The 121896-nt window shown below is 39.6% G+C and overlaps 2 protein-coding genes across 4 annotated transcripts; one reads left to right on the plus strand and one right to left on the minus strand.

The window, feature by feature from the left end:
- The first annotated feature begins 7016 nt into the window (after positions 1–7016).
- ID2 (inhibitor of DNA binding 2) lies at positions 7017–8909 on the plus strand. Its single transcript, XM_009984302.2, has 3 exons — positions 7017–7479; positions 7742–7806; positions 8483–8909. Exons 1-2 carry the CDS (start codon positions 7132–7134, stop codon positions 7796–7798), a joined length of 405 nt encoding a protein of 134 aa, XP_009982604.2. The 5' UTR covers positions 7017–7131; the 3' UTR covers positions 7799–7806; positions 8483–8909.
- Positions 8910–29748: 20839 nt separating this feature from the next.
- KIDINS220 (kinase D interacting substrate 220) lies at positions 29749–115277 on the minus strand. 3 transcript variants are annotated; one of them, XM_086631390.1, is made up of 30 exons: positions 115167–115277; positions 108396–108527; positions 102544–102642; positions 101302–101400; positions 99703–99801; positions 98645–98746; positions 98078–98176; positions 96953–97150; positions 94790–94888; positions 92152–92250; positions 91354–91452; positions 90258–90435; positions 89562–89726; positions 87986–88165; positions 87448–87613; positions 86386–86537; positions 82943–83232; positions 81440–81580; positions 80547–80790; positions 79487–79575; positions 78354–78498; positions 74277–74439; positions 56041–56219; positions 54309–54535; positions 49693–49803; positions 48760–48816; positions 39334–39480; positions 36336–36434; positions 35056–35304; positions 29749–32136 (listed from the first exon to the last, which is right to left on the minus strand). In XM_086631390.1, the coding sequence occupies exons 2-30, from the start codon at positions 108501–108503 to the stop codon at positions 30865–30867; spliced, it is 5355 nt and encodes a 1784-aa protein (XP_086487516.1). In that variant the 5' UTR covers positions 108504–108527; positions 115167–115277; the 3' UTR covers positions 29749–30864. The 3 variants fall into 3 exon arrangements, with proteins under 3 accessions (XP_086487516.1, XP_086487517.1, XP_086487518.1); XM_086631391.1 differs by lacking the exon at positions 48760–48816; XM_086631392.1 differs by lacking the exons at positions 48760–48816; positions 49693–49803.
- Between the last annotated feature and the right edge of the window lie 6619 nt (positions 115278–121896).

Genomic DNA, 121896 nt, shown 5'->3' on the forward strand with positions numbered 1-121896 from the left:
AGTGAGGTATTCTGCCTGAAGTGAACAGGAAGGCAAGGTTATAGATTCACCAATAATTAGATGACAGCTGCAGTACAGACTCCATTTCTCCTCTATGTTCACGAAACGTTGTTACTGAGCCAGAGCACACACATCCATACTTGAAATTACCACGATTTCTCAATCTGAAGGGGAGGAGGAGTGGTGTTTAAAACCATACCTGGAACAGATTTTCAAAATCTTCTCCCACCAATCCAATTCCCAGTCCCTCCTTTTTCCAGAGAAATTAAGTCAAGCATTTTGTGATCTTATTCCCACAGGCCCATACCTGAAAATCAAAGTCAGGCCGAAGCGGAAGGCTGAGGTGAGCCGGACCAGCCAGTCAGATAATTAACAGAACAAAGAATAAGCCCATTTTTTATTCCTTGGTTTATTCCTTACCGCACGTGGGGTACTGTCAGTAACCTCCTGCTAGGCCCTTCTCCCTTTTCTATTTTAAATGGATTTTCCAGAGAATAGTTGGGGAGTGCAAAATTTGCAACATTTTAGACCTATACTAATTAAAAGGTATCACTAGAAAAGCTATGGTAGATGAAAACCATCTGCCACGTAAGCCATGCACTAAGAAGGGAACTTGTTTGATCCCAGATTTTAGCACAACCATGTAAGTTAGAGGGCCACCTAACTGGTTCACTATAAGCACTTCTAGAAGACATGCTATGTAACTTAATTAAAACGTAAACACCACATTAGTAAAATAGCTGAAGATTTTAAGAAAGAAATGTATTTGCATTTCTTAAAAAAGAAATGTATAATTTATATAATTATAAGCGAGCAAAGAGTTAATACACGGATTTAATACACCTCACGCAGTAACACTTACTCTGCCAGAGCGATGCTGCTTTCAGAAAGATTTCATGGTGGTATTCAAGCAGCATCAGGTAAGTAACAGTGCTTTGCAGGTGGCCAGTTTATGTAGAGACGCCTTCAGGGCACTGGTCCTATTTACAGAAATGCAAAACCCTACAAAACAGAAGAAAACATTAGAACTGAAGCGTCTGAATTTGGACTTGATATAAATGTCCAGGCAAAACCACAGAATTAATGTAGAAACAGCCCTCTTTGCAGGGTGGTGCTGGAAAATACAGTTTGAGTGAAAGGCATTCCTGCAGAAGAGCAGAGTTTGGGAGTATCAAAATAAAACGATAAGCATGTCAAAACTGAGAAAGAGCAAAGGCTCGACCATCCTATAGTCCAACACTTTCGGCCAAAAAGCAGACGTCTAGGAAAAATGAGAAAATATCTTACGGTTCCTCACAATGCTTCCCAAGCCTCCAACAACATGCAGCATGGGAATATAACAGTGGCAGATGAGGGAAGTTTAGGAATGGGGATGAAGGGAATGATACCGCACAAAAGCAACATTATTCAAAAGCATAGTGGGAGGAGAGGAAAAGAAACCTCACAGGTGGCAGATCCATGGCATTTGCAAATATGGCCCAGGAAAGACTGGAGTTTGGAAATGGGACTCAAGAGAAAGCTCATCCATAACGTTCCTTGAAGAACACAGAGGGGTTCAGAGCGCGGTGGGCGGAAGCAACGCACCGTGCATCCTCATGACCCGGTGAGGTACCTGGAAGTGGGGGAGAGCCGTGATGGCAGTCCTACTGCCCTGGGAGGTGCTGCCAGCAGGATGGGAAGAGCCCCTCCACAGGCAGCACGAGGGTGCCCAGAAGCAGGACTCGTGCTCCCAGCAGCAGGGAGGTGTTGCCCCGCCACTGCTCCGGGGCTGCCCATGCAGATGGGGAGCTTCCCAGGCGGTGGAGCACAGTAGCGGTGTCCCACGGGCAGCTCCACTCCACCGGGACCGGGCGAGCCACCGGCAGCGTTCACATGCAGCAGCACGCGACGGGCGCGTGGCAGAGGGCTTGTGGCCTCGTCCCTGCGAGCCAGTACGGCCCCGGTGGGACGGGGCAAACAAGGAGGGCCTGTGGCTCGCATGGCACGGAGCTGAGCACTGAAGCAGGGGAAAGTAGAAATAAAATTTAAAAAAAAATAAAAAATCCCTTCCCCCAAGGCAGCTGCAGAGTGCGATGAAACCCCCTTTTAGGCACAATCAGCCCCGAGCATCTGGGCAAGGATGAGGTGGGTGCAAAGTGCACGGGGAGGAAATGTGTCAGCTGCAGCATCTGAGAGCAGCAGAGCAAACTCAGACGGGAAATGAGCTTGCAAAGTGCACCCAACAAGATGATCGCGGGGATAAGTTGCTTCTATGGAAACTGCAGCCCGATGAACCAAAAAAAGTTTGATGGCAAAGTTTTAGCAGGAGCCGGCTCACGCCTGGTTTCAGCTACATTCCCCACCCCCTAAAGAAAAAAAAAAAAAAAGAGAAAAAGCTGCACAATGTGTTTCTTGTTATGGACAAGAAAAAAAAAAAAAAAGAAATGGGGACACAGGTTTTTTCCTGTATGGGCTACATCATATTAAGCTGTAAGTTTAGTTCTGGACAAACAATCTCTTGTTGCATCTCTGGGATGGAGGTTAATGAATTCCCACAGATGATGTTGGCCAAACAGTGGTCGGCTTGTGACTTGATTTCCAGCATCATGATGTGAGGGGATCAGTATAGAAAAGCACTTTGAAGGGAAGAGGCTGCCTACAGCAGGATTGTTTCTACAAGCTAATTGTACTGAGTGCAGCTGCACAAAGCTGGATCAACAGTAATAGAAGGCGGCGCAGACTTCCTGACGCCAGCCCCGCAGAGCTCCCACCAACAGCCTGGCAATTCCAGATTGTTTTCCAGACCTTATCTCTCCCCCAAGTTTTTTTTTTTTTTCTTTCGCCTTTTTTTTTTTTTTTTAATTTTGTGACCGGAACAAAAGTAACAGGAAAATCCTTTGTGAAAGTAGAAAATGCTGTTACAGATCGGTGCTTTTCGCTGAAGTTGTAACTAAATATTTTGCATGCATTACTCTCTCCCTCCCGCTCAAAAGAAAAAAAAAAAAAAGGGGGGGGGGGGGGGGGAGAGAAGCCAAACCTCAAACTTCTAAAACTTCTTTCTTTGAATGAATTGAAAACGTGAGGCAAAAAAAAAAAAAAGGGACGGGGTAGTTAAAAGCAGCCGGGTTTAGCGAGATATTTCACCTGGTACATTGAAAACTCCTGCATCAAAACATATTTGGACACCCCGCTTGGATAGTTTGGATGGTGTCAATGACTTGGAAACGGGCCAATTTTAACAGATTTTTTTTTTTTTTCAGTCTGGTTTGATGGCTTAAATACGCGGCAATTAAACCCATTTACATGATTACTAGATGTTTTAGATAAATAAATTTCATTAGAGGCACGGGATAGGGCGCGCGTAGGAACTTGCCGGTCCCTGGCGAGGGGGGGTGGGGGGGGTGGCGGCGCAGCCCCCCGGGCCCCGCCGGGAGCCCCCTCGGCCGCCACACGCCCCGGGAGCCCAGTCCGACCGGAGGGAGGCAGTGCTCCGTGACCCAGGGGGCTGGTCTCGGGGGACCTCAACGAGCCAGATCAGGGGCAAATTTATGAAAAGCGTGATTTTATATATGGGGGGTGCGGGGGGGGGGGGGTGGGGGGGGGGGGAGGGGGACGGACAGGACAGAGCAGAAATTCCCCCCGCTCTCCCCCGCCACCCGCCCTCCCGCCGGGTCAGCCCGGCGCGCTTCTTCCCGCCCGGCTCGCAGCGGCCCGGCCCCGCGGGGCAGCGCGGCGAGGGGCGACCGGCGCCGGGATCCCTCCCGCGGACGCGCTCCCCCGTTCGCGCGCAATTTTGCCCGGTTTACTCTTTTCTCTCCCCTTTCTACGGGCACACCCCCCCCCACACACACACATTCCGTCCCCCCCCATCCCCCCGTGGCACGGCGGGGCGTCCGGCGGCGGCCCCCGCTGCAGGTGCGCCCGGGAGGGGGAAGCGGGGCCGGGCCGCCGCCTGCCGCCGCCGCGGGCGCAGCCCCGGTCGCCATGGCAGCCGCCTGAGCGGCGCCGCCGGGCCCGGGCGGCGCGGGCGGGGGGGGCGGCGGCGAGGGGCTGATGTCACGGGGCTGGCGCCGCGCAGTCCGGGCCGGCCCCGGGCGCGGGGCGGCGGGGCGGGGCGGGGCGCGGCGCCCGGGGCGCGGGAGGGAGGCGGGGGGGAGGCGGCACGGGGGGAGCCCCCGGGGGCGGCCGCGCACCCCAGCGCCGCCGCGGGCTGGCGCCGGGCGGCGGGGGCCCCCCACGGCGGGGCGGCCCGCACCCCTCCGGAGCGGAGCCCCGGGATTGCGCGTCCCGGCGGCGGGGCTGGGGGGGGGGGGGGGAGGAGAGGGGGGACGCGGAGGAAAAAGCGGCGCTTTGTGCATGGCGAGCGGCGACGGGTTTCCTACCAGATGTTTGCAGCGGCGTTTCGGGGTTGGGAAGCGGCTGTAAAAATCCCGGCTGAACACAAGAGGCGGACGCGGCTCCCCGAGGCACCCGCCGCCACACGGGGGGCCGGTCCCCGCCTGGGACGTGCCCCGAGGTCCTGGGGAAAAGCCGCCGGGAGCAGCTCGCAGTGCCGCTGATGGCGGCAGGGTCCCCCCGCAGCCCGCCCGCCTCCCCGCCGGGGCACGGGCAGCGGGGCTGCCGCGGCTGCGGAGGCCGTTCGTGTGCCGTGTGCCATGTGCAGGGGGCTTGCGGACCCGGCGATGCGCTGCCAAAGCTTTCGGGCTTTAAAAGAGCAGCACTGAGGGAATGAAACGTTGGGAAAAGACGCTACAGCCGCTTGCCTCCGGGAAGCGGGGCTTGCCTACTCGCAGGCTCCACTTTCCGTGCAAAAAGCGCACGGGACAGTCATTTGGTGACAAGAGAAAAGAACCAGGCTGGCCTCTCTTCGCACAACAGCTCAGGGTTTTAAAAAGTGTGTGAATTTTCCTTAATATGGAAAAACCGAAACCATTTGCAAAGGGTCCTCTGCGAAGCCGGGACGGACGTTACTGTAACACTGCTGCTCTGTCCAAGAATGACAAATAACGATGGGAGAAGCATGAACGTATTTGTTTACGTTGGCTATTATTATACCAAAAATAGTGTCAAAATTTCCTCCACTGGTGCATTCGTGGGACAAACAGAAGAGCGGTGAGGGGCTAAAACCTGTGGCCGCAGATCACATACCAGATAGACACGCTCGAAATCGAGATTTTAGCGATGTAAAGGCTTCAAAGTTGCTCTAAGTGGTGATTTTAATCGAGTCGTTAATTGACAGGGTGGTTTTTATTATTATTTACTCCCTTTAACTGCGCTCGAACAATGTGTTTGTCTTCCTATCAGATTGAATGTCGAGATTCACTTTCACCCCTCGCATTTCAGAACGCGTTGAATTGTGTCCCTGCCAGCCTCAGCACCGCCTACGGTCCACCCCCAGGGAAAAGCCCCGGGGCAAACACCGCGGGGTGACAGTCACCAAAACGTCCTGCTAGAGCAGGGCCAACCACCAGCTCAGGAATGCCACGTTCACTGGAAAAAATATCGATCCGGCTCTCCGCAGCTTTGTCTCCAAGTGTCCGTAATGTTCCTCCCCCACAGCCCCAACTCCTTGAGTGTAGCTATGCAGCAACGGCGCGGATAAATCCAATATTTGTTTGCTTTTAATAGCTGTGATTGACAGCACAGTCCTCACTGATTTTATGGTTCTATGCCGTTACTACGTTTTTGTTTCCAATGAACACTAACGTGCGTGAAGCATTCGGGTGGTTATTGCAGAATTGCTGCGTATTGCGTAGAATTTCATGTGTATTAATTCTATATATATGTCCAGGCTTTCGTTAAGTTTCTTTCCTCGGCTAGTATGTGGAAAAACGGGTGGAGGCTATGTCGGTGTTTATACAGCCGTTAGTATAAGCAAAATACAGAAAAACACAATGGAGCTAAACTTAAAAAAAAAAAAAAAAAATCAAGTCGCTTCTCCAGCTAAACAACAACAACAAAAAAAACCAACCCCAACTTTTTCCTCTGGAATGTTTCTGGGAGATGTTTCATTGGCTGCAACCAAAAGCTGCGAAAAGTACAGCGCGTAGTGTTTGCATTTGTCACCAGAAACAACCTATGCATAATTAATGACAGCACCGTGTCACGAGCACTGATAGGGTGCAGATGAGCAGCCTTTCAAGGGCAATACATGTAAACACACTTCCAATATGCACATTTGCTTAATGATCGCCAATTAATAGCATCATCTAGGACAGCCCTGTCCTCACGAAGCAGGCGGCTAACAGCGGCGCCTGACGCTGTCAGGGCTCTCGGTGCCCCGTTCGCAGCAGGGCAGAAAAAGTTGCAGCTGCTTTTACGGGTTTATGTGACTTTATTCTGGACGCTGACATCTCCTCCTCACGCCTGCAGCCTACAGGGCTCTGCAGCCGACCCGGCCCTTGAGGCACGCTGCCGTGTTTTACGACGGGCACTTTCAAAAACCGCTCGATACCCTCATTCACGGTGACTTGCGGGAAGGCTCGGCCCCCGCCAGCCCCTGGGCCGCAGCGTTACCGGCTCGGCCCACACTCGGCGCCCCGCCAGCCCTCAGCCGCCGCGCGCTCACCCCCGCCTCAGCGCCGGTCTTGCAACACGCAGCGCTCCGTGTCCGTACCGGGAGGGGAACAGCGCGGGGGGACACCCCGGGGCGGGAGCAGAGGGGGTCGGACAGGGAACGGAGGAGAGCGCGGCGGCGCTCCGGCCCCCGCACGGCGCTGCCCGCCGCCGAGGCTGAGGCAGCCGCCGCCTTTGCGGCGGGCCGGGCGGGCGCCAGCGGACCGCGCGCGCGCGCCGCGCACTATTTACTCCCTCAGCTGTGCGGCGCGGCCACGCCCCCCCTCGCGCGATTGGCTCTCCGGGCGGAAGGCCCGCGCAACCCCCGCGCTGCCCGCCCCACCAGTGAGGGCGCCCCGGGGTGATGGACGTGCCGGCGGCCGCCAATGGCAGCGAGCGCGGGCTGGGCTCGGCGGCGGCCGCAGCGGCGGCGGTATAAGAGGCGGCCGCGCAGCCCCGCGCCTCAGTGCGAGCTCCGACAGCGCCGAGAGCGGGAGGTCACCGGCAGCGCTCTGCAGGCTTTTCCTTCCTTTCTTCCTTGCTTCCTTCCTTCCTCCGTCCGTCCGCTGGAACCGCTCTCTCCGCCCGCCTTCCAGCATGAAAGCGTTCAGCCCGGTGCGGTCCGTCAGGAAAAGCGGCCTCTCGGAGCACAACCTGGGCATCTCCCGGAGCAAGACCCCCGTGGATGACCCCATGAGCCTGCTGTACAACATGAACGACTGCTACTCCAAGCTGAAAGAGCTGGTGCCCAGCATCCCGCAGAACAAGAAAGTGAGCAAGATGGAAATCCTGCAGCACGTTATCGACTACATCCTGGACCTGCAGATCGCCTTGGACTCGCACCCCAGCATCGTCAGCCTCCACCACCAGAGACCCGGGCAAAACGCCTCCTCCAGAACCCCTCTGACCACCCTCAACACAGACATCAGCATCCTCTCGCTACAGGTAAGCGCCTTCCCGCGGCTCTCCGCGGAGCCGGGCAGGGCAGTTTCGGTCGGCGTTAGGAATGTCTTCGGTGCGGAGCGCGGTGGTCGCCGAGGGGAGGGGGCCGGGCGGCGCGGCCGCCTCTCCCCGCGGGCGGAGCGGTCTGTCCGCACCAGGCGCGCCGCGGGAGAAGCGCTCCGTGATCCGGGAGGGTTTTTTTCCTCCCGCTTCCCCGAGTGCCCGCGCCCCTCGCCCTTACCCGTGTGCTGTTTTCTCCTCGCAGGCGTCCGAGTTCCCCTCAGAGCTCCTGCCGAGCGACAGCAAAGCGCTCTGTGGCTGAATCGAACGGTGAGTGCGGCGCGCCGTGTTTCTGAACTTCAGGTGGAAAGTGCCTCCCTGGGGAGCGGGAGGCGGGACGGTCGCTTCTAAAGATCCGTCCTAAAAGCTGACGCGGAGGTGCCTTTGTAATCAGTAAGGAATTAGAGCGCTAAGCGAGTCTTACAGCCCAAACTGTGTTTCGGTGCTAAGGCTCATTAAGCAGCACAGGCTGCTCCGATACTCCTCGCTTGCTTAATGCAAATTCTCTCGTTATCTCTTCTTGGAGCCTTAACTTCCCGAGCCAAAGTGACTGATTAAGTTGGGAATCTTGGCGCAATTCCTTAAATTCTGTGATGTGGGATTGTCTGCTCTATCAGTTAAATAAGTGACTGCTTTTAATCAAGTAATTGCTGTAAGAGGCAGACTGGCGCCTCTGAGCATTGCGTTTACAGAGATCTAAATAGAGATTGGACTGAGAATCCTCCTTCTACCCTTTCCCTTGAGTGTATGTTATTTTAATGTTCAATTTGGGCTCTTGAGAGCGAGTGTGTGAGCGTGTATGTGTTGCATCTGGACGCCAGGGTTTGCCCAATCTCTGAGTGTTTGGTTAAATGTTCAAACTGTGGCTTCCTCTCTGGCGCCAGTCTGTCCGGATCTCTGCCCTGTTAGCATTCTCTTAAACATGCCTCTTTTCAATCTCTTGCAGGTGTTCCGCTGATGAGAATTTTTTTTTTTGCACAAGAAAACGTCTACAGGATTTTTTTTTTTTGAGGTGCTGAATTTATTTTTCAGCTGTATCTGGAGGGGAAAATCCACATCTAACTAAAAAGGACCTTTTAAAATTAATAAAGAAGAAAAAAAAATCAAGATTGATCTTTATCCCCACCCCATTCTTCAACTTGGACTGAACCTAGTTATTTATGAAGAGACTCTTAAATACCCTTTCCCTAGTTGGAAGGCTTCCTTTATATACTATTCCCAACGTGGGGAGCGAAACAAAAATCTTACCAAGGAGTTGCCCGTTTTAAAGCAGACTTTGCCTTTTTTCCAAAGGTGGAGCGTGAGTACCAGAAGGATCCAGTGTTCAGTTTTTTTTAGGAAAGTCTGTGGTCAGAAATTACCTTTTGACACAAACCTAGGACTGAATGCTGTGTATATATTTATATATAAATATATATATATGAGTGAAACCTTGTGAACTCTTTAATTAGAGTTTTCTTGTATAGTGGCAGAAATTTACATTTCTGCAAAAAGTGTAATGATGTACTTAATCATGCTAAACTTTTTATAAAAGTTTAGTTGTAAACTTAACCCTTTTTATACAAAATAAATCAAGTGTGTTTATTGAACTGATTGCTTGCTTTATTCCTTGGGGACCAACTGTTTGCTGGCTTTGATTTGTGTTGTGTTTTGTTTTTTTTTAACTACTTTACATTCTGTTATGACTTTACCAAGTAAAAATTCAAATATGTAGAGAATATAAATAATAAAATTACCTGAAGTGAATAATAATTCTTGTAACTTGGAAAATCTTATTTGACTGTATATTCTAAACTTCTAAGTGATGTGCCTGTCTGTAAACAGTGTGAAAGGAACTAGAAAAGTAATTTATTAGAGAGGGGATGCTATTGACAAAGTGTTTGGAAGCATACAAAAGCATGAGATGTTCCCATGGAGTATTGCCTCTCTTCCCTCCCCTCCCACCCCTATGGATGATACAGTTCTCAGTAGTAATGGCCCAGATCTGTTAATTTATGTTTAGAATAATCACTCGGAATTAAGGGTTGTGGGTGGTTATAAGTCTCCCAACTATTAAATTTCTCTAAAAAGGCTTTGCGTGAGAGTTGGTGATGCGTTAACATGGGATCTAGAATGATGAAGTGACTACTGCCTTTCCACACTGGAATTCTCATGCTTCCATGCAATATTTCAATGAAATGGGCTTTTTAATCAGTTGCAGCAGCTTCTCCCTATGACTAAGATGTTGAGAATTGAGCTAAATCACTGTTGTGTTACTGATTAAACTTTGGCTGCTCCTGAAGGGACTCTTTCTCCATAAGAATTAAATTAAGTTTGAAATAGGAGTCTAAATTCCTGAAAGCCAGTAACAGTTTATTTCTTCTTTCTCTTTTGCCCTCAGAAGCTATGCAATATCCCTAATTTATGCAAGGGACACTTACTGTACCCTACGAATCCACTACAACTATCACTGTTCATTAGATCAGGTTAGTTGTCACAAGACAGTGGATGTGGGAAGTGTGCCCTATCAGATAGCACTCTGATTGAAGCTCACTTACAAACCTGCCTGGAACGGGAAGTGAAGTTTTGAGTCCTGCGTGAGAATTGGCGAGGAACGAAGGAAACTTCACGGTTAAGTACTGCTCTATGGTAGGCACTGCACTTTTGGCCTGAAGGAGCACGTTTAGGGTTTCTGGGCTCTGGGGACTCTTGGAGTGAAAGGCAGGAGCCTCACCTGGGGCCAGTAACACTTTCACCAGCGAACAGGTGGGTGGGTGGTGCTCCGGGGCAGCAGCAGCTGCCTTTCCTTGCCCTTGACACCAAATCCATTCATGTAGGCTGGGAGAAAGCCAGCTCTGATCTCTTAAGACAGAAGCTGCCCTGCCCGAGCAGAAGCGCACCCTTCTCAGAGGATCAATGCGATCAGAAGACAAGAAGGGTTAGAGCAAGCTGGGCTGGGGAGGGGGGGTGGGTGGGTACACGGGACAGAGCCGCTCTACTGCTGCTCCCCGTGCCCCCCAGCCCCCAGGGATGGGGACAGCCTCCCCACGTTCCTCCCTGTGCCTCCGTGGCCGAGCCTCGCTACTGTCTCAACACCCGGAGCGAGCGCAGGATTTGTTCCAACTCGGTGCAGTGAACCTTTAACCCCGACAGCCCAGCAGTACACCGTTTCATGGCTGTGAATCAGCACGCCTCAGTCCCTAAAATACTCATTTTTCAATGTCTATTTTGCCTAACTAACTCCCAACAGTAGGAGATTTGGGGTTTTAATGGCAGTATCGAGGTCTTCATGCTTCCAAACCAGTAACAACCTGATGTAGTCGGCACCCAGTTTCTCCCTCAAAACTAACTTTTCACCCTCTTGTTCATTTTAGGGCGAGACCACAGTAAGCATCACTTTAAACCCACAGTCCGGTTTATGAAATTAAAGAGCTGCAACGGTCAGACCATTGTAATTGTTTTACGATCAACCCCCCTTTAGACACTAAGGCGTTTGCACTTTGGTATTTTTAAGCTACGGGATGATTAACACACTTGTAGAATGAAACCAATTTCCTTATCACGCGTAGCCAAAAGAGAAATTCACAATTTACAAGGCGTGGGGAGCTGAGCAGGGAAACAAACAAACAAACATGTTTTAAAAAATGTAAATTAAGAAAGGAAAAAAATGTCCCTCTTTCAGCATTAACCAATTCATCATCTCGACGATGCCTTCCTATGATGAGAACTAGGGGCTTAAGCTCGGTGCTCTGCTTCTCGATGCACTCTTGGGTTCTGCTTTTAAGATTTTGTCGCTCAAAGATAAACAGCAAGGTCAAAGCTGAGTGCCCAAAGCCTTAACATTAATTCTTGAAGTTTCCTTGGAGACGTGGGATTTCTTTATTCTATGGCATTGCCACGGTCTCTCCAGAACACATGAGAAAAATCTGCGAAATTTTTACCACTTTCCCTGGCCCATTTACTCGGTCTCCGAACACAGTTCTCGTCGGCGGTCCTGTTCACTGACCAGCCGAACACAGCAGATCAAGAGGACTCATACTCAGCTACGTGACGGCAAAACAGTTTCGGCAACGACCGTATTTAAACACCGTAAAAATCTTTTCGAGTAGGCCATGCATGGAAGTTGCAAATGCACCTTTAGACACTTCCCCATTGGGAATAAATAAATAAATAAACAAATAGGATCCAACAAGAGACCGAAGAGGACTCTCCCCTCTAGAAGAGAGGTTTCCAGACCTGCCTTCGCTCCTGTATTGTCCTCACCGCTGCATGGGCCATCCCAAGCTGCGAAGGCGCACTGGCGCGTCTCATTAGGAGTGCCAGGGTGCACCTTTGCGTTATAAACGACGTAACGCGGTGCTGGTGCTACGTGTCACCGCAGCTCGGACACCGGCCGTCTCACCCCGCCCCGGGTGGCCCGAGTCTCCTCAGCCCGCCACCGGGCACGGGAACCGCCGGGAGCGGACCTCTGGCCTTCGTTCACCCTCTCCTGGGAAAACAGCATCGAGTCGGCCGCACCAAAAACCACATTCATAAGCCGCTTAGGGAACCGGTGGCGAGGTTTTTTGGGAGCTTTTTTTAGGGGACAGAAACAGGAGGGCGAAGGCTGCCGCCAGGCTCCGGCAGCCGGTCCCGATCCCGATCCCGATCCCTTCGAGCGGGCGGCTCTGGCGGCGGGTCCCTCCGCGCGGCCGGCGCGTGGAGGGCCACTGCCACCCTCTGGCGCGGGCGGGGGCCGCAGGCGCGGCTCCGCGTGACCGGGTAAATCGCCCGCATGTCGCGACAGAGCCACCCCGGTACAGGGCGTCTTCCACGCGTTACTTAAAATCGCGTTTTAGAATCGCGCCCGGGGAAACGGTGTTTCAGCTAATTCGACTGTGCCAGCTGGGAATTGCGGTCCGGAGAGCAGAGTCGTTCGCGGAAACGCGAAGCAGAAGTTGGGTTGAAATGAGAAATGCTTTGCTCGGGCTGCTGTGGGGAAAGCACCGTTCCGTTAGCACCAGTTCGTACGTGACTCTGGAAAGGAAAACCCTCTGTAAACGATCTTGTGTATTTTCAGGATTCTCCTATACATCAGTTTGCAGTCTGAATCAATTCATACAATGTGGAAAAGATATAAAATCATTTACTAATGAATGATCGTATTTGTGAGTAATCTCCTCCTGTTTACCACTGTCCTTGCTTACTTACCAGCAACAAGAAATGATTTACCCAGCCTTTACTGGAAGCTTTAAGGAAGAGGGATAACAGATCGAAACAAAAGATTCGGTGAACAGCATAACATAAACTTGAATTTTGTTTCAACAAACTGAATTTTGTTCAGAAAAAGGTTTTCGCAAATGTACTCTTTAAAACTACCGTTTTGCAAAAGGATCAGTATTTTCTGATTCTACAGATAAATGAAAATGTTTGATCTTTGAATTTGTTTTATCCATATTACCATTTTCCTCTCTAGAACAGCCAAGTTATCATAATTCTGAAGAGTAAGAGCCAAATGCAAACACTATTTCAATAAAACAAAGCTTATATTGATTGCATAGCAATAGTGCCTGATTGTGTGAGCCACTTGCTAAAGTAAATCGAAGGAGGAAACAAAAGAAGAAACGAACAAATGCAATTACTTTTAGAATTGGTCATAGTAACTGAGAGGAATTCATATTTCAGTTGGTTGCTTGCCTTGAGAAAACATTAAAAATGAGGGGACATGGGGCAAAGACTGTAAATAAGGCCAAACTGAGAAAAATTAATTACACAGCAAGTGCTGCGGTGGACTTGCTGCTGGTAGCTGCCCTAGAAGACAGCCCTTGACTCGCTGTCTATCCCCACAAGAATGTGATGAATGAACAGATAATACGACATCATATGAAGTTACAGGACCTATACAGATTTGAAACAATTAAACTACTTGCCAAAAACAGTACGGTGTTGTGATTTCTAGTAAATATCCCCACAAATTGCACAATATCTGTGGCAAACAGTTTTATGAATAGATCAGGTATTTCTACTTAAAACTAAGAGCTTGAGCCATCTCTTAAGTTTTACCACTGATAGCAGAACTTCAAAAGCTCACACAAAGCTATTTGTTTATTTAGTATTTTAAATAGAACTGGATTATAAACCTGCTGAACTCCTCTTTCATTTGAAAGAGAACAAATTATTTCGATACTTACCATCTCTCGCATTTGACCAGACACAGGACCAGCAGTACTGCCTCACTGAAGCCCACCTCGTGCAGCCCTCTCGCTGCCAGCTGCAGGAGCCAATGCCTCGGGAAGAGCATAAAATCAGTATTAGGTGATACTTCCTCCACATACTCTCAGTGTCTCGTGTTTTCCGAGAACAGCCTTCCCAATATTTTTGACGTGTAGATTCACTTTGTTGTTCCATACAGAATTTGAATATCCTACCCGAGTTACACCCATCATCTTATTTTTTCTCATCCTGAGAAGTGGTGTGGTGCTCTGAAGGGACAGAGAGGGCAGGAAGAAAAGGAGAGGACAGAGATGATGTAAGATTAAGAATCTCCAGCTAGATCAAAGCAGCATATCTTGCTGTAAAATGCAATGAGGTTGAAGATACTGAGTTGTGTTTTCAGTCTTGTGCAAATTTCTTTCACCTGGACTAGGCAGCCCAGCCTCCTGCCCAGACTGACCATCTCACTCAAGCAGAAAGTTTCTTACACCTCACAGAACTGAGCTGGTTTACCCATGTCTGACACCAGCACCCCAGGGAAATGCAGTGTTCTGAACAACCTCTGGAAGTGTCCTTCAGCCATATTTTCTGTAAACCTCATGCTCATCCACAAGTTCTACGTGATCTTTTAGAAATTTGTGCAGTACTTGAAGAGAAGGAATGTGATTACAGTCTACTGGAAAGCAACATAGAGAGCAGAGAACACAGGAGAGCTTGTGCTCACAGCAGACATTGGTGCTGAGATTTCTGCCATGTTCAGACCAGTGGCTTCATAGCCGGCTGTAAGATTTTAATGCGCTCAAGACAAACTCGTACAGCATCAGAAAGGCACAGAGACCTACCTCACTGGAAATGGGAGAGAATGTTACTCATGGACATCATTATGCTGCAGGTTAATTACAAGAGATGTGGAAGATGACAGAAGATACCTGTCTTCCATTTATTAAGGGTAGGAGACATCTGCTCCCAGAGCAAGAGTATGCAAAAAAAGACCAAGAATATTGATGTGTAAATATTTTTTTAAGTTCAGATTCAATGTCAACTTGACCTAATATACACAAATAAAGTGATGGGAAGGCTATTTAAAAAAACCCAACCCAAACCCAACCAAACCAAACCAAAACAAAACTGGTTAAGCTACATTTCACAACTTCTTGGAAAAATATCTCACTTGTGCTTTTGTGTTTCTACTCATAAGTATATGAAAAAAACGTACTACTGCTAGACGTTTGCTTTTTTTAATTAAAAAGTTTGTGTAGAACACATTAAGTAAACCTCCCATTAGTACTTTTCAGAAGATGCAGCAGTTGGAAGGCTGAGTAAATTACACACCAAATCTATAAACTCAGCCTACCTCTTGTTAAAAAGCTGTTTTACCACGCATAGATGTTTCCATCCAACAGATATGAACTAAGGTGCTACACGTGGACACATGCTGTTTACTAATCCTTACTGCTTCTCATTTTGCTTAGATTACCCCATCATTGCTCTTACCACTCTTACAGAAAAAGCTGGAAATGTCGGTTGGACCTCATCCTGTAAATATTAAAACTTCACAGTATCTATAAAATTAAATTTATAAATTCCACTGTAAATTTGCTTCTTCAGTCTTTCAAAAATTTTAAGAATTCCTTGGAGATTGAACTTTTTGACTGAATTCGTTTGATTCATGCACGTACCTAAGGATCTTACTATCCTTCCAATCTAAGTCTGATTTAGAAAGCAAGCCATGTTTAGAGGAAAAAAAAGTTGAACTGTTTAGAAGTTTGGACCTTTGTAATAAATACATACATAAAAACTGTGTATGTTATGTTCACACCACATCGAACATGCAATCAGCAGTTTATTGACAGCATGATGAAAATTCTCATAATCTGAAAATCTGAAACAGGTTGTCACTAGTATTGAATGGTATGGTATTTTTTGGCAGCTTTGAGTACTTACTATTATTTTTATCACCATTTTAGGGGGCTCTGAGTTCAGCAATATTGTAAAAAAAAAAAAAGTGGATGAATAGGACTTGCCAAGGGAAAGGAAGCACTTACGGAGAGATATCCAAAGCAGAAACTATGGACTATGACAGACATGGAGGACAAAAGCAGAATTGTGAGTTATGAGCCTAAAAACAACTGAAATTTTTCAAATGGAAAAATAAACTCAGAAGCCAGGCATCAGAGTGAGAAAATGAAGCAGGTACTTTAAGATTTGTTGGATCTGTAGTGCAACTGGGAAGCATGACTGCAGTATGTGAACACAAGCATAAGGAAGCTTTCATCCTGTTAGGTTGGGTACCAACACCAGGGAAGATTGTCCAGTACAAACTTCAATGTAGGAGACAGCCATGGAAAACATACAAGGCTGTACCGACATCTAAATCTTTGCAACCCGACTGCTCTTGATGCTTCAGACAGCTGGTTCAGTCATACTCACCTGCGTGAGCTGCTCCAACACAACCAGACTACGGTATAGACATACCCAAAAGCAAATGCCCAAGGGCTTCAGTGGAGGTGTACTTGGAACTATTGCTTCACTTAATCAATTACTGGATACCTGTCCTTATCTTTGAGACACTGTCACATGGAAATGTAGGACCTAAAGGTAAATGTAAGGCAACTGTGTGGGAATTTGATGTGAGTTGTAACAGAAAAAGGTCTCAAAAAAGAACGCTTGCAAAGAGACCTTTGGATAGAGACGCCTTTTTATGTAACCGTGTATTTCATCGAGCAGACACATTCTTCAGTTACTTGGAGAGAAAAAAAAAAACAAACAACTATATAAATGTAATCAATTTCAAGTTTAAAAACCACTAATTTACTATCTCTTACTCTCCGAACTATTGCTGAAATGTATTTTCAAGTTTTTTGATCAACTGATGGCTTCCACACATTTCTTAAGCACTTAATTACAAGTCAGGAAAGAAAGTCCGTTTCATTTGATGCCTATAAAGTTGGTGAATGATTTAAGGTGTCAGTGAAAACACTTAAAAACTACAAACGCTTCTTACCTTTCCCTTCAAAGTTCTGGTGTTTAAGCAGCTCAAACAAGTAATTTATCAGCTGTTGAAGGTGATGAAACAGGGCTTCACTGATGTGGGGGAAAATAACAATCTCGTGGTTAAGACTTTGAACTGGAAGTTATGAGACACAGCTCTCAGCCCCAATTTCCCGCAGAATTTGTATGTGACCTCTGCAAGTCATTTCACTCCTTCATGTCTCTATGCATCTGTAAAAATGGGAAATTTGGGTTTATGTCCAAAATGGTATATGACACTGGGCTACTTTTGTAACATTGAACAATAGCAATAACATTCTTGGGCATTAAAATCGGTCATTTATCAGGTGAAATTGTACCTGCCACATGCTCAAACAATTGCCAGTCATCACTTGGGAGTTACATGGCCTCGAAGCCCTCCCAGAGTAGCCACTGCTTTTAGAATTATATTTTAAAGAGAGACTATCAGTATCAATAGGAGAGATTCCACCGCTATAGTCCAAAGAATGGTCCTTGTCCCGTTGGAACTGTTAATGTAGATTCAAGCCCTGGTTTTGCTTGTGTTACTAAGTAAAAAAGAGTCAGGGAGAAAGCATAAGCATGGGGCACTTGCACATCTCTGTGCAAGGAAAAAAAAACATTTCTTTGGGTCTGAATGTAGATCAGGTAACATGATTTTATGTAGATTGTATTTTGCTTAAACAAGCACATTAGATACACATTGCCTCTCCTTTCTTACCATCCCATAATAGCGTAAAGATGATTTAAATTTAGCAGATCCTTGAGGAAGTGAATGACATAATGTAAACAGTGAAGAGACAATTAAAACAAGAGCCTGAATGATACTGTAACAAAGGAGAGACAAGGCACTGAAGTACAAAATTCCTTAAGAAGTTAAAAAGTAAACAGCAAACCGTTTTACTTGGATTCTGCCAAGATGCACACATTTAAACATCGATGTGAGTAACATCGTAACATGGAGGCAAAAACCCAACAGGAAGACAGGCTGGTTGTAAGGTCACTGTGCAAAATACAGAAGTCACACTTGAGATTGGAAGGCTGGCCATTGAGGGCATGACCAAGAAGCTACTCATCCAATATGTAAAATATACTGGGTTGCTCCTCTGAGCGGGCAACCACTGTACCCCATACAATGGGACTGGTCTGGGGTTTCCCCTGTTATTGCTGCCACTGCCCCTTTGCCTGCAGCCACCTTTGTGTCCCCTGGCACTTTCTATTTCACAGTATAGATTTCAAGTGTGACCTTTTGCATTTGAACTTGTATACCTGCCCTTCTGAGGACAAATTTTGCAACTCTTGCTCTTTCACGGGTATTTACACCCAGGCATACTCCATCAGTGGATTTCCCAGGAAAACAAATGCTTTGGCACATGCTATTTTTCCTTTGGGAGTTCCCTGGGTGATGAAAGCAGTGATAGCTGCTGCTTGAAAAAAAATTCTGTGCATTTTCCTATGTAAAACCAAAAAGTGCAAACCAGAGCAGCAGGAGGTCATCTTACGATTCTTCTTGTTCACTTATATTACTCTCAAGCGCTCCCAGTGAATGAAATTCCACAACTTCCCTAGGTAACGCTGATATTAACTTTATTACAAAGCTTCTGTTTTCAGAATATTGGTTTGTTTTTTTTTTTTTTTCCCACAAATTAGAAGCTGATTACTTTGTGCTCCAATGATGGAGCTTCTTATATTCTTTCTGTAACAATATTTCACATATCAAGAAACTATGTCCATTCAGCCTTCCTTCTTTTAAACTCAAATCCAATTCTTCCAATATTACGTACCTGTAAGTCATGTTTTCTAAATGTTTTTGCCATTCTCCTCCAGTTACTTATTAAAGGTGCTCAGGTCTGGACACAGTACACCTTCAGCAGCAGGGCATACTTCTCCTTGGTTGTATGATACTCCTATCAATACATCCCTCAGAGATTTCCTTTTCTCCCCTCTACCTTCAACAATATCACTTAACTCGTTAGCTTAGTACTGGTTTACCAGCCACGCTAAACCCCCATTGTCTTCTGCAGGATTTCAGTGGGTTATACTCCATTTTATATTTGTGCATTTGATTTCACTTTCCGAAGCGCAATACTTTACACTTGCCTTTACCGAATGACATCATGTTAATTTACAGTCCTCTACGTATCAGGTAAATCTGTTCACTTCCTGATAAGGCAGGTTCAGACAAGAGTCAAATTGGAAATATCATCAATAAGGTTGCTAATAAAAGTACTAAATAAAATTTGACCAAACAGACCCCCATGTGACACTACTTTGACGTAACTGAAAATCACTCCAAGTCTACTTTTTCAAGCAGTCTGCTTTCCCTTCATTGCATCATCTGCTTAAACTTCGATGATAAAAGTTTTACTGAAGTCAAACGTATCACATCTGCTGTATCCATCTTCTGCAGGCCAGTTACTCAGCCAAAGGAGGAAATGAGAGCAATTTGATAAGGATCATTCCTGAAAAATCCGTATCGGTTTGATATTGAAGTTTAAACACTTGGTGAATAATAAAAGCTTGATGAATAAAGTTCTTGCAGATACCAAAGTAAAGATGACTTGTAACTCCCCAGGCCCTCTCTTTTTCCCTTAAATATGGTTCCAGGTAGTTCTCCCCTATGTTCTAATAGCTACATCTCCATGATAGAGCTGTCTCTCCTTTTCTCCAAGAAAACTGATCACGGTTTATAGATTTTTTTTTATTTTTTTTTTTTACTGGATCCTTAGCTTCAACAGGAAGCAGAGATAGGCCATACTGACTTGAGCCAGTCACTGAAAGAAAAAGAAATACACTTAAATTACTATTCAGACAAAAAACTGTTGGTATGCTGGGCAGGTCTAAATATTCAGAACCTCCTGTTTCTGATCTCAGAAGTTTTCTTTTTTTAAGTAATTATTCATTTCTTAGGATTACACAATTTTCCTGCATAATTTAGCTTTGTAAGACAATTGGGAGAAAATAAAAACAGTCAAAGGCAACCCCTTGGTGCTGTCCTTAAATGAGTCAAACATATATGTGAGTCAATCTACCTTGAACTATTTTTCTGTTTCTGCTTGGTTTTCTTCAGAGAGCATTAAACAGAAAACCTTACAATAGCTAAACATGAATGCATTTTGATGATGTTTTCTTAAGAGTATTTTCAAATCTAAATAATTCTAAGATATCTGAATTGAATAAATTTCAGTGTTACAAGCATCAACTTGGAAGACTTTAATGACTACCTTCAGTAATTTTTTTCTGAAATCTCTTCTATTTAGCAGTGATTTATTTTCTTAGAAGTGTGGTTCTTTCACATATTTATATTGTAATTACACATGTTCTCAGACAGTTAAGAGTTTTCAACCTTTGCACTATGCGTGGCATGTGTTCACACCACAACCTCAGCTCACACTTGAGATATAGGTGCAGTGTCATCTCAATCCTGGCTCCACTACAGAATTCCAGAGTTCTCAGAAAGACTTACCCTTCAGGGTAACCAATGGATAGTTTTTTCTCTATGTTTAAATATGTATTGAAACATCTCCATGCATTACTCTCAGTGACCTGGAAAAGAGTGTCCAAGTCCTCATACTAAGACAGATAGATCAATCTTACAAGCTTAGTGTTAACTCCTAGATACCTGTGTGATGACATAACTCTTGCTGAATGTTGGCTCAAAGTCTGTTGGGTTTGCTCCAAATGGAGAAGAGCTTGACAAGTATCTACAGTAAAGACTCTCCTCAAGGATTGCCAGAGTTCTGATGAAGTGTGCCACCATGACTGAGCGGGTTCCACCATAGACATGTCCTGTATCATTAGCCTGTTTAGCAGCCTTCTCAGATAGCTTTGCTCAGCTATTAACACTATCCTGACTTGATCCTGTGAAGACAACACCACTCTTAACATCCTGGTCAGGGATGAATGGCCTAGGTATGGGAGGCTACATGAAAATCACATTCCCTAGTTTAGAATAGAATAGAATAAAATAGAGTCACTTGGGAAGAGGGGAAGCTACAGGCAGGACTTCACGGACACCTTATCCAAAAAAGTGGAAGTGGCAGAGAGAGTCCCAAGTGTGGATTTCACCTGCTCTCCTGAACAACGTTACAATCTGAAATGAAGCATGATTCTATGAATGGCAACGCTGTAAACTCCACCGAGGTTCTGTCCTGCAGTCCTAATCCTGACCATTGTCCGGTTTGCTCCCGTTCGTCTTCCACACTGCAAACGATTTAATTAAACCTAGAGAACCTTTGAGAACACTGAATAAACACATGCGGTTGGTGCACCAAGTTAACTTTGCCAAGTGAATCGGGAGCAAACTAACGGATGGCTGAGATCCTTTAGCTCCAACAGAAAGTCCAGAAACTGGACCTTCAGCCAAGAGAGAGAACAGAAGGCTTTGTAGATACCTCTCTCATAGAGCCCTTTACACTCTTGATAACGGTATCTCCCATAGCATAGGAATACCAGTACTCTGACAGACATCCAATATTGCTATTGAAATAGGAAGGCTGAGTGGACTGGGATAGGTAAAGAATTTTTCACCGGATTGAAGATCAGAAAGAGATGTTATTTTGAGATTTGTTACTGACAGAACAAAAAATTCTGACAATGTGGTGTAAGAAATCCCAGAAAGGTGCATATCGAATTTCTGATTGCAAACTTGGGAACATACTGATCAGGAATTAAGGTGAAGGACACCTTAAGAACAGAAAGCTCTGCTTCTTACATTAAAGACAAAAAAAAAAAAAAAGTATTGAAATAAATCAGGATACATACACACACACACAAAATCAGGACAGAGAAAATAGGATTCTGTTCCCAATCATGACTCAAGTCATCCACCACATTATTTAAAGCACTCAGGAGAGGAATGGGCAGATGAATATGGTGCTTAACAAAACAAAACCAGGGACTTTTAGACTATGAGGAGTAGACCTTGTACCACACTATACATTGATACAGTATTGTCAATCGTCATTCGAACATGCTATTTCTGAACATGAGGAAGAAATGTCCAGCATATGTTTCAGATATACGTTCTGAGACACTGATGAGCAGAACTTCCTCCTCTTCAGTCTGAGCATGTCTCTGAGAAGTGATATGTTATTGTCCTGTAATGAAAATATGTAGAAAGAGACATCTTTTTGCATAAAGTGGCTGAGTTTCAATATCATAGTCAAGGATTTCTCAACTTCTAGAAGCATGTTGTGTGATTGCACAGTTCACAACTAGACCTCAAAATAGGTGCTGATAGATATAAAAAACCCAACCCAAACTAAACAAGCCCTAAGGTTGTTTTCCAGGTATTACAGAAAGACTAGAAAGGAGCTCATCACAGTAGAAGGGTGAGCGTCCAACTACTTTATCCCACTTTTCACAGTCTGAAATGAACCCTGAGGAGAAAAAACTCTGTTAGGTTTCTTCCTTCCCTGCCCTCCCTTGAACTCCAGAGACTACTTAAATAGAGGTGACTTTTTTATTTTTTTTTATGGTATACTTGCCCTTAAATAAATAAAAAAAACCCCTGAAGAACCATAAAGTAGTTTATAGAACCTGAGCAAACTGGTCTTCTGTTTTTAGAAGCCAGTCATTCAGGCAAAGGAGTCCTGGTCCATCTCAGATGAGCTATCATCACTGTCAGGTCTTTGCTAAAAGTCCACCAGTCCAAAACAAAAGTAATTTCCATTTTTTTCTGAAAGTCCAAATATTTTCAAGGATGAGAATAAAATGACAGTCCCCTTCCTATACTGGAAAATACCAGAAGTGGGACTACTTTCCTGAATTTGAATTTTAAGCATAAATGCCTTCTCTTGCAAATCTAGGATGAATCACCATTGTACTTTCTGCTTGGAAGTAATGTGTGTGTACTGTAAATGTAGAAAAATGAACTCTACGGGTCCCAGTGTTGCAAAGAACCCCAGATGCTTAAAGAAATTACCGTACAGAGAGGCCTGAAAGTTGATGTGAAGACAGTGAGACACAAAAACAAAACAAAACAAAAAGGTAATTATTGAACACTGTAGCCATGGACAACAAAATTAAAGATCTGGTTCATATTAGCATATAAAAAGATCTGATGAAGCTGAGCTAGTCTGTCATCAGATGGGAGAGAGGCAGAAGGTAGCACAGATGGTGAAAACAGAGGAAATTATTCATGGTTCCTCATCACACCTTGAAAGAAGCTACTGAAAAGATGTTGAAAATTAAGAACCAGAAGGCATCCAGGAACAACAAAATCTCTAAACCCTCCTTTATATTCCAAAGGTTCACATATGTCCTCAGGTTAAATAGGCTTATGGTTTGAGGATTTGTCTTTTATAGAAAACAAAAAAAAAAAATCAAGATGTCTCTATCTTTCAGAACAAAAATACCTGAACACCAAAGGTTGGCTCTTGAGTTTTTAAACAAATGTAGAACCTCATAAGAGAGCAATCCTGAGCAGAAGGACTTAGGGGTGTTGGCTGATGAGAAGTTCAACGTGAGCCGGTAATGTGCGCTTGCAGCCCTGAAAGCCAACTGTGTCCTGGGCTGCATCCAAAGAAGCGTGGCCAGCAGGTCAACCTCTCCTCTGCTCTCATGAGACACCACATGGAGCATTGTGTTCAGCTCTGAGATGCCAACACAAGAAGGACATGGAGCTGTTGGATCAAGTCCAGAAGAGGGCCACGAAGATGATCCGAGGGCTGGAGCACCTCTCCTATGAAGACAGGCTGAGAGAGTTGGGGCTGTTCAGCCTGGAAAAGAGAAGGCCGCGGAGTGATCTTATTGCAGCCTTCCAGTACTTAAAGGGGGCCTACAGGAAAGCTGGAGAGGGACTTTTTTTACAAGGGCGTGTAGTGATAGAACAAGGGGCAACAGATTTAAACTGAAAGAGGGCAGATTTAGATCAGATCTAAGGAAGAAATTCTTCCCTCTGAGGTTGGTGAGGCACTGAAACAGGCTGCCCAGTGAAGTTGTGGATGCCCCATCCCTGGAAGCGTTCAAGGCCAGGTTGGATGAGGCTTTGAGCAACCTGATCTAGTGGAAGGTGTCCCTGCCCATAGCAGGGGGACTGGAACTATATGATCTTTAAGGTCCCTTCCAACTCAAACCATTATATGATTCTGTAAGTCCTGGCATACAAGATCAACACTAATGAATGCATGTCTTCAAAGTTTGTCTGTCTTCAGATTACTTCACAACAAGAGCTAAAATGTCCTGTACATTACATTATTTGCAGTGCCATTCAGATCTGCAGTATCAAGCATAACTTTCAGAGGTCCATTAAGAAAATTAACCTTTCCTGAGTGCAGCCCTAAAGTTCTTTTAGAATCTTAACAGACTACTTAGAAAGCAGACGAGCTGACAACTGTGCTTATCTTATGAGCAAGCATTGCCTGATTACTTAACAGGAATAGTTGTAAGGAAAACAAGAAGCGCATTTTTTCCCCCACTGCATAATGTTTGGAGGTTCTTACCATTGGCAGATATAAACTATTGCACTTTTTTTCCCGATGTGTCTATTACTGTTCACAACAAAGATATCAGATAAAATACACTTTAAAACCAGTTTTGTGGACTGTTGGTATGTATATCTTGTGAATTTCCCAGGATATGAGAGAGAGGATGGAGAGAAGTGAGGAAAATATTGATTGGAGAACCTAGACTCTACCTAGGTTGTCAAACCTTCCCACAGAAAAAAAAACCCCAAAACCCAAAAAACCTAACCAACAACCAAACAAAATAAAACATCCACGCAAAAACCACCGCCACAGTAGAATAGGATTTTCTGCCATTGCTGAAGTGGGAAAAATTGCAGTGTCCAGCAGTTCTGAGGTTATGATGAAGTTGAAGAGAAGTTACACTGTCAGTAACCAAAGCCCCAACTACCAGTCAAGTGCTGAGACAGAACTGAAATAGTTCCAATTCTACACAACATACTCAAGCACTGATCATGGTGAGTGGGGGTAAGTCAGGACATAAACATGTTCAGTAAGAACAAGAGAAAGCAAATTTACTTAGTCTCAAATGACTGGCAGGCCAAAGACATTCCAAGTCAGAATCTTAACTTTTTGCCAAAAGGAGAAAACCACAAACAGGCTGCAAGGTTTACAGTCAAACAGGAAACATAAAGAGGACAGAAAGTCAACTTACTAGTAACCTTCAGTTTAGATTTAAGGATTTCTCATGGATTAAATGAGCACAAAATCAAGTGGGCCTCTGATATCAGTAAAAGTCAATTTGACTGACAGATGAAAGCTCAGGATTCAATTCTTGGCTCTCCTACGAAATATGTGTAATTCTGTATTCTACCATTGCTGAGGTTAGAAAAGATTTTTCTGGTGTCCAAAATGAGGTTAGTAAAATTTTGCCGCCTCTCAAAAGTACTACGACAAATTCAGAAAGATTTGAAGGTGCTGCGATACGTAAACCGATTCAAGAATATGTATTGCCTTTAGCCAAGCACAAACCATCACATGATTTCAAAAGAGAGAAATATTAAAATCCAAAAAAGTTAAATCTCTGCTGATTGCTTCCCTGTAGTTTAATTAGTGAGGAAAGGCAGTAAGGCATCACAGAATTTCCATTTCAGTTTTACTGTTCCCCACAGTCAATATTTTATGCCTGCGTTTTTATTTCTAGATCCCAGGGACACATACGAACCATTCAAACTCTGTCTTTTGTTTTCTATCACGAGAAATCCTGGACACAAATAAAATCTCATAATGGACCACTATTATTCCTCTCCTGCCCTTCTCTTCCATGAAATAAACACGTTGTACTAAAGTAACAACATACAGACACTCTGGTTTACTTAGAAAGATAATTCTGCTATCCAGGTTACTTCTGTAAGGAGCAACAAGGATACGTGACACCTGTACTCAGCAAGAAGACTTGAAACATGAAAGAACCCTGTACACTGTGCTAAGCAGTGGCAACGCTAAGAACTCATAACAAAAAGTATGCTCTGTTGCTAGAATCCCATCTAAAAAAGAAGTAAACACTAACTCTCAAACACAACCTTTTGTTAAATAAAATCTCACACCACCCCTCACCTATGTTTTTTTCTTCTGAAAGACCATGTTCTTCTAAAAATATTCCAAGGGTTTTTTTCTCCTTCTTCTTCAGAAGAAGGTGACCCTAAGGTACGATAATCTTAGAGAAGGAAACTGGTCAACAGCATTTCTTTTATAAGTTTATTCAGCGCCACTACCATAACAAAACATGCTTTGGGGAAAAAAGAACACCTTTCAGTACTTTTTAAGGCCCCAACTTTTAGGGTTGTATCAGTCTTTCAAGGAACTACAATCACTTATGTCTAAGAAAATACTGCTAAAAAACCTGTAGCTCTGAGTCTTTCTGGAAGACTGCACAAAAATTTCTAACCCCAAACTTAACTAAAACGTTAAGTGCATCACAGGAGTCAGACCTGCAAACGAAAATGCAAATGTTAGACTCAAAGCTCAATAAAAGAAGAAAACCTCCTCTATCACTAGTCTTATGTTTTACCACAAAAGAACTGAGTCATAACAGTGCCAGAAGCTGTGCTAAGCTGCAATGAATACACGGCTCTACTAGAGAATTCCATGTGAAGACTTCAACAAAGCAATCGTAAGCAATCTAAGCATAAGATCAATGAAATAAAACAAGAAACATGCTACAGTCAAAAAAACCCCAAAATCTAGATCAGCTTTTCATCAGCTTTAAATTGCATTTTGACTTCTATAACCTGCTTCCATTTGTTAACTGAAGGGCAGACATACTGCATACTCAGCTTGCATGATAGATATCTTTATTGAAGAAGTTATCTGGATGTTGAAGAGAGAAAATCATCTTTTCAACGCTGTTTGATAGGTCTCCATGTGCCAATTAGTCTTCAGAAAATTCTAGTTCTGTTGGAAACATGGATTGATATTATTTATATTATATATTATTAACATTTCTGAGCACCCATTTCCCTATATTTGTCTCCTTTTTGTTGAAATTTAGAAACCTGTGATATGTCAAAGTCATTCAACTGTTCTGTATTCCCATGGAGAAAGATTATAAATAAAATTATCCCCACCCCACCCTTACACTGATGAAATGGGCCTTAATAAAGATAATGGAAATCTAGAAAATACAATGCACAAGGCTTAACAGGAAACTGTGTTAAGTTTAGCACAGTCTTTCCAGTCTTCTCTGCTTAACTGGAATTGGAATTTTGCTCCAAGTTTTCCCCACTACAGCTATTATTTGGCACAGAAAAGACCAAAATCCTAACAGCAGGCTGTGTCTTACACTAATTAGCACACTGTATGTCTCTCACGTCTGAAAATTCGCTACTAGGTGTTAACACTTCTATTTTACCACAACTGTGGCTTTCAGTTAAGAGATCTCAAATATCCAGGTATTATTTTCTTCAGCAACTTCTTAGTAATGTATTTAGAAACATAAATAAACTTGCCACAGATGATAAAGCTATCTAGTGTCGAGGCCACGGGATGCAGCATGCTGGACTATGGATAACAGATGCTGTTGGGATCCTCTGCCTGTGTCTTGTGGCCATACAAAGAACTTCCCATATTCTTGCCGTGAGATCCAGAAAGCTTCCCATGAGAATTGCAAAGGTAAAACACAGGCTTCGAGGATTCTGTGGACAGAAGGGAACAGCTGAACCCCAGACCACAAGAGAAACCACCAATTTTCAGCATACTGTATAAACCCATGCTAAGTGTGTCCTAGAAAAGTTTTCCAAAGATTATCTAAAGAAAAAATAAGAGAAGAAACAACAAAATTACCAGTATTTGAAAATAAAGCTTAAGAAAGTTAAGGATTGAAAATTTACCAACATCACATAAACGTTCTGTTGCATGGGCAAAGTCATGCAGGGTGATCAGATATCCCAGACTGACCAGGACAGACAAAAAATGGAAACTTTTTTTGCAGAATTTCCAATAATTTTACTAGATGATTATTTTCTTGCAAGTTCTAAAGCAGGATGTAAGAATTTCGCTCTCCCCCTTCCTCATATACTGCAGCTCTGGAAAAAGCTGGCCAACAGCCCTAAGAGTCTCACATAAATCCTGGAACGTTACTTACATCCAATTTTTCCTTGCAAAACCAATTTATTTTCACCCTACCATGCAAACATATCCAGGCATCAGAACAAGAACACAAGCCAAACTGTGCTCTTCAGATTCAGTTAGGCAAAGAAGTCACGGTTTCAAGTTCCTGTAGTGTTCAGTCATCCAAAATTAGAGTGGATACATAAACTATCATTACAAGAGTTCTGGAAAGTGGGAAGTACCAGAAATAAATTTGTAGTTGTCTTATTGTTTTATACTCTTCATTCATTTCATTCTTCATGGAACTCTTGGGTTCCATGATTCCCACAAGTCACAGAGCTAACATTTAATATTTCAACACTGGAAATTGTTTATGGTTTCTTAACTCCAAGAATTGTGCAACAAACTAAGCAAGCTAGTAACCATAGCAACTGTGGCAGAGAAAAAACAAGTTTCAGCTATGAAACTGCAGTGTATTTTTAATTCTTGCAAATGCTATTCTTTCATATTGTACATGTGAAAAAATCCTTAAACATGTACAGTAAATAACGTATATCTCTATTATGTACTAAAAGACACACCTTAGTACTGAGCTGTATGAAGTACTTCATTTCTCTCCTCTTTTCCTCTCTGCCATTATCAGAGTACTATACTTTCTTCTGTTTGTTTATGAACACATGTACAAAAAAATTATAAAGATGCTTCACTGGAGAAGAAAAATGCACCCCACCTAGTAGTTATTTTTATGCAAGAGATTCTAAGCGTGTCGTGGTTTAGTCCAGCCAGCAACTAAGCACCACGCAGCCGCTCACTCACTCCTCCTCCCCGGTGGGAGGGAGAGGAGAAAATATAACATCTACATACCCAAAGAGGGTATTACATGAAGCCCTGTACAATCATACACTGATACATTGCTTGGAACTATTGTTTCTTAGTGACGGTAAGCAATTACACTTGTATTAATGAATACAAGATAGAAACAACTACCTACTTCATCTCAATTTTGGTATTTTATGAAGACTTGAGCAATAAAACTTCCAGGAAGAAAAAGATCTCAAAACTGTATGAAAATTTAAAATTCATTCATTTGGACTATTTGAAGAATTCAACAGACAAAATTATTTGAAATAACTGGTATCCTTCATCAATACTGTGAATACGTCTAAATGAAGGCGGCTACACTTCTTGTCCTCTCTTACAAAACAATGCTTCTAAGTATCTTGCTGTAAACAGCTTTTACATCCCCAAAATTTCAGAAAGCAGAGTGATGCATTTTTGTTTTCTTTTAATAGGAAGAACCTAAATCAAAAAAAACTCTCTCCAAAGATTCGGCAAAATATCATTAAGCTAGACAGACTTTGGGGGCTTCTCATTTTGTTTTGGGAGGTTTTTTGGTTAAACTAGGAATCTTTCTAACAGATAAAGATACGTGCACACAAGTTTCCAGTGCTTCTGTAACACTGCTGAGTAAATTTTAATTCAATCAAATAATGCACCAATTTAATAGAGTCCAAAAACATACAGATCAAATCTCCAGTCCTGCAAGTACGAGACATCCATGGAATAAAAAAATAGTGAACCTAGATAAAGCCAGTTTTTCTCTGTTGACTCTGGCATAGAAAATCATCCTCTTGATTTGGATAACAAAGGTCACAACCACATGGTCCCGCTGAAGGCATCTGGTTGGAGATGCACTAAGACAGAAACAAAGCTGCACAGAACTACCAGCACATGTTAACTGCCACGAACAGCAGGACTACTGCTTTGGACTAGCGGGAGGTGGCCCCATCTCTGCAGCTCACAGCACTTCTTTTAGAAATGTCTGCTTCGGCAATTCCATTTATCAAATGTATTTTTACACTTGCTGCTTATTTAGCGTTGTATTAATATTGTTTTAATGCATTCTTTTTAATTAAATCCATGAAGTACTTTAACCACAACACACAGATGTAACATTTTTATCAAGTGAAGAAACACAAACCGCAATAAATAGAAATCTGGACACAAAGTCAACATGTCAATTTATTTTTTATTCTCTTTGTACTACCAGAGTCTAGTTTGAACAATCCTTACTCAAAACCATGCAGATTTCACTGGACAGTACAAGTATTTCCTATAGTAACGTTCAGGTACATTACTTAGATTACAAAAATCTTCAAACACTGTACTTCAGAAATAACGAAGCTGGCATACAGCTCTGATGAGATTCCAAAAAGTATGCATTATTTTTAAAATGGCAAACACTGCTTATTTTTCTTTCCATAACCAAATCGTAAACACTGTACCAAGGAAAGATCACGCACAGCAACAGATACTCCGTAAGTTCAGACATCACATTCATACTTTATCCTTACAGTATTTTAATTTAGCTCAGGTGGTTTCATCTATTCAGACCAGTGACTGTAAAATTATGTACCTATATAATAAATAATGGATCCACTAAATCAATAAGGTATTACCTTATAAATAACTGCCAATTCCAATGACACATCAAGACAAATGTTTCTTACAAATCTTATCACCACTCTACCCAAAGTTCACAAAGTCAACAGCAATTACTGAACACAGAAAAATGGCGTACATATAGCCAAACAGGTATCTTAACACTCAGATTTCAACATATGTAATATATGTTGCACACATTAATCCACTAATTAATGCAAAGTTTGACAAGGGTGTCACAGGTTGTGATATTTTATCTCCTGGCATCTTTTACATCAAATGGCAAAGATGCACAGTCTGAACTTTACTTGCACGTATGCAGACTTAACTGGAATGTTTAGAAGGGATAAGTAATACATATCCCAACAGAAAAGTAAAATCACATCGTAATTTTAATAATTAAACCATACTTACTTCTTTAACATCTGCCCCTGACCAAACCTTTGCACAATGTCTTAACAAAGAACTGGTTTTCCATGCTGACAAGTACTGCTTTTATATGTGGGGAAGGTCTGAAGCAATTTGCTTCTTGTAAAAATGACTTCTTCCAAGAAAATGACTGAAAATAAACTAGACCATCTATTATAATATTGAAAGCTTAAACTAGAGAGCTTAATGTAACCACACACTGACAAAGAATTCCAGGCAAGCTACGATTTGTGGGCATATTCTGTTTTAAACTGGCTGCTTTTTACAGGATACTCTCTCTCTCTTCTCCAAAACCAGCTCCTTCTGAAGCCGTAACAGTGTGGAGCTCTGACGAATCTTTTGAAAGCCTGGTATAACTCGAACGCTGGCTTCGCTTGTGAGCAACGCTCTTCAGGTTCTCGTTCTGAACTGTAGATGGATTGGAACCTGAGCCAGGGTGCAGGATAATTGGAGGTGAATCTCTGATACCTTGTATTTCTTCAAAATTTTGATTAGCTCGATTGGTTGGAGCACTGTTATTATTTAAGGTTACTGTACTAGGGGTTCTGTTTAAATTATAGACTTTCTGGCAAGCTGGCCAGTTCTCTTCCGGGCTACTTGCTATCAAGCTGCTTTCAGAAGGGCTTTTCTTATCTTCTGAACAAATAGACATGCGAACCACTGCTGGATCTTGAAGGCCACTAAGGCTGTGTGGAATTCCTCTCTTTCCACTGTGACTGTCATCTTCAAGTTCAATGAGATTTGCCTTTTCAAGCTGTGAATCATCTGCTCCTTCATTATGGAGGGAATGATTTGGAGAACTTTCATTGGATCTTACACCAGAGTCAGATGAATCTTTCTTATCCAGAAGGGCATCTGTCAAATACTCCTTTGCTTTGATGAAGGTTCTAATAGGTTCAGACCCATGTTCTGGAGATTTGGGCTGCTTCTCTATTTTGCCATCTGTTTTCTTATCTTTACCTTCCTTAAGAAGGGGAGTATTATCTGACTCCTCAGTTCCTGACTCATCTTCATCACTTGGAAGTTTCTGATACCGGAGAGTAACTCCCTTAAGTTTTAAATCTGCAGCCTGGAAAATACTTGTTCTTTCTGAAGATTTCTTTCCTGGGAGAAGCTTGGAACCAGACTGATCAGATTTTTCGTCTTCTTCAGTAATAGGATCCAAAGGAGATGCGTCATTAGTAGAAACACCTGAAGTACTGTAATCAACAACATCATTCCTCTTCAGCAAGAAGGACTTTCTTCCATCATCTTGTTTTTGTTCACCTTCTTTTCCTTTTTCCTGTTCTGCACTGGAATGCAAGGAACCCCCTGAGGTACTCTGCCCCATATAGAAAGCACTTGAGCTATGAGGGGAGGACCTACCACTTACTGTAGTAGAATTTGCGCCTCCTTCTAACTGTGACATTTGAGCAATATACTCTCTATATGCATCTCTGTATTCTGCCTGTACCTTGTCGGTAAGCTTTGATATTTCAATACTAGAATCTTGAGAGTTAAGACTTGAAAGACTTGGAGTTCTACGAGTTTGAGACTGGAGGAAAAAAAAAAGAGAGAAAAGAGAGAGATAACAGTTAAATGAAGTAGTTATTTTCACTTCTAAATATTTTAAAATCTTTTAAAATTAAATAACTCAAAGCATCAAGTATGTGCTTAAACATTTTTTGTGGCTTTGAATAGATTATGCAAGTGAAATTGTCAATGTTATAATTAAAATATGTTTACTATAATCATACATATGCAATCACGTACACATTCACTAAACTTACAGAGTATCCTTATTGTTGGTCCCCATAATGGAAGATTTCCACAAAACAAGCATTTTATCCCGTGCATTTGAGGCTCTTTTGAGTACATAATTAAAACAATTGAATTTGTGTGTCAAGATGGGCTTTTCTAACACGTTTTGTACATTTACAAAATTAGCTATTTTCTACTAGAAAGGCAGCAAGAGTTCATCTAAATGCTGAATATCTCTCAAAAACATTTTTAAAAGACGCCCATCCTACATACTTCAATATATCCTGGCAAAATTTCATTGCACAGAGCTATTTCAGAAAAATCAGTTATTGGGCAAACACATTCCTCTGCCCCCACCTCTACTCTCTTTTAGTGTGCAGAGAATCATGTTTCAAAAAGCTACTTTCTACTAGAAAGTGATATTAAAAAGAAAACCTAAAAGGGCTTGCGTGATTTTAACAAGCTAAATGTAAACAGGAAAATCAATATGTGGATTCAAACACTGAATTAATCTAAGATTTAGAACGGAATTGCTTAATCATACAGATATACCCTCTTGGTCCATCCTTCTCTTTCTCACTCTCTAATTTTCTTTTCTCCTTCCCCCCACCTTTTTCCTGCTCTTATATGCATCCTTCTTATCTTTTTTGTTTCTGTTAAATCATCTTTTCCTTTTAACATGTTTCTTTCCGTCTCAGAAGATGCTCATAATCCCCCCAGCAAGCGACACACACAAAATCTGCAGGTTACCATTCCATTATTCCCTCTATATTACTAAACAAGTATTACTGGCAGCTTTTCATAGATCAATAATGTTGTATATACAAAAAATGTATGCTGGGCCCCCAGAATAAGGACATGGACCTGCTGGAGCGGGTCCAGAGCAGGGCCACAAAGATCATCAGAGGGCTGAAAGAGTTGGGGTTGTTCAGCCTGGAGAAGAGAAGGCTCTGGGGAGACCTTAGAGCAGTACCTAAAGGGACCTAAGAAGAAAGCTGGAGAGGGATTTTTTACAAGGGCGTGGAGTGACAGGACAAGGGGCAATGGCTTTAAACTGAGAGAGAGAAGATTTAGATTGGCTATAAGGAAGAAATTTTTTACAGTGAGGGTGGTGAGGCACTGCAACAGGTTGCCCAGAGGAGTTGTAGATGCCCCATCCCTGGAAGTGTTCAAGGCCAGGTAGGATGAGGCTTTGAGCAACCTGGTGTAGTGGAGGGTGTCCCTGCCCATGGCAGGGGTGTTGGAACTAGATGACCTTTAAGGTTCCTTCCAACCCAAACCATTCTATGATTCTGTGATTCTATGAATTCTGGGGAACAGCTAAAAACGATTAACTAAAGGAAAAGAGTATTTAAATTATTTCTATTTGCCATGACTCCTAAGCAACTCAATGCCCAAAGTAAAATGCAAGAATCTCAGAAATATTAACTTAATTATTTATGCATATTCACTACTATTTATCCATACTCACAGCAGCTATGGCTCCTCAGCAAAAGGAGAAATATTTGATTTTTGTTGGGCATTTCCAGCAGTATTCCGTCTTTTTACAAAGACGAAGCAATATTCTTTTTTAATCAGTGTCGAACTTAAAGGAGAATTCTAATGTCTTCTTACGGACAAACTATCTTTCTCGTTCTTTTGATTCAACTTCAGATAACTATACTGGCATCAGAAGCACTATTTATTTAAACTTGCATTTTAAAGAGTTTTTTAATAAAAAAGATTTCCATGTACTTCTTTCTGCGCATTTGATACAAAAACAACGTGACAAATGGGAGTCACGCCACTTTTATTTGGAAAAACATACACTCCATTGCTAGAAATAGGTGGTAAGGGTAATCGGGATCCTACAAACACACACAAGTGTGTAGTACGCACACACACAGAGGTATTTGGGATAGAAATCTATATCCAGGATATATATCCCAAACCTCTTTTCAGTGATAATTTTGAATACTAAAAATATCACCTATAGCTCGTCATTTGGGGTGACTTCCTATTTTGATGCACCTTCAAGATTTTCTAATTTAGACTTCCAGAGATGAAAAAGCTGCAAAATGTTTGGGGTTTTTTTGGTTTTGCTTTTTTAATTCTAATCACTATTTAGATACCAACTGATTTGTCTTATGTCTTAAAAAGGACAAAAGAAAATCACAAACTTCAGGTGATTTCATAAGATACAGAAGAAAATTGACTATAACCTATGGCAGAAACCATAGTTAGAGACTGATGTCAGCTCTGGAGTCTATGATTAGATTATGCATTGTCAGGACAAGACTCCAATGTAATGGAGCACTATAGTTCTCTATTTTAAAAACCCTAATAAATGTATTTGTAAACCTTTGAATAGCATAACATCTGGCTATCACAGCTAAAATATTTCATACACAAAGACTGAATATTACGATAAACAGACATCTTGCAGGACACTGCCCTAAGCTCGATCAGAAAAGCATGATGGCTTTGTTTTTTTTTTCTCTTGAAGAGTGACTACTGGAACAGATGAATAGTTTTCAGATAGCAAAGACTAAAGACTGACTCAGAAAGTGTGGTTAGAGTTTACATCTCTGCAAAACTGGTCTCTGCCAAGACTGAGAACTGAAAGTACCTGAACTGTCACAGTAGATTTATTTCTTGACCTCTCTGTTTTCAAGAATGAAAACGACCCTTTACCACATGGGTAAGCAAGCAGAATACATTTCTCATTAAATACCTGCCAACTTAAGTTACTATGGCGTGGAGGAGCTTCATCCAGACCAATTGTGTTGAGTTCTTCAAAGCTGAAGTTCAGTGTGTAGGGAGCTTGACCAGAGAGACCTGTAAGCTCAGTGTGAGGCAACTCAGTGTTATGCCCAGGACGACGAGTAAGTTCACTGTGAGGAATTGCAGTGGTAACATGCTCAGTTGTTCCACGAGCGTCTTCCTGAACAGCCTGATTTTCTGAATTTCTCATTTCAAGTATCTTAACACACAACAAGAGACAGTATAAATGTAGTTACATAAACAGAAGAAGTTCTCGCAGTTGTTAAAGAAGAATTCTATTAAAAATAGGAAAAAGAAATTCACAACTATAGAAGTGTACTTGCATATGTGGTTGTGATCCTGGAAAAGTATGAAGAAAATCTGTTCACAGATCTAGTGCATTCATTATCTTTACTGCAAATCACATTTTAATATGTAAGATTTTTTTTTTCTGTTTACAGATTATTCTTATTACTGCTCAGACCCTTAAAAAATTCCTATGCCACAAAGCACTTAAATTATTGTAAAACTAGATAAGTGATAAATTACAAATTTAAAAGCAAAACCAAACACTTCTATTTTATAGCTTAATCAACCTGAATCTAACAATAAATCTCATCTCCTAATTCTCAGTGTTTTCAAGACTGATTTAACAGTTGAGAGACATACTGCTATTTTCAGAAAGAAAACTGGCAATATACTAAAAATACTTCAGAAAAACTACAGTTCTCTGTGATGCATAACCCTCACTGTAAAACTGTCATTTACTCTCAAACTAGGAGGAGGGAAATGGGCAAGAATAGGTATCTACAGATATGCTCCAATAATAGTATGCATGCAGCATTTTCGCACTATGTAAGTATGTGTCAATCGAATATTCTACATTTATCTAATTGGCTTGATTTTTAGCTTAAGTTTCTTTAAAAATCATGTTCTGACAATTTAACTTAAACAGACAAATTTAGAAAAGGAGAAGAGAACCCATACAGGAAAAACAGATCTTGCAAAAAGAGGAGGCAAAACTTCAGAGTTCATCATCAATTAAGGTGCAAATCCATAGGCAACCAGTTCTTCATTAAAGTTCTCAAGACAAAAAGAAAAAGTAACACAATAATAAACGCATGTATGTTTTAAGATGACACTTATCATCTTAAAGATGATGATAACAGAAAAGCAATAGGAAAGAAAAAAAGATAAGGTTCATAAAGAAAAAACTAATTTATGATGACCTGAATATTGCAGAGGTCTTACCGTGCTCCTGAAGAGCTGCCAGTCACCAAAATTCATATTCATTTCTTTTTTCAGTTCATCGATGTTGCACTGAGCCAAGACACGGCCATTTATATTTGCCTAAAACAGTAAAACTAAATAATGTAAGTTACAGATACAAGACTTATGGCATGGCAGTAACAGACTGAAAAGTAATTAAAATTGGATATATTGATGAGGACTACTAGGGAAATTCCCCAACATCACTCTTAAGTCCAATTCTATGTAATAAACACGTTTTTATAAAAGACTATTTATTGATGATGGATAAGAAGAACCTATGTGCCATGGAAAAAATGAAAATATTAAACTCATCAAAAAGGCATACATGAAAGGCAATACGATTGTGTTCTATAAACAGACATAAGGAAACAACACATCAGTGGTAGAAAACTTCACAGACAATAAATCACATTCATCAGTCTACATATCTCGGACTCAGAACACAAAACGGACTGCAGATTCCCAAGCATCTGAAGATAATCAGACAATTAAGTCCCACACATCATCTGACCTCTGGCTTGAGGCATCTAAGATCAAGTATTTCTCCCATCAAGTTCCCTCCCTGCATAAACACAGGCTTACATTCATTCCATCATAAGAAATACCCATGGAGAGAAGACTACACTTCTTTCTAATTTTCATCATCATTGATGTGATCAGCATCGATGTGATCACATTTCATCACTTCTGTGATCAGCACAGAAGTGCCTAAACACCATCTATAATTCCAGGAAGGTGATTCCTTATGTTAGGCATGTTTATATAGTACTTAACTTCCAACAGCACCAAATTCAATACAGAACCATTTTCATTACGTAACAATGAGAGGTATTTCTCTTTGTACCATGCATCAGTGGATGGGCAGAATATAAACAAGGAATCATGTCTTAGCAGAGCAGCCACAAAACGGAAGACCCAAGTTGAGCTCTGCTCAGTCTGAGGGATCTCAGTGGTTTTGTTCCCATATCCCAGCAGACGGTCTTAATCAAACCAGGAAAGGCTGAGCCATGTCCATTCTTCCTTTTTACATGATATCACTTGTAAGAAATGCAAGAATATAAATAAGAGGACTCTCATTAGAGATAACTGGTGAGCACATTCTTTCCGCGCCCTAGAGCCACTGAAGCAACTGAAATTTTTTGCAGTTACACTCAGTGAGCTGCAATCTGACATCCTACTTCTTGCTTTAAGCATCATTGCTGAAGATTCCTATGATAAACCTGTCTCTTAATCCTTGGATCAACATCCTCCCTGTTTTTTTAAGATATGATAGGTACTGGGACAAAGCGAGCTCAGCAAAAACATTCACTAATGACAACTTTTGTATTTTCCTCTTCTTTCTTTGTAAAAGGAGCCCACAGAACAGTAAAGAAAAAGTAATAAAGACAAAAATAATTCTGTGCTCATGTCTCAGGGAAAAGAGAAGTAACAGAAAAATGTACAGTGGCCTTTTTCTGAAGCAAATAGATGTGGAATGTGATAAGAGAGAAATGGAACCATCTTTTACAGTAGAAGAGGTTTGCCAATGTCTCAGGGGAAAAAAAACAACGGGATGTTGCTACCTGGATACAGAACACATTTGCAACCCTATTTATCTACACATGGCAACTCTGAAAACGTTTTTCTTGCTTCTTTTCTCAAAATAACCAGTCTCATCAGTATTTATTTTTCTGAGTCTGTTTTTCCTTTTTGAAAGACAGCATTTTCTCTGAAAAATATATAGAATCATAGAATGGTTAGGGCTGGAAGGGACCTTCAAAGGTCATCTAGTCCAACCCCCCTGCAACAAACAGGGATATCTCCAACTAGATCAGGTTGCTCAGGGCCTCATCCAACCGGGTCTTGAACATCTCCAGGGATGGAGCATCCACCACCTCTCTGGGCAACCTGTTCCAGTGTTCTACAACTCTCATGGTAAAAAATTTTTTCCTAATATCCAATCTGAATCTACCTCCCTCTATTTTAAAACCATTACCCCTTGTCCTATCACAACAGGCCCTCCTGAACAGCCTCTCCCCATCTTTCCTGTAGGCCCCCTTGAGGTACTGGAAGACCGCTATAAGGTCACCCCGGAGCCTCCTCTTCTCCAGGCTGAACAGCCCCAACTCTTTCAGCCTGTCCTCATAGGAAAGGTGCTCCAGCCCTCTTATCATCTTCGTGGCCCTCCTCTGGACCCTCTCCAACTGGTCCATGTCCTTCTTATGTTGGGGGCTCCAGAACTGGACGCAGTACTCCAGGTGAGGTCTCACGAGGGCAGAGTAGAGGGGGAGAATCACCTCTCTCGACCTGCTGGCCACGCTCCTCTTGATGCAGCCCAGGATGCGGTTGGCCTTCTGGGCCGCAAGAGCACATTGTCGGCTCATATTGAGCTTCTCGTCCACCAGTACTCCCAAGTCCTTCTCCTCAGGGCTGCTCTCGATCCATTCACCACCCAGTCTATATTTGTGCCTGGGATTGCCACGACCCAGATGTAGGACCTTGCATTTGGCCTTGTTGAACTTCATGAGGTTGACACGGGCCCACCTCTCCAGCCTGTCGAGGTCCCTCTGGATGGCATCCTTCCCTTCCAGCGTGTCGACGGCACCACACAGCTTGGTGTCATCGGCGAACTTGCTGAGGGTGCACTCCATGCCACTGTCCACGTCACAGACAAAGATGTTGAAGAGGGCCGGGCCCAACACGGACCCCTGAGGGATGCCACTCGTGACCGGTCTCCACTTGGACATCGAGCCGTTGACCACTACTCTCTGAGTGCGGCCATTGAGCCAATTCCTTATCCACCGAGTGGTCCATCCATCAAACCCATGCTTGTATTAACACGTTCTCCAAACTTAGTGTGCATAGAAGTTATGATGTTGTTTTGACATTTGATGAGTTTCGATAAATATTTTCAAGAAAAGAGACAAATAAATATTTCCTTTTCCTTGTGTATTTCCATGTTTAGGTACTAAATACATGAATGAAATTCCACTGATACCTTTCTTATAGTTGCAGAGTACTGAGGTAGCATGCTCTGGTCCAGACCTTCTATCTGCTTTAGCTTCTCACACACAGTTTCCACACTCATTGTGCTCAGAGGCACATGGGATGTGCCTGCAGTCGATCCTGTGCCTGCTCCTGCTCCCTGTAAGAAGTGAGAAAACATGCACGTGAGATGTGTTCAAATACTCAGTACACCCGGAATTTCACAATATACACTAACAAAAATCAAGCTGTGTTCAACTACATTTCAAAATTAAGAGATGAGAATGTACAGGTATTTTTAATTACTATCAGATTATCTATATGTTGGGAAACATTTATTAAAGGCATTGATATGAGAAAAAACAGCATCTTGAGACCTGCCTATGTGAGAAAATAACTCTCTTACATAATGCTATTTAAGAAAAGCAACGTAAAAATATGAAATATTAAGTAAGGGTTAATCTATCTCAAATGCACCGTTACTCAGTTTCCCTCAATTTTAGTAGTTTGGTTTTGGGTTTGTTTGTTGTTTTTTGGTTGTTGTTTTTTTTTTTTTTTTTTTTTTAAATAATGCAGACACAACTTAGACTTTCCTGTCTTAAAAACTCCTGGTTTAGTATCAGACAAAGATGACCTAAACCAGTGTAACTCCTCAACTACTTGGATTCATTGAGTAATTTTAGCAGCATCTGTCCATATTTCAGAGGTTCCTTCAGCTCTATTTATGCAAGATCAGCCAAGGGGCTGTGTACCACAGTACAGAAACACAAAGCAGCACTGTCACTGCCCTCCAACATACTATGAGGATGCTTCATATATCTCAAACTTTGGCAAGATTTACATAGAAATTATTCACAACTCAGATCTGTAACATAAAAGTTGTCCTGTTAATGTTGCTGGCTTCTGGGAATTTCAAAGAAAGCGTGGAAAAACAAAATAAACGCGTCTGCAGGTAATCAGTATACTAAGACAGTATGTTCTCAAAAAACTCCACATTCTCCCTGGAAGGGAGAAGTGCAAAGCTCTGCACTGTTACGCTAGTGATTCCAAATTCCTAAAAGCAAAATCGGAACCAGTTCCATCAGCTATGAAATACTTGTACACCTTCCTACGAGGGGAGTGGTTGCACCCACTCCTTTTTCTGAACGTGAAGTTTTGGTTTAAGCACTGTAGACCATGCACCAAACAAAGCTCATTTTGGGAGCATGCAAAAGAGCTTCTAAAGCTTCAGAGCTCAGCATCACATGCATAAACCCTGGGATGTAAAAGTGCAGATAGACTATCCAGAGTTCAGTTCATCAAGTTTGAATATATTTCTCAAATCACCAATGAAGACTTTTTATAGTTGCAATATTTTTTCCATTTTTATTTAATTATTTCAAAGTTATTTAATATTTCAGAATTAATATAAATTAATAGATGGAAATATAATGCTTATGAAAACCAAGGATTATCACACAGAATGGCGGTAACCGTATCTGAATTATCTAAACCAGGATATTTAAGAAGAATTTATTCAACTATTAATTCCAAGGCAGCAATCCAAAAATCCATTATCCATTACCATTTAACCTCAGAGTTATTTCTAACTTACTGTTATCAGAGATATCCTGATCTGGGGAGGAAGGCACACTCCCCACCTAAGCTATTCTGAGTTTCAAAGTTGAGATGTTATTACATGTAATTCCTCTGAAGTTCTCTGCCAGATGTGTTTGAAATGGACTTAAAACTGGCCGACTAACAACGTGACTCAAGAACACTACAGGAGGTTGTAGGGAATCCAAATCTAGCAGTTTGCACACTTGCCTGGAAACAGAGCTGAGGCACTAATTTTTGTTCCTCTGACCATTTTTTTTTATGTGATGTCAACTGGACATTAAACAAACAAAAGATATACTCCATTTTCTGGGTAGGTAGTCTATCTAAATTATTGTATAAAAATCAAGCATTATTTCCATTACAGTCTAGGTATCTAATTTAGGGGCTTGGTATTTCTTCTGAGGACAAGACAGTTACTTTTCAGATTCTGCAATGTCTCCCTAATTAGGTGCCTACAATACCTAATTAATTATCGTATTAGGCATCTAAAGGCAGAAATTTAGGTCTTAATCTAGTCTGATTTTTAGCACAGGTAAAATCTGTATCATATTGAGGATAGAAGCCAACCACCAAACTGAAGATGCCAGGAAGAAGTTTCATCCATAAACTATTTATCATATACTTCTTTTATGTACATCTCTATTCTTTGTCTTTAAAAAAAAAAATCACTTTGAGTTTTTCTTCAGAATATTTACTATTTGCTATTATTTACTTCAGAATATTTACTGTTTACTATTGGTATGAGTTAGGTAATACATCAATAAAGAAAAGGTATTAAGTTAATTCAAATCTTAATTATTTTTTGAAAGAGAGCTTATCAATTCAGTAGATCATCAGGGTGGATGATCTACTTGAGGATATAGTTTAATGGGGATTAGGGATGGTTGGACTCGATCTCTAAGGTCTTTTCCAACCTAGAAATCTATGAAATCTATGAAATTAAAATACAAGAAACTGTTATAGCTAAAATTACATTGTGGCACCACTAAAATCAAGGATCCCTAAGCAATGAGTGTAACCAACTGCCTTTGTTCTCTGAATCTATTAAATACATTATCTATCATATATCTACAAATAAAAGAAGAAAAGTTTTGAATACTTGTCATTTAACAGTTCTCTTTCAGATCAAAATTTTTTTTAACAATCAAGAACAAGTCATTCTTTCTGCATGCATTAAGAGTTAGTTTAGAAACTCTTCTTTCTGTGTATAAAAAAAATACAGAAAAGCACTAAAATATTTAGACTATTTTTGTTAAAGTGTGAACTGTTTGAAGTAGATGCACATTAATCCAAATCACTCTTTATAAAAAGCACTCTCCAAAGAATAAGTAATGTAATAGCTTCAGGGATATTGTCATCACGGAAGTGAATTAAAACTGTACTTAAAACTGACACATTTTTCAGCCTTAGTGGTTTTGTTAGAAATGCTTAGAGAACATTAGTCGGAAAAGTATTTGCCATGCAAAAGCTAAAAGCAGCTTGTCAAAACAATCCTCAAGGCTAGTAATGAGCATTAGTTTACAGACAGCCCAGCATGAAGCGCCAGTATGATAGCTTCCGAAATGACTCTGGAACAGTGAATGATAATTCACAGAAAGTGGCTGTACCTGTCTGTTTTTGTTTAACCCAGACTTACACGGCTTTGAGAAAAGGACAAAACAGAATTAAAAGAAACAACAGCTTAAAGCGACATCAGAAAGGTCCAACATAGAGATCACATGCTTTGAAGTAAACAGAGGACATCAGCGTTAGGACAAAAATGGACTATTTTCATAATGTCATGAAACTTTTAAGATAGACCTTCAGAATATACATTTAGTATATTTAGCTATAAAAATACTATTTTACTCCGAGTAGACTACTCCATTTAGCACTTGTAAAAAGGTGACACTTGCTTATTTTGTTTGCATAAAAGTTTTAGGTTATGTTTCAGATGGAAAATCAGAATCCTGCTTTTAAGGAAACATTCTCCTGCTGTTTCAAGATCACATCATATTACTGATGTATCTCAAATAACTTTGAAACCTTGTATCTAAGCACACACACGCCCACTCCCCCCCAAAAAGCAAACCATCACCACCACCCACAGAACAGAAAAAGAACTTCCTCTAAGAACAAATATTCAAAGCACAACAATGCTACACAAAAGCGCCTGGAAAACCCATATAAGAAAACTCCCATGCCACACATTTTCATTCAGGCTCAAACTTTTGAAAAATATTTCCAGTTTCTTAAAAGAGTATTGCATGTTTATCTGTACTACATGCTCTGGGCCATGTTAGTTCTCATTCAAAGCACACGCATTACATCTTAAGGTATTATATATTCAATGCAGTATGGAAAATGTATTTAAACAAAGTAATTACATTGCAATAAGCTGCATCCTAACAAGTCACAATTAACAATGCAAACTAAAGCACACAATTAAGTTTATGACAGATAACCACTGCCAACGCTGGTTTAATTTCTAACATAAGGGATACTATGAACAGATACTGGTAACATTACAATCCAATGATAAACTCTTTTGAAGAGCACTTTAGGAGCTTTTGCAGTTCCTGTCAGAAATAACCATTTGTATAGTAAAGCCAGCAGAAATGTACGTTTGCCTCCTTCAGAGATGCACAAAGGTTGACATCTTAAGTCTGTTTTCGTCAGTGATTTAAGCCAATACCCTAAAATTTGGGTGCAGATACAACCGTTACATCTGTAACTGTTGTATTTGACACAACTACATGGATGGTATTGGTAACCTTCCTGGCTTGACATCTATGTTTTGATTCACTCGGAAAAAAAATCAGTAAACTATAGTCTTAGATATACAAGTTTTATCATCAGCAACATAATCCAAATATAGAAGGTGGATTCTATATTTGTCAATAAGTCAAATCATTGATACAGGATGACTGCTCTCAAAATATTTCTGATTTCCACTAAGCTAACCTAGACTTACACTGGTTTTAGAAAACTAATGATTAGGATCTGAAATATTAGAACTCTGTCAACTCCAGTGTCAGACTGACAACACCAGCAGGGCTTTAACTGGATCACATAACATCCACAACACAGCTCTGCCAACTCATGCAACGTGTAGCAATGATGATTTGTGTAAAAAAAAAAAAAAGTGATACTCCCAAAGAAACTGGCTTTTGCCCTGGTAAGACTTAGAACATTTAAAAGAATGATTATTCTCTATATTGTACAGATTTAAAATTGCAACATTTCTGCTTCCTTGCCAGATTTGCATGAAAGACAATTTTCATTCTACATGCTTCTTTCTTTTCAGTAATCAAACCAGTTACACATCTCAGTGTCCATTAACTGCTTTGTACAGGTTTTCAGTTTATTTCATTACTTTGCATGCCACAATCCATTTAATAAGTAAAAGCTGTATCATTCATATAGTGGCAATGAGCCATCAATTAAGAGCTACCTAAATAGCTGGATGAAGTTATTGTACCCATCACCGCTGGATAACTGCAGTACCTAAACCAAGTACAATACTGTTTCCTTTCACAGAAATGTCAATAATGTCTCCAAATAAGGGTTTTTTTAGAAGAGATGAAACCCTGATGAGGTATCCTGTCAGGAATACACTTTTCTTTACCGAGAGAGTGGTCAAACACTACAATAGTCTTCCTAGAGAGGTGGTCGATGCCCCAAGCCTGTCAGCGTTTATGAGGCATTTGGACAACGCCCTTAACAACATGCTTTAACTTCTGGCCAGCCCTGAAGTGGTCTGGCAGTTGAACTAGATGACTGTTGTAGGTCCCTTCCAACTGAAATAGTCTATAGGTGACCTTCTATGATGAGCTTACAGCATTGATGGATAAGGGAAGAGCAACTGACATCGTCTACCTGGACTTGTCCAAAGCATTTGATACTGTCCCACATGACATACTTGTCGTTAAACTGGAGAAACACGGATTTGATGGATGGACCACTCAGTGGATAAGGAATTGGCTGGATGGTCGCACTCAAGAGCTGTGGTCAACGGTTCAATATCCAAGTGGAGGCCAGTGACAAGTGGTGTTCCTCAGAGGTCAGTACTGGGGCCAGTGCTATTTAACGCCTTTGTCAGTGACATGGGCAGTGGGATCGAGTGCACCCTTAGCAGGTTTGCAGATGACACCAAGTTGTGTGGTGTTGTGGACACGCTGGAGGGAAGGGATGCCATCCAGAAGGACTTTGACAGGCTGGAGAGGTGGGCCTGTGAGAACCTCATGAAGTTCAACAAGGCCAAGTGCAAGGTCCTGCACGTGGTTGGGGCAATCCCAAGCACAAGTACAGCCTAGGTGGAGAATCGATTGAGAGCAGCCCTGAGGAAAAGGACTTGGGAGTGCTGGTGGATGAGAAGCTCAACATGAGCTGGCAATGTGTGCTGGCAGCCCAGAGAGCCAACCATATCCTGGGTTGCATCCAAAGAAGCGTGGCCAGCAGGTCAAGGGAGGTGATTCTGCCCCTCTACTCTGCTCTCATGAGACCCTACCTGGAATACTGTGTTCAGCTCTGGAGTCCTCAACACAAGAAAGACATGGAGCTGCTGGAGTGAGTCCAGAGGAGGGCCACGAAGATGATCCGAGGGCTGGAACTCCTCTGCTATGAAGACAGGCTGAGAGTTGGGGCTGTTCAGACTGGAGAAGAGAGAAGGCTCCGGGGTGATCTTATTGCAGCCTTCCAGTACTTAAAGGAGGTCTACAGGAAAGCTGGAGAGGGACTTTTTACAAGGGCGTGTAGTGACAGGACAAGGGGCAATGGATTTAAACTGAAAGAGGGGAGATTTAGATTATATCTAAGGAAGAAATTTTCCCCTCTGAGGGTGGTGAGGCACTGGAACAGGTTGCCTAGAGAAGCTGTGGATGCCCCATCCCTGGAAGTGTTCAAGGCCGGGCTGGCTGAGGCTTTGAGCAACCTGGTGTAGTGGAGGGTGTCCCTGCCCATGACAGGGGGTTTGGACCTAGATGATCTTTGAGGTTCCTTCCAACCCAAACCATTCTATGATTTTATTCTATTCTATTCTAATCACAGAATCACAGAATGTTAGGAATTGGAAGGGACCTCAAAGGATCATCTAGTCCAATCCCCCTGCCTGAGCACGACCACCTAGATCAGATCACACAAGAACGCGTCCAGGTGGGTTTTGAACATCTCCAGAGAAGGAGACTCCACAACCTCTCTCAGCAGCCTGTTCCAGTGTTCTGTTACCCTTACTGGGAAGAAGTTCTTACTCATGTTTAAGTGGAACCTCCTATGTTCCAGTTTATATCCATTTCCTCTTGTCCTGTCATTGGATGCCAGTGAGAAGAGCCTGGCTCCATCCTCATGACAGTCACTCTTTACATATTTATAAACATCAATGAGGTCCCCCCTCAGTCTCCTCTTCTCCAAGCTAAAGAGACCCAGTTCCCTCAGCCTTTCCTCATAAGGGAGATGCTCCACTCCCTTAATCATCTTTGTGGCCCCGCACTGGACTCTCTCAAGCAGTTCCTTGTCCCATCTGGAATATTGTGTCCAGAACTGGACACAATATTCCAGATGCAGCCTCACCAGGGCAGAGTAGAGGGGGAGGAGAACCTCCCTCGACCTACTAACCACACCCCTTCTAATACACCCCAGGATGCCATTGGCCTTCTTGGCCAGCTGGCTCATGGTCATCCTGCTGTCCACCAGGACTCCCAGGTCCCCTTCCCCTGTGTTGTTCCCCAACAGTTCAGTCCCCAACTTGTACTGGTACATGGGGTTGTTCTTACTCAAATGCAAGACTCTACACTTGCCCTTGGTTTTCTCCCCGCCCAACTCTCCAGCCTGTCCAGGTCTCTCTGAATGGCAGCACAGCCTTCAGGTGTGTCAGCCACTCCTCTCAGTTTAGTGTCATCAGCAAACTTGCTGACCGTGCACTCTATTCCCTCCTCCAAGTCACTGATGAATACATTGAGCAATACTGGTCCCAGTACCGACCCCTGAGGAACTCCACTGGATACAGGCCTCCAACTGGACTCTGTCCCATTGACCACTACTCTCTGGCTTCTATCCTTCAGTCAGTTCACAATTCACCTCACTACCCGATCATCCAGACCACACTTCCTCAGATTAGCTATGAGGATGCCGTGGGAGACTGTCAAATGCTTTACTGAAGTCAATATAGACCACATCCACTGCTCTGCCATCATCCACCCACTGGGTGATGTCCTCATAAAAGGCTATCAGGTTTGTCAAGCACAACTTCCCCTTAGTGAAGCCATGTTGACTGCCCCTAATGACCCTCTTATCCTTGATATGCCTAGAGACAGCACCAAGGATAAGTTGTTCCATTATCTTTCCAGGGATGGAAAGATAATATAATACCATTCCCTGACTAACAACGTTCTCGCAGATGACCCAAGAGATTTTTAAAAATTCAAAATTTTAGATTTACACTGTTGGTTAAATATTGCTAAGTCTTAGAAAAGCGTATGATCTAATGTGCTGTACTACAGATTCACAGTAGTATAAATTAAAATAAAACCCAGATCTAATAAAATCCTCCATTATTGTTACTTCAAATAAAGTTTCTTTTTAATGTTTTAACTCCTGTATTTTCTTACCTACAGACAATAGACTACATAACTATACATGAGCCTCTTAAATTGCTGCTTGAAAACTGCAGCCCATGTGTGCTTAAGATACACATTCAGAGCAGCAAGCAGAAGAGCAACCAGGTCAAGGTCTGCCGCTGGAGCTCAATCACTACTTTGCCCTGAGACTAAATCCCACTTTTCCAGTCCTGTGCTCCTTCTCATGCTCACAGATACACACATATTTCAGTCATCACTCCACTACTTCTGAGAAAGTCCTTGCTTCTTCTCCTTGCACTGACAAGCTGCAAAGGACTGGGAAGAGAATGGGATGCTGAGATGAGGAATCAAACACAGGGAAGGCACCTCCATTAGCATCTCCAGAAATTTACTACCAGAAAAAACTTACTCCAAAGTCATCCTTTCACACAAGGTAGCTAATGACCTGAAAGAGAGAATTTTACGGTACATTTTCCATTGCGTCGCCCATACATGAGCGCTCAGTGAAGATTAGGCGCAGTTAAGTACAGTACTGGAATTTGTGTGGGTTTTTTTTTCATTGCACAACAATGGAAAGACATTTTTGCAATGATTTACTAGAAGAAAAAATAACTGTGATGAAAATCTAACCGTTGCCAACAACTACTGGCAGCAAGTATTAAGAGAAACGACAAACACACTAACCTCTTCACTTTGGTAATAAAATGTGATTTTTCCATCAGCTCCCACAGTTAAGAGTTAAAACAGATACCCATAAAGAAGACACATTTGTGTGAATACTTAGGATAAAACAACAATGTCATGGAAAAAAGGTAGATGTTAGCATTCTGAACCAAGAACAAGCTTATGACCAGCATTTTTTTTTTTTTAATTTCTATTGAAATTTGCTTTATACTGTGTTAACTGCAATAGCTTATGTCACCAACTGAAGAAGTACGGATCACGTAAGAGAGCTGACTAAAGTGGAAAAAACACAGCTACTTCATTCTAAAATCTAAGCTCTGAATGACCAGCTGTCATTCATCACTCTAGCTACCACAACACTCTTTACTGAAAGCTCACCACAGCTACTGAGAAAGGCAAGGGGAAAAATACAATACATCTTATAAGTGAAATATTAGCTCTTAAATTCATTCACGAACTACATTAGTTTTCAACTACTCTATTTGCCCACCAAAGCCACTGATGCAGTGTTAGTGAACTGCAGTTACGATTAATGCAGACTCATTACTGCTGAAAAAGCAACGAGATGCTAAAATTTCCACACCACATGACTACTCGTTTACCATTGAGGGGTCTGTGGGTGAAGGAAGCCCCTCATCAGCATCCTCCTTGATAACATCCTAACAACAACAAAATATTATGGTTTGGGTAAAATGATCAAGGGCTCAACAAAAAATATGACGTAAACAGTGAATGAGAATGATCTCATAATAATAGATAATTCAACAGAAACACATTTGTTTTCCTTAAGTGATTAAAGATTTTTATCACCTTTTAATATCTTTGCTCATTGTATCAATATCCTAGAAATAAACTGATTGACAAGTGAGGCTTTTAATTTTTTAGCTTTCCTTAGTTCTTAATTCTGTTTGAACAGCCATCTGTCAGTAAAACAAATACTGTTAAATAGGAATTTTATTATTCTACAGGAAGCTAGAAAAGTCTGCTCGATCTTCCTTTTCAATGGGTAAATACAGTTGAATATATGTACTTACAAAACCAAGCTACAACTGATGCATACTTAAGATAAAATGTATTTTGTTTTACTTAAATATTTAAAACATTCCTTTTAACTTTTTACTTTGGCAGCCTCCCAATTTCTAGTACTCTTTACAACATTAAAGGATATAATTTTTATCTTAAAAAATTTGAAGATAAATTTAAAAGTAGCACTCTTTTTCTTACAATATAACACTAGGTAGATTTCTTTACTGTAGAACAGCACTTTCATTAAAGTATTTTTCTGCCAATATTACAGGTCATACTCCTCTAATCTTGATAACTGGATGTTAGAATTGGTTTTGCTCTCTAAGTAATTTCTAAAGTTAAAACAAAATACATTTTACATTACATGTTAATAACACCTTTGCTTAAACTATTTGTAATATAGAGCTTGTACTTGTCTAATAGTGAATCATAATTAATAATCTTCATTTTCATTACTCACTATATTTATTGTGTAGGTTAGTATTTGAATTATCCTTCAAAATACTTACTAGGCCATTGTTCTGATCTCTGGACAAACTCGTTTTTAGTGGTGGACGTGAGATGAGATGAGAACTGCCAGGGTAATACCTTGGCATGTAAAGATATGGGGCAAAGAATGGCTATGGAAAAAAAAAATGTAACAAAAAAGGGACAAACAATTACACAAATCAAAATGTAATAATAAAATAAAACTTATTTCAACAAAACACACCCTCTAGTTGAGTTTAATAAAGTGAAAAATAGCAATTACTAATAGCTTTCTTTACTTTTTGCATTGAACAAAATTCAATTAAAAGCTCTGGAGTGAGTTCTTCAAAATCCCTCAGTGCCAATGGGTGGTCTGGCATAGTATTCTGGAGGAACAGAGTTGGAGTGGTTTTGGTAGCTACGCTCTTAACATCTGTTCTGAGTATAGGAGGACAATTCTAATAATTTCACTCTCTGAGACCTGTTAAATTCAAAATTAGATGCTTAGTAAAATTCAAAATATTTCATAATATTGAATAAAACTGTACCAAAAGAAAAAAATGTGATGCATAATAGCACCACTAGAACTTTCCGTATTTATGGTAACCAATCTGACGGCTTCCACAAATACTAGATTTTATAAATCTGTAAATAGATTTTTATAGCAGACAATATTTGAGCTTTGTTTTGTTGGAAATACGTCAATGCATGTTGTTCAATACAAATACCATTTTAAAGGACAATGTTAATTATCATAAACCAAATATCAGAAACATTTTTTAAAAATAGAAATACTTTTTCTTCCCCCTCCACAAATATCAGTTAACTCTGATCAGAATTTTTATCAGCAGGTTCCCTTTTATCCCTTTTAACTAACATATTTCAAGAAAACAAATCCTAAGCCTCCAAAAGTCTTATCAGCACATCGTCGTCCAAACGAGAACTCGGTCTTTTAATAAACTCACTTCTAGAAGATACAGAGATCTCAAAATTACAAATATACCTCCAACAAGAGAACTCCATATGCTCCAACTTTTCAAGTTTTAAAATCAACTGTAAAATCATGTTCCCTGAAATTTACATGCTACCCACTAGCATGCAACAAAACCTCTGTGTCTGTGTGTATGCATGAGTGTGCACTTAAAGAGTTACGAACCTTACAAGTGGCAATGTAGTTAGGAAGTATGAACTGCTTTTCCAATATTGTTCTGACCCATCTGTGAATTTGAGTTAGGTTTTGAAATAAAGATTTTCGTCTCCTAATCCATTCACTTCTAAGGCAATGTAATGGAAATCAACAGACCTTTAGACTTTAGGGAAGCAGAATTACAGTGCTCATTGCTTTCATTATCCACTTCTTAAAAAAAATGCACAGAAACCCCAGCATAATGGGTGTATTACAGATTTCTGATGTTCCCATACATAACATTTAAAAAATTGTATTACCCAGCTGTATAACAAAACAGAACATACTATTTGGTTTGTGTTTCTGCACATGACAAGATTCTAAGTAGTCTACTGCACCAAATTCAGCATAGACTAAAAAATTTTATGACCTGATGGCCCATATATGAGGGAGGAGTAAAATCTGTTTAAGTATTCCATTTGGATTTGTCTATAAGGACTAAAAAAACCTCTGCATTCAGAAGCAGCTGTAAATGAACTGAGAAATTAAAGTTTAATTCCTGCGTACATCAGTTACTTAGATGGCATATGCTATAACTTTGAGTAATTTTTGGGAAATACAAATGGTTCCGTATTCTTGGCTGCTAGAGGTAGTCTTTGCACACTGTTTCACAACGATAACCACAAGAACTTCATATGCTCTTCCAACATATGAAGTGACATGATACACATTGTAACAGTTTAAATGTGGAAGTTTGGGTTTTTTTCTTTTAAATCGGTAGGAGAACCAATACCTAGCCTTTACCTCACATTTATTGGTTAGTATAGGACGACTCAGAAAATCCACTGATTTAAAACTATTTTGCTGTCGTAAGGCACAGATTCTGTGGCATTTTCCGGAAATTAAACTCTCCTCAAAAAAAATTCATGTTATTTCTAGAATAATTAAATTCCTCCATTTTCCACTAACAGCTTAAACCATGTGGAAAACCCCCAAGCATGAAATGCTTAATGATCACATCGCATTCAAGTGCCTAGCTCTCACTGCAAAGACTACCCTCTGAAACAGAGAGTGAGCACCTGTTTGTTGGTTGCGAGTCATCAAACTACAAAGCAATGAAAAAGATTTGTCCAATAAGGCAATTATCCCACAATCCTTTCACAATTTCTAATTATGCCTTTAGCCCACTTCAGCTACTCCACTGCTTCCCAACCATGGGATTAATTCTCCATTATAGGTTTGAACTCTACAGGCTCAATCTTCATCTGAAGTACGGTAATACAGATATCATGAAAACACAAGATCAATATAAATACATGTTGGGCATAAACCAGTGTAGAGCTCTTCTCCAAGTTTGCAGATCGCCTATAAAGCGTTAAGTATAGTGTATTTTATTTTTCCAAGGTATGAGAGATTTTGCTGCTCTTTTGCAAAAAAAGTCTTCACACACCGTAATTTCTTCTTGGCACTCAGGGAATCCCAATTAGACTTGCCTACTGCTCTGACATTCCACATAAGAAACATGATTTCCACAATGATTCATGACAGCAGCGATTTTGAGAAGTCGAACTTGAATCCAACTTCTAGCCAGGACACTGGTAAAATGTACATGTCCAGCATAATCATATACTGAGAGGCAAAGTGCCAAGTTGAACCGCTGCTAAACAGGACTATAATATTTCCTTTACAGCTATACAGAGGTTTTAAACCAAAAACAAATAGACATGTCACTGGAAGTTCAAGGTCCATAACATAGGAGCATCTAAAGAATAAAGTAGAAACATACATAATAAAACCCTGTATTTCCTAAGAAACAGAGTTTTTTCCCCAACAGCTCAAAGGCTTTTTTGAAGCACAAATGAATGCTTAAAGACAAGAGGACAGGAACCATTCACTGGTCTGAACAAAGCATCCATCGTTAGAACTTAAGAGCATTTTCACAGAAGCATTTGAACCCATTCTGTTGTGGCATACAGGTATCCAAGACCTCTCTCAGATACTTCAACGAGAGTCTCTTCTTCAGTCACTGTTCTTTTTTTAAACATCATTCTTACAAAAACCTGAGAAGTGAAATATGATTGAAAATGCTGAAGGAAATAGCCTCTCAGTCTAAATTTGCTATTATTATAAGGTTCTCATCACTTACCTCAGTATGTGGTGTCCATGACAGTACCTTTATGACTCCATAGTAATGAGTATAGCTCTTTGTCAATATTTTAAAATGTGAAACCCTAAAAACAATTATACCTTAGAAGGGCAGTACAAAATTCCAGAGAGAAAGGCCAAAACAGAAGTATTTTAGTCTTCAGCAGGCAAAAAAGCATGCCTATAAGCCTGTGTATGCACTTAATATAAACAAACAAACTGATTGTAAGAATAGCTTATGACTCACCAATAATTGCTTTTGTAATGCTTATTAGAGTTAAAAAACCACATGAGTTTCAACTGTATCACCCCATACTTTAAACCTTGTCATGTACAGTAACACAGACACAAATCCAGGGCTTCTAATTAAACACCTACTTTAACAAAGCTGAGCTAGTATCAGCACGAAGATTCATATGACAAGCATTTATCAGTGTTGGACTACTTCAAAGTGTAAGTCATTTTAAGTTATTTTCAACAAAACAGTATATTGTCACTGTATAGAGGGTATATAAGAACAATTTCAGAACAGGTAACTTAAAAAGTTCTATACTACATGTACTCTTTTCTGCCTTGGTTAACAGACACTGATTTAGGAATAACTCAATTTCCTTTCCATCTTATTAGCTTAAACATTTACCTATGGTCAAATCTACTTAAAGTTAAGGCCATTTCCTGTATTTAGAAGTAAACTATGACTTATAGTAGTTTTCTCCTTTTTGTTTCCTGATAGTACTGCAGAAAAGAAAAAGGTAAAAAATAAAGTTTAAAAATACTGAATACATCCTACAAAAATAGAAACTTGATCTGACTATACAGTAAAGTACTTGATTCAATTTTCAAGCAAGTCATGCCCAGGACTGTTTTCTGAGGCCCATATATAGCTCAGAAATGTCTGTTTTATGCAATTTATGTTAATTCCTTTAAACTAGTGCAACATCGGTTTAGAGAAAAGATCTCAGAATAACTTTAAAAAGAGACAAAAGGGAAGACAGACATACATTCTTGTGACGTAGCTCCCCACTTAAGTTTCTGTATGTTTTAAGCAAAGTCACCAAGAAAAAGCTGTGATCTCTTCCAATGTCTGTGAGCATGTGAATGATTGAGCACAGTTTACTCCACAAAAAAAAAAGAAAACCCCTGCAATATCCTACAATCGAGCAGTGTCTCAAAATTATTTCACCTTTTTCCCCTTGTGTCATTTGTTTTTCTGCTGTAATTTACCACATTTCTCCCCCAGACTACAGTGACTGAACATGACCACCTTTTTGGACTTTTCTCCATTCCTAAACAAAACTTGCATAGGTGTTTTAGTATTTTATAGATGACATCTCAAATATTACCAGATTAAATCAGAAGATTGTTAATTGGTTCTCGATTATTTACCCGATTGTAAAATGGGTGCTGAGGTCCTGTCATACCACTATAGTAACTGCTATGAGGTTGCGGTGATAAAACTCCACTATTGAACGGTCCATTGAAAGAGGTTGTAGAAGAGCAAGCTGATGAAGGCTGACTGAACAGAGATGTTGCTCTACCAGGTGCCTCATGTAAAGGCAACGTGGGATAAGGAAGTCCTCCAATATTCATTTGATCTCTTGCAGCACGAACATCTGAAAAATAAAAAGGTAAAGAAGAATGAGATTTTGCTTGAAATATTTGAAAAAAGTTTTGGTTTGTTTGCCGATTCATTACAGCACATTTTTGTGTATTTAACTCCAATCAGAACTGATCAAGTAGAACGTCAAATGTCACTTTCACCTGCATTCAGGTGATTTCTCTTGATGATCACATATACACAGGAGCCTTGAGGAGAGCTAGGACCACTTATTGCATAAATTTATGTAGTATATTAAATGCCTCTAAACATTCTCTCTCAGAGAGAACAAGTTACCAATCCCAACCTAAATGGGAAGAAATGCATGAATACATGATGCCAAGTATGTCTTTAATGGTAAGTATATCTGATGTGATAGTCAGACCTGTGCTGTTCCTGAACAGATGAAGGAGACAGAGCTTGTGAACAAGGTTAGGCCATTCTACAGCAGCTATCAAGTGCAGAGAAAGAAGTTGGTGAAAGGTAAGAACAAAAAGGATTCCAGTTGAGGACTGAAGAAAAGTGTCACGACAGAAAAGACTGGCAAAGAGAACTATAAATACCCAAATTCAGTTCACTGAACTGAATGCTGACTGTTCACTACAACACTGACTGTCATAACAAAGACTCATAAGGATTCCATTTTAAATTTAAAGTTCTGGTTCTCTTCAAAGCTTTAGCATCTCTCAACAGGTGGAAATGTCAGGATGCCTTAGCCTTGCTCCAGAGTCAAGAGCAATCCCTAAGACTGGACAAGAAATGCCATAGCATGTGTCACACCAATCCACAGTGAGCAGAGTGTTTTTGCAGAACAGAACACACCTGAACCTGACTGCATTTTTTGAGACTACAAGCAAGTAAAGATAACTGCTTAACAACCACTGCACAATACACTTAACACTTGCCCTAGGATGAATTTAAATATCATACTATAATTTTATCTAATAATCTAATATTTATCTAATAACTTTAATACTATAAATTTATATAATACTATAAATTTATCTAATAATTATAAAGTTATACTATAAATATCATACTATGAGTTTAAATATCATACTATAGCAGACTAAAAAGTAACTCATGGGTATCAACTGTGCAGGTATCTAGTCGGATGCACATCAAATGGAGACGTTCCACTTTGTTTCATTGGCTTCAGTTTTACAGGATCTTACTGATGCTATTCAAGCTTTTTAACAAAGATCTAGAAGTCAACTTGCATTGCTACTACTAAAATATCATTGTGTGTGTTGGTTTCCTCCATTTGCTAAAGCAGTCTTCAAACTAAGAACAGTGGATTCTGCACTCCAGAAGAGACGCTTTAGTCTAGTATGATCTGGCCTTTACAGCAAAGCTACTAAGCGAAACTGAATGGCCTGCTACTGAACTCAAATCACACAATCTGAAGGTCTGATCTGCTGAATAAACCAGGATTCTGTGTAACATGTAAAGTAGCTCTACCTAAAATGAAACGAAAAAACCCACAGTTGTTCTTTTCCATTTATTTGAAAGCATACTCACCTGCAATGATTTCTCGTAGCTTGGGATCTAAGTTTACAGTACATGGCAAAAAGGTTCTTACATCACGTGCAACAAGAACAGGTGTTCGGGAAGATAAAAACACTTCAAAGTTCCGAATATCTGCATCAATTTCAAGTAGAGGTTCAACATCTTTAGTTGTAGGAATATTCTTTGAAATTCTGGGGAGAAAAAATTAGATATATCATAAACCATGTTTATTACGGTATGACTTCCATTTGCATAGTGATATTCTAGAGTGAAATACTAGTACACTTGCATCCATTCTCCCTGTTTTCCAGAAAATGAAGAGAACTCGTAAAGAGCCGTACTGTCTGCAAAATGAACAATTTAACATTTTCTAATATGCAAAAAATCTCAGGTTGCTAAGTAATCTAATCTAATTGTATGCTTCAGAGAAACGTCAAAGAAGCTATACAGAAGACTAAAATCAGATTAGGAATTTACAGATCAATAAAATCAAATCCAAAGTAAGGGAAAGTTAACATTTGTCAACATTTACCTCAAACATCCATCCAAACTCAGAAATTCCATGGTTAAAAATCTCATGTTTAAACTAACATTTCTTGTAACAGGAACACTTGGGCATCTTAGACATTGATCAAAATCTGACTGTGCACGATTTCATGGTAAAAAGTGGAAAAACGACTGCTTGCTTTCAAGCACATTCTAAGACAAGAAGCCACAAACAAAAGAGAACAATGAAACAATGAGACATGATCAATATAAGGCTTGATGCATGATGCATTATGACTATTATCAAGCAATGGTGGGTTTTTTTGTAAGCACTAGTATAAAGGACAGTTTTAGGAAGGAACAAGGAGAAGGATTAAATGTTAGCCTCGTGGAAGTTTATGAAAAGCTCCTGCCAAATGCAAGCAAGTGATGGAGGCTGACATGATGGGTCAAGATAGACCTATCTTATTTGACATCTTATCTCATAGTATCCTGACTGGCATCTCATTCGATACCAAGAAATGATAATCTGAATTAATGATTACTAAAATGAAAAAACGTTTCTCACTCCCAGTATAATATCAACAGAAACAGTGAAAGAATGCACTGAGAATGGTTGACACAGTTATAGTAATGACTATGAAGTAACTGTGACAGCGCTCTACATGAATATCAGTGAAGTAGCCATGCCGTATTTAAAGTGAAAATAGAAAAAAGTTATGAGAAAAAAAAACGACAACACTTTATACAAACATAAAATGAATGATGCATCTTACTAGTTAATAACTTTTCCCAAAGACATACTATCATCGCAGTTCCATGAACAGGGATGACTTAGCATAGGCATGTTGACTGCTCCATGAGCTGCTGTAACTTGCTAAAAAGAAGTTAGCATAGTATAAAGAAAGTGTAAGAGTTTTCTTTGATTACTGGACCATTAAAGCATCTAAGGCAACTGCCAGTGCTGTTGTGGGGGAAATGAGGACACTGATGGATGGATGGAAAGGGAGGAAGGAGCCCTCATGCACACTCTGTAACCTATCAAAGTGCAACCAAGAATCTCTTACATTGAATAAATACACACTCGTGTCTATGAAAAGGAAATAACACGCCAAAAAAATACAGCTAATGAACTCAATCTATCATTAGCTGAACGATCTTACCTTATTTCACAATTTGTTAACTTTTTAAAAGTAATGATCTTCTTTCATCTTTATTTTTAGATCCTCCATAAAAAAGTAGAATTTTATGTACCATGGGATTATTCCAGAGACAACAGTGGCAGATTTACACAGAATATTTAGCATTTAATGTTAAGAGAAATAAAAGAATTCAGGATCAATGCTAGATGCTTGAAGTAAGTGTAACTCTTTTACATTAAAAATGTATTTTAACTGTGCGTTAATCTTTCAATCTGATGTTTTAGGACAGTCTTGTCCTATACTAAAAGCAGAATCAACAAATTCCTATAAATTTTACCAGAAAACATCTAAATGGACCATGTGCATAACAGATGGAGGATACTGCCATACCACGTTGTCATAAGCAGCACCTACGAGTAACTTTATTCACAGCGAGATGTTAATTCTACAGCATAGGAAAGCATAACATACACAAAGCATAAAAGCAAGTGTAGCCTATTTTAACAAAGATTCTGATCCTGTAAATCATTATGAGCTGTCATCTGGATGGCAGTGGGACTATCCACTTTAGAGAAGTTCAATGCATGTAAGGCTTCACAGGCTCCAGCCTTAAGAGAATGAAAGGTTGTGCTTCTGTTAAGAAGAGAAACTTGACACCCAGTAGGTTACAGTTTCAAGGAATGAAAACAGTTCCTTCTCCAACAGTGTTTGAAGAAAACTAATAGGAGCTAAAAGTGGTTCTCACCTCAAAGACTGAATGGTCAAAATAAAAAAAAAAAAAAAAAGAACATTGGCAGTATCAAAGAAAAACTTGTATTCTCAACAGAATCTAAGGGTATATTTTATGCTAATATTTAGCTACTACCTTAGGTTCTTCTATTTTGCCTTACATAAAACTACGACTAAACTGACTGTAAATGTATACGTTTTTTATTCAAACATCATAAATGTAAAAAACCCCAAAACCACTAAGGCATGCTTTAATTTTATATATTTATTGTGAATATTTTAGACAAGAGTTCAACGCTGGCAAAATGAAAATTAAGTCACTTTTTAAGTCAGGGACTGAAGAGTTAAAGAGTGGCCTACTTCAACACTTAGATCTACAAAATCAAAAGCCAAAAGAGAATGTGACATAGATTTAAATAAAACACACAGCTGACGAATCACATGAAACAAATTAGCTGAATTTTAATGCCAGCTCTACTTAAGTCTGAATGCGAACAGTGTTCTGAATACGATGAACAAAGCTACTGTTCAGAAGCCAATAGCTCACTGCTGGTGTGCAGATTGAAGTCTCTATTCTAACCTCCTGAGCGCAATGTCTTAAACCACGCCTTTGAAAGAAATATTTATGTAAATGATAATCTTTTGGCAAAGAGCCACAAAAATTGCATGTGCCTGTACTTCTCAGATAAAAAATAAAAGGTTAGCATGTAAAGCATTTTAGGAGCACACAGATCTAAGAGTGAAGCACTGTGAATACCCTATTCTCATTTTGTGGCTAGATTTTCCTGAGGCAGAAAAATTACTCTTTAAATCAGAAACATCAGAAACTGTGTTACGGAGAGTCTGTTTCCAGGAGAAACTATTTGAATTTAAAAGGAATGAGCCCAAAACAGAACATTACATTGACAGAAGAGAACCTTAAAAATCATTCCGCTATTCCACACGTGTCCTTTCCCTGCCCAGCTAAAATTAAAAACTGCTTTCAGTGTGGATGAAGTTCTATTCCAACCATGATGGATTATTTCTGGCTTTTTCCTCAAATAAAAATAATTTACTATAAGTACATATAGGTACGTCATCTTATTTTCCACTCGAGGGACCATGAATTTGCTCCAAATTTTGTCTAGTTTATGTTCACCTTGCATTTCCACAACTGCCTTGGAAAATAACCACCATGGTACAACAGTGGGCCCAGCACTGAATGCTGTCAGCATACTTAGATGCCAGGCTGTTGGGCTACACATGACCCAGCCCACCTATTCTCCTGCAGTAGGTGGTGATGATCACCACCACAGCATGTGGTCCTTCACCACCCAACCAGGCGCTGGTAAAATGGCAGCAGCATCAACTGCCTTCACCCACACTGAAAGTTGTGCTGTGCCCACACTGCCCGTTTGGTTGGTTACGTCAGGCCCTGGAGCATACCAACAGGCTCTATCCCCTCTTCCCTCGGCCAGGGGTTCGTTGCCTGTGCCCAAGGCCAGCTCTGGCACAGCACAGCTGAGTAACCCAGGTCCTGACCACTAAGAGCTGCGAGAAGCCGCACTGGGGGCCTCTCTTGCTCGATTCGAGAACTGCCTTCAAGCTCAGGCTTTGCCCTTGGTCCTCGCCTAAGCTACATGGATGTACCTTTGTCCTAGTTTCAGCTGGGACAGAGTCAGCTCTTCTTTTTAGCAGCCAGAAGAGCTCCGTGTTTTGGTTTTAGTCTGGGACTCGTTAGGAGAAGAATGTTGATAGTGCACTGATGTTTGTAGTTGGCACTGAGGTCTCAAGGACTTTTCAGCTGCCGTGTTCTTGCCAGTGTGCAGGAGCACAACAGGATAAGGGGGGAGCATGGCCGGGACAGGGGGTCCACGACTCTCCTTGTGATTTGTACTTAGACTTAGGATTGAGGCCAAACTGGCCAATTAGTATTCCATATCATGCAGCGTCATGCCTAGTACAAAAATGAGGATCAGCTGGAAAGAAGGGCTTTTGCTCTTCCGGGGCTCTCATTCTCAGACTCTCGGAGTGCTCTGTCTCGCTCTCTATTTTTGGGCTTCTCGCTTGTCTGGGATCGCGGTGTCGGGACTTATCTGTTTCGGGATCATTAGTTTGGGATGAGACGGGCCTCGGCCAAGGGGTGGTGAGCAACTACACCATACATCACTCATTTGTATGTATTTATCATTGTACATATATGTATATATTCATATAGTAGTAGTATTAAATTGTTCTTATCTCGACCCACAGTTCTCTCCCTTTTCTCCTTTAATTCTCTTCCTCATCCCCAGGGGTTGGGGAGGGTGAGCAAGCAGCTGTGTGGCATTTAGTTGTCGGAGCAGCCTAAACCTTGACAACCTTACTGGTCATGACCTTGACTTACTGACTTGACTTCCTGGCTTGACCTAAAACGTGCCTTGTAGCTACAGACCAATGGGCTGTTTGCCGTCCCTGGTTTCTGCCCCTGAACCTGCTCTGATCTTCCCGTTTGGCCCCTGTGGGACTGCACCCCTCGCTCATGACGACAACACTCTGCCTGTCTTGCTGTCCTCCTCAGCTCCCAGCTTGCCTTCGCTCATAAAGCAGCCCACCCTGCTGCTCCTGGACAGCTGGAAGGTTGACTTCCCTGCAAGTCCTCATACCTAGAAGGGCCACTCTCCCTGCTTTTTCCAAAGCCCTCTTGACGGTGAAAACAAAGAAATCCTACAAGTTACTCTTTCCACATCTGAATTTTTTTTTTCCTGATGTGTTTTACAGGAGCAAGTAACTACATGGACAAGGGTCATTTAACTTTTGCACTCTGTACACAGTAACAGAACTAATTAATTGTTATTAAATAACAGAGCAACAGAAGTCATGAGCATGAAGGCATGTCATCACGTCAAGTTTTATCACGTGTCTTTTAAATTTTTCTTTCAATAAGTTTAAGACAAAAACATTGCTTAAAATAATGAAATAACTTCTCATTAAAAATGACACAAAAATATTTTTTCTAAAGGTTTGACACTGAGAAACAGAAAACTAGAAAATCTGGGCCATTTTGGAATGCAATATGAAATTTTGATGCTTAACAGTCTGCTAAGTAGACAGCTGATCTCTAATACCTAATAATCAAATACTAATAATATAATTCTGTGCTCTTAAGTTATTTATCTTATTCTTATGTGTGGTGACAGTGTATCTTTAAGCCTAAGGGTGCATTTTTTTCTAGGTTAAAAGCTCTCACACAAAACACTCCAGAAAATTTGCAGTACTATCAAAATATCAAGAATAGTGCTGCAATATTGTTTCAAACTAAAATCTCCAGCAGGTTATTTGGATACTTAAAACCAGCATTTGCTCATATACACACTTGTATAAAGGCAGGAATAAAAAGTCATCACATACACAATACTAAAACATAAGGGAATCAATGTTTTATCTTAATAAGGACCAAAAAAAAAAGAAAGCTATATTTTGATATATCTATCTAGACAAAAATTATAAACCCCTCAGTGCATATTAAGCAGTACAGAGACTTCACTGAACAGATGCAATAGCTATTTAAAAACTCCTATTACCATAGGTATTCAGAAAAGCTTGCTTTGCAAAACTGACTCTATCCAATGTAAGTAACAGTAGATAAAGCACCTCTTCCAAGTGTTCCTGCTTTTGATCATTTCAGAAAAAAAAATTCTGACCCTTAAAAGATTGATATTTATTAAACTAATCTCCCACATCCAGTATCATGCACTGCCATTGAGCCATATTAGAAAGGTCTATTTTTAATACAGCTTTCCTGAATACACCCTAGACTGGCATTATTTGTAATAAAAAATCTCTGTTAATACAGTTACAAATGCCTAGATTCATTCACAGTTTTGCAGTGCTATTTGAATTACAGAAGGCAAAAAAGAATTTAAAAAATCGATATATTTATTACACAGATGGAAAAACAGCAAAACAGAAGAACTGAAGACTGCTCAAAGCTGCTCTGTAAACAAAAAAGGAATTATATTTCACTAATTGACAAGTCCAACAAGATCACTCACGCAAGTGAAATACAAGAACACCGTATTAATCTGGTTTTGGTATTTTCATTACTGAACGTCAGTTACCAAGCTATTTTATGGCTTTATGCAGGGATTCTTTCATCCAATACCTCCACCTGTGGGACTTCAGAAATTCAGCAAATATTTGCAGGTCTTCTAGCATTAGAAATGGCCACAGTTCATCCTAGTCTCCAGCACAAGATTCATTTGTGGGGCTATATCATGGCATACAGTTAAACCTCAGGACCAGGCAAAAGGACACTCCTCCTCCAAAAGTCCATGTCAAACACTTCACTCTCAGAAGCATGAGTTCCACTTCTCAGAGTAAGTGAAAGACTAATCCACTAATCTGCTGCAAATGCTATCCAGAAACGGAAGGCAAAAAGGTACAATTGCTATACCACATTAACAGGTTAATAACCAAATTTCAAGTCAACTTCGACCAAAGACATTTGACACAACGAAGAGCATTTGGAATACTTGGTCTGTTCTTTATCTTGCCCTTCTGAAGCAGCTTCTTATGACAAAGTTGATCTAATGAGGCAAATTAATGTATGGGCACACGAGCAAGTTGTTGCAAGGAATACTAGAGCATCAGCTTCCACAGAACTTGGAATTCCATGCTACTGCTCAGTGGCAGGCTTTTACAGCAATACGAGACACAAGTCTTTTCCAAATATCAAGCAAGTATTTTATCTTCTCTTTTTTCCTGAGAGCTAGATTACATCACGTTTAGTGTGGGGTAAGAGCCAGGATATGGGCCACTAGCAGTATGTAGCTAAGAGATGCATTTCCAGCTTATCACCTTACCTCACAATGTCTTCCCATGCTCTCAGGTTTTGAATAAATATTCTACTTTTGACAAAAACATTCGGCAGATGCAAAAAGCCATAACCTCTAATTTGTTTTCCAACATTTTCAATTCCCCAAAAAGTACAGAAGCCTCATAAATTGACTTGCACAGGTTAAAAATAAAAGTTTTCTTTCCTGAAATATTTTTTTAGTGTTGCTAAAATATAAAGGCTTCCTTGTTCTACCTAGATACTATCTAAACTAGTATCAATCAGTGATGCTTGGGAGGGATTTGAAATATATTGTCCTGGTTTCAGCTGGGACAGAGTCAGCTCTTCTTTTTAGCAGCTAGAAGAGCTCCATGTTTTGGTTTTAGTCTGAGACTTGCTCTGAGAAGAACGCTGATAGGAGGAGTACAGAAGTATTTTTGAGAGATGTCATTAATGTGCATTAACTGTACTGTAAACATTTAAAATTACCTGGAAAGTCTTTTAGAAATATGACTTATTACTCTATATTACAGAGGTAACAAGAAAAGCTAAAAATACTCCTCTGTCTGGTTTGATTAGCTTCTGCTCCAATCCTTTTTCTCTCCCTACTACCTCTTCATTTCAACCTCCTTCTTATTTCCTATGTCCTCTAGTACTCTCTTCTCCAGCCTTGCCTCATGCAGGACTATTTAGTAGACAGCTGGGGCAACAACCACCTACTACTCAACTGGTATGTTGCTTTTTAACACTGAGACCACACCACTAGCGCAGTAAGAAACACAAAACCTTTATGTGCCCTCTGTTTTAAGTAGGACGCAATAAAAGGAAACTGAGAAACAAAAAGCAGGTTAAATATTTAGAAGTAATGCCTCACTGTGAGGTCTGCAAGAATATTACACTGTCTTCTTAAAGGAATTGATTTATTTAAACCTGGCCTGGGCAAAAGATGATTGCAGAGAACATTATAACCAGAGTGATGAATGTGGCACCTTCCATAGCTTTTCTATTCTTAATTTCCATAATCACTAAAAAGCTACACTTCTTAAATTAATACATCAATAGATTTTATACGACTCGCAAATCCCTCAAAAGTTAATTTCACCCTTTTTATTAAAAGGTATTTAAACAGTGTCAAAACTGGAATTAACATAATAACCTTCCAGAAAAGTTACATTTCAAATGATCTTGCTCAATTTTAACATTGGTAGAGATTTGCTGAAAACATGTAACGTACTTTTAAAAAAGAATAATTTAATAGATACTTGTCTAAAGCACTGTAATGAAAAAGTAGACAGATAATGCTTATCTTCAGTTTTTATTTTACTACTTTTCTTCTTACTTATGTATATTAACAAAACCCCTCAAATGATTTAGACAAAAGCTTTTAGCTCAACACATAATTGCAACAAAATTACAATAATTGTACCAATTAAAATAATCCTGAATGAACAGTTTGTCATCTTAATGTTCCAATGGTTTATAGAAGGATCTACTTAATTAGCTGAAATTGCTTTCCAATGTTAGTATCAAATGTCATTTGTTAAAAGTTGAACGATTTCGAAAATAATTTAACAAAGCAATTTTACAAAACACCAAGAACCAACATTTTCTTTTCAGCTGAATAAAGCAAGCAGATGTGTCATCAAATTGCTATAAAAATAAATGAGCCTTTATATAGGGAAAAATAAATTTTACTACTAGTGCTACAGAATACTACTTTCTGATTTTTATGAAATCAATTTCTTTAATAAAATAATTTCATATCATTTATATCTCGGTGGTATTTTTAGTATGCTGTAAATACACTTTCTTAAATTGAAGTAGTAAATAATGAAGTAGAAATATTCAACCGTATGTGAAAGAGAAAAATATTTTAACTTAAGTGATTTCCTAATATGATTCACATGGGCGTATTACTCAAAAACTCTGAACTTATCAGTAAAACATGGCACCAATGAAACCATGCTACAGAACTCCAAATCTACAGTAATCAACTGCTGTTCCACTTGTAACTAAATTAGTTTTCACCAGTTTAATTTGAAAAAAGGAAAAAGGAGAAACAGATGATGAGCAGTCTAGTAACCTGAAATTAAGTATTTCTCTGGTTACCATTACTAGAGATAATTATTTCTGTTGTTATTTCCAAAAAGGGGTAACATCAGTGAAAAGACTGAGGAAAAAAGCAAGCAAAATCATATACCTGTGCTGAAACTGGAAAAACAACACATAGAACTGAAGAAATGCCAACTTTCCATTACTGATATATCAGACAGAGCATAATAAATTCCATAAATTATTCCTCAGAATAGTGTAAGAGTTGCAAAAGCATTTTAAAAAGTAATAAATAAGCTATGGCTGGCTTAGATCCTTCAGTGCCCCACAAAAAAGAATCCTGAAAAAGAGAAAGCTAGTATGTTTTTCTTCTAAATTTGTGCTTTGGCAATTTGACATCCATCATAAGTAGGCATGCATACATACATGCACAAATACTTTATTGCAGAGGTTAAATTCAGCAAAATGAGGGATGAATTATATGTTGCTAAGCATTAAATAATGGTTACTTAACAACTCTGAGGAAAGCACAACCATTTTCTAATCCTGGAAGATATACATCTTTTTTTCAAAATCAGAGACTCAGTATTCTTGATTCTCATAGTTTCATTCAACTTCCCAAAAAGTATGTTTTCAAGGAGATTAAGTAAAGGTGGAGATTTTAATCTGAACAGATGGCTCATGAGAGTTTCTTCTATCCTGAGCCAAGCTCTCATGTTCTAATACTTTGAATGAATATATAAGAACAGTCACGTCACGGAAATTCAGGGACCAGCAACAATTCGCTGATATCCTCACAAAGAATTGATCAGCCCTGTCTTAATATCCCAGTTTGAGCAAAGCCTGGGCAAAGAACGACAGGTATGACTGTCCCTTATGACATCGAGCACAACAAGCAAAGTAACATCAAAACCAGTCAGTAGGAAGCGCTCGAATAGCAGATTGTGTCAATACCTGAATTTTGTATCATCAAGTAAAATGTAAATTCAGTCTGTGGACAAGGATTCTCCTCACCCCAGTTGTGTATCTTTAAACACTGAGACAGTGAGTCATAGTCGCTCTGAGGACTATCTTCCTAGTTACACTGGTTTCATATATCTCACAGGTTCATCAGGTAATGGCTAGAATTACATTCAGAGAGATACGGAATCTAGAGCCTAACCACATGAGGGAGAGGAAAATACTTAACCATGGGTCTATCAAATTCCTGGGTAAACATTACCATAGAATCATAGAACGGTTTTGGCTAGAAGGGACCTCAAAGATCATATACTTCCAAACCCCCTGCCATGCGCAAGGACACCCTCCACTACACCAGGTTGCCCAAAGCCTCATCCAACCTGGCATTGAACACTTCCAGGGATGGGGCATCCACAAGTTCTCTGGGCAACCTGTTCCAGTGCCTCACCAGCCTCAGAGGGGAAAATTTCTTCCTTATATCTAATCTAAATCTCCCCTCTCTCAGTTTAAAGCCATTGCCCCTTGTCCTATGACTACACACCTTTGTAAAAAATCCCTCTCCAGCTTTCCAGTAGGCCCCATTTAAGAACTGAAATGTCGCAATAAGATCACCCGGGAGCCTTCTCTTCTCCAGGCTGAACAGCCCCAACTGTCTCAGCCTGTCTTCACAGCAGAGGTGCTCCAGCCCTTGGATCATCTTCATGGCCCTCCTCTGGACCCACTCCAGCAGCTCCATGTCTTTCTTGTGTTGAGGACTCCAGAGCTGAATGCAGTATTCCAGGTGGGGTCTCTTGAGAGCAGAGTAGAGGGGCAGAATCACCTCCCTCGACCTGCTGGCCACACTTCTTTGGATGCAGCCCAGGATACAGTTGGCTTTCTGGGCTGCAAGCACACATTGCTGGCTCATGTTGAGCTTCTCATCCACCAGCACTCCCAAGTCCTTTTCCTCGGGGCTGCTCTCGATCAATTCTCCGCCCAGCCTGTACTTGTGCTTGGGATTGCCCCAATCCACTTGCAGGACCTTGCACATGGCCTTGTTGAACTTCATGAGGTTATATCTCATACCCTGATGGTATCCAGACATGACCATGAGGAAATTCTCCTGGACTGTTTGTAATGACTTTTTTTCTTTCCTAAGGGGCCTTTCACAGCAGTTAGGTCACTAAATTGTTCTGATAGTCTGCAATGTGTTCCCTGCCATTTTCTTTTCACAGGCCAACTGGAACTCTACTACAGTGTCAACACCTGCCTGTACAACTCATCTACATGTGTTTTTCAATTAAGAAGCTTTTTCTGCTGTGCTTTGTGCTGAATCTAACCTCTTCCTCCTGTTGCAAATATGTCAAACCACATTTATTTGTCCAGGCTTTTTGAGGGCTTCAGCTACTAACTCACAAGGATCCTGAACAGGCTCTATATGCAAGAGACTGAACTTAGGCCTTGCATTAGCAATTCTGGACATTCACACTAGCAGAACTGGAGTTTTTGCAGGAAATTCTGGGGTGAAAATCTAGGCACCTACAGTTTTCCAAGAGTTTACAAGTTTAACCAGTCATTTTCTGAATTGCATTCTTGAACTCAAGAGGCACACTCATCCCTGAAGTTTCTCTTTCAACTGTATAAACCTTAACGCATGGAACAGACTTCGATCAGTGAAGACAATCCAGCTTCTAATGGCTTTAAAAAGTGACAGACTGGTAAATCTGCTGTATCTAGATGAGAACTGGTTAGCTCCCAGATGCAGAAACTCTCCCTAACCTCTTTGAATTTCAGGACAGAGGCCTACAGAACAGAAGGTTACGAAATTACTTTAGTGACTTCTAGGAATGTGTTCTGATAGACAAAGTGCCGCAGACTTTGGTTTCAGCCATGAGAAGAAGGATACAAACAGATAAAACTATTACCTCATTTAGTGGTAAACTTAACGAGGAAAGGGAATAAGAAGACATCCCCTTCCATACAATCAGCTTTAACAGCATGATTTTTAATCAGTGAGGCAGCAGTATCAAATCACTGCCATCTACAGCTTTAAGCAGTAGAAAATACCAAGAAACAAAAGTAAGATGACTAAAACTCAGAGCTTCAAACTGAAATTAAAAACTAAAGCTTTAAGGAAAAAGAAATAAATGAATTAAATGTCTCAGACTGAGAAAGACTTGAGAATCCAAAACAGAGAGGAGAAAGTATTCAAGCAAAACTGGGATTCCTCACTGCATGGGAAATCGGACAGTGATGATTTTCACAGCAAAATCTGATGTGAGACTAGGGCTCTCCTCATCCTCTTTAATATCTTTTCTACTTTGTACAACCCTTTCGAAAAGTGATGACTAGAATCTCACAGTGTTTAGAATTTAGATACATCACAGATTTGTACAATACAATAGCTTCCTCCTTTCCACTGCTTTGCCAGTAACTCCTAAAGACACTGTTTCATTTTCTGACTGTTGTTGAACATATTTTTTCAGAGAAATCAGCAAAGATTTGTGAATTTCTTTCCTCAATGCAGATTTACAGCCCATTATTACATTAGCAGGATTACAGATGAGATTATTTTCCCCAGTACGTTAAGATACCTATAGCCGCAAGGACTATGATCTGCAACTTACTTATAGCTACTTCCACAACCCTCTGTGGAACAGTTGTCCTGGTTACATCACCACATTGCATCTTCTCCCTCTGCCAGACCATTTACAGGTATGTCAAAGGGCACAGGCATTATCTCTGGAAACCTTACCTGCAAGTTTCTCATGAGACACTCCTATCTTTCGCTTCCTTCTCTTGCTTTCCTGAGGCAATCTTGCCTGTTATTACCTTAAATTTTAATACATTTAAACGTTCTTAGATCAAGATCTTGCTTAAAATTTCTTAAATTTCAAAATACTGCAGTCTTCTTCACATGTTCATTGACTCTGTCAAGAATTCAGTTTCTTGAAACATATCTTCTCTCTGCAAAAGCCACAGTGACTTTTCCCAATATATCATTTATTCAGATCTGGCACTGACATCTATTCTGGTGTCATGGATGTTTCATTTAGCCTTCACAAGAGAGCACGTTCCCATAGCTGGCTAATTTACAAGTCTGAGAAGTATCAGTTGCAAACATTCAGCAGAAACTTGCTTTAATCTGACAACTTAATTCTCTTACAAGTTCATTTACAGAAAGTCCATGTATTTATTGCTCTTCGGGGTTTTAAAAATTTGCTTTTTGCAACTTCTGCAAGCTGTTTTGCCATTACACAAAACTGACATTAGGAAGACTCTTTAGAGCAACATGGAGGAGAACGCAGCACAACATAAAGATAGAGGAATATTAACTGTATGTCACAATTATAAATAAAATGGTAAAAATAATTAAAGTAGACTGGGGTGGAGAGGCGGTTAACGACTATAGTGGGCTTGACCACAGAACAATCTAAACATAAAAGGGGGAGGAGAACACAATAGACAAGACATCAGAATTAGGAGCTTAACCTGGCAAGGAGAGACACTGCATGAAAATCCTGATGAAGAGAGATGACTTGAAAAGGCAACACATAAACCCAAAGCAGTAAATACTGGTACTAATAAATATACCAAATGGAAAGCTAAACCAAGCAAAGATCCAGACCAGCAAAGAAAGGCTGGAAGTGAGAGAATGGGAGTGTCCAGAATCTGGACTGAAAGTCAACAAAGTAGACTCAGTATTTTTTTTTTATTTTCAAAACTTGACACAATTACAAAGCATGGGCTTGTTCCTCTCTACAAAAGAGTTACAACATAGTGCCTCCACCTGTTACTAAGAGAGAAGTCTAAGTGACTTCAATCCATAAAGACTGTTCACAGAGGTGTGCCTGTGCCACAAACTGAAGCCTAATTTTGTTTTTTTTTTTAAGACCCTGGCAAAATGATGCCAATGTAACATTCTATAGGTTCTCCCATCTCTGCATAGAATGATACAGTAAAGATATACTACTCTTGACAGAAGTGGCATCGCACTTATCAATATAGTCTTCCATATTCATCATAGTATCTATAGACAAGGAACTGTAAATTTACTTTCTGCATGAATCCTTCACAATAAGAATATATTTGTTGGATTTTTTTTAAATAACAATTTGAAGCACAGAGATATAAGCGTATTTATTTAGCAACCAAATTGAGGTGTAGTTTTTTTCAGAGTACTCCACCTACTGAAAGCTGAGCTCCCACTAGCTTCAGATATAGCTCCAAACACTGAGCACTTACTAACATCAGCCTACAGAACCATAAGCTGTAGACCACCTCCCAACAGAGGCATAAATACTGTCCAAGTGAACGGTACGATAGAGGTGACTAGTCCAGCATCACACACACTCTATGTTCCAGAGCAGCTTTCAGTTGTTTTAGTTTAGTTTTCCTATTGCATTCTTTTCAACTACAACTGAGGTATGGCTGATACGTGACAGAAAATAGCCCTCCCCTTTATTCAACTGCATGTCTATACAGTTTGTAAAAACAAATTCTGGAAATTACAAGATAGGAATCTTATGAGGGCAAAATAGCATACGCTGATATAAATCATATATCATAATGCATACACAGGGGAGAATTAATGGCAGGCTATTTTTATTCTTTCATTTCTTAACGCTCTACTTCTTGACTCTTTCTCTTTTACTACACTTCTGGTATTCTGTGAAAGCATTGCTTATTCTTTGAAACACAGAGAAGAGAAGGCGCCTAGTGACAAAGATGGTCGCCATTACACACGAGCGCAGAACACGTCGACGCCAAGGCCGCCGTCAGAGCCGTGTTGGGTAGCGCGTCACCCCGCCCCACCGCACACACGGACCACTCCTGTGGCGCCAGCTGTGCTGGCGGCAGGGAGTGGGCTGGAGTCCGCCTCCAGAGCTCTGCACGGCAGTAAGACAGCACAGGTTTCATTACCGCCCGTCACACCCTCCCCGCACACGCAGTTATTCACCACAGCTCTTCAGCCAAAGGCACCGGTAACAGGGGGATCCGCTGCGTCAATCCCTGCCTGCACTCAGTGGCCAGGAACAAGGCAACGGGGAGCGCTCACCGCAAGGGAATCCTGGGGATTCACAAGCCTTTCAACACGTGGTATTTTAAAAGCTGGAGAAGTTACTATAGTATCAAAGCATTCTCCTTACATGGAGAATGCGATCGAGTGTGGAACTCCTACACTTAACACAGAGTCTACAAGATTCCTTTCATCCAAGGGTGATGTCCAGGCAGACCCCTCTCCCCACACACTTAGAGTTCAGAAACACAGCAAAACCAAAGAAGAATTTGCACCGTCACAAGAAGAAGTAGTTTGACACAAACTATGCAATACTAGGAAAATTCTATTCTTGCTCATGTTCTAAAGTACCAAAAAAAAAAAATTAAAATTAAAATAAAAAAATCCTTGCAGAATAAAAGGCAGGGAAGTAACAGAAACTCAGTACAGGAACAGAAGCTATAAAAGTATCAAAATCTGATATCTATTTATGAGACTCCAAATGGAAAAGCTGCTTTATAAACTAGAAAACTTTAGAAAACAGAGATTGAAGTTTTAAAAGAAGAACTAAAGTAAATACTCTACTTTGAACTGACACAGAAACAGATATTCAAGCCAAGTGACTTCAAACAGTTGTAGATAAAAAGAATACTAATGACACAAAAGGGATTATTTTGGATAAAACGGAATTTTTAGGGCATTAGATAATCCCACAGAAGAGTTCACAGACCTTTTCATATTCAGCATACGGTAAAGACGATCACCCAAATGACCAGACAGACGAGATCTCAGCTTTGTCACTACATCAGTAGAGTTACACATTTCGTTCCTTACAGAGGTTCAACAGAAGTGGCTGAGAGAGACATCAACTCTCTTCCTGAGCATGCGGCAATGTTGTTATTATTATGAACTTTTTTTTAAAATGGTTAAGTAGCCAAATAAACTCAGTCTTGTAGCTTTATCATTTTCATATCAAGCAATCCTGTTGGTATTTTTTGCTAAAGAGAGAATCTTGAATGTTGATCATCTTTTCCTTTTCCCTTTCTTCCTGGTATTGCATGTAGAATTCAGACAGCTTTACTTAAAAGATGACCACCTTCCCTTTCCCAATACATCGTACAGGGTTCTTCACTGTTTCTTCACATTACAGGTCCTGGTTTTATACACTATAAATGTATTTATATGTTTATAACTGTCAATTATTAATTAGCACTCTACTCAAGAGGCTATATTACTTCCAAACACAACCTGCATAGCAAGAGGCAAAACAGCACCGCAGGAGTCATGAATCTCCTCCACACCTGAACTAATAAACTGACACACTCCAGTTGGCACTGAATGTCAACAGCTCAAGTGTCTGTACTAACAACAAATAATCCAGAACCTAAATAATTCATTTATATTCAGTTGTGACTGTCCTTTCCTTCTCCTTACACTGCTTTACTACAGATTTAACGTTAGTTTATACTGGAATTACTAGTACTTATTTACGAGAACAATTCAGGTCTTTAATACCTTCTTTGTTTATCAGAAAACATAAAAGAGTTATGTCTTGAAGATAGCTTTGAACTTTGATCATTCCAAAGCGATTTATTACTGTCTATGCTAATGAACAAACAACTGTAATGAGTTTGTTGGATAAATACTGAAGATATAAAATTATGAAACATGCCATGCAGTAAATCTAAATAAAGCTAAGTTAGAAATAACTACAGCAAGAGTACTGGAAAGCACGACAGCAGAGGGAATCCCTGATGATTCTGATCACATAAACATTTGTGGCACTACCTGTGTGAACCCACAATTGAGAGGTGGATTCCCATTACTTTACCTATAATTTCACAGGTATCTTACACTCACAGAACAAATGCAAAACTCAGAAACTGGATCCATTCTCTAGAGGAAAGTGTTTCCTAATCATGCACTTATTTTCCTTTAGAGTCTGGTATTTCAGCAACAACCTCCCAACTTGAAGCCACTCCAGTCTACTACTTGCCCTCTTAGACATGTCTATCTTCAAACCTCAGCCTCGTCATGCCCAGTCCACCCTCATCCCTCTACCTTCTGGGTTCTCTCTGTTCAGACCTTAACCCCATTTCAACTTTGCTTTCCTAATACAACCCACTTGTCATCTTTCCCAATCAATTCTAATTCCATTCTCAACACTTCAGCCACTTCCAGCCCATCCCAGACCCTCATCTAGTTCATCTTCTCCCATTCCTTGACTCTTAGTGCGGGGCACCTTCCCAAAATTTGCTGTCCAAGTTCATTCTTCTCTCCATTCTTTCCCTGGATCCTGAAAAGGCTCTAGATTTTCTGGCAACTTGTTCAATCAGTCCCAGTCTTGCCTCTTTCCTTCAGCTGTTCTTTACATTTGATCTCAGTTATTTCTTACACAAGTCAAACTCTTCCTGTCACTGATTTTCATTCTCAGATTCTGCTTTTTTTCCCCATAGGACCAACTTCTAGTCATGTTCTTTCTATTACATTCCTCCCACTGTCATCAGGTCACTTGTCACAATCCACAAGTCCTTTCTTCCAAGCAGCCAGGTTCTGGAGAGGCATGTTCACTGGCAACACATGGACCATTTGCCCTCAGTTGCAATACCTAGACAGGTCTGTTGGACAGCAACTTGTGTCAGCAATGGAGAAAGTCATGCTTTACTTTCATACTCCTTAAACACAGCACAAAGCACTGCCATAGCCTCAAGCACACTTGCTAAGCACCAAATCTTCAGAGATCTTTACCAGTAAAGGCAGTCGCTGCAGAGCTTAGTTCAGATTTCTAACTAGGGGGGAAAAAAACAACTTCTAGCTTGGTCAAGGTAGAGATTAAAATTATATCAAGAGACAGAAGTACAGCTAGCTATCTGTGAAGTTATTCCAGTATAATTATCTGTGTTTTTAATACAAAGTACACATTCGTACGTGGTGCATTAAATAGCAATGAAAGTAATTTAAAAGTTTCCAAAAGTTAACAGAAGAGAGTAAAATTGTGGGAATTTTAGAAGACAATTTGACAGCTGTTCCGAAGTCATGTTATTCATCATTAATGATTACTATTTTAATCACTGAAAGTGCATACTGTTACCAGAACAACACCTACCTCTCATAGATGGTTTTTAAAGTCAGTTGATCCGGAACACCTTCAGTCTCTTCAAGATGCAGTATGAGCCATGATGTTCTATATGGCCACTGCTCTGTGAGATTGATCCAGCTAGCCAGTCTATCCCAATTAAATGTGATCTGATTAGCTCTCAATAAACGACCTAATATAACAGGGAAGGAGGGAAGAAACACAGGGATTTTTTTTCTCTTCTGAAAGATACATAGCTGTTACTTTGAGGGGAAAAAAGATAAGTCCTTTAACCTGATCTGTGAACTTTGTGGTATAACTTTAGTTCAGTAAGTTCAAAATCATCTCAAGTCGCATTTAAAAATATCATCTGACAACCTAATAAAAACTCATGCAAATACTAGTCAGAACATGAGACTCTAATAAAAACTGTCAACTTCAGCTCCAGGTTAAACGCTAATTACTACCATCCTGTTACAGGCAAATCTTAAGTTACTTTAACAAAACTTAATAGAGAATTTCACACAACATTGATTTCTCAATCTAAACACAAAAATCATGCTCATACTATGAAAGATCTTCTGTGCACTGGCACACGAAATATGGTCAAAACAAGTTAAGCATACAACTGCTGTCTTCAACAGCCAATAAAGAAAAACTGAAAGCTATAAACAAAAGACTGTTTTAAGTTAATAAGGCAAGGTACCAATTACAAGTGAAGTTAATGCTATAGTTCATGCATTTCAGATTTTAGCAAGTTTTCTAGAATTGTACTACTAATATTAGTGACAATGTATAACTTACAGCCTGAAGGCTCTGCTAATGAAACTGTCCATGAAATCATCATATATAACCACAGATTATAGTACACTAAAATGTTTTTGCAGGGTTGTTTTTTTTTTGTTTTGTTTTGTTTTTTAACAACTAACAGTTTGTGATTTTGCTATGCTTTTACATCTGGACTACAATTTGCCAAAATCAGGTATTTCATGCTACAAATTGTAATGACAATGCTAAAAGTCTGCGTATTTATTTAAAATATTAGCTCAGAGTCTTAAGACTGTTATCACATATGAATGATCACTAAAAAAGGGAAAAAGCAGGGGAAAATGGGGAAAATGACATATTAACACTCTTCTATTAATTATACTAGCATTCAGTTAATGGAATAGAAAATAAGCCAAGGGTTATTCTATTTAATTTAGAACAACATTTACATTTAATTCTCCATAACCTGAGCGGAGGTAAATAAGGACAATCCAAACTATGCAAGCACTGGGAATGGAACTGCAGAGACAGCCAACCCCTCTGTTGGTTTGACAGAGCTGAACCTCAGCTCAAAGACATACAACTGTGTCGTGTATCGTATTTCCTACTGAGACGATCACCTCAGCACTGTACCAGACCTGAACCAGTTCCACCTACTTGTGATATGCCAGAAATAAGTATTCCCAAATGCAATGTAAAGTTGGGCAGCAGATGCAGCACTGATACTACTGTAGCAGGTTTCTGCAATCAAATGCATCAGCAGGAATCAGTTCAGTTTTGGCCTGTATTATTACTCTGTGAATCTACTGGTAAAGCAAACACCCTAAGTGAGACCTAAGATGTTTGCAGCAGGTTTCTCAGCTCCAGTTATGTGCTGTGCAGTACAGACGGGTCTACTTCTGAACTGCACCCAGTGCGGGCAATATGGCCACAATCACCTGAACACAGAACTTAATGCCAAATTTGTTGAACCCATGCTTGATAAGTCTGCAAGCAACTGTGGTATTTCTATATCTGTGAAAGTTTTCTTCCTAAAATTCTCCCTGTCAAGTGATCCAGCTCTCATTAGAAAACTAATAAGATTTTTTACATAAGCATTAAATGTTATTGTAGAAAGACACAGGCCATATTTCTAGAAATGATAAAGGTCATTTAACATAATCTTTTATTGCTAGTATTATTGGTAGAATTGTACTGCACTCTTCCTAGCAATCAAATTTTATTAGGTTTATTGAAATCAGTAGTTTTACAGATAATATTTTCATTAACATAACCTAGAGCTTGTGATAATTTGATCAATGTTGAAATAATTAAAAAATAAGAGCAGAACTCTTTTCCTTCAAAACACAGTAATATTCAATTTGTACAGTGTAGTGCTACTTGTCATTTAGTGAGATCTTTTATCATAACACCAGGAACTCAGATTAAAAGAACTTAAGTGGCATAAAAACAAGTAATCCATTCTACTCAGAGGAAAAATTCTGCAGCACAGGAGCTGTAGAGAATAGGAGTAATGTCATCTGTCAAGACTCTCCTTAAAGTATAGTGTAGGAAGCTGTAACTAGGATCAATTTGTTAGGGAAGAGCTCAAAGGTGCACCGCTTCTTTTTAAAGACACCACTGACATCTAATGGGTCAATGGGAAAGCTACAATTGCATGCAAGACTAGATATAAAGAACTGAAAAGAAATATAAGTAGAAATATCTGTATAATAAATGCAGCATTTTTTCAACTAGCTATTTCAAATTTTAAAAGTACTATTTGTCCTTTCCTAAACGCAGACAGCTGTAGGTAGAGGAACAACTGTTTACTGTTTCTTCAATCTTTACGTTACTCATTATTTTATGAGCCAATAACCTTGCTTACCAGTGGCAAGAAGTTCTCCTGAATTAACCTTCCTGTTTGCACCCTATCCTATCTAATGAACCTAACTTAATATATGCATGATAAATAGTTCTAAAGACAATACATTTGACATATCTGTGAATCCCTTACATTTTCCAGTTAGTCCTAGAAACTGTTAATATTATTTGTTCCACAGAATTATGGAATGCTTGAGGTTGGAAGAGACCTCTGGAGGTCATCTGGTCCAAGCAGGACCACCTAAAGCCAGCTGTCCAGTGCTGTGGCCAGATGGCTTCCAAATATTTCCAGGGATGAAAACTATAATGTCCTTGGGTAACCTGTTTCAGTGCTTAGCCACCCTCACAATAAAAAAATTTTTCACTAGCATCTGGTGAATAATGGCAGCTTTCTACAAGGATCCACATTCTAATCATAAACATGAAATTTGATCCTTTTGAAAACGCTGGTATTATCTTTGACATCAATACAAAAATGAGTTAAGGATACTGAAATTAAGCTCAAGCTTTTGCCAGGGTATTTTTTTTTTGTTAAAGATCAAGTCAATTCTGAGTAAAGGTCCAAGTTGACCAGAAACCTCATACTGTACAACAGCAAATGCTTGTGTAAAAGCTTCAGAATCTGGGGAAAATTAATATCCTCTCTTGTTATTCCAGCCCCTGGTGATTTGTGGTTCATTGCTTGCTTTCTATTAGCACTTGATGAATTTTACTTTTCAGGTATTTAATAATTTCTGAATCCATGTAACCTTCCCTGCATCCATACGATACTGTTGCAGAGTTATCACTTAATTATAAACAGTGTGAAAAGTAACTAAAGTTGTTTGTTCCAAACGAGTTAGCTGTACAGCTATTCAGAACCTTTTAGTGTCTGCAATAGAAAAGACAGTAACTAATAATTTCCCATTCACTTACTACATAAAACACGATTTTATTAGACTTCCATAAGTCCTTTTTCAGTTGTTTCCAGTTTTTAAACCTCAAAGATACTGTTGTGTTTTGCTGAAGGAAAACAGGCAATAAAATGCTTTCATCAGCCCTACACAATCATTTGGGGCAAAACGACTCCAAATATCTATAGCAAAAATTTAAGTATACATACCTGGTTTTGCCTCGCAGTTGACCTTTTGAGATGCCAGCACTATGAGTTTTGATCACATTAGAGTATTAAGAAATTGAAAAAATGTATTTTATTCACCCATTTCAATATTAAAAAATACAAAACTTCCTAAAAATGTAGAGTCATTTGCGTCCAACTGAAGTCAATGAAACAACAAACAAGTATTATTTAATTATTTTTTAATTCTACATACAGTAGTCTAGAATCTTTGTTTGCACTCTAGAAGAGTTTGTTCCAGAAGGACTTTCAAAATCAACAAATGAACTGACTTCAGTTTACACACTAAAAAGTCTGAATGTAACTAAAAGCAACCAAAACACAATACTGTTTACTGTACACAAACATGCGGCACTTACCTGTCACTGAAACAATATTTAGCAATCTCCTCATGGTCTGAGGACTGATATCACTGAACCAATCCTCTGTAACCAACAGCTTGGTCAAATCGAAAGACATTTGGCGAGTAATGGTTCGTTGCATCTGACGTCTTCGGTAAGTATCCTGATAATGATATAAAAAAGCAAGGAATACTAATTAGTATCAAAACCTTTTATGTATTTGAAATACTCCAGTTTTACTTGATTATAAACTTAGAAACTACATGAATATGTGTCTCTGGCGTTGACCAGAATTTAATTATTTACCAGAATTTAATTCTGATTTAGCTGTGTAACAGTTGAAGATGATTTTCATATAAGCCAAGAACTGCTAAGAGTTAGAGATTTTACTTCCACTCCAATTCTGAGAGGGCAAAATAGAGTGACACAGTGAGACATGTAGTAAAAAAGTTACCAATTTCAGTGTTGCCATTGTCGTTTCCTACTGTCTCTACAAAAAGTTAACGACATCCAATTATTAATTTCATCTTAAAATTAAAGTGAACATCATATTCCTCTGCTACAAAACTCCCCAGGTCTCTACCTATGGCAGATCAAAAACCTCACAATACTCAGACTCTGCATTGCTTTTCACTACTTCCTAGATACCTTTTATTCAATCACTTTCTGATTTTACATAAAGATGGGAAAACAGAACAGAAAGCAGGAAAGAAAGTGTGGTGGACCTTGCAGTACAAATCTAGTACTACAATATTGTAAATTCCTTGATTTGCTCTATTACTGCCCCTTGTTGCAACATCCTATGATCAAGTGTTGCCGGGCTTATACACTAAAATCCAAAATATACATACATCATAGATGATAGCTACTACCACCATGCTGTATCATCTCGGCATTCACTGAGAGCTGAATTTAAGTATTTGTGAAAAGAATACCTTGGTGAGCAAGCAAACTTTTTCCTCTTTGACAGAGCATCAGTCCACTGATTTAAGAACGTACTTTTCCTACATGGATCATCTATATTAATTTCATAAGAATGTTTTGATAAGTCTTCCAAGTTGACATCATTAAAATGTGAAAGAAAAAAGAAAATAACAGAAAAGAAAGATGGTATTATCAGTATCTCCATTTAGTCTAAAAATCTTTCTCACCCGCCTATTGAGAGCAGTTTTGCTACCAATCTTGGCCATGTCTCCAAGGCTGTTCTGAGAAACTCTCCTGTCAATCTCTTCATGCAATCCTATGGAAAGGAAAACAAAAGGCAGGCATTTTCTCCATTCATATACATCATGGGCCCACGCGAATCTCATGAAGTTCACCAAGGCCATGTGCAAGGTCCTGCAAGTGGGTTGGGGCAATCCCAAGCACAAGTACAGGCTGGGTGGAGAATGGATCGAGAGCAGCCCCGAGGAAAAGGACTTGGGAGTGCTGGTGGATGAGAAGCTCAACATGAGCCAGCAATGTGTGCTTGCAGCCCAGAAAGCCAACTGTATCTTGGGCTGCATCCAAAGAAGTGTGGCCAGCAGGTCGAGGGAGGTGATTCTGCCCCTCTGCTCTCATGCGACCCCATCTGGAATACTACATTCAGCTCTAGCACCCCCAACATATGAAGGACATGAAGCTGCTGGAGTGGGTTCAGAGGAGGGCCACGAAGATGATCCAAGGGCTGGAGCACCTCTGCTGTGAAGACAGGCTGAGAGAGTTGAGGCTGTTCAGCCTGGAGAAGAGAAGGCTCCCGGGTGATCTTATTGCGACATTTCAGTTCTTAAGGGGGGCCTACAGGAAAGCTGGAGAGGGACTTTTTACAAGGACATGTAGTGATAGGACAAGGGGCAATGGATTTATAATGAAAGAGGGGAGATTTCCATTAGATACACGGAAGAAATTTTTCACTCTGAGGGTGGTGGGGCGCTGGAACAGGTTGCCCAGAGAGGCTGTGGCTGTCCCATCCCTGGAAGTGTTCAAGGCCAAGTTGGATGAGGCTTTGTGCGACCTGATCTAGTGGAAGGTGTCCAGGCCCATGGCAGGGGGGTTGGAACTAGATGATCTTTAAGGTCCCTTCTAACCCAAACTATTCTATGATTGTATGACCTGACTGATCTATAAAATAATACTAATGACCTGCCAATTATTTAAATAATTTGTTCCAAAAACTAGATTTTTGGAACACTGGTTTTGTAACTTTCACATCATCCTCCTGCATTATCTTACCTGCATTATCTGTATAAGGAATATCCCCATTGGTTGTCGAAGCTACCATCATTTTTTTTGCATTACTAAGCCCTCGGCTATTCAGAAAAACGGGCAAATGGACTATGTTTCGCATGTAATCATGTCCATTTATGTTTGAATCACGTAGAACACTGTTGAGATTCTGGTTAATAGCCTTTATAATAATGTGTGGGTCACTTGCAAAAATAGCAATAAACGGGCCTTTTGAAAACAAGACTCGCACCTGTAAAAAAGTAGACAGTACACCTTGTTAATAACAATTAATAGCAACTGTGGATCATTTGAACATCTGACTTCATATTTTATATTCGCTCTGTTCAAGTTATAAACTTGAGAGGACAAGAGATGTATAGAGATGTCATGTTCTTCAATATGAGATATCTAATGTGCTTATCCACTATTAGAAATAAGCATACTTGACAAATGAGCAGCAGTAGTTACAGCGGAAGGCATCGCTAAGAAGGTATCGTGCAGTCATGTCCTGCCTCCCATGATACTTAGCACTTAATTATTTTCCACCTAAAGCACTTCAAAAGTAAGAAAAACTCTCCAAACATTGTAAGTTTGTTTCAACAGGATATTAATTTTCAATAATTTACATCCGATTATTGCAATACTTTTCACAAGTATTAACATGCACAGTCCCACTGGGATTTAATTTTCAACTTCTAAAACCCATTGCTCTTAGTATTACAGTTATGCCAATGTACACAAACGTCAAAAGACCACAACACACAGACTCTGTACACACAGAAAAGCTCTACAGAAAATTTCTAGAGAAAATATACAGTAACTGTATGTATCTGAGCTCATCCATGGAAGAGATCATCCAGATGATCCAGAGATCACATTTACAAAATGATCCAACTCACAGTATCAAGCATCTGTAAAACTTTGTCCTGCTCACAAGCATCCAATCCATCAATAATTACAACAAGCCGTGTCTGATTCTGAGTGAAGCTGTCAATGGTTTTTGCCATTTTGGCCATGAGCTCCACTTCACATTTCAAAACCTATGAAAATAAAAAGCAAAGAAGGAAAAGACATCTCAGTGATACTTAAAACTCACAAAAATGCATAACATTCCATTTGCAGATGCTACTTATCCCAAAAATACTTCAATAAGATTAGAAAAATTAACACTTATCAATACCCAAAGTGAAAGTTCCAAAATGCCACTTCCAAAATTTTAATTTCCTATTTGCACAAAAACATAAGAAACGATCCTTACGTAAATTCTATTACAATGTTATTTAAAAAGCAAGTAATATTTTGCACTGTAAATCAGCATTTCGAGAGTAAACAAAAGAGTATTTGTAGCTTCAGCTAATCCTCAAAAACTGCTATGCATAAAATGTACACTAAAATTTTCTATCCACCTGCCAGTCAAGCAAATTATGTTATTACTCTAATGCTCAGTCATTTGTCTTTGAGGATTTGCAACCTGAAGATTTTTTTAAATTTTCCAAAATTAAGTTACACATTTAACAACTACCCTTAATATAGAAATAAAGGTGGAATTCACCTGCCCTAAAATCTGATTTATTCATCACTAGATTAATCTTGAATGCGCACATTAAGATGACATAAGTCATATGAGTAACTTTCTGGAAATATCCACTTCTCTCCTTCGAATAAAAGGGTGAACCTAACTCCAAAATGGCTGAAGTTACGCCAGATACGCACCACTCAAAAAACAACCATCAAGAAACACAGTAGCAAGGCACAGATCAGGTCATCCGTGCTACAGAAGAAGAATATATGTTGCATATTTTTACACAATATATTAGCTGTAATCTACAGAGGTACCCATCATGACTCAAATAGGAGCATACAGGATATTCAATGACAGCCTGATTGGTACATTTTGTACCAGTTTAGATAGAGCCCAGTGAAACAATAGTATTTTCTATCATTTTTCATGAAATATGTGCACTGTTTTGGGATGTTCTTTCAGTGCTATCATTCCTTCCTTAGTAAAGAACTCTTGCAGACTGTCAAAGTTAAGCTTGATTTTTCACCTTTAGAATATTTTAAAAGTTTTTCTTTCTAATCTTCTGATCTAAAGTAAGCTTTTACTGAATACTGATCGTTTAGAACAATTGTTTTCCTAGTACCTTCCTCCCAGCAAAAATTAAAATTAGAAATTGAAAACTTAATCCAAATTCAACATTCCTGGTTGAGCAGACAGATCTTGTACACTAAGCATAACTACCAGTGGAACAGAAGCGTTCCCTTCAATAAAAGCTCACCAAGGCTCGTTCTAATGTTGCGAGGCTTTGCCTGATTAAATAAATGGTGCCCCATCTTAAGAAGGCTACAGGTTTAAGGTTTTGTTTCAATTCTTTTAACGGCCAATGCATATAAACGCCTACCTTCATGAACCCCTCGCTTTTCAACTTGTGAAGCTTGGAGGCAGCATTGTGAAGACGTTTTCTTTGAGAATTCAGAACTGAATCCATCACTTGCCACCACGTGCGACAATTCAAGACAAAGGCAAGACCAACGACACAGGTAACTGATATGAGAATAACATTCACTGTCATGTTGGCTCGTTCTACGTTAAAAATCGCCAGCAGGGCAATCGCAGAAACAACGCAGGACAATATGAACAGGAAAATCACGAAGGATGGGAGACAGCAAGTTTTCTTCCATTTCTTTTTACCTAGGAAACAAGTATGTTCTGTTAAAATGAATGTGAAATGTAACTACCAGTAAGTACAAAAATCTACTAACTTGCATACTTCTCATAAACCACTAATTTGCACAAAAGGTTACTGCAGTGTTACTATCCAGTCACAAGCCTGTGAAAAAAATCACCTAGATTTGCCAAAATTCTTGGAAATTATGAAGCTGAGATGTTAATTTAATACTCCTTTTATTTCCATTGTTTCAAGAAACCCACACCAGATGGAAATCATCTAAACAGATTTCACATCAGTGGTACCGCCCCTTTTGTGACACCTCCCAGTAAAGTGTATTTATGCAAGTAAATCCTAGAAAAACAGTATGGTAACTACTCAGTTTTAAACAGAAACATAATACATAATCTAACAGTAATGGTGCCACTGGAGAACTAAATCAAAACCGCAAGCTACAACCTGAGATTATCCTTTCTTGCATACTAAAACACACACAAAGAAGGAAGGACTGCAGTATGTAACGTTTGGACAGATCACAAGGGCCTCAGAAGACAGTATGGACCTCCTGACTTCAATTGGATTAATAAGGAAGAGATAAAGAAATATTGCAGTTGGAGGTTAGCACAGCTAAAGCAGCGATCAAAGAAACAGCTTTTTGCCAAAGTAGCAGCCTCTGCCTTTAGGATCTGTACGCACCTAGTGGTGTACACATCTAGAAGACTCACATCTTCTGTACACATTTGTTGATAACAAAGAACAGAACACAGCAATAAACTGATGCAAAAAAAATCAAACTTTAAATACGCTACGTGGAAAGAATATCCAAGATTTATACACAGCCCATGTGTGATATTCTAGACCAGAGTATGAGCTGGAAAGATCTTTCACATTACTGACATACATGACAGGTAGGATTGTGATGCAGGACAAAGCAACAGAAATGCACAATGACAAGAGTGAGTGCAAAGAAGAGAAGAACAACAGCTCAGCTACAATTACACTCAGTTCTAGACATTTTGAAGTAGGAATGTAAGCTTCCTCTAGCTCGAAAGAGATAGAACTGCATTAGAGAGAGACTTCGATATCATAGAATGACAGAATGGTTTGGGTTGGAAGGGACCTCAAAGATCATCTAGTTCCAACCCCCCTGCCATGGGCAGGGAAACCCTCCACTACACCAGGTCGCCCAAAGCCTCATCCAACCTGGCCTTGAACACTTCCAGGGATGGGGCAGCCACAACTTCTCATCAACAATAAAATGGCAACTGAATACGCCCATCTGTGAGTTTACAGACTTAATAAAAATTAAAGATACAAGAAAATAAAAAGAAACCTATACAGAATTTCTATGAACACCTACAGACAAGAAACCTATGTTTGAAAGCCAACCATGTCCTGGGCTGCATCCAAAGGAGCGTGGGCAGCAGGTTGAGGGAGGTGATTCTGCCCCTCCACTCTCCTCTCATGAGACCCCACCTGGAATACTGCATTCAGCTCTGCAGTCCCCAACACAAGAAGGACATGGAGCTGCTGAAGCGAGCCCAGAGGAGGGCCACAAAGATGATCACAGGGCTGGAGCACCTCTCGTACGCAGACAGGCTGAGAGAGTTGGGGTTGTTCAACCTGGAGAAGAGAAGGCTCCCGGGTGATCTTATAGCAGCCTTCCAGTACTTAAAGGGAGCCTACAGGAAAGCTGGAGAGGGACTTTTTACAAGGACATGTAGTGATAGGACAAGGGCCAATGGATTTATAATGAAAGAGGGGAGATTTCTATTAGATATGAGAAAGAAATTTTTCACTGTGAGGGTGGTGAGGCACTGGAACAGGTTGCCCAGAGAATTCGCGGCTGCCCCATCCCTGGACATGTTCAAGGCCAGGTTGGATGAGGCTTTGGGCGACCTGGTGTAGTGGAGGGTTTCCCTGCCCATGGCAGGGAGGTTGGAACTAGATGATCTTTGAGGTCCCTTCCAACTCTAACCATTCTATGATTCTATCATTCTATGATCCTAGACTTAGAAACATCTGGAGACAAGAAGAGGATGTGCAAGATAATGGAACAGATAAAATTAAAGAAAAATTAACAATTACACAATTAGGAAGAGCATAGGAAGGCAAGAGAGTCAAGGAATACAAGGGAAATGTAAGATTGCAAATGAAAGGAAAAAGATGATTACTGCAAATAATCACAAGAAGTCAGCACAAAACTGCCATTTTCAGGGTAATTTCGAAAGAAATTACTCCATCACAAAAGCTGTTTCACTGAGGTTAAGGAGAAGAACTGCAGAATGTCTAATATGGAAACAAGGGTGAAAAACTGCACATACCACTTTCATAAAGAATATTCAGTGAATTTGAGAAAGAACAATGAAGGGTAAGTTGTGTTCACCATATAGGATCTTTTTTCCACCTTCTGTAAGACAGGAGAGTCTAAACATTTCACTTTGTGAGAGGAGACAGCATCTAACAGATTCCTCAATTTGTGGTCAAGGTCAAAATGAAATGAGTAGTAACTGACTGAAACTGAATTCAAAGTAGGAGTCAGTCCTCTATGAATTGAAAGTTACCCTCAAGAACTCCCTTACTTCACAATACCATTCTCTGTTCTGCAGATTTTTTTCAGAAATCTACAGATGGGACAGAACTAAAAAAGGTTCAATTTGGATCAAGTAAGAATATTTCATCCCATTTTACCAGCACTAATCACAGTAATTTACGGCTTTGGACCAACATGTTCTATACATGTGTTATTTCCAAGAATAAGTAGTGGTCACTCACAAAATCTCTGAATTGAAATCTAATAAACTAAACAGAAACTTCTCTTAGCAACACACAAAAGTAGACTTTTCCCTTTATCTGACTCAGATACAATGACTTAATTGCTATGGAAAAACATCATGCTGCATCTAAAAGGATGTAATATAAATATACATTTCCACTGACACTTCTGAAGACTATACTTCACAGAAGATATTCCGTTATGATATTAATAAAATCAAGATGAGCAAAGAAAACATGGTATTTTTCTCTGCAAAACAATACAAAGAGTGTCCCTGTCTGTATTAACGTCTGTATGGCTACAACAGTTTCTAAAAAGAACTCATCATGTGACAAACAGAACCCCTGCTAACAGTGCATTGAAATGGAAGAATCAGAAACATCATTCAGGTAATAAAAACCTTGTGTATCTTCTGTCTTGAAAACTCGAAATAGCCTTGTTGCTAAGAAACCAAATTCCCTTTCACATGCATCAGAGAGGGTAGCAATCATCTCAGCCAATGAAGTTTCTCCACCTACACTGGACAGTCTATTGTAGTCCGTAAACAAAAATCTGAAAGAGAAAAAACATGTATTTTGTACACTTTAGAAAGCTTCAAATATCTTCTGGCAAACAAAACAAAAATCTTCCTGCATCTCTGCAGCTAAGTTTTCTCAAGAGGCACAAGATGTAAAATACTTAAATACTTCTTTTTTTTAACTCTACATGGAATTTAAGTATTTATTTCTTATTTCTTCTCCTGTTATGAACCTCTTTTTTGCCTCACTTCCTATTCTAAAACTTGATTTCTTAAAAAGATAAAAACGATCACATCACTAACGGCACCTCAGACAGCAGTAAAAACATAAAAATATCTTTATGATGCCAAAACATCATACTGACAAGTATTTTTAAAATTGCATTCTGAGCTGCTTTCAAATATTTATGGAGGATTTAAAAAAATACAGAAGACTAAGATCTCATAAATGCACCATGAGGCTAAAATACAAGCCTCTAAACAATAGGAGTAAACAAAACTAAAACACACGGCATAAATTTTCTGGCTTTTAGGTAAACCACAAGCTTTGAGCAGTTCGATGCTCTACTTACAAGAAAAAAAAACAGAGACCTTAACAGGAGTAATCCGTGAAACAAACATTAAACATAATACACAGTAAGCTACACCAGAAAATTAAAATTCCTGTTTTGTCTGCTACAAATTTTTAATAGTATGATAGTCAAAACCCCTAATACTAAAAAGCAGTAACTTTCACTGACTTTGGTACAGAAGTTTTTTTGAAAACACTATCATCTTCACACTGAAAAATTTAACTACATGACCTTCTAGGGCTACTGTTTTTTAAACAGGAATCTCAACAGCTTTTCATAGGAAGACAAACACGCGCATTAATACGCATGGTTTGACAAGTATCAGAGTGAACCTGAATTATTAATTCAAGAGTAAATAAATGAAACAACTAACCTGACAGGTAAAGCTTTAGTGGTTTGCTCTGGTAATTCTGGTGGGTTCACAAACATGAGTTTGAGAAGCAACTCTAAGTATCCAATATGTCTTGCCAGCCTTGCACTTAACACCCAGGCCCAGTTCCAGCTCTCCCCTTCTCTTCGGCCACCAAAGTAAATTACAGCTAAAATACAAAAAAATAAAAAATATGTTATGACTGTATTTTAGTCAACATTCACAACTGAAAGAAACATGAAGTTTGAATAGATAAGGCATGGAGTTGCATAAAGGGAGTTGAATGAATTCTTAACAATTATGGCTAAAACCCAGAACAGTAAGAATAACATAATGAAGTTAATATACAAAACTCTTCTTTGTTTTCAAGAACGCTCTCTCACAAACTACATGCAAAACATAAGGAAAGGGTCCGAAGGGGTGTTGTTTTCTACAAAAACATTCAGTTTATTTCTTGAATCACAAAGCATGTCTACAAACCCATACTGAATTCCAAAAATAGATAAAAACCTTCACAAACTTCATATAAAATAAGACTTACTAAAGAAAATGTAGAGAACTGCTAAGAAGCTGAGTGACACTGCTATTCCAAGCTTTGCATCCACTGTGAAAGCAAGCAATAAACCCAAACCTCCACACAGTAGAAGTGTGAGGAATACAATAAGCCAGGAGAACTGAAACAGAGGTTCAATCTGCTGTCCTGCAAAAGTCTTCATTTCATCTAAAACAAAAAGACGAACATCAGTTAACATGTTAAATCATTCTAGAACAGAAAGCAAAAAGGTATTATAACAATCATCTTCGAAAAGAAACACTTTTTTACTAGACTTTTCGCTATTATTGATCCAAAAAAGACAATGATGCTTGAATTCTTCTTCAAACATTAGTGCAAAACCCTAACTTTTCATCCATGCAATGAATGAAACCATTTAAATACGTAATACTTGCACTATTTGCTGCAGATTTTCTACTTTTAAAGCCATATTAAAAGCCATGCCAGTTCCTATCCTCCTTCAAAAGTTTAAAACATATTTTATGACACTATGAAAAAGAAATGCATCATATCTGCCAAAAAAAACCCCAACTCCCAAAACCTCCATCACTGAAATCTGGACCATGCTCGTCAAATAGTCAGCTATAACAGTACAATGTAAAGGATTCAGTATTTATTTCTGTTTGTTGTTTCATATTTATTAAAAGAGGAATTCCTGAAGAAACTTATTTAGGATCTGTTGTGTAAGAAACATTAAACACACAATCCAGAATAAAAAGATGATTGAAGAACTATAAGAAAATACTGAAAAAGTATTTTAAAAACGTAACAGCTCAACAATAAGCATAATAGTAAAAAATGTACACTGCTTTTTTGTTTATGACAAAAAAACAGGGCATGAGGCGAACAAAATGAATGCAGAGACCTCATTTTGACTGGTATGGAAGCTTCTGAAAACAAATCACACAAAGTAAGAAACATCAAGACTGGTAAAAGTATTTAGAATTATACTGAAACATCTCAGAAAAACATCTTTGTTAGAAAAAGCTAAACTGTAAATAAGATGCCTGTTTCCATTGTGAAAAATATTGATTCTCTGCATTTGCTTTCCTCTGTCATTTCAGAAAGTTCAAAAAGCTCAAAGTAAATAAGGGCAAAGGGGAAGAAAACTAGAAGCACAGAAAATACACTACAGAGAAAAAAAAATCACTGGAATTTGTTCTTAAAACTTAAAAAAAACAAATGTAAAAGACGATGCATAGGAGGCACAATAAATAAGTAACTTCAGCAAAAAAGTCTGAACCTAATTTGACACACAAACACCCCTAGCAAGACACATTTCAGCAGCCATACTTCCAGCAGTACCTAACGGGGTAGATTCACTGCTGTAGGAAACCCACAGGACAATAGACAGTAACATTTAAAGATTGTCTCAACATTGTATAAATGATCAAAGCAACCTATGGATGAATGGATCACACTAAAATTTAAATCCTTTCATTACAGAAACAGAGACTGGACACAACACTGCATAGGCCAATAGCTGTCACAAAAACTAGTAACTCCTATGTGATGTTTTTCCTAGATAATTTGAACCTACAGAAAAGGCTAGATCAACTTTTACCTTCCAGTTTCTTGAGCAGGAAAGATTTTCCACTTCCCCACTGTGCATATAAGCCTACACAGATAGGTGGCTGCATAGTTGGTTCACTCAGAATATCAGCCAAGGCACTGCTGTACAGATCATAACCCAGCATGTCACCATCAGATTCCGTGGGAGACAAGTGTCCTGTAATATGAATATTACGTTAAAGAACTTTGCTTTAAGAACTTTCTTCAATATCACAATTTTCATACATAAAATCATGACAGGTTCATCTATATTTGTATATGTACTCCTCCCATATAGTAGCTGTCATTATTGGTACATTCTTGCTCAAAGGAATTTTAATAATCCACGTAAATGTTATACAATTATCAAAAACACGAGAGCTTACCACAAAAGACACAAACAAAATCCCCAACCACAGCAAGTCAAAGAAAATAATTCCTACAAAAACAAGATCTAAGTAAAACCAAAACAACCAACAGAAGTCACACAGTATCGAATATCAAAGGTCAAAAATAAATGGTACATTTGACCTTTTTTAGGCTTTTAGAATGATGAAATTTTTTGCTGATTTTTTTTTAAAGTTCTGTCATTAGTTACAACATTAAAAAAACCTAAATGGTTATCACTTTTCAATACAGAATTGAATAAACTGGATTCTCAATACACAAGTGATTAAAAAACCATAAAATTAAATACTTATATACTTACTGGCTCCAAATATCTGTGTTAAAATACTCTTCTGGTGGCTACAGTCAATATTGTAAGGTGTTTCTCCTGTTTTGTTGGGTCTATAAAGCAATCTACCATCTTTCGGATTTCTCAAGAGTAATTCCGCAAGTTTACGGCTTCTTCCACGAATGGCAATATGGAGGGGAGTATCTCCTTTCTGCAATTAGTGAAAAACTAGTAATATCTAACATGAATTCCTAAGGTTATGAACAGAGCATATGTTCCATATCGTTTCAGATGTTACTTACTTAAATTACATTTTAAGATATTCTCAACAGCATTAACACCTCAATGGTATGCATTTTTTCCACTTGAAAAAACATTACAAAAGTTTCAGCAAAGATGTGAAAATGCAGTTCCTGTAACGCTTAATCTAAGGCGCTATCTTCTTTCCTAAATGTTTATAACAGTATCTTAAGGTTCTTGAAAACTGTAGTCTGTGTTTAGAAACAAGTGTCTACTAGTAAATTCAGAGGTTTGCCTGGACAAGAGATGCTGATTGTTAGAATGATTTCAATGTCTGCTCAGACTTCTCCAAAAAGTTTTCCAGTAAAAGTTTCCTTATTACAACAACATTTTTACTTATTTGTCCTAAACATAATACTAAGAGGTTAATAAAAGTATCAAAAAAATTAATGTTCCTGTATTTAAAAGGTTTACAGTCAAAGCAGGTAATGCATAAAAGGACAACAACAAACCATTGTGTTTGTCCTTGGCATTGCTTAGTTCAATGCCTATTAATCGAAAGCAAACATCGGTGACAAATAATAACCATTCTCTACACTTTTTTCAAATGTAGTAAGAATTAGTATTCTTATCTGTGAAATTTTTATTCCTAACCTGGAATCACTTATTTTCGTATTACTAAAAGCACTCTACTTCAAACAAAAACCCAATAGATTAATGGTGGGAATTAAATTTAAATTAAACTTAAACAGAAAGTATTCTGAGCTATTTAATTATTAAGCATATAGGAAGCTCTCTTTCTGTCTTAGCCTTGACAGCTCACTACAAAATTCTGCTGCAAAAATAAAATGGTTAAATATACTAAAGTAAACAAACAAACATTCTTTACCTTGTCTACAGCAGAGACTTTAGCTCCTTTATCCAGAAGAAGCTCTACTATTTCAATATTTCTCATCTTGGTTGCCTTTATAAGCGGTGTTTCTCCATCCTAAAAGGGAAAAGTACGCCTAATAAAAACATCTCTGAATACTCAAAACCAAGTAAAAACTAGTGCTAGTGTAACAAATTAAATCTCAGACTTCTAGGAGAATTTTGTTAAATGTTGCTGTGCAAGTGACAACACTTAAGCATGTACATTACTGAAAAAGTATCATGGACCTTGTATTCTAGATTGATTAGAATCAGAGAACAAAATACATTTCTGTTAATAACAGTGTCAAAGAGAAAGACAAGATTCAGATATAATACAAGATATTTGAAAAGAGACTTATTGAAGAGGTAAGTCACTGCTGTACATAAAACTTTCTCTTTTTTTTATTCCTGCACATGCAAGAAACAGAGGTCTGAGCTTTCACGCTTAGCAATATCAGAAACCTATTTCTTCAGTTTCCAGCAGGACCTGCTCTCTACTCCTTATTGCTGGTCATGTGAATGATGCCGAGGGAAAGCATCCATGCCTTCCCTGCTATCGAGTTTTAGTAGTAGGTGATGTTTATCAACAAAGAGGACATTACCATTGCTGAAAATAAATTCTGTATTTCATAATAATTTTTTTTTTTTTTTACAGTGTGCAAGGTATCAACACTTCACAAAAACTGAATTTGGTGTTATGATCTTAACACCACATAGGAGTTGAGAAAAGAACAGATATTAAACAAAGCAATTCAATTAAAATTCTGATCATTACCTTTGTACATGTTTCAGTATCAGGGTTGCACTGCAAGATATCCCTCACCATTGTAGCATTTCCTTTTTCAACTGCCCAATATAAAGCAGTTTTATTATCCTAAAAAAAAGACAGTATTAAATGTTAACAGTATTTTCACTCAGTTGGAATAATTTCAAAAACTGTACATAAAGTATGAACCCTGTATTGAAAACAGCACATAATACAGCAAATTTTAGCACAGCTCAGGGCAAAGGGAAACACTAACAAATCTAAATAGCACAACAGTAGAACTTTGAGGGGGAGAGGAAATCTGGCTAGAGAACACAAATCTATTTTAAAAACCTGTGTAAAATATATTAGGAGCTTAAACAATCCAAGCAGATGCAACCTGTCTTGAAACAGTTTCCACAACCGTATATGAGTACGCAGTTGTAACTCAAATATACAAGTTTTGTAATGAAACAAAACAACTTTTTCCATTGTCATCTTTTTTACCCCCATTTTGTAAGTCATGTTTCTCTGCAGCTATATTTAAAAAAAAAAAAAAAGAAAAAAGAAAAAGATTTCTTTCCTATTAGACCATAGAAGTGCTAAGCCCTTCCAGGCCTCAAAAAAGTTTTCCATTTTGTTCTCAGTTTTACAGTATAGCCTATTAAAACTGTGAACTGATTAGCCGGCCTAAAAACAGGCCATGCAAGCTGGAAAGCCATAAAAGTAAATGGACATGAAAGTCAGCACGAAGCACCAGAATGCAGATCAGCCATACACTGAACCAGAGGGAATAGCTAATAGCTGCAAATCTGCTTGTCTCATCATTTTTCTTCCCAGTGACGTGTGCTATCGCAAGAAGTCTCCATGCCTGCAATCTTTTCGTAGCCTAACGACTGCACCACAACTCTTTCTGTTCGATGCACACTTGTGTAGAGACGTTTAAGAAAAGCCTCTGAACACACATCTGCTTCTAAGCAGAAACGTCAAAGTTCCCCCCTGTAGCCTTCTCCCTTGCTTGCTTCTTTCACTTGCAGCTCTTCCCCTCCCACTCGTGGGCTTCAGAGCAAACTGAGTTTAAAGCCCTTCTCGACAGTTTAACAAGCCTGATCACTAAGATTTCTTTCCTCTCTGGTCACCTGGGTTTCATGTCCTCCATCCTTCAGTCAGGTGGCTTCCAACAAGACACCAGTCTGAGGATGCTGAGTTCTTGCTACCAATACCAGCTGCACAGTCAGGCACTGGTCTGCCAGATGCTCCCAGCTGGGCCTTTCCCCCTTACCAGAAGGGCTGAGGACACCATCACCTGAGCTGCTTCACTGCCCCAACACTTGCTCCCAGAGCCCTACAGTCACATTTTATCTGCTCAAGATCAACCTTGCCTAGTGTCCATATGAATGAATGGGCAGCAAGGAACATAGTTGTTGAAAGGCTGGACAAGACTCGGCAATCTTTACGGAACATCACAGATTGGGGCAGGCAGTAAGTCTCCCCAGAACTGGTTTGGCTCGCAGACAGGTGTTGCACCGCCAAACATCAAGGGAGTTGCTAAACACTAGCGCTCATCACTGATTTTGATACTGCTGGTCCTAATGGGAAGATCTGAATTTCACAGCTGGAATCTTCCGCTGATGGTACTGACTCCTGCTGTGTCAACAAGGCCACGAATGTGTTCTCTAGATTAACCTCCGCAAATGGCTACACAGACGCCCTCGCATGCCAGAAGTCACAAGCTTCCCCGCCTCCAAGGAGGCTGCATCCTCTTGCTGTTTCTGTATTGCCTTGGTCAAATCAAGATGTTTAAAAGCTCCAGATTTTCAGACCCATGACAACAATGACACACAATTTCAGGTTTCCAATTAGCAGGTAAGAGGAAGAGATACAAACACTACTTTTTCTCCAAACTAAAAGCTTCTTGGCTGCTCAAAGAGGCTTCGCACCAATAGCAGGCACTGAATCTTTGCAGCTCTCAGTGACTAGTTAGTTTTGTGTTCAAACTTGGCAGAACTTATGTGCCTGCAAGCAGAGTGATTTGAATAGCTTCAAGCAAAAGTAAGTTGAAAGTAAATTAAAAACAAGTACTGTGCTGAATAAGAGAGCTTTCAGTAGAAGAACAAAAACAACACGTTAATCAAAGGACAAAAAAAGAAGGAAGAGGTAGGTAGAAAACATGGGAATCACTGACAACACTGCTTTATGTGAGAAAGGAAGTTAATGAAGGAGAAAAGAACCAACCGAGCATAGTGACAGAACTGCAATGATAACAGATAAAATCTAAGGTGTATCATATTTTAATATATTGATATTAAATTTAAAATAGTAAGTATTAAAATAATAACATTAAAAGATCTTTAAAGTATTTCATTATTTTAAATCTGTTCAGTAGTGCAGGTGAAATAAGTTCAATTTAGATTGTTTGCTTTTCAACCGCTATAGAAAATAACTGACAAAAATGCTGCTTAACAAGTCATTACAATTATATATGTCTTATATCTCAAAAACTGCACAGCAACATGATGTATTTCTAATGTTTGATGGGAATCAGTTTCCTCAGAGTAGACTAAGCAATTTTTTAAAGGCCTGTCTTTAGAAACACAGTATAATTGTCTGACATTCAAATTCACATCCTTTTTAAGAACTACTCAAATATTTACATTGTTGTACTTACCTGGCCTCTGATATCTATGTCAGCATATTTATGGAGCAGGGCCCTCACAATTTCCACATGACCTCCTCTAACAGCCCCAATCAGCACTGTATCTCCACTCTACAAAAATTGTAAAAGAACACTGAAGATGAATTAATACTATTTAGCAAAAAGAAATGCAACATGGAATAAAATTAGAGCCCCAAAATATACATTATGCCTATTTATATTAAGAAATCTGCACTCATCTTAAAGAAAGATACAAAAAATAGTTTTATCTCTGCAAAAAACAAGTACATAGAGTCTATAATTTTTTCTTCTACTTTTTATATTTTTTTGGCAAAGAGATGAAATATATTTATGGCAAAACAAACACCTCCAAAATGGATCAAGCTTAAAGCACTATCCTAATATATAACAGCACAAATTAATAATGAATATGAAAAAAATCCAGCTGTTCTCTATGTTCACAGAAAGACCAACCACCCATAGTAATAACTTCTTACAATCAGACAAGTAATAATTCACAGTAATAACCACTTTACAATCAGACAAAAATGCTGGCTGTTTCCTTCAGATGTTTCACAGCTGACAAAAGATCTTCAAGAATTTTAAACAATTTTATCCCCTTTTTTTGTGTTCAGATTTGACTGCTATTCTGTTTACATACACTATGTTGTTATAAAGAAAAGAAGCAAAAGGCTGATTTTATCTCAAATTGATCAAAAGAAAAAAATATTTTGCTGTGGTAAATGGAGCTGTAGATATGTAAAACCAAGTTACAATTCTGCTTAAGGCTTCTGATTTTAACACACTTAAGGATAGGTCAGAATTTCAGAAAATGAAATCCTGAAATTACCTAATACTTCTTTTATGATGAAGCAGGAAAAACAAATAAAAGCATAGCTAAATCACAGGTGTGGAATTCAGTTACAAAGATCAATAGTAGCAGATCCTCTATCAATCACAGTCATTACATACCTGGCTGCAAACCAAGAAATTTTCCTTATGAAAATCTACTCTGGCATCTGAAACTAAGACTACTCGTTGTTTGATGTATTCTTGGATTACAGTGAGCTGTACTGAAATCTGTAATTTATCCTTCCTGAAAGCACAGGACTGCAGACAGTTGTAGAATTTTGTGACAGAAGAGGTGGGAAGGGAGATTGCAATGGTATTTTCCTGAGTATCTAAAGTTTTGCTTTCATATGTGCCTGAGATCAAACTTATTGTCACATGCAATGCTGCAGCTCAGCACATCCAAGAAATGCACTAGGTTGCCACTTGAAATACAAAAAAATGCATCCAAGAATCCTTTTAAAATTATGAAGCAAGTATTAGGAGGTTTTCCTCTCTTCTCTGCAATCCCAAGCAATTTAATTTAGGGATTGGAAATTCAGTCTCAAACCTGTATTACTGCTCTGAACTAAAACACTGATCTTGTCAGAGGCACCTAAGTTTAGGTATCTGACCACCTACAGCCCCAAGGGTGCAGCGCTCAGCCTGTCTCTGACACTTCGGAAAAACCCGAAGACCAAGAGGACACTGCAGACAGTCCAAGGCACCTATGGAAGCAAACCAACCCCTGAGTGGGCAGCACTCAGACTGACGCCCTGGTCACTGCCCCTGCTGCAGGCCTCTGCCGAACGACGCGACCGCAGCTCACGGTGCACCTTTCAACAGCTGCATTTGCACGTCTTAACTCACAGCTGAAGTTACATGCAAGTGTCCTAGTAAAAAGCTCCATTGTAAAAGATAAAGGTATATGCTGAATGAAATATATTCTTTTTTGTAATATCCATTGTTTTACAATTTTAACATCACTACCACATGTACTAATACGCAAATACCCCACTCCGAACCTGCAAGTTAGTTCGGTATTAGTCTTATGTTACAGATATCACAAATTCACAACCATAAATCATTTCCACGTCATATGGAAACTCACAATTTAAAAATCTCAAAGAAAAAGAGTAGTTTCTGTAGTTTATCCTTTACCTTCACACAGCAACACTTGCCACTTAACATACTTGTAAAATGGCAATACATAAAAATACCCCTAGGTGGCAGAAAAATTAGAAAGCCAGAGAAATCATGCACCCACAAATTTGCGTACACTGGCATTTAAATATATATTATTATTACATATATGTAAAACTCCAATTATGATGAAAATTTACTCACTCTATCAGGAATGTTCACATAAGTTCCAGCATCAAGAAGATCCTGCACAATTTCAGTATGCCCCTCCTTTGATGCAATCATCAAAGCTGTATTTCCGTCTTTATCCGTCAAGTTTACATTTGGGTTCCTTTTCAGTATTTCTTTTACTGAGTCAGTATAGCCACCCTTCACTGCTACAATAAGTGCAGTCATAGAATTCTTTAAACAAAAACAACAGATTTTATTGTGCAGTGGATATAAAAATCATCATTATATCAGTAGTTTAAATAACAAAAGAACACTCGCAGATATTACTTTAACCATCCAAATGTTACTTCAGTTTTATGTTTTAAAGTACACTTGCTATGCTTTTTTAGAAAAAGAAATAAACTAATTACTATCGCAGAGAACACTCCAAATGCAAACAGTAAAGCTCAGATAAGTTTATTCTAACTCCTGAATGTCACACAACTGGTAAAATAATTTTCTTGTCATACGGGAACATAGTATTACTAGAGCACCCAGATCAGCCAAAACTGTTCGTAAGAAGTTTTTTTGAACTTCAGAAATAATTATATGGATATCAAAAGTTGTCCTATTTTCCACTTAACTTTTATTGATTCTTTTTCTACAAGCATTTTAAGTGTCTTATACAACAAAAAATTAAAATCTGTTTTATTTAAAAATAATATGCAGCTGAAATGGTCTAAAAATTTCCAACTTCTAAAAAAAAGGCTTAAGAGACATTATTATTTTCAAAAGATGCCTTGTGTTTGATTTACTTTTGAAATAGCGCTGAGGAAGAAGTTGTTTGACATATCAGGCTTGGGTACAGAGTGAATTTTGAAAGCATTAACCTTTAGAGAACAATAACCTAAATTCTTTTATGTTCACTAAAACTTACACTTTACTTAACAGTGTGTCAACTGTCAATACGACTCCATAGTTACACAATATTTCTATTAAAATACATGAGGAAGTTTAAATAAACCTCATGTAGTTTGTAAGTAGCTGGAAAGTAACATACCGCAACACCAACATTTCATCTTGTTTCATGTATTTCTTGCTATTTCTAGTATAAAATAAAACAGGACACACAGACGTATGTATCCACATCTTATCACTGGAAAACAAACAGTTACTTACAGCTCCCTCTTGATCAACATCAGCTCCCATTTGCAGCAAGTATTTCACACACTCCAAATGACCTTTCCTCGCTGCCCAAACCAGTGGGGTGGTTCCATACTACAAAAACATTCATAACATTTTACCATATTGCTCTCTGTATTTAGTATCCCCTACAACCTAGTATTTATCTTATTCTTTATTGCTTTAGTTTTCATAAAGATATAACTTGGACTTGTGAATTAACACAAGCATTTGAAAAGTCATTTTAACTTTTTATTTGTAGACGATAGCTGGAAGAATTATTTTTCTATGCAACCTAGGATAGCAAGGTTTCCAATAGCTCAGAAAACAGAAATATGCTGCACTAAAACAAATATTCACGTCCATCTTCAGCATACTATACACTATACTTGCTAGTATAATGACTTACTCTAGCACGCTAATTCTAATCTTATGGGAAAAATATAACAGCGGGTGTTTCTCCAATCAAAAACTAATACATTTTTATTTTTTAAGTAAAACTTACTTTCACAAAAAAATGTATCAAGCATTAAAGAAATTCAACATTATATAAATATAACTTACTTTGTCAGAGCAGTTCACTTTAGCTCCATATTGCAGTAAGAGATGTACTATATCTGAGTGGCCCCGTCCTGCTGCCCAAATAATTGGATAAACGCTGTATTGCTTAAAATTTAAAAAAAAAAAAGTATTAAATAAAATCAAGTCTTAATTATTTTTAATGAACAATATTAATCACAATGCTCCCAGAGATAATAAACCCATAGAAGAAGGAATATACAGAAAAAAATCTAACTATGTATCAGTAACTCCTGCCTAGTACATTGTCTAGATGATGTCTAGGAAGATGTCTACTCTTTTGAATCAATTTTGTTTTATAACTCCTTAAACAAGGTTTAAAAATTCACATCCTCATCTTAACACACACATTTGTAATGTAAGAGAGAAGCAACAGACAGCTAAGCAATATCCCTAAGTACTCAGGACTGCAGAAACTGTGTATGCAAAGCAGATGAAATCTACAATCAGAAAGGTAAGTAATTTGTGTTCTTCTGTGATTGTTCACTGTTGCTTGAAACACCAGAGAGCTGACAGTATAAGCAAATTGTTCATTCAAGTTTCAACTTGCCTATACTTTCATAGAAAATGCTTGTAAAATGAAATAAATCTCAATATCTTAGTTTTTTTAATCCTCTCTCACATGTATAGTACAGATTTATGTAATCTAGTCCCTTTGGTAACTACTATAAAACAATTAAAACAATTGTTTCCAAATTGCACATATTAGTTACTCTATTAACTTACACAGACACAGAAAAATGACAAGTGTTATACAAGTAGCATTAGATACACTACTTATATTTTCTATTATTTCCTCTCAAATAATTTAACTAATTATTAAGAGCTACACATTCAACTGTATTAACTAAAAAAAAGCCCTAAAATTAATTAAAAACAGTGGCTGTCATGCAGAATCTTAAAGCAATCCCTTTATTAATAAAGTACCGTGATTAATACTGTATTGCAAAAAACACAAAACGTTTAAGCAAGATACTAAAATTAGTGCACAATTCAGCTCTTTAAACATTTGGGAGGAGGGGACATTTAAGACTAAAACTTACCATTCCTGTGATGTTTGGATTTGCTCCTTTCTCAAGCAGCAGTTTAGCTACTTCAGTACGGCCTTTATATGATGCCCACATCAGGGCAGTCCATCCTCCCTGGCAAACACAAGTCAAATATAAAAACTGAAAATTCTCTTTAGAAATGTAATTAATAACTTTTATTTAATTTTGTATTTGTCCTAAGACTGTTTTGCCAGTTCAAAACATAACAAGGACTGATCACACAACCTTCTAATCATATTTATCTAATAAACACGTGTACTAATTTCCTGTTGAATGCAAAACTTTTGAGAACATTGTGTCCCAAACATTCCTGAATTTGCAGTACATGCACAATTCAGAGTTCAAGTACCTACAAACCTGATCACTGGACAAACAATCCAAAAAGAAAGCTCTATCTTAAAACAAAAGTCTAGGATCCGAATCAGTTGACTTGAAGGGTTTATTTTTCATTTGTGTAAGAGACACTTGGCCTTCAAAAAGTAACTAGGTAATGATTTGTTTCTTCAAGAAAAAGAAGCAAATCATATGTCCTCTTAAGGGATTAATAAGAGCAATTAACTTCAAACGGCACCAGTGTGTTCATTTAACTTCGAAGGCCAGTAGACAAAAAGGTTTCACTATTTAAGACATTTGACGGGTCAGGTAACAAAAATTAATTTTAAAATAACAGTTTGCCTCCGATAACTATAAGCTAAATTTTAATTTTTTTATTTATAATACACTTTTTGGGACATAAAAGGTCTTTCTCAGACTGACACAGGCCCAGAAACCAATCACTGGCCATGTTGATGTGCTTATGTCACCAAAAATTACCATCACACTGTTAGAAAAAACCTAGATTAATGGGACATGGCAAGATGTCTCAGCTTTCAGACAGAGTGCAACTTGAATTCTCTGCTAGTGTTTTTCCGTACTCATAACTTAAGCAGAACACAATCAGTCCCTGCAGGTACCTAATTCCCTCTTCAGTCAATGGAGACAAGTCTATAGCTCTTCAGAGGCATCTAACCTTCTTCATCAATCATGTAAGCAACTTCTGTAATTCTTCAGGTGGACTGAATTTAGTGCTTACTTCCCACATAAAAAAATTGGCAAGATGAATGAAAACAAATTCCAGGATATCAAGAACAAGGACTGCTATGTGAATAATCACAGTTGTACAGAGAAAAAGTAAACATGGATGGGTATCTTCTGGGAAAAGATAACATTTACTTTACTAGAATACTTAAAAAAAAACCCACTGCCATAAAAGAAGGGGGAAAACCAGCTCCCTCTCCCCCTCTAAAAACACACACACAAAACACACTCAAAAATCAAACTGTTCTTCAGTTTAGCTTTTTTCCAAAGCAAATTAAGAGGAAAAAAACAGCCCTAGAAAATAAGTTGCCCATATTAACACTAATGCAACTACTTTACAGCTGTAAAAACAGTATTTAAATATATACTCTTTTCAATTTTAACAGCACTGAGTACATAATTTAAGAATAAAAGACCTTTGATTTGTTTTATTGAACGGAAAATCTCCAATTCCAAAAATTGTTAATCTTACTAAAAAGACGGAAACTACTTTTTTTACACTAGGACAACACATACCAAATCCCGATGCTCCAAACTGACATTGTAATTGAGTAGCTCTGCTACAATAGCTGCATGTCCTTCTTTAGCTGCTGAAATAAGAGCTGTCCAGTTATCCTAGAAAAAGAAAAAACATTTTGAAGTGATATTCAATATTCCAAATCAATTACCTTGTTTTTCAAGTGTTTAACCCACAATAGGAGATCCACAACTTCTTAAAGAAGCTGTCCTTAAAAAAAAGTGTAAAAAAAAAAAAAAAGTAATAAACTCACAGACTGCCTGCAAGCTCTACACATGAAAATACAGACCGACAACTAATCCATATCTCCCCTCCTATTCTCTCCTATTCAATATTCATCACTCTCCAATGCTCAGTTCAGTGCAGGTTAATTTCTTAAAAATTTTATGGAGGAAGCAACACCTACAAAGGATCAGAGAATGTCAAGACATTGAGAACTGCTGGGTGGGGACAAGATGGCAACCAAGACCACAGAAAATGGTCTGTCTCCACATACAGCAGGTGACAGCACTCAAAGGACTAACATACAGGGGAATCTGGACCACAGCTTCTTAGATTTATGATCACTTCAGGAGATACATTTCCTTGTGCATTACATTTATCTTCCATGCACTGCTCAAACCACGTTCCGGTGTGGATTACTGTTTTTATTATACTGTTTTATACATATATATTCACCCTTCCAGGGCATCTTTCACTTAGAGTCAATCTCTTTCTCAAAGGCAGGAAGACAATTCATAAATTTGAAACCCTTCTCTCTCACTGTTCTGGCTTTCACCTGAAATAATCCTTTAATCTATATTCTCCTTCGATATTGATTGAGAAACATCAAAATCAAGGAACAAAAAACCCCAAAAACCTCAACATACCACAACATCACTTGGACCCATCTTTGATGCTGTATTTCTCTAATCTGCCAATCTTTTTATGCCAGCTATCGCCAATCCTATTATTATAGCTTCCTAGTACTAACTTTCCAGAAGAAATAGTGGCAGCATTCAGCAGAGACCCTCAGACATTTAAAACATCTTAAATATCCCTATTGTTTACAAGGAATCGAATCAGAGGAATACAGAGCCAAGCAATTTTGGATAAATTTTTTCTTATAAGTCGTCATCTTCCACCTTCCTTTTTTTCCCCCCTCTCCTCAACACTCACCTAAACACCTTTTCTTTGCCTGCCTCTTGAAATTTCTTCTTCCTCTGTTACTAGGTACCATCACGTAAAGCACTAATACTTACTGCATCTTCCAAGTTGCAATTTGCTCCTTTCTTGAGAAGCTCCTGGACAATTTCTAAATTGCCTTGCTCAGCAGCCAACATGAGTGGAGTCTGGCCATTCTGAAATTAAAACAATAGGAAAAATGATGCTTTGGGAAGCGATGCAAGTGACGCACATACATCAACACTAAAAGGTCAAAAACTACAGAGGAACGGTAAGTTGTTTCCAGTTTTGAATTGCCAGTGAGAAGCAGTAAGCAGGATTGGTTTTCAAACCACACAGTAAACTTGCAATAAAAATGGAGAACATGATATTAAACCCTGTCCCGTAAGAGACAGGAAAAGAAAAAAAAAAAAGAAACCAAAACCTCAGACATCAAAAATGGCTACCAAAAAATTACACTGTTAAACATCTCTCTTTCTGAATTATTTGCCCACTGAAGACATCACTAATAGGGCAAATATTTTTTTTGGAAAAAATAGTCAAGTTATATACCATACTTCCGTCTGACAGCATTTCAAATACAGACATCACTCCTGTACTGTGCAACACAGGCTCTTAACAGGCAGCCTCATCTCAAGGAAGACGAAAGAGAGAAGAGCTGGGTTTTTTGCATTCGAGGATGTTTTAAAAGTCAGTTACAATCTATCACCCTTCCATCAGTCTATTTCTGTGTCAGCAAACTTATCAGATAGAACTGCTCTGCATGGTGAAAAGTAAAACTTAGCGAATTTGACAGTAAATTTGTTAATTCCAACAAGCTTAATAAATGAAGATAATTTTTCCTGACCTCTCTTCTGTCTTCTCTCTGTACCACAGATAGAGAAAACCCAGATTATTTAGTCTATAAGGAATGCAAAAGCTATGTTAGCAGTTATATGCCAGCAATTTCCCTGAAAAGAATAAAAATCAAAGCAGAATCAGAATATGGTTTATCTTCATTAGTAAAAGAATTAAAAATAAGATTAATGAAGACACTTGATGATTTTTTTCCGCTTTTTATGTACGCAAAGAAAAAACAAAAAAAAAACCAAAACCCACAGAAATGCACTGATTCTTTAAAAAAACCTTTCTGGTTCATCAGCTATTCCCTAACCAGTCTTCACAGATTCTTCCCCATGACATTATGGATAACCAACAGTATTACTTGTGACAGGATATAACAGTATCTAACAGTGCAATTTTTTTTACAGGGAGAAATTATGCTCTTGTGTAAGTTTATGTTGTTATAACTACACATTGTAAACATTTAAAAATTATACCTTTGCTTTTAGATCCTAAAGTATATTTTGTATCAACAAGCAGTAGTCTAGTCACCAAAAACAATTAAAATCCTGAAAAAAAAAATCAAAAGGAAGGAAAATACTACTTTCTAGAAAAGAGCAGCTCTCTTTAGGGGAGAGAAGAGTCATAACTTTTGCTCTTTGAGTTCTTTATATGCAAGTTAATATTTTGGGAAATCATGCCTGACCAATCTGACTGCCTTCTGTGATGACATCATTGGCTCAGGGGATGAAGAGCCGCGACACTGTTTATCCCATCTCTAGCAAGGATTTAGACACTCTCCCACAACATCCACACGCACAAACTGACAAAGTGCAGACTAGATAAACGGACAGTGAGGTGGACTGAAACTGGCGGAACTGCTGGGCTCCGAGGGTTGCGATCGGCGGCACAACGTCCAGCTGGAGGCCAGTCACTAGCGTGGTACCACGGGGGTCAATATCGGGGTCCTGTTTAACCCCTTCTTTAGGGACCTGGGCAATGGGACAGAGCGCACCCTCAGCACCTTCACAGCTGATACAAAGTCGGGAGGAGCGGCTGATGCATCAAATGCTTCTGTTGCCATCCAGAGAGACCTTGACAGGCTGGAGAAACAGGCAGACAGGAACCTCGCTGTACTGAGTGCAGGCCTCCAGGTTTTGGTATCAGGGGAGCTGCACAGAGTCTCTGTGAAGAGTGGCTGGGACTGCCCTATGCCAGACACAGCCAATTCCAGCTGACTCCAACCAACTCAGATGCCGGACTAGATAATCTCCAGAGGTCCCTTCCACCCACTGCTTTGGCAATACATACAAAAATCTCTATTTTAACAAGCATTCTTCTTACCTCCTTCTGAACAGTCATTACTGTTATCACTGTGATCGTCTTCCACAGGCAGATAACGCGAACTGAACTAAAGAATCTCTGGGCAAGAAGAGGTTGTGGATGGGAAAACGATCCCCTCCTGTAAGAACTGTCATACAGTTCTGTAGACTGGCTCTGGTATTCTTAGACAGATGTAAAACTTTTCTATAGCGGTACTGAAAACATCCTCCCTTTGTGCTAGAAGATTCTCAAATACAGGTTCAATGTTTTAGCAAATCATGAAGATTTCACAAACACAGAAACAAAATACAATTACTATGCCTGTGACATCCAGACTAATTCTCAAAAGTTGCCCAAGACTACAGACACTCCACAACAACTAAATGCTCACATTTCTCACAAGCACATCAAGTACTGTATATCTGTACATCCCAGCTAAGTCTAAGTATTGGAATATCCAAAATATAAAGGTGCACACTTGTATCTTTTCAGGGAAAACATTCAGTGGTGTTACCTTACAGGTTAGCGCGCTCTCGCAGTCAGTGAGAGAACAGAAGATTCAGAACTGAAGATGCAGGAGGTACTTCAGTATCAAGAGCAGAAGAGCAAAGAGAAAGGCACAACAAAGGAAACTGGAGGCTGCTAGGATCAAAGTGTATCACGCAAGGCAAGCATCTATTATCAGCTGTTAAGTAATCAATGTATCTGGTATGAGAGAGAAGAATGCACACAGGGGAAAGAACGCACAGGGAAAAAACAGAGAGACGAAGACTTGCTTTGCTTAACTGAAACTGCTGGTGTTAATCCACCAAAATCATCCATACACTAACTGACTGGAACATTGCAGGTTTTTTGGCAACTAATCACAGTCAAGATACAAAGAGTTTGTAAAAACGTTGGTGATCCCACCATTGGACAAGTCACTGCGGCCTGGGAGGTCCTGGCACTAGCAAACCTCAGCTTGCCAGCAATCTTTTTAGACCTACTCTGCTGGCACTCCTATTTTGGTATTTTGTTTTTACCCAAGAAGAAAAGACATTTTGGCAGGTTCGAAACTGGAAAGAGAATTGCACTGAATACCATAGAATTTTAATGAAGAGCTAGCTCTTAAAATAAACTCCTATCATTGATACATGAACAGCCTCCCGTCCCCGCCATGGGTTTAAAACTGATGCAAACATGTCTCCAGAAATTACCTTCTCCAATGTAATATATCAGAAGACTGAAAAAATTAGGTATCAGGGAAATCATCTCTGCAAAAAAGGCAGTTACTGAAACCCAGCAGTGCACTTAGTCCCATTAAGAAGAAAATAAAAATTTAGAAAAGAAGGTGAAGGAAGAGATGCTGTTGATAAAGTCAACACAGACTATCTGTCTGATTTTGGCCATGTTGTTGAGAGGAATTACCAGCAGAAGAAACAGACTATTCCTCTTCTCAGACACACAGCGTGCCAGGTGGTGAGGTTCATGTGCGTGCTCTGAAATGTAAAAATTCTCCCATCTTAAATATCTCAGCATATGCGCATGCACAGCCATGAAACGAATGTGCCGACAATGAAGGAAAACTGTCTTAACTGAAACCAGATCTAATAACTACAATAAGGCTAAATTCTGTACACTGTTTTCACATTTGCGTGATGCTTTTCAGTTTTGAGCAATATATGCCATTAGACCTCTTTCCATTTTATGCAGGTTAAAAAAAAAAGCAACAGAGCATGCATTTTCCAAGACTTAAAAAAAAAAAAAAGGTACAAATTGGAAAGACAGTCTTCCATGCACTACAATGAGTAAAAATCTGCCTGGACTGTCAGACTCAGTGGGTAATGGTCAACTGTTCACAGTACCTGATGCACAGTTGGGAGGGTGTGATTTGGGACTAACGTTGTAGCATCTTCATCAACACCCAGAACCATGAAACAGAAAGTGCTCTCAGCAAGTTTGCAGACAGCCCCAAGCTATGGAGAGCAGCTGATCCGCGAGAAAGCGAGGATGCCATTCAAATGGAATTCGACAGGCTGGAAAAATGAGCTGACAGCCCTCTTGCAGTTCGACAAAGGCAAACGCAGAGGCTGGAATGGATCGACCCCATATAACAGTACTGGCTAGGGACTGCTTGCCTGGGGAGCCACGCAGCAGAAACGGGCACGGGGTCCTGATGAACACAAGGGCCATGAGTCAGCAGCGTGCCCCTGCAGCAACGAAGGCAAACCAAAAACTGGGCTGCATTAGAGAGAGCACAGCTATCCCTCTACTCAAGACTGGTGAGGCTGCATCCAGAATATAGTGCCCCATTTTGGGCTCCCAATAGTCCCAAAACCAGAGAGATTGACAAAGTGCAGAGTCCAGCAATGGAGTCACTCAGACGGTTATGAGGCTGGTGCATAAGACGTGCAAGCAGAAACTATTTAGCCTGGAAAACAGAAGAGTAAGGAGGGAATCAACATCAGTAGTACACTACTTAGAGGGAAGGGGAATCTTAGAAGACAAAGGCAGATTCTTCTCAGAGATGCACAACAAAAAGACAAGAATCAACAGCCACAAGATGCAGCAAAGGATATTCCAACGAAACATAAGGAAAATGTTTTCAAACAAAGAGTGGTTAAGCACTGGAGCACTGCCCAGAGAGGCTGTAGGTTCTCCGTCCTTGAAGACTTTCAAATTTTGCTTGGGTAAGTCTCTGAGTAACCCAATGTAACTATGAAGTTAGCTCTGTAAATGGGAGGAGATTGAATCCAATGAACTCCAGAGGTCCCTTCTACTCTGAATTTTTTTATGAATCTGATTCTCTGAACATTCTACATAAATAAGGTTCTAGTTCTACGACACTGCTCAGGAAGTCAGAACCAAAACAAAAATTGATGATACAAGCTGTGCAGCCAGATGAAATAAAAGTCCAGATGCTCAGAAACCAGGAAATCTACTACAGAAGGTGAAATAAAATAGTCAAATCATCTAAGCTTATTTGTAACATATATAAAAACATAATAGTGCATCAAGATAACCTGAATTTTAAACATCGTGTAAAACAATGTAATCAACAACAACAAACATTTGCATGAATCAAACCTCTCAAGAAACTCTTGGGAAGCTTTAGTGCAGTATAATGAAACCACAGCACATTCACTTAAATTGCTAGTGGTGATATGCTCAAATCAGACTAAATAAAACGACACAGCAGCAGTTAACGACCATGCTACTATCCCTGTATTCAGAATAATCCACATTTCAACTCCTTACTGTGTATCAAGACTTCCTGTGTAATACTGGTAAAGTCACTTAATCCTCCTGGTTACATCTAGACTCACCTTTTGGATACATATCTTTTCATCCAGATGAGTGTCTGCTCAGACTAAATCACAAAATATGCTCCCTATTTGGATCCTATAATAAAGTTTCTCTTGCCTGGAAACCAGGATGTGGAGGAATATTTGTTATCATCCCAGATTTCACCTCAAAATGGACGGTAAGAATGCACATGCAGCTGAATCTGTGACCTAAGAAACAATTCCTAGCTGCAGAAATACAGGCATTAATCTCCATCCACGAAGTAAAAATATAGCTGCGTTTTCTAGCAAACAAGAACACTCAGAAGACAAATACAATGAGAGACGCTGAGGTGCTCACAGAGACTGAATACTGTGTGTTTAGTCTGTGCAAAGGTAAGCAGTTGAAAATAAAACTGAAATTCATACGTTAAATAACCACTAATTATTCATTCACTAATTATTCATTCTGTAACTAATAAGCTGCAGTATGAAACTGACCTTTCCAAAAGTCATCTTACCTCATTTCTCTCATCTACATCCCTGCATTTCTCAAGAAGTGCTTTCAGAGCAGGAACATTTCCTTCTTCTACGTACGTCAACAGGCTCTGACTCATCAGACTTGCCATCTTCGCACAGTATTTAAAACGTTTCTATAACAAAGAAAAAAAAGCATAAGTAAAGACAATGAGAGTTAATTTTAACGTTAGAAAGTATGACTTGTACATGTCAGTAAGTTATTGGTTGGATACAGATACCCGCCATTCTCCCCAACAAAATGCTGTGGAGACACGTGCATTGAAATGCACTACGCTTCAATGAAAAGTCAATTGCTTAACCTTTCTAGTTCTTAGAAAATTACAGAAATTATTCTAATTTTCAGGTATTGTCTAAATATTTATTTTGAATGTAATGCATAATAGTCTTCCATTTGCATATTTTTCAGCATTATGAGAATATTTGTATATGTTACATATATATAACATACATAACATATATATTCTATGTTCTATGATTCTAGATACATTTTATATATGTTAGTCATTTACAATATAACCCTTATCCTCTATGCACATAACGAGAACACTGAGACTATTCAGCATTATGAAATACAGTGTTAATATCTAAATTGCAGCCATACGGAACTCTGAGAAACACCATTTATTAAATCAGTCATCACCAACTTTTTCCAGGCTGAATGTGATGGCACATTGTTAACTTGCTAGTCAAACTTAACATAGCTTCTGTTGTCTGATTACATGTTTTTAATTTCTAATGTGCAAGACAGGAGAGGTTGTTCTTGGTTAAGGCACACCAGTAAGAATCATTTAAGGCTTCCTAAAACGTTCTGGGCTAGTAAGTTCAGAAAAACAGTAGTATTACTGCATCAGATTTAAATGCACACAGCTCCAGAAGCTGAATTATTCATTGCACCTAAATGAAGTTTCACTGGATGCAAAACAAGTTGTGGGGCTAAACACAAGACACCACCTCCCCCCCACCCTTCTTCTCACCAGGAGATGATGATTGCTGTCTCCATTTTCCTTGCATGACAGCAGTGTAACAGCAGAGGGAAAACTGGAGGTTAGCGTTAGCTAAATCCTACTGGCCAGGCTAGTCTCTGCCAGGTACAAGCCATAGCCCAGTGGCTTTCCCAGGCAAACGCTCTAACTTTTATTTTCACATGAAAGCAGCAAGTGAATTTCTCTGCACTCTCAATTGAAACGTAACATTAGCCAAAAAGAGACAAAAGGAAGCCAGCAGGAACTTCATTATGCTTAGAATGGAGAAGTTAGATTTAGAGACTTAAATCAAACAATCTAGCTCTGCTTTAAATTGCTTGCACAGACTGTAACACTATCACACCAGCCTTTCTCCATTAGCAAGTGAGTATATACAGACAAACACTGTTGTCAGAATATATTAGACATAACCTGAGCTCACCTATAGCACTACAGTCATCAGAGGACCTAGGCATAGAAATGCCTCGTTCATGAAAACTCCATCAAAGCAGCCAGCACACCCAGTTCAATTAGAGATGACAGCAGCTCGTACAGCTAAAACTTTAAGCACACATGAACGCCTAGTGACAAAAGAAACTACAAACTATGTGCATTTTCGGTATGTAAACAGAAGAACACGAGAGGGAGAAGAGAGGAAAAGGAGGAGCTGTGACTCCCACTGTTAAATTTGGGCTTAAAAGCCAGGTTGCAGTTTAAGGGACAAATTCCAAGGACAATTTAGGCATCTGAACTCTCCATACTCCAAATATCCACGTACCAAGTGAAAACAGACTAATCAAATCATATCATTCAGACATTATATAAAACCCAAACCTAGAAGCAGTTCACAAAAAACCTAGATTTGACAGACAAAGCCCAGTAACAGTTTTACTAGGGACTGCGCGAAAAGCCAGTCTCTCCCATGAGAAAGTTACAAATAAAGTACACAAAAGGTCTGCCACGTTTACCATACAGTTAAAGCACCACCATGCAAAGGAGGGTGAGCAGCACAACAGTGGTGTCATATACTTGTCTTTATTTTTTTCAGTAGGAGGAAGAGCTAATTGAGAGGTTGCAAACTCAAAAAAAAACAAACCCCTAAACCACACCAAAAATGAAAGGTTGAAAAGAAACAGCGATTGCAGTGACTCTGCCCACATACAGGCTCTTATTGCCATTTCAGATACAAAAATACCAGAAAAGTCAGCATCTTGCCTGGCATCCAGCTGCCAGTACAGAGGAGCACACCTCCCTTATGGCCTCCACCAGTATGTTCCAGCCCTATGCGGATGTCTCTGATATTCTCGGGCACCTAAAATGTCGTTAGATATTCGCATGCAGGCACCTGAATTCTTCCCATTATTTTTTACATATTTCAACAGGAATTCATGAGATGTGACTTGCCACTAGCTCCAGTGCTACCACTGACATTTTCTGATCTCCCTGTGCAGTGTCCCAGCTCCTCTCCCATAGCTGTACCTTAAATCCTCATGCTATTTTCCATACCAAACACTAAATTGAAAACCATATTAAAAGTCATCAGCAAAACACGACTGCAACGTCTCACCAAGTGAACTATACTCTGCAGTTGCTAGCAAAATTTTGTCAATTAATTCTTACCTAGCTTAAAAAGGAAAAAAGTATTCAGTGTTGCATCCCCCCCAAAGTAAGAGTCTGCCTTTTTGAAATATGACAGTAGGGAAAATCAAGGGAAAAGGCAGCCCTGCTGCACTGTAGATAAATACCCTGCTTCAGAAATTACTACTTGAACTCCCAGTTTTCAAGATAGTGCAGCTTCTGCCTTAATGTGGATCCAAATCCTTAGAGGCAAACTAAACCTTTGACTAACAGCAAAATACGTGATAGTAAAGAACACATCCAGAGCTGCATTTACAAACTCCATGCTAATGCTACTTTTATAGAACACTAAAAGCTTTGTAGAGGTGAACAATCTCCAAGTATATTAATATTCTTTGTCACCTATGCTTCACTGTCACATAATATCCCCTTCTTCGAATCAACAGCAGTTTATTTTACAAAAACAATGACAACAAAATCAAATATTATAATTATGAATTTTATATCCTTATGTTTTCATTTACCACCTTTCAGGCAAGCTCTCAGAGCATTCAAAAGATTAACATCACTAGAGAGCTTTTGGAAAGCACTGTTTAGGGAATCGGTAACAGAAATTAATGGAAATTGAAAATGCAACCTGAATTCACCAGATTAATCTATGTGTTAGTATTCTTCTCATCCTTAAAAAAATCCAAACATCAACAAAAACAGCACAAAAAACCAAACCAAACCAGAAAACCCCCACCACCCTGCCAACAAATATACGCAAAACAAGGCTGGTGTTATGATTTTTGGAAGCTTTGCTTCAGTTTTTTTTCACACCCTAAGAACAATAAACATGCCTGCAATTAGGTTGAAGTTCGTGTTTTCACTCATGACAGCAAGTCAATATAAAAAGGGCACAGCCACAGAGTGTCTTTTCATTTAATAAGATTTATGTTGCTACGTTATGAAAATTGAGCACTGTACCTAAAGTCTGTGCGGGTGCTGCACACCAAGGTGTGATTTCTTCCAATGCTTACGATTTCTTTTAAATTATCATAAATGCTTCAAGCCAAGACTCTGAGGTACAGCCTCTAGCTAGATAAGTAACTCTATTCTGGCATCTCCAATTGAAAAACCTCCCAGAATATATATTCAGAACAAACAACCCTAGAACAAAAAAAAACCCTTCAACCGTTTTATCCTTTACCAAAATAAAGAATGAGAACTTAACCCCTGCCAAATTTCATCAATCTAGTGCAAAACTAGTGCCATTGAAGAGCAGGTAATGCCTATACCGTCCTTAATTGCTCAATTAACAGTATTTACTTTGTTCTTTGACACACAGCAGAAGTATTTTCACCTTCTATAACAAAACCTTCCATTAAAACCAGGAGCCCATTTGGAAATTGATCCCCTTTCCAAAAAGGATTAATGCTGTTTTTTCTCCCACCAAAGAGAGATGATTCCCAGCTCGCAAGCCGGCTCTTTGTTCACAATCCAAACTTCCCAGCTTGGAAATCTCACAATGCCCTCAGGCAGCAAATCCTGGTATTTTATAAGAATAACAACACACTAAGAACTATGAAAAGATATATTAGTACAAAAGCTCAGGTGAAGGTAATGTTTGCACAAGGATTAACCTGTTTTTGTAAGGCTCTTGCTTCCTGAGGTGAAGCAGATGTTATCACTGTTTTGGAAAGACTGCAAAAATTTGCTGATTTACAAAAATTTAGTTTCTCTCAACTGCACCAATACTGGGTGCAGAGGTCCCGATAACTCAAATCTGCAGATGTTTAATGTATTCTCAGAAGCTTGTATCAGTTTCTAACTACATAAAAAAATATTACACGCTAAATTTTCCAAATAGAATCATCTTTTTCACAGCTCTCCTCCCATATTTTTTTATTGTGTGAGCCATGATCATTTAGGAATAAATATCAAAATCAGTCAACAAACAATAGGGTTATTGAGAACACTTTCTTTTCTTGTTTTGTTTTCAGTAAGTAAAGATCATAGTGACTCATGCAAAATTCGTACTTTTCATCATGTGATGAAAAAAAAAAAATGTCGCCACCTTTTAATATGTTTCCTTCTATTACCAGATACAAAAGCTGCCTTCCCAACATGCAATACTGTGGTAGATCTGTCAGTTAACTGTAAAAGGAAATAATTACAGCGCTGCTGAAATCTGGGCATGTACAAATCAGATATGGAAACATACAGTATTTTGCCCTTAAGAACTGGAAATGTCATCTTTCCAAATTAGAATTTAAAGGAATGTGGAAGACAGAAGAATTGTACACATAAAATCTATTAGAAAAGACTAACATAAGTTAGTTTCCTATTCTCACACATTTTCACACTCTATGACTGTATAAAAACTGAAAAACATGTTGGAACATCACCTTTACTCTTGCTGCAGAGAATCTTGCGAAATCAAGGATTATCCATCCTTTACAACAACTTATTGTAATTACTTGCCAAATGGACACACCTCATAAACATTAAGAGATCACAAGTCAGGCATCACATAAAGCGGTAAATATTTTCAACTATTCTTTCTACAGGGACAGAGTCAACCAGGATTCTGTTTAAAGAACAAATTTTCAAACAGTTGAAACGGTGTCTGAACTATTAATTTCTGGTAGTCAGAGCCAGAAAGAAATAACAAATCTAAATTTCCATAAGTAGTCTACACTGACACTTCTTCTCCACTGCCTGAAGTTCCTGTGTGACTAATGACCTTATGCTGATTTTCAGCTTTTCCTTATTTATCTGGGAACATTTATTCTGCTTCTCTTAGCCGCACTCGTGTTATCCAGACGAGAAATATTTCAATAGATTACCTTATTTTTTTGTTCCTTTATATCGAAGAACCAATAGCGTAATTAGAAAATATTAAAAGACACAAAAAGATAATTAAAGATAGAGACGCAGACACCCTTATCTTGAAACCCATAAAAATCAAGAGTTTGTTAGTCACAGACACAAGTTCTACGGCAAAAATCAAACTTTTACAGACTTTTCACCTAAGACTTTCTGTTAAAAGGATTTTTAAATGAACATGGCCACATTTCACAAGCTGTGGTCACACAGGATTTCAAGTAGATTTGAATTTCTTAATAACAAAGTTACTCTAAATAACCACCGCTGCAGAACAAAGAATAAATGCCCATTCAATAGACAAATATATGAGCTTTCTTACACATTCTGATGCAATTAAAAAAAATATCGTTTTTATTTTTCCATTTCTTTACTATTTGATTGGGGGGGGGACGGGACGGGGGTGAGGATGTCAGGTTTAATTCATCCCATGATTCAAATACTTTTCCAGCAAAAGACATGTTACTGTATTATTCCCCCCTCATCAATCCTTTGTCAAAAGTTATAGGCGAGAAATCACTTTTCCCAACCAATTTTTAGGCATATATGAGAAGCAGCAAAGCCCTAGTCTTCAGAAATTTTGGTACTCAACTTCTTCAGTGCTGCCGAGCGACAGGACCAGAGGCAGTAGATACAAACTGAAACACAGGAGGGGCTGTCTGAACATCAGGAAACACTTCTTTACTGTGAGGGTCACCAAGCACTGGCACAGGTTACCCAGCAAAGTTGTGGCGTCTCCATCCTTGGAGATATTCAAAAGCCATCTGGACACAGTTCTGGGCAACCAGCTCCGGGCGGCCCTGCTTGAGCAGGTGGTTTGGACCAAACGACCCGCGCAGGTCCCTCCCAACCTCAACCATTCCGTGATTCTTCACCTCGGAAACCAGGTGCCAGGCTCTGCTGACAGGTCGAGCTCATATTTATCTTTCCGAGTGAACAAAAGGAGAGACAAACGGTACGGGAGGCTCCCCCGCCCCCAGGGGCGGAGCTGACAACGACACCGGGCCGTGCCTCCGGCGCCCGGCGGGCCGCTTTGTCTCCGCTGAGACGTCCCCGTCACCCACAACAGAGGGCCCGTCCGCCCGCCGGAGCCCCGGGGGCTGGCCGGGGGGTGCGGCCCCGGCGCCGCTGCTGCTCCCGGCCCCGCGGCCTTCCAGCCCGGTGCGGGGCGGGAGGCGGCCGAGCCCGCGCGCGCACCGCGACCGTTAACGCCCGTCCCGCGCAAGCCCGCCGTCACCCCGCCGCTGCGAGGGGGCGCGGGGCGGCCCCGCGGCGGGGCCCTTTGTCTGGCAGCTGGCAGCGCCCCCGCGCCCTTCCGCGGCCGGCCTTCCTCTCGCCACTCACCCCACAGCCGGAGGGACTCAGCCCCTGCGGGCGGCTCCCCACGCCCGGCCGGAGACTGACAGGGAGGCGGCAGTCGCGACCGCTTCTCACCGCCCCGCGGCAGCGGCGGCCATCTTGCCGTCCTCTGCCCTCCTCCCCGCAGCGGGCTGGTCACGTGGCGGGGGGCGGCACCGCCCTGAGGGCGGGCGGCGGCTGCCGCGCCCCTCACCGCCGCGCCGCAGCCGGCCGGGGCAGGCGGCGGGAGCGTCGCGTTAGGCCGCCCGCGGGCCTGGACCGCTAATAACCGGCTATAAGCGGCTCATAACGGGAACCCAGAAAAAGCCCTGCCCGGGAGCCCCGACAGCGGGGAGTCACCCTGGTCCGCGGCGTCCCCCGCCCCAGCGGCAACGGCGGGAGGCGGTGCCGACTGACGGGGCTCAGGCCCGGGCAGAGCGGAGCCGGCCGCGCGCCCCTGGAGAGGGGCGTCCGCGAGAGACGGCACCGCTGTGGAGAGTACCCGGAGCAGAGCGCCTCAGCATTCACTGCCGGGCTGCGTTCTGAAAGCAAAGGGGAAAAAAAGCATTTTTTGTTACAATCGCCCTCTGATGGGTAAGCCAACAACAGCATGGTTTTCGAACTGAGGGACTGCCCTTGGCAAACATGGGGAAAAAGACAAAAACAAGACAAAAACCCTCCTTTCACCACAAACCTTGAGATGGACCAGCTCCTCCCAGAACTCTGTCACAGCCCAGGTGCCCCAGCAGCTTCACGGGTGTTTTGGAAATCCACTTCACAGCCCAGGCCAGGACATGCGTGGCTGTGGCCTTCTGGTGCCATTTCCAGCGTGGTTTACAGTGCTTCAATCTGTACTTTCTGCGATGATAAAATGCATCCAGTGACTTCCATCTTCAGCACAGCCTAAATCTTTTAGTGTCTTTATTTGATTATTTTGGACGACTAAATTCTGGACATCAAAAGCTAAATCTTGAGATCTTGCACCGAAACACTGATTCAGCTGAGACTAGGAGAAATTAAGGGCATAAGGCACATTGTTATTTACACGACAGAAATGCACCGTGAACAGATGGAGAATGAATGAATCCCTGCAGTTACTGCTGAGCTCACTCTATGCTACCTGAACGTATGCATATGGGCCATTACTCAAGGATGAGTGTTTCCAGCATCCATATAATCTTATGTACATAAGAGAAACTGTAGTCCCATGAGACACTGCTTATGTTAGCCTCCTGAGATTCACAGATTTTCAAATATTTTCAAAGTACTTCTGTTTTTCAGAGATTATACCAAAATGTATATTAATCTCTCACTTCACGATCTCCTCATCACTCAAATCCTTATTCTGATATCACAGCTGTGTTCTCACCCTGCAGCTACAAATTTATCAGAGACAGTAGGTCCTTCCCTCCTGTGCACAAGGGAACTGTATGCACGCAGGGAAGGCACAGCTTTCTGTATGGCCCTTCACTTTCTTCTCCTCCTGCTGCAGATCAATCCAACTCCTGACATCCTTGTGCCATTCGATCTCAGGGAAAAATAAGACACTGCCTTGTGCTCTACTCTTACATTAGGAACAGCATTGTCCCACCAGTGATTAATTCACATAGACAATGAAATATGGGTCAAAACTGGAATCTAGTTAGGATTTCACACAAAGCATTCCTCTTCTCACCAAAGTACTTTTGGTTGTTGTTGGTAAGATATATAAATAGTCTCTTAACAGTTGTCCCCAAAACCTTTTGTTGTTTCACTAATATAGTTTGTGACACTTCACTCAAGAGTAGAAGTTTTCCAGAGTCTGTAAAGGGTAGATATACTTGATTTTCATGATGCTTCTTAAAAAGGTAATAAACGTTGATGTTTGTAAGCTGCTGCAGTAAAGCACATAATCCTACAAAAGAAAAAAAAAATCCAAGCAATTTTCTTTTCTCTTTCCAGCTTTTCCATCTCCTACAGGATTTCACAGAATGCTTGAGGTTGGAAGGGACCTCTGGAGGTCCCTTCTTTGCAGCAAGGGCACATTTCTGGCTCATGTCCAACTTGGTGACCACCAGGACCCCCCCATCCTTTTCTGCTTTCCAGCTAGGCGGCCACCAGCACATAGTGGTGCACAGGGTTACCCCTCCCCAGTTGCAGCACTTCTCGTTGAACTTCCTGAGGTTCCTGTCAGCCTATTTCTCCAGCCCATTGAGGTCCCTCTGGGTAATCTCAGGACCCTGACATATCAGCTGCTACTCCCAGCTTAGTGTCATCAGCAAACTTGCTGAGGGCACATTCTGCCCCATCATCCCGATCAGTAATGAAGATGCTAAAGACTACCAGACCCAGTATCAACCCGTGAGGTATACAGCTAGTTACTCACCTCCACCTCAACTTCGTGCCACCGGTCACCACACTCTGGGCCCAGCCATGCAGCCTGTTTTCAATCCACCTCTCTGTTTGCTCATCCAGCCCATACATCAAGAGGTTCTCTACGAAGATCTTACAGGTGGCAATGTCAAAAGCCTTACTGAAGTCCAGGCAGACAATATTCACTGCTCTCCTCTCATCTACCAAGACAGTCATTTCACCATAGAAGTTTATGAAATTGATCAAGCATGACTTCCCCTTGGTGAATCCATGCTGACTACTTCCAATCACCTTCTTGTCCTTTGAGTGCCTGGAAATTGTTTCCAGGATTAGCTGATATTCAACACTCCAAATGATAGAGGAAATTTAGCAAGACTTACAAAAAAAAAAAACCAAAAACATTAACTGCATTTTTCAAGTAATTCTTAATCATTTTGTTCAGCTTCCCTCATAATAAAAGTATGATTTTTAATCTTTTAATTTTTAAACAACTGAAAAGTTTAACTGTCACAGTAACCAGGCTTGTCTCAGGCACACAATTGCCTGATTTCAGATTTCAGATTTCATCATCGACCCAATACAAACATAAATCAGAAAATTATTTCTGTGCTTTAATGATTAATAAGCTTATTATTCTACTGATGATAATTACTATTATCCTTAAAGCTGTCTTCTTTCCTTCCTCCAATTTCCTCAACCTAAATTGATCAATGCAACAAGCATGCGTACTTCTGTCATCCGACAGAAGCACTAACATGGGAAGAGGCTGTTACGGGATGGAGAACATGGGCAGCCCCATTGCTCATTGCGTCATGACCCCAGTGGTAAAATAAGCAACCAAGGGCAAACCAGGAGGATTCAACGCAAAGGCCAAAAGATCTGAAACAAAATGAAAGCTGGCATGGAATTCTCTCCCATGAAATAAGTTATTAATTATCAAGCAAGTATTTTAGGTATCCTATCAGGAAATCACTGGGAAAACATTGCTTTAAGCATGTGTAATACAGGAGTGTTTTGGTTTTTATCTCATGTTTGTATTTAAATGGTTTTCTTATGACAGCAGAATAACTAGGATGAAAGTGTGGAGAGTCCTTCTACTGCTATAGTTTATTTAATTTGGAAATAAAATGAATAACCCCCACAGAGAAATAACTCTCTCACTACTATGTATGACCATCCTGGGAAGATCTGTAAAGTGTACTGGCAAACCTTGCTGAGGGCACAGGTCTCCAACTCTCATCTAGTCAGTCAGTTGAAGACATCTTCCCCTGGAACTACTTGTGTATTCTGTACAGAAACATCCTGCATGTTATCAGGAAGTTACTCAGATGGAATTAAGTTAATTATAGGCACAGGAAAGTATCTGCTGGCTCTGGGATGTTCTTAATCAGGGTTCTTTCCGTGCAGTACATTAAAAGTTAAAGTTAAAAATTTCTATCGTAACAATAATCAGATCCACCAACAAGTCTTGGTATCCTGAAGTAGCAACAGAAAACTGTTTTATCTTCATCTGTTCAAGTAAGTTTTTCAGTAAATGCAGTAATAAATGTTGTTCAGTTCATGAAGACACTTATGCTCCTGACCGACTCCATTGTGAATGCACATTTGAGAAGGCATTTCCATTGCACTTTCGAACTTCTGGTTGAAGTGACAATAACAAAGAAATCACCAGAGCTTCTAAAATTGCATTTGGAGTCCTTTATGTTGAAATGGTAAGTATTTCTGTCTCCCATGATACAGCTTGCTAAAAGAGAATCCTAAACACGCCAAGCTTAAAAATACCATTAATACAGTAGGGCCTTTCGGGAGACCACCACACACATTCCAGTATTCCTCTTGGTTGGGACCATTTGCAGAAACAGATCTTTGTAAAGATGTCAAAAGAAGTTATACTGGCTTTATAAAGTTTGTCCTGAAGCAGAATTAATACCAGATCAAGAGAAGAGAGAAAATGATCCAGGACGAGACAGGAAGTGATGGGAACAGCCCTTGCTTAGTAGGGACATATAACATTCCTTCTTTTCTGTAACAATCTAAACACACATGGTAAAGAGCCTGTAGGCCAAGGAGTCTCAGCCTGCTTTACTGTCACCAGCCAACAGAAACGATCATAGTGGCGACCTGGCAGTCGAGTTGCAAAAAGCAAAACAATGCATGTGTGCGGTACACATTTAGTCCTGCTTCTCTGGAATCATCAATTAAATCAGCAGCTTGTTCAAAACATCGAATTTCATCTGTTAGTCAAGTAGTTTCCATGCATCAAGCTAAAAATACCTGAGTTGTCATATTCAGAAACAGTGCTCACGAGGTAGCAATATGCTTTAAGATGTGTGTTTTAAAGCTGCTTAAGCACTTTTCCCAAGTAACAAGAGGCTAGACTTGAAATTCTATTTACAAGCTCCACTGGAAAATAATTATATACACGTCTTTGTATATAAGCTTTAGACAGCAAATGGGATAAAAGCAATTTTGAAACAGAATACTCCAAATAACACAGTGCAAATGCATGCATCGTAAGGTTTAGTAATCTTGACAGTGAAGGAGAAAGTGCATTCAAATAATTTTCTTCTTTAGCGCTCACTACAGACAGACACCAAAGAATTTAGAAAAACAAGTTCACTTTTTTTAAACTACAGTTTAATCAGATTTAAAGACACAAATTAGAAAAAAACATTTATAGGCAAGTTAAAAACACCTTTAAAACATAACAGCATGCTGCTTCTGCAGCGCTGCTGAGACAAATTAGAAATAAGTAATTATTAAAATATCACAATCACAGTGTAACTAACAGTGGTATTTTAATTTTACCATACACCAACACTTAGTTTATGGATCTGTTGAAAAATAACACTTTTTAAAAAATATATATTTTGGAATAATAAAAATGAAATTCACCGACAATGCATTATCTTCTGAACCAGGAAAGGCAAATTTAGGAACACTGTAACTATCCACTTTTACGGGTGTTTTCTCACCTTAACATATGGGTAGTTGGAGGCATAACTACTTCTGCATTGAGGTAAAACTATTCCCTTGAATGCGTAACCAAGGCAGGAAATAACAAAGTTCCATACTTTAAACTCTTAGATTGAATAGCTTATTACAAATCTTTGAATAATGCTATATTTACCCATCTCACACTTTTTCGTTCAATACATTTTGAGTGTTCTCTTCTACCTGATCTAGAACACATCTGAGGTCTGGGATTTGAGAGTAACTACCTAATTGCTGTTGTATCGTTTTGACACCTTTGCCACAGTTAAGACACATCAGCAGGTTCTTCACAGAAACAGTCACCACCACTGGACGACAGAAGGTACAAAGAAAAGACAAAGAGAACCGATAAACACACAGAAAGGCAAAACGTGTAGGCAAACACTCCTTTGTGACAAAACATGTTGCACCTGTAACACGTAGTGTTGCGCTATACTGGTTACTGGTCTCCAGGCACCCTGTTTCCCTCTTTTTTTGTTTCAGATGACATCATCCCAGTTTGGAAGCCTAGTCTGACTAGAGCATGGAACGCAGCTATCTGTTCATATAACACACTGCAGTGAAACCTGAATGAAAATCCAGCTTGGGGTATTCCTCCCTCAGAGAACAAAAGGAAGGAAGATCACGCAGAAGCCTCTTTAGCCAAGAGGTTCATTCGGAATAAAGTGCTGGATTGAGTCACTATTGATGTACAAAGTTTCCTCCAAAAGTGGCCCTAACACAGATTTCAGTCACGCATCTGAAGTCAAACTTCATATTCACAGCCAGCAGCAGAATAACCTGTCAGGGTTGGTTTTCCAACAGAGCGAAAGAAGCCCTTGACTTTCCACTTAAAAGTGTGACCAACAGATTCCATTTTGACTTTAGGAAGCAGAAAGCTTAGTACTCTGAGAAAGGAGCCCAACAGTCTTCAGCAGATGCAGCATGCCACAGGAGGCCTCGACACTCGGTCATGTGAATATTGATATGGCCTATTTAAGTATATTTACGCACACTACATGTAACTACATTTGTCAGTTCATGAAGTTTACGCAATGTTTACATGGATATGCACGTGGATTCAGACAATCTTAAAATGTCTGAAACCAAAACCAGGCCTAAGTGACTGGACACAGAGCTAATGCACAGAAGATGAAGTGGCAAAATCTGCTTTTGCACATTCGCATGCCTAAAGTGAGCAAAATTAGGTTTTAAATATTTAATGGGATGAAAATTGTTACAGTTGATGGTTAGGTTTTGTAAAAAAAACATACAAAAAGGTCATATCAAAACAAGTTTTTAAGAAATTAAATTTTCTTTTTTTCATTTAGTTTTGACCATAATCAGCAACTGTTGCAGTATTTGCAATTGCGACCTTGCAGGGTGACTTGTGGATGCCTGGATTTCATGG

This window comes from Tauraco erythrolophus, chromosome 2 (genome assembly GCF_009769465.1).
Source record: "Tauraco erythrolophus isolate bTauEry1 chromosome 2, bTauEry1.pri, whole genome shotgun sequence".
Taxonomy (NCBI): domain Eukaryota; kingdom Metazoa; phylum Chordata; class Aves; order Musophagiformes; family Musophagidae; genus Tauraco; species Tauraco erythrolophus.

What these genes read in the sequence shown, in the direction of transcription:
- ID2 (XM_009984302.2), top strand. Translation starts at nt 7,132, where the DNA reads ATGAAAGCGTTCAGCCCGGTGCGGTCCGTCAGGAAAAGCGGCCTCTCG. An exon ending in TCAGCATCCTCTCGCTACAG is followed by an intron (nt 7,480 to 7,741) that starts GTAAGCGCCTTC and finishes TTCTCCTCGCAG; the next exon opens with GCGTCCGAGTTCCCCTCAGA.
- KIDINS220 (XM_086631390.1), bottom strand. Translation starts at nt 108,503, where the DNA reads ATGGCAAGTCTGATGAGTCAGAGCCTGTTGACGTACGTAGAAGAAGGA. An exon ending in AAGTGAACTGCTCTGACAAA is followed by an intron (nt 98,177 to 98,644) that starts GTAAGTTATATT and finishes ATGTTTTTGTAG; the next exon opens with TATGGAACCACCCCACTGGT. An exon ending in AGTTCTCTACATTTTCTTTA is followed by an intron (nt 87,614 to 87,985) that starts GTAAGTCTTATT and finishes TTTGTATTTTAG; the next exon opens with CTGTAATTTACTTTGGTGGC.